Source organism: Dermacentor andersoni, chromosome 6 (genome assembly GCF_023375885.2).
Source record: "Dermacentor andersoni chromosome 6, qqDerAnde1_hic_scaffold, whole genome shotgun sequence".
NCBI lineage: Eukaryota > Metazoa > Arthropoda > Arachnida > Ixodida > Ixodidae > Dermacentor > Dermacentor andersoni.
The window spans coordinates 79,768,884-79,913,062 of record NC_092819.1 but is presented as its reverse complement, the minus strand read 5'-3'; the positions used below and the strand labels follow the sequence as shown (position 1 = coordinate 79,913,062).

The 144,179-nt window shown below is 45.4% G+C and overlaps 1 protein-coding gene and 1 long non-coding RNA gene across 2 annotated transcripts; one reads left to right on the top strand and one right to left on the bottom strand.

Annotated features, from left to right (window-relative positions):
- The first annotated feature begins 51,430 nt into the window (after positions 1-51,430).
- On the top strand, positions 51,431-114,432 carry LOC129382454 (sodium-coupled monocarboxylate transporter 2-like). The gene is made up of 15 exons (XM_055066420.2): positions 51,431-51,774; positions 54,629-54,694; positions 59,037-59,088; positions 68,992-69,059; positions 76,078-76,235; positions 79,840-79,980; positions 81,581-81,710; positions 91,572-91,660; positions 92,419-92,528; positions 92,764-92,831; positions 98,945-99,031; positions 99,555-99,727; positions 108,691-108,788; positions 112,736-112,836; positions 114,298-114,432. Exons 1-15 carry the CDS (start codon positions 51,442-51,444, stop codon positions 114,382-114,384), a joined length of 1,761 nt encoding a protein of 586 aa, XP_054922395.1. The 5' UTR covers positions 51,431-51,441; the 3' UTR covers positions 114,385-114,432.
- Positions 84,696-86,833, bottom strand: LOC140218975 (uncharacterized). Its single transcript, XR_011895207.1, has 2 exons — positions 85,939-86,833; positions 84,696-85,852 (listed from the first exon to the last, which is right to left on the bottom strand). It is a non-coding gene; the product is annotated as an uncharacterized lncRNA (long non-coding RNA).
- Positions 114,433-144,179: the final 29,747 nt, after the last annotated feature.

The window sequence follows — 144,179 nt, the reverse complement described above, 5'->3', positions numbered from 1 at the left end:
AGATAGCCAACTGCTTGACGGAGCTCCCAAAGAAAGATGTACTTTTGTCTGGGCCGAAGAAAGCGAAAAGACTTATGAAGAACTAGTACAACGTATATCCTTGGACCTTGTTCGGACCCTGCCGTATTATAATTGATCGTTTGAGATCAACACGGACGCATCAAATTGTGGTACAGGGGTAGTTCTGTACCAAAGAAAATTGAAATGTCCCACTCAGCAACTGCGAGTTATAGGACGCTACTCCCATACATTCAATCCTACACAGCTGAATTATTCGACAACTGAGAAAGAAGCGCTAGCCATTTTAATGACTCTCCGTTACTTCCGTTCATACATTGATGGAAGCTAGTTTAAGTTTTACACTGATCACTAAGTACTGACCCATCTTTTACCTATGTCAGAGCCCAGAGGGAAGCTGCCCCGTTGGCTCCATGAATTTCAGCAATACAACTTTGGGGTCTTTCAAAATGTGGCAGTCGTATTACAGATGCAGATGTCCTGTCTCGATTGGCAGTTGAGGTTCCATATGGAATGGTCAACTTGACAAAAAAACAGGAAGGGTATGAGTCCCTGCACTTCGAGGATGGAAGGTTCGCTGTACTAGAGGCGCTGATGCCAAAAGTACTTCACTTATATCAAAACAGCCCTAAATATGGTGGTCATGATGGCTTTTGGCAGACGTATAACAAACTTCTTCAGAGGACCAAACGGAAAAATATGAAAAAGGACGTCGAAGACTACGTCTAGCCATGTCACTTCTGCCAAGTTAACAAGACCGAGTACCATTCGCGACCCCATGAACTAGCTTTGCCATATCATTTCTATAAACCCCTTGAAATTGTACACGCAGACTATACAGAACTGAAGAAGAAGAGTCCGGCAGTTCGCAAGACGCAATTTTTTCTGGTTGCGATAGATCAGTGCACTATAATGGCAGCAGCGCGCCCTAGAAGAGAAGATGCTAACAGCGTTGTGACCCTTCTTGATCAAAGAATGTTTCCGCAGCTGAAAGTTGTGATATCAGACAACGTACTCGCATTCCTAAGCAAGAAACTTTAGCAGTGGACAGATAGCCGGGGTGTTACGCTAAAGGGTTGTGCTCCATATCAGCCACAGGCAAATGAGATGACCGAGAGAGTGATCCGTGGCATTAAGCTGTTCATCTCCATGTACCCAAAGTTTAAAGGATGGTGGAAATGCTGTCTAGAAGGGGCTGCGGCTCCCCGCAATAGGACGCATACTACATGGCTTGGTTGCAGCCATCATTTTGCTTCTTATGACAAAGTACCGCCACTGCCAGCTGAACCAACTCGGAATTGAAGACGACATACGCCTGTTTGAGTGCCATAAAACCAACGAGGAGAAAACCAGACATCGAAAAGCGATGAAGTCGCAATTTGATAAGCGGCACCAAAGACACCGGGTTTATGTTTCACTGAACGATCTTTTGCTTGCACGGAAGGGGCTGCCCAGTAGTGATACAGGAACACTTGGCCCTTTCAGAGTCGTGCAAACATCGGCACAACAGGGTTTGCTTAAGACTCGATAACAGACTGAACAAATTTGCGGTCATAAGCAATGTTCTCCGCTATCACCCCAGGAGGGGTGAACAAGAAAAACTGGAGGAGTGCAAGGTTGAAGAGAAAGATGACGCGAGAAGACGGTCTCGAGAAGTCGAGGAAGAAGAAAGGAAAATAAACAATAATGAGGACCGTATGACTAGGTATTCTTCGTGTCGTTACAACTCTTCCGTGGTAGGTGTGATCCATCAGAGACTCTTCATAATCAGTAGTTACGAGCTCACCAGTGTACAATTTGTTGCAGAAAATTCATAGTTGATAGGTTATGGCGCTAGCGTTATCTATACCTAACGTCTAGAAATGGCGTGGGGAGACCCGAGCCGCAAGACAGAGGGATGCCCATCTGTGCCTGCTCTTTTGACCACAGCAGGCCCACTAAGTACGGAAAGCGATCAAGATTGCAAGTTCAGACTGTGGTACCCCCAGTAGCTGTATCATAATAGAGCATGTAATATTTGCAATGCGTGAATAAATATTATTTCTGTACTCCAGTGCCCATATACCCTCAGCCACACGCACCAGAGCTTTCACGAACCCCACCAAGGCTGCGTCCCAGATACAGTCCACTCTTACTTTTTTATTTGAAGCTAAGTGAATGTGCCAGTTACTTTATTTAAGGTCCTCGAGCACAGTATTGTGATTTCGTTGCTGATTGGGCAGACAATTCTATTGTTATTGGTTTTCATCTTGCAAACATTACACTGCAGAGCGTGTTGCAGCTGCGAAAAAAAACAAACAAGCTACGATTATTCTTTTTTTTTGTCTGTTCCTTTACAGAAATGGTTGCTCCATCAAACGCAGTTTTGATGGCCTACGATGTGCGGCACTCAAGGTAAACGGAAATGAACGGCAGAAATGAACACAGCAGCGCATGGGAAAACAAAACAACATTTAAACATAGCTCAGGAAATGTACACTCATTCCAGGAAGCACGTGTATCACGTGCCCGTAACAAAATGTTTCACTCACGTTGCTACATCTGCAGACTCGAAAAAGAAATTCCTTTGAACGATATCGAGCTTGCGCCAGCCTCGTGTTTAGAGCTAGCTAGATGTACAGAAAAAGGGTACCTAGAAACACGCATACACGCACACGTAGGTTGTCACTGAGTTAAAACACAAACAAACCTTGAAATGCGAAGCGTGCTTGCCTATGTTTTCCCAGTCATCCTCGAGAACGCGAGTTGCGGCTGCAAACAAATGCAAAAGCTCTGTAACCCCGTTGAAGTATTCTACAGGTGCTGTAAATGCTCTCTCAATGTGTTTGGAATTCCTCGGAAACTAACGATGATCTTATGTAACTCTAACCGATTTAGTGGGCCGATGCTAAGATAGTGCATTCGAATACTGCGGCAGAAAATTACGGCAGAATTCCTCTTACGATGATGGTCGATGGCAATGGGCTTAGCAATCGAGCAACGTAGCGACACATCATATCCATGAAATTACGTTTATTTTACATCTGTAGCGGTCATACTGAGACTTCCGTTGATTCAGCTATATGCGAGATGCTCCGGTATTGTCCAACTTTTCTCTGCGATTCGCTTGCCAAGGTCACCCATGAGCATGACGACATGACCATGACTGCGCGGCGCCGACGCCGTGACGACAATCGAATGGCGAAGTAGGACTACCCTGAATACAAAAATCTAGGCGTTATGACGATGACGGTGCGACGACAATAAAATGTTTCTTAAATGACGACGAAGGCATAACGATGACAGCGTGAACACGACGTCATGAGAACAATGGGATGACCACGATGGCGTCTATAAAGACGGCATGATGGCAACTGGATGACGAAGCTTGAATGACAATAGCATGACCACGACGGCATCGCGACGACGGTATGCAACAACAAATCCGCAATGGCGACTGTTTGACGACGACTCAATGACCACAATTGCGAGTGTATATTTATTGAGTGTACATTGACAACACAAGGCTTACAATAACGATTGCTGCAGCATTACTAGTTCGTTATGTGGTTTATCATATCCAGAAAACATGTCTTATAGGCCCTGCGCTATATATCAAGGGCATCTCTGGGCATCTCCGCTACCTATCAAGGGCACCTTGTGGACAAGCGTGAAATGCGACTGCAAGTTTCTCCAAGGAAGCGCATAGCTTATATGATGTAAGGCAGCTCTCAATTTACTGATGGTGCGATAAACAATAATTTTCCGTTTTTTACGCTATCCGGTAGTTTTTTTTGCTTCTTCCCTCATTAGCTCTCCTGCTTTTATCAGCTTAGCGAATAATCCATTATTAGCCACAATATATGGCGGACACATCGTCACAATAGATGTCAGAGTAGCTTCGCAGTATAGCGTAGTCGTTGAAATTGAAGCTTACACGTCACCCTTAGGATTCGTACTGCGCTTACGGAGGTGTCACTCATAGTGACAACCGTGAGCTCTAATTACGAAGGCATTATAGCTTTCTAGTGGAATAATAAATCGGCGCAGACGAAGGAAGGTGTGTGCAACACCAAGCGGCCGCGCCGCTGTAGCAGCACCCCATGCGGCGCACCGGTAGCCGGACTCGATGGCAGCGCCGTTTGTTCTCGCGACCACTGCATGGGCCACATGCTTGCACTGGCCAATATGCTGAGCTGCGGAACTGAGTTCTAGTAACGATGATACTAACAGAGTTGCCATGTCAACCTGCGGACCTTTGAAACGCAGACACGAAGCTTCTCTGCATAATACACAAGTCGCTCAGCACAAGGGAGCACCATACATTCATGGATACGCTTTCTAAACCTCTGAAAGTATACAACTTTGCGTAGCCTGGCAAAACGTTCTCAATTCCTGAGTTTCGAACACGTCATACTATCGATACAGGATCTGTGCACCCAATAAGATAAAAGCCTTTACGCGGCTTGACTAATGAGCGAAATATAATTGGTAAAGATGTGAATGGCATGATGAAAAATGGAGTAATACTAAAGTCCTCAAGCCCTTCTGCAGCTCCAGTCATACTTGTCAGAAAGTAAAATGGTAACTAGAACTTCGTCGATTATCGCTGGTTGAATGTCATAACCAAGAAGAACGTCTACCCGCTACCACGGAATTATGATGCAGCTGATTGCCTTCATTCGGCCTTTTATTTTTCTTCAATGGACCTACGCTCGGGATATTGTCACATTCAGACGCACCCAGCCGAAAGGGCAAAGGCAACCTTCAGAACAACGGATGAAATATTTGAATTCAATGTGATGCCACTTGGGTTTTGCATCGCTTCAGAAACCCTTGAAGGCTTCACGGATAGAATTCTGCGTGGGTTAAATTGGGGGATGTGTATGTGCTGTCTTGACGACGTTGTTACTTTCAGGCGCACATTCCGTGAGCGCTATACGCGCCTGGATATTATTCTAAACTACTTCAAGAACGCTGGCCTGATTCTTAACTCCAAGAAGTGTCACTTTGGTGACAATCCAACCCTTGTACTGGGTCATCTTGTTGACAAGGATGGTATCCGGTCTGATCCCATGAAGACGGCAGATGTTGAGACATTGGGCTGACCGCAGTCAGTGAAACAACTTTATACCTTTGTCGGGCCTTAGTCTTTCTTTCAACAAAATTTTCCTGGTTTTCTTGACGTTGCCTATCCTCTGACAAGTCTTCTGCACAAAGACTCACCTGTGAGTCTTTGCGCAGTGTGTGAGTAGGCAGCTGCCCAAGTGAAATTGGCTCAGGGCCGAACATCGGGTGGTGCTTGGCGGATCACTGGAAGCCGATCATGTCGGCATGAAGAGCTTGGACAGCCAGAAGGCCAACCTGTGCTGCCCAGCCCGTCGGCGCTGGCTCGGCGACGGATGCTGGCACAGATTCGCAAGGCTGCATAATCCTGAGCGCGAAAGTTTTTGCTGGCCAGAGACGCCGGCTTCAAGCTGGCGCGACGCTGCTGTCGGATCATATAGGGTGCCGCTGCCTAGTCGGCGCCTGTAAAGATGACGCCTACCGTCGCAGACATCTTGTGCGCCTGGAGCATGTCGGGTGGGGGGGGGGGGGGGGCGAAATGAGGAAGCTAGGAATGCTGCCTCAACCGTCTGTGGCAGTCGGATCAGGTAGCATTCACTGGGAAGGAACCGGCAAGAGGCGGTAGCGTAGATGGGGGCTGTTGGGGGGAGCGTTATGTGGGAAGAAGCGTTCAATGGCTGCTCGATTTACGCAGCTTCACAGGGTTTCTATGGTGCTACGCTTCATGTTCACGTGAAATGGATATTTCCAGCCTGCCAATTTTCATCTCCTACGGACCTCCACATTTACACATAAGTCGCACGTATTACTTAGGCTATTAGAGCCTATCCTTTCCAGCGTTGTGGGAGGAGAGCGCGTAAGGCCGCGTTTCTTTGTTCCGAGAGCTCGACTGGGCTTATGTTAACGTTCATATCACTGCCTATATTCAATGGTTTGTGGTCTTTGTAGGTGCTTTTATTGTGCAAGAGTTCGCATGCCAAAGCTTGTGCAAGCGAATTAAGAGACTGTGGGTGCCTCGCGATATGCACGGAGCACTGACGTGTGCATGAAGTATCCGCAGCTTACTATACAGGGTGTACTACCTAATTTTAGCTAGAGCTTAACATATGCCACGTAGCTGGACAGAACAAAGGTAATGTTGTTTACCGTCGCTTGGAGATAGTCAAACTTCTTTTTCATTCTGCCTAATTGGATATTTAGTCTTAATTTATTTATGAACTTCTCAAAAAATATAATTAGGGGAAAGGTGTCAATGAGAAAATTGTAGAGCGACATGAAAAACTCCCGATAAAGCTTTGTGTTTCTCAATACGTGCAACGTAATAATGTTTTCCGAGCGTGAAAGAAGCCCGCGAACACACGCAAAGTACTGCGAGCGCCCACTCGCGCCGTAATTTTGCATGCATTAGCGAGCTCGTTTCTTGCTCGGAAAAACATTTTTACGTAGCTGAATTATTCGGCTGTGGTTTTTGCATCACCCTTACAAGACATTCCAAAATATTTATTTGAAAGATCTTTGGTTAATAAAGCAACATATAAAGGTTTCCTAACGTCTCCCCTTTCCCAAACGTCTCTAAAAGCTATCATTCTATGTCACAGTGACTAGCTCAAGTAGCACATCCTAAAACGCTTTGCAACCACAAAATGTAAACGGAATGCAAATGTCATCTTGTAATTTTTAGTACACCGCTTAAAGGAGGCAAAATACTTTTATGGAATGTTGACAAATTTGCCGTCCGCCGGCAGGTCGTCGGCAAACGGCCTGGCCACTTGCAAGAACCAAGCTCGGCCCGACCCAGATGGCCGAGATCGGGTCGTCTCCTTTGTAACTGGCCATGGTCGTCGGCCCAATCTTCTGCCGAGTTCATTTTTTTTTTTTTTTGCTTGGGTGATTGAGATTCCGCATTTCTTCAATTTGAGTTCCTGCTGAACTTGCGACCTATCTTTCGCCACTTCAATCCTTTCAATCCTACAGCGCCGACAAATATCCACGCTTATGCTAGTGGCATTGGTCCGCGCGCCGTCATGGTCCAACGCTATGACGAGAGCCAGTGAGTGATTGCTCATGGAAAACTGTCTTTAGGCAAACCTGAACGCAATTACATGGTGACAGAGCAAGAATGCGCGGCTGTAATAATTCCGGTTCAGCGATTTCGCTCACACTGGTACGGACGCCCATTCGTAGTCGGCACAGACCACCATTCCCTGTGCTTGGTCGTGGACCACAGCTACCCTCGTGAGCGCCTTGCGAGCTAGGCTCGTAGTTTACAGGTATATAACTTCAATGTTTCCTACAAGAGTGGCCGAAAACTTGTTGACGCAGACTACCTTTCCCGGATGCAATTTACCATGACAGACTGCTACGCTGATAATTCTGATCATCTCGCAGCCTCTATGGCTCCGGATTTTCGTGATATCAATGTTTTCAAAGCCGAACAAGGGGCGGATGCGAAATTGTAGCCTCTCTTCACTGTGATTCGTTCTATTGCAACAAATCCGCACTGCGCCCATGGCGGGCTCCTGTACATAATGAACTACTCAAGCACGAGTTCCCACTCAAAAACTCATGACGGCGACCCGTCAATTCACTGCGTATATTGTGGAAGAGCTTCTACGATTATGCGACTTGCTCCTCAGGCCGTCGACGCCGTATAATCTGCTGAGCGCTCTAAGTGAACGATCAGCAATATGATTTCCATGTATGTTGTGTCCGATTACAAGAACTAGTATTAAGTTCTACCTTTTATTACTTACGCATAAAATACCGCCAAACAGAAGCCCAGCGGTTACAGCCCCTTCTTTCTTCTGTATGCTCGCCCGCCAGGTACACGCTTGACATTGTCCTCCCCTTTTACCACCATGGCAATCTTGTGGTCGCCGATACACCATGCCCAGCTTAAGAGGCTCGGCGATTTGCGCTTCTGCGGACCTTGGCGTTGCGAGGAAAGTCTAAAGCAGTTTACGTAGCACAACATCGGTCTGTTACTTATCACCCTGGTGATCTAGTTTTTCTTTGTGCTCCGACAAGGAAGTTTTATTTGTGCCAAATGTTGCTGGCAAACTACGATGGACCATATGTTCTCCTTGACAAGCTCAACGAAATGAAAATGAACTATACCCTCGCGAGCCTCACAAATGCTGGTAGATGTGATGCTAGGACACATATCGCGCATGTCGCCAGGTTGAACTCATACAAGCAACGTCAAGCCAGTTGACTTGCTTGGTGGGCTTACTGTGTGAGTAGAGGTATGTTTCGTCCAAGTGCGAGAAGAAGAGCTGGAGATCTGAAATAAAAGAAGAGGAGGAGGACGACAAGTGTGCAGGGGTCATTTATGCAGTTCGTAGCCGACTTCAACACCTAAATAAACATTTTGCTCGTGCTCGCAACAATATATACTTTGCTCCTCGATGAGGTAGGACGTGAGCTGAGTCAGTTCCTGAATAACACTTTTCAATTTCGTGAACTTGGATCAAATCATGGATCGGGGACCGCAATGGAGTGCGACATAATTCCAAATCATTTGCCTCACATTCACCACTAAATTACCACGTTCGTTTTTTACTACCCCTGTGCTGCGCACATCAAAGAGCATTTTTGTGCGAAACTTTCGTTTGATGCTTGTTTGGTGCTTTGATGCTTGCGCAGCTCAGAAATTGTTGTCGGTTGCGTCTTGTGTGATTTCACATAATTTTCTTCTGGCATCCCTATCTACGAGTTCCCCGCTGACTGGTTACAATAAATAATAGCAAATATATCCCTAACGAACTGGATGTCGACGTAGCTTGTACGCAGAGGTGTTCTGACAATTTTTCCTGGGTGCCAATCATGCAAGGTACCACTTGTGTCGAAGCGCTGAAAGTAACCAGCCAAAGCGAGAACCCTTCCACTTGGGGATGCAAAACGACATGCCACCGGAACAATTCGGACGAATTTGTTCCAAGTAATATAGAGTGTACAGAAACACTAGAAGCACAAACGGTGCGAGCTAATACAAGTCGACGGAGGCCGCATTTCCAGTAACTATTACCGGATGGCTTATAGCGACCATAGGTCGTCTGTGGTCCACTCGAGCCCCTTGAACTACTCCACTTGAACCAGGCTGAAAACCACAGAAAAACGTTTTTGTCAATGGTATACTTAGCGATCCTTATCATACAAAACAAGGTTGTGTGGTTCATGCTTGTCATGAAACGAAGATATTGACCTCATAAAGCTCGTAACAATGTTCAGTGAGTACTGGAGGCTGTATAATTTGTTATTGACCGAGTAAGTGTACCGTTTTCTACTGCATGGCTTGCATGGTGAGGAGTCCTATTTTTGTTGCAGAATAACAACACTGTCCAAGATATTTTTCTGTGGCGTATCGACGCTCTTGTTTTTCCACACGTGAAAGCGCAGAAATGCCCACTGTAAGAAATTCGAGAATATGTATGCAGTGTAGACAACTGATGCTGCTCCTGGTTCTAATGACTTGCGAAAAATAAACAGCCGCTCGAGGATATATGTTCTATATATAACTTTTTATTCACTGAAAGGAACCGAGTGGAATTATTGCAAGTGAACGCAATCTGAAGGCTGACAGCAGCATGCTGAACGCATTTCGTTAGAGCGCCAAACATGGTCACTTTCCACCTGGCAATCATCGCCGCCACCGACAAAACTGATGGCGTGGGCAAACCACCAATTAAGCAAGCCTTATCCAAAACGCGAGGCTCTTGATCCAGTGCTTCTGTGTTATGAATAAAACACGGTGGTAATGAAAGTGCCACACATAACACATAGTGCAATGTGGTGTCAGAAATAAACACGTTCAAAAACATGCTAAACGCATGCTAAACATATATGATAAACGGTTGTTTCTTCGCTATTGCTTTTATTTCTCAAGTGCCCGTGTGATGAATAAAAATTTAATTGAGGGGTTGACTCCGTCAGGTGGTGCGACCGCTCTACGAATCGCGAAACATATAAGAGCTTTAAACTTAGAAAACTTCTAGACAACACTGAAGATAGTCTAAGGGCGCGATGATGCTCTCTGTGTTCTGCCCAGAAGTAGTGAAGCAAAGGAGAGAATATTTGGCTTACAAATGGCGTCAGAAAACTAGGACTAATATCGAGTCACCCAGACAATCATAAAGCGCGTTATCATTGTCGGGATGTTTCCTTATTTTTCCTTCGTCTTCTTTGGTGTAATTTGTATGCTATAACCAGACAACAAACTCAACAATACGTTTTGAGAGAGTGGAAGAACACGCACTTGTATGCACATCTATGCTGACAAAAATAAACTACGGAAAGTACCAAATTTCGCGCGCATGTGCACACATTGTCACACGCTTTATCAACGTAACAAGACATTCCTATACACTATCCAGAGCTATCTAATTGAAGGTACCATGCTTAAAGTTGCATTACACATGTATAATCTGTTGTATTAAGACGTAACAGTGGCCTCCGACGTAAGGATTTGATAGGAACCTCAGAACCTGCTTTATTCCAAGCTTCTCCTTGAAAGACAAGAGCTATTCGGGGCGACCTCACTGTCGGAGATGGGCCATGTATATTCTTTTATTGTCAACATCAAATAACCTTATATTGTGGTGAGCATCCCAGAATGCTGACGCTTATTGCGCATAAGGCCTTGACACAGAATGTTGGTAAGCAATGGTGTTTTATTTCACCCAGTATGCCTACACGCTTGCACAATACACACAGAGGAACACGATGTGAACGAATGGAATTAATGCCGATGTAGCTAATAACGATGACTCTAAGAGGCGCAACCTCATGCCGTAATGCAGAGCGCTGAGTAACCTGAAAGCGTTGGCATATTTTCATTTATACGAAAGTTGTGTTCTGTCTACGTCAAAGCGTCCTTATTAAGGTCGGTTTACAGATGCAGTCAAAGACAACCACATTCTGCTGCTCTAGTCAGTTAAGCGAGCCTAATACCGTCAGCGAACGTTTCTACAAGAGCCAGAAATACAGAGCATGGCAGTGATGCCTCAAGGGAAGCTAAAATCATCGTTAACCTCTGGTTTTCGAGAACAGTGGAAGCGACGTGTTGGAAGTGAAATATACTGCTTTGTTCTTAGTTTGGTTATTATTACTCTGTTGTACTTTTCTAGAATGCGGTGATGTATTGGTACTAAGTAAGGCACTCCTGTTTATTTTTTGCATTCAATACGTGATGAAAAATGATACTTTCAGTTGGTGATGAAAAACTATGGAGATCATTTTTTTCCCTAAATATTCAGGCAATCATATGTCGTCTCAGGCTGGTGCGGGTCCCCGTTTAGCAATAAAGTAGTGGTTGTTTGATCAACGTCTTTTTTCTTCGCTGATCTATTCTGAAAAGAACAGAAAAATACAGCCACAAACCAATTAAGATGTCCAGTCAACCAGAACGTTGGTCTGAGTACTATTGGCAATGAGGTGAGTAGGTTATGGAAGGTATGTTTACAGGAGACAGTATGCCATGGAGACTGCCAGCGTGATACACTAGGGCTGGCATATGACAGCGGTTGAGCCGTCACCTAGGGAGCTACGAACGCGTAATGGTCCAATTACAGCGGAGGCTTCATTGATCTTTCTTTGTATTGCTGCTGATAGTGACGCCGAGTTTCTTATCTACATGCCATGGTTTCACAATGGAGTTTCGAAACTGTTGTGACTAAATAACTTTGATACATACATACATACATACATACATACATACATACATACATACATACATACATACATACATACATACATACTGTGTGGATGCGCGACTCTCACGCGTCCCCTGACATGTTGTTTTCCCGCATAGCTCCCATCTCCTGCAATCCGGCCTCGCCGCGTGGTCTGCGTGATGCCGTGATGCCCGTGGCAGTCGGTCTGGTTGAAGCGCAGTACAAGAGATGGCGCGAGTGGTGCGCTGCTAACGCCGCCTGCCGGCGGGGTTACTTGGGCGCGGAAAGACAAGGCGCTTCCTCTTGGGCTGCGGATCGGCAAGCGCCGCGGACGTCCTCTGCGTGAGCCGATCCATGCTTCTGCGAGACCGTCTCGCGTGGCCTACTCCGAACGCGCCGCCGTTCGCGTGGCCGTACACGCGAACGACCAGGCGTTGGGATCTAGCATGGAGCGATTACTTTTGCTTGCTATCCGGTCGAGGTGAGCCGGACTTCCACGATTTGTCGCGCGCCCATCGGCATGTTTCGTGGATAGCAACTCGGCTAGCAGGCATTGATCTATGAAAGGTGCAATAAATGCCCTTGTGATTGTTTGCACTACTGTGTTGTCGTTCCTTTGCCCCAATAGCACGGTTGAGAATCCCACATCTGGCTGCCCAACGTGGGGGCTCTTGGGGCATCGGACGATAGTTTTAACAGTTTTGCTTCGTTCGATACCTTTGTTTGAAACGAAGCGTAGGGCTAACCTGGATTTTCATCGCTAGCGTTGGCGGCGTGCTTTCTTGAGTGAGGTGACAGTGGCTGCAGTGTGTTTGAAGTTTTCAACATACTAAGCCTTTTCGCAAATGATTTTTTTATTGACATTCGTCGGTACAAGAGCCACGTGGTCTACATCCTGGGAGAGCGAAGCTTAGCGCCCGCGGAGCATTGGCAAGCCTGAAGCGAGTGAGTACGGAAGGCTCGTGGTTGGTCCGAATTTCTTATGTAAATAGCTTCTATCTCTTTGACTCTGATGAAGTCGCGGCTGCGGGAGCCGGGTGGCCGCGGGCCACAGGTGCCGCTACGGGCTGACTGCTATTGGGGCATGGCACCGGGCGCTCCGACACCGTCTTGCATGGTGGGCGCCGTCAACTCGGATGCTGTGCGCACCGAGCGCGGTAGGACCACCTAACAACGCTGACGTCTCCCCGCAGCTGCCTGTTTTGCGCCCATTTTGGGTGTTGTTTTTTTGGATGCCGGTTGTTGTCAGTGTAGCGACGCTTTAGGCCTAAGGCTTTACGAAGCTGTCTGTCGCACGTGGAGTGACACAACCTGGTGGACCATGGCGTTACGGTGTTGCACTTTGCTTCCCTCATTCTGGTTAGCGTCGCATGAAATGAAATTACTCGTTCGACTCAACGAAGCGAGCTTCGTTCACGTGAACTTAGCTTCTGAGTAGCCGCCCGATCCTTCGCTAGCCGAGTGGAACATCGTACCACGTGGGCGTTGTGCATGCAGAATTCCTCTCCCTTGCACTACTTTAGTGTTTGCCGAGTGCGTTGAGTGTACGCAGCGTGACTGGAGTCACCCCTGGTTTGCTTCCACCTGCACATCGTCTGCGCTGCGGCCCCGGAGTATACGATCGAGCCACCCCGGACAATGGTGATGCTGTGGCTGGTTCGGCGCAGCGACTTCGGTGGCCGTCTGTATCCAGCTCGCAACCCTCAGCGGCGGAGAAAAGAGCCGGCGGTCACCGACAGTTACTGCTGCTCTCACCAGCAGGGCGCATCGGCGCTAGCGACGCTTGCTCGTGCCGACTACTGCGCCGCCGTTTCCGGAGTCCTGGCCTGGAATCGCGCCGTCGAGTCTGCAGAGCTGCTGCTGTGACCAGTGGACTAGCGGTGTACCCAAGGGCAATGTCGGCTCGCATGTTATGGACAGCCTGTGGACATTTCGTCGCCGCGGCCACTGTTGCATCTACTACCTTGTTCGCGAAGCACGCGTTGATGTTAGACCGTGTGACATGTTTCGCCGGAATATGTAGCGATTTAAGGTTGGGGGGATGTGGGGATGCGCGACTCTCACGTGTCCCCTGATTTGTTGTTTTCCGGCATAGGTAACGTCTCCTGCAATCCGGCTTCGCCGCGTGGTCTGCGTGATGCCGTGATGCCAGCGGCAGTCGGTCTGGTTGAAGCGCAGTAGAAGAGATGGCGTGAGTGTTGCTCTGCTAACGGCGGGGTTATTTGGACCTTGAAAGGAGAAGGCTCTTCCTCTTTGGTTCAAGGTCGACAACCTTTGGCTACCTTTGGTTCAAGGCCGTCAAGCGGCGCGATCGTGCCGCGCGTGCGCGGATCCATGGTCTGCGAGACCGTCTCGTGAAGCCTCGTTCGAACGCGCCCCCGTTCCCGTAACCGTACGCGCGAACGACCAGGCGTTGGGATCTAGCATGGGGCGAGCATATTCGCTCGCTATCCGGTCGCGGTGAGTCGGACTACTTATATTTGTCGCGCGCCCATCGGCATGTTTTGTGAATAGCAACTCGGCTAGCAGCCATTGATCTATGAAAGGTGCAATAAATGCCCTTGTGATTGTTTGCACTACTGTGTGGTCGTTCCTTTGTCCCAAGAGCACGGATGAGAATCCCGCAATACATACATACATACATACATACATACATACATACATACATACATACATACATACATACATACATACATACATACATACATACATACATACATACAGCCTCGGTAAAGTACGTGAGGCACCCTAAGAATGCTAACGGTTTAGAAGAAACATTTCGAAAGGCTACGAATTTAAATGTCTGTGCCACAACGCTCGAAAAATGCCGTAGACGCTTTAACGGCCTTTACAGTTGTAGAAACACCAAGAAGACAGTTTACAGCGAGAGCAACGCAGAGCACAGGCTTGTGACAAGGAGAAGAAAGGAGGTTAACCGAGGGGCCCGATTTTTTATTAATCATATCATGAGAAGCCAAGAAAGACCCTGTTTTCCTTGGTGTCCTTGTTGGTTTCACATGATAAGCGTTTAACAAGAAAGGCATGGGTGTATGCGGCATCGCAAATTATCAGATTCACCTAACGCACGACATTTGGAAATATGTATTTATGGCCACTGGCAAATTGCATGCATACATATAAACTGAGCGCCAAAGAAATATGGACCCTCGCCGATCTCTCCTGTTATCAGATCCTTTGCAGTGAATTCGAAGCTAGATTGTGATAACGGGTAATGAAATAGCGGACAGAATTGCTGCGGCAGTTCATGAAGCGTGGCGCCGATTCTCGTTGACGATGTGGTTTGATTAACAGTCAAAATGACCTTTGTTAACGAATTAAACCCTTCGTTACGCTTCTCACAAAATTTCAAGATACAACGGTCTTTATAGACACTTACATTGCCTAGATCTTGAAGAGGCGAACATGGGCTTCTTTCTATATCAGATATGGAAAATGCCCTGGGCACACTGCATACTGCTGCGACTCGAAGTTCGAAAATGTTCTATATCGTTTCATCGTGGAGGAGTAAAGGAATGTTGGGCTGGGCGCGATATCCAAGACGTTTTACACACAAGTTTATATTACATATTTACAAGAGTTTCAAAGAAATACAGCAAAGTAACTTCAAGAAGAGGTTGTAGGAGCCAATGGTCCAAGCGTTCGTCGCTCTTTTTAGCCCCTTCACTTTCATCGTTCAGTCGCCTGCCTCCAATCCGATGTCAGGGGACAGATGACATCAGGTCCAACCAATCCGGAGGTTTGTTGCCCTTTCCCTCCGGAGGGAGCTTTGTCCCAAACACATGCACATCACTGTGCACGAAGAGGAGAGGGAGGATAGCTAACGGACTTCGTGTACGGCGTGAGCGTGCCAGCTTGGGTGGATGACAGGTGAAGTACGGTCGCCTCGCTATTTGCCGAAAACCCTCCTGGCGGTGTCCAACTGTTGGGAATTAGTCATTGTAGTAGGATACAACTTTAACGAGGTCGTCGGCCCGTTCCCCATTGTCGCGTTATCTGCGACGGTTGGTTGCCGTGGGGAAAACGGCCCGTCACAACAATACATTGTGGCAGCCCGGATGCTTTTGCAGAAGATTCCCACAATTTGCTCAACATTGGGAAACAGTTGGTGATTGTCTTGATGTCTTAGGCAGGCTTCCATGATTGCAAAGATTTTGCTAGGACCGTGGTCCTACTGCTCAAATTCAAGAGTAGCTGTATTAGTCTTCTGCAATTTCCGTGCACGCAGTGACAGCATTTGCTCCTTGTGACTGAAGCTATGTGACGTAATTTTAACACACGCTCAAGTCGTGTAAATTTCTCTTGTCATTGACGGTTTGTGCACGTTAAGTTCTTTTCTATCTACGTTTGTACTAATGGTAACATGACCGTGTTTATGACTTTTACTTGCTTTGCAGTGAACTGAACTGTTCCAGCATGATTAGAGAGTATTTAGGCTAGTGAAAGGTGCTGCGTTGAATTTGCATTACATGAAACTGCGATCAGCATTCTTCGGGTGCTTCACGAACTTTTCGATCAGTCCGTCTGTATCCAACCCCTTTCACGCCAACTTGGGTCACTGGGTAGGACGTGGCCTAACATATCCACTGCCTGATATCTTGATAACAAAGTTGTTCCATCGGTCGGCTTAGAACCCTGTTTGATAAGCACAGCTGTCGATACGCTACCCATTAGGCCATACATTATCCGCACCTAGGAAGAACTGGCATAAGATGGCTTAAGTGGTAATCGGCACATATGCAGTGTCCCATAGTCATCACCAAAGTTGTCCCCGCGTTTGGTTTATAACTCGGTTATAACTCGAAAATGGTCAGATACATCATCAGACAGGCAGCCTCCCGAAAGCGTGTTAAGTACCCTAGCAAGGCTGTTCGTATCAAAAGCTGGCACCAAATCAGCCTGGTGTGAGCAAAATAAGAAGTGAACAGAATTCCAGCACAACTTGCATTAGCGACGCGCTTTGAGCTACAGAAAAATGAAGGTTATGTCAGTAATGCAAGAAATGGGGTACAGGTCAGTGTAACACTGTGCAACACAATGTCACTACATTGCTTCAATGATAATCGCAGCAACGTTGACATTGTTCGTGAAATGGGTTCTGCCGACGTTTTAAATGCGAAGCTTCTTTTTGCAAACATTTGCCGCTTTGACAGTACCTGCCCAACGTTACTAGACCAGCTTCAGTTCTAAAACTCTCCGCCCGCGTGCTTACAGCCGGTGTCTCCACTTCTGTGACAGCCGCCAGATGGCAGCGCCGTTCCATCGAGCTCCACTGCAGACGCCTCGCCGCAGCCTTGTGCTCGTGCGGACGGGCAGTTTGCGCGTGTTGTACGCTCGCTGCCGTTCTCCCTTGTCTGAATTTGTGATTCCATGAGAAAGCGGTATCTACATACGTACATCAATAAGATTTATCGGGCCAGTTGGTTCATAATGAAAGAATGGTAAATTGAACGAAAGGAAGAAACGCATACAGCAAAGCGCTGAAGCTGAGTTTCTAAATGTCGTGTGTTTCTTCCTGTCGTCTTAACGTTTGGCGCAGTTCCTTAACGTTCGGCGCAGTTTAGGCTCAGAAGCCTGAAGATCTGGCCAAAGTGCGCGATTGTAGGATGATCTTCATCCCCAACGAAGCGTCTCACCACGCCAAAAGAAGCGCTACAAGAAGAAAATGAGGTCAGTCTTTGAACACACAAACCACAAAACAAAAAAATATCGTCTGCTCTTTCATTTCGTGAAGATGGTTAACCAGCGAAGCTGAAACATGCGACCCCTGTGTTTATCACTTGGTTAATCCCGAGGGTTCATTAAAGTATTTCTCCATCATGAGGTTACACTCACAATCGGCTGCGACGGAGAGAACGACGTCACTGACGGCATGCGCGCAGCGCGTCGTTGTCGCTTGCGTTCGATGTCTCGAGTTTGCTCGGCGGCGTGGTTAGCAGCCTTCGCCCGCCATTTGCAGCTTGTGATTCTTCGAAGTTAAATTTCTTCAAAATTAAATCTGCCTGTTACGTAAGACAATGAGTGGCTCATACTCCATTAAGCAATGGCTCATACCCCCGTAATGGAAGGAAAGGAATCAACTTTATTCAAGGTACTGCAGGCCACTAGAGCTTTGGTATTCTCATGGAATGGGTGTCTCCCAAGACGGAACCGGGAGGTTGAGTCTCCTGGCGGCGTCGTGGACCTGCTGGACGGCCCAGAGTTGGGGAGGGAATTCTTTGCTCCGGATTGCTTCTTCAAACTCACGCTTGTCCGGTTCGGAGTAGTTTATGTGAGCGTGCGAGCACGGCCAGAGTAAATGATAACGTTAAGGGGTGTATTGCAATTGGTGCAATAAGAGTTGTCGTAGAGCTCAGGCATGTAGTGCTGTAGTCTGTTTTGCGTAGGGTATGTGTTTGTTTGTAGCATTCTGCGTGTAATCGCTTGAGCTCGAGTGAGCGTGCGGTGTGGCGTGCTATACTCTCTACGTTGTAGGTAGCAGTGTTTAGTGATTTCACTGTATGTAGTGAGGGCGTCGTTGTTCTCCGATTGGTCGGTCACTTTTCAGTTGTCGTAATGGCGAGGCCGCATTTACGTGGCTTCACCCGACAACATGCTATTTGATGTGCGCAGCACAGGGGTAGTAAAAAACGAACGTGGCGATTTAGTGGTAAATGTGAGGCAAATGATTTGGAATTATGTCGCACTTCTTTGGGGTCCGCGATCTATGATTTGATCCAAGTTCACCAAATTTAAAAGTGTTATTCAAGAGCTGACTCAGCCCACGTCCTACCTCATCGAGGAGCAAAGTGGTCTGGAGTAGACCACCATCAGTTGCACTGTATATACGTACGGCGTATATATTGTTGCGAGCACGAGCAAAATTTTTATTTAGGTGTTGAAGTCGGCTACGAACCGCATAAATGACCGCTGCACACTTGTCGTCCTCCCCCTTCTTCTTTATTTCAGATCTCCAGCTCTACTTTTCGCGCTTGGACGAAACATAGCTCTACTCACACAGAAAGCCCACCGCGCAAGTCAACTGGCTTGTCATTACTTGTATGAGTTCAACCTGGCGACATGAGCGATATGTGTCCTAGCATCACGTCTACCAGCATTTGTGAGGCTCGCGAGGTTATAGTTCATTTTCATTTCGTTGAGCTTGTCAAGAAGAACATACGGTCCATCGCAGTTTGCCAGCAACATTTGGCACAAATCAAGCTTCCTTGTCGGAGCACAAAGAAGAACTAGATCACCAGGGTGATAGGTACCAGACCGATGTCGTGCTACATAAACTGCTTTAGACTTGCCTCGCAACGCCAAGGTCCGCAGAAGCGCAAATCGCCGAGCCTCTTCAGCTGGGCATGGTGTATCGGCGACCACAGGATTGCCATGGTAGTAACAAGGGAGGACAATGTCAAGCGTGTACCTGGCAGGCGAGCATACAGAAGAAAGAAGGGGCTGTAACCGCTGGGCTTCTGTCTGGCGGTATTTTATGCGTAAGTAAGAAAAGGTAGAACTTAATCCTAGTTCTTGTAATTGGACACAACATACATGGAAATCATATTGGTGATCATTCAATTAGAGCGCTCAGCAGATGATACGGCGTCGACGGCCTGAGGAGCAAGTCGCATAATCGTAGAAGCTCTTCCACAATATACGCAGTGAATTGACGGGTCGCCGTCATGAGTTTTTGAGTGGGAACTCGTGCTTGAGTAGTTCATTTTGTACAGGAGCCCGCCATGGGCGCAGTGCGGGCTTGTTGCAATAGAACGAATCACAGTGAAGAGAGGCTACAATTTCGTTTCCGTCCCTTGTTCGGCTTTGAAAACATTGATATCAGTAAAATCCGGAGCCATAGAGGCTGCGAGATGATCAAAATTATCAGCGTAGCAGCTCTCATGGTAAATTGCACCCGGGAAAGGTAGTCTGTGTCAACAAGTTTTCGGCCACTCTTGTAGGAAACATTGAAGTTATATACCTGTAAACTACGAGCCTAGCTCGCAAGGCGCTCACGAGGGTAGCTTTAGTCCACGAGACAGCACAGGGAATGGTGGCCTGTGCCGACTACGAATGGGCGTCCGTACCAGTGTGAGCGAAATTGCTGAACCGGAATTATTACAGCCATGCGTTCGTGCTTTGTCACCGTGTAATTGCGTTCAGGTTTGCCTAAAGACAGTTTTCCATGAGCAATCACTCACTGGCTCTCGTCATAGCGTTGGACCATGACGGCGCCCGGACCAATGCCACTTTCATATGCGTGGATATTTGTCGGCGCTGTAGGATTGAAAGGATTGAAGTGGCGAAAGATAGGTCGCAAGGTCAGCAGGAACTCAAATTGAAGAGATGCGGAATCTCAATCACCCAAGCAAAAAAAAAAGAAAAAGAACTCGGCAGAAGACTGGGCCGACGATCATGGCCAGTTATAATGTATACGACCCGATCTTGGCCATGTGGGTCGGGCCGAGCTTGGTTCTTGCACGTGGCCAGGCCGTTTGCCGACGACCTGGCGGCGGATGGCAAATTTGTCAACATTCCATAAAAGTATTTTGCCTCCTTAAAGCGGTGTACTAAAAATTACAAGATGAGATTTGCATTCCGGTTACATTTTGTGGTTGCGAAGTGTTCTATGATGTGCTAGTTGAGCTAATCACTGTGACATAGAATGATAACTTTTAGAGACGTTTGGGAAAGGGGAGGCGTTAGGAAACCTTTATATGTTGCTTTATTAACCAAAGATCTCTCAAATAAAAATTTCGGAATGTCTTGTAAGGGTGATGCATAAACCACAGCCGAATAATTCATCACCGCGTTATCGGATAACATGGAAAATCGCGCATACCATTTCTCATGTTCAGGTCATGTTCAGGTTATGTTCAGGTCATGTTCAGGTCATGTTCAGCTTTGTCATGCTCGGCGCCTGCAGGCAGCTAATATCATCGTGAACACGTTCGGACGACACACGGGCCGGCGACTTCCCCACGACGGCAACAGTATGGCTTGCCCGCGGCAAGCGTCCTTTTGCCGGCACTCATTTTTAGGTTTACTTCTTATTCTTTTTTTGAGTCACGTATACGTGGAGATTTTTCTTATGTCAGTTTTTTAAGACCCTTTGTCGCAGATACCAACGTGGTCCGCTTCTTAAGCAGAGTTACCTTAAGTGGTGGACATTACATTCTGAATAAGCCGCAAGTCAGAAGCATCTAAGTGAAAAAAAATCGCACTAACTGTATTTTTTATTCTTCACATTGAGACAAATGTTGTAATGGCGGAATTAGAGGCATTGAAAGGGCAGGACTAATACACTCAGCACAAATTTTGCAAGTAGCACCAATTTCGATATATATGAAGTCAGAGTCAGCAAAATAAGTTTTCCTTCTGATTACCTCCGATGATGTATGCATATGTTCGCAGGGACAAGAAAATAGCTATGACACCAAGGCATTTTACCGCATACTTTGACGTATATCTTAAAACAGGTTGGTTACAATTGAATAGACCCTGCGAGTTAACGGACTCATTTCCACCATTGCAGCATGTGCACTAAAGTTAATGAAAAAGATAGTTAGCACGACTTTGTCAATTAGAAGCTTATGCACTACGGCTCATTTCGAAAGTCCACCTGTTAAATGTCATCCAGATGAAAAAGCGCAATGCCGTTATCTGCGACAGGAATTTAAAAAAAATGACATAAAAGACCCTGTATAATTCGCTGTTGACTTCATGCACACTTCTGGGTCTTAAAGCGCGCTACAGAAGGCTTTGAACACAAGTTGTTACTACAGTTCCTTTGTTGTGTAGAATTTTATTAAACTATTTAGAGCAAACAAAACAAAATTTGGAATACCTTGTTGTCGACTGCTGTAAAAGCAGATTATTGTTTCAACCATGAAATGTGAATTAATCAATGACAGTCTTGTATGGGTTGGAAAAAGTCTTTCTTTGAATTCCATCGGTCCATTCACTAGAGAACTGTGCAGCCAGGTCTCAATTGACCGATTCTGCTTTGGTCCCGCTCTGGTATTTGAAATAGGGACGTCTACAACGTAGGTTCCAGAAATTGGACATGTTTAACTATTGTTTGGGTGCCAAATATTGGACCAGACGCTTTGTGGCCTCTCAATAACTTTTAAGCAATGTACTCATGAAAAGGTTCGCACAAATCCACATTTTTTCATGACAAACACTAAATACGCAGCGCATATGCAAACGCAGTCTCCCGTTATTTAGCCTTAAAATAAGTGTCGCAGAAATCTTACTCCAGCGGGGCGAATTTCGCCTTTCTTCAGCTTATCTTACGCGCGTCACCACGACCGTAACGTACTTACATCGTGTGCACGGCATATACAGGGTGTCCAGAAAACTTTAGCCAGATTAAGATATGCAAATACCACGTAGCTGAACCGAACAAAGGTAATTTTGTTTACTGTCGCTTGGAGATACTCAAACTATATTCTGTTTCCGCCTAATTACATATATAGTCTCAATTAATTAATCGACATCTCGAATATTGCAATTAGATGAAAAATGCCAACGAGGAAATTACAGAGCAACATGAAAAACTTCCGATACAGTTTTCTGTTGCTCAATACGAGCTACGTAAAAATGTTTTTGCGAGCCAGAAACGAGCTCGCCAATGCATGCAAAATTACGGCGCGATTGGCCGCTCGCAGCACTTTGAATGTGTTCGCGGGCTTCTTTCACACTCGTAAAACATTATTACGTTCCACGTATTGAGAAACAGAAAACTTTATCGCGAGTTTTTCATGTCACTCTACAATTTTCTCATTGACACCTTTCCCCTAATTATATTTTTTGAGAAGTTCATAAATAAATTAAGACTAAATATCCAATTCGGCAGAATGAAAAGGAAGTTTGACTATCTCCAAGCGACGGCAAACATTACCTTTGTTCTGTCCAGCTACGTGGCATATTTTAAACTCTAGCTAAAATTAGCTAGTACACCCTGTATAGTACGCTGCGGATCCTTCATGCACACGTCAGTGCTCCGTGCATGTCGCGATGCACCCACAGTCTCTTAATGCGAACTCTTGCCCAATAAAAGCAGCTACAAAGACCACAAGCCATCGAATTTAGGCAGTGTAATGAACGTTAACATAAGCCCAGTCGAGCTCCCGAAACAAAGAAACGCGGCCTTACGCGCTCTCCTCCCACAACGCTGGAAAGGATAGGCTCTAATAGCGTAAATAATACGTGCGACTTATGTGTAAATGTGGAGGTCCGTAGGAGATGAAAATTGGCATGCTGTAAATATCCATTTCACGTGAACATGAAGCGTAGCACCATAGAAATCCTGCGAAGCTGCGTAAATCAAGGAGCCACACAACACTTCTTCCCGCATAACGCTCCCCCCAACAGCCCCCGTCTACGCTACCGCCTCTTGCCGGTTCCTTCCCAGTGAATGCTGCCTGATCCGACTGCCACAGACGGTTGAGGCAGCATTCTTAGCTCCCCCATCCCCCCCCCCTACCCGACATGCTCCAGGCGCACAAGATGTCGGCGCCGGCAGGCGTCATCTTTACAGGCGCCGACTAGGCAGCGGCATCCTATATGATCCGACAGCAGCGTCGCGCCAGCTTGAAGCCGGCGTCTCTCGCCAGCAAAAACTTTCGCACTTTTTGCAGCCCTGCGAATTTGTGCCCTACATCCAGTCATGATGACCAGGAAGTCGAAAGCTTCTATGAAGACGTGGAATCGGCGATGGGTAGAGTGAAAACAAAATACACTATACTGATGGGCGATTTCAATGCCAAGGTAGGCAAGAAGCATGCTGGAGACAAGGCAGTGGGGGAATATGGCATAGGCACTAGGAATAGCAGGGGGGAGTTATTAGTAGAGTTTGCAGAACAGAATAATATGAGGATAATGAATACCTTCTTCCGCAAGCGGAATAACCGAAAGTGGACATGGAGGAGCCCGAACGGCGATACTAGAAATGAAATAGATTTCATACTCTGCGCTAACCCTGGCATCATACAAGATGTGGACGTGCTCGGTAAGGTGCGCTGCAGTGACCACAGGATGGTAAGAACTCGAATTAGCCTAGACCTGAGGAGGGAACGGAGGAAACTGGTACATAAGAAGCCGATCAATGAGTTAGCGCTAAGAGGGAAAATAGAGGAATTCCAGATCAAGCTACAGAACAGGTATTCGGCTTTAAGTCACGAAGAGGACCTTAGTGTTGAAGCAATGAACGACAATCTTGTGGGCATCATTAAGGAGTGTGCAATAGAAGTCGGTGGTAACTCCGTTAGACAGGATACCAGTAAGCTATCGCAGGAGACGAAAGATCTGATCAAGAAACGCCAATGTATGAAAGCCTCTAACCCTACAGCTAGAATAGAACTGGCAGAACTTTCGAAGTTAATCAACAAGCGTAAGACAGCGGACATAAGGAAGTATAACATGGATAGAATTGAACAAGCTCTCAGGAACGGAGGAAGCCTAAAAGCAGTGAAGAAGAAACTAGGAATTGGCAAGAATCAGATGTATGCGTTAAGAGACAAAGCCGGCAATATCATTACTAATATGGATGAGATAGTTCAAGTCGCTGAGGAGTTCTATAGAGATTTATACAGTACGAGTGGTACCCACGATGATAATGGAAGAGAGAATAATCTAGAGGAATTCGATATCCCAGAAGTAACGCCGGAAGAAGTAAAGAAAGCCTTGGGAGCTATGCAAAGGGGGAAGGCAGCTGGGGAGGATCAGGTAACAGCAGATTTGCTGAAGGATGGTGGGCAGATTGTTCTAGAAAAACTGGCCACCCTGTATACACAATGCCTCAAGACCTCGAGCGTACCGGAATCTTGGAAGAACGCTAACATAATCCTAATCCATAAGAAAGGCGACGCCAAAGACTTGAAAAATTATAGACCAATCAGCTTACTGTCCGTTGCCTACAAAGTATTTACTAAGGTAATTGCAAATAGAATCCGGAACACCTTAGACTTCCGTCAACCAAAGGACCAGGCAGGATTCCGTAAAGGCTACTCAACAATAGATCATATTCACACTATCAATCAGGTGATAGAGAAATGTGCGGAATATAACCAACCATTATATATAGCTTTCATTGATTACGAGAAAGCGTTTGATTCAGTCGAAACCTCAGCAGTCATGGAGGCATTGCGGAATCAGGGTGTAGACGAGCCGTATGTAAAAATACTGAAAGATATCTATAGCGGCTCCACAGCCACTGTACTCCTCCATAAAGAAAGCAACAAAATCCCAATAAAGAAAGGCGTCAGGCAGGGAGATACGATCTCTCCAATCCTATTCACAGCGTGTTTACAGGAGGTATTCAGAGACCTGGATTGGGAAGAATTGGGGATAAGAGTAAATGGAGAATACCTTAGTAACTTGCGCTTCGCTGATGATATTGCCTTGCTTAGTAACTCAGGGGACCAACTGCAATGCATGCTCACTGATCTGGAGAGGCAGAGCAGAAGGGTGGGACTAAAAATGAATCTGCAGAAAACTAAAGTAATGTTTAACAGTCTCGGAAGGGAACAGCAGTTTACGATAGGTAGCGAGGCACTGGAAGTGGTAAGAGAATACATCTACTTAGGACAGGTAGTGACTGCTGATCCAGATCATGAGAGTGAAATAATCAGAAGAATAAGAATGGGCTGGGGTGCGTTTGGCAGGCATTCGCAGATCATGAACAGCAGGTTGCCATTATCCCTCAAGAGAAAAGTGTATAACAGCTGTGTCTTACCAGTACTCACGTACGGGGCAGAAACCTGGAGGCTTACGAAAAGGGTTCTACTTAAATTGAGGACGACGCAACGAGCTATGGAAAGAAGAATGATAGGTGTAACGTTAAGGGATAAGAAAAGAGCAGATTGGGTGAGGAAACAAACGCGCGTTAATGACATCTTAGTTGAAATCAAGAAAAAGAAATGGGCATGGGCAGGACATGTAATGAGGAGGGAAGATAACCGATGGTCATTAAGGGTTACGGACTGGATTCCGAGGGAAGGGAAGCGTAGCAGGGGGCGACAGAAAGTTAGGTGGGCAGATGAGATTAGGAAGTTTGGAGGGTCAACATGGCCACAATTAGTACATGACCGGGGTAGTTGGAGAAGTATGGGAGAGGCCTTTGCCCTGCAGTGGGCGTAATCAGGCTGATGATGATGATGATGATGAATTTGTGCCAGCATCCGTCGCCGAGCCAGCGCCGACGGGCTCAGCAGCATAGGTTGGCCTTCTTTCGGTTCAAGCTGTTCATGCCGACATGATTGGCTTCCAGCGATCCGCCAAGCACCGCCCGATGGTCGGCCCTCAGCCAATTTCGCTTGGGCAGCTGCCTACTCACACCATGCGTCTTTGCGCAGAAGACTTGTCAGAGGATAGGCAACGTCAAGAAAACCAGGAAAAACTTGTTGAAAGAAAGATTAAGGCCCGAGAAAGGTATAAAGTTGTTTCACTGACTGCACTCAGTTCAATGTCTCAACATCCGTTCCGTGTTCATGCGATCAGGCCGGATACCGTCCTTGTCAACAAGACCCCGCACAAGGGTTGGATGGGCACCAAAGTGACATGTTTTGGAGGTAAGAACCAGGCCAGCGTTTTTGATGCGGTCTAGAATAATATCCAGGCGCGTATAAAACTCACGGAATGGGCGTCCGAAAGTAACAACGTCGTCAAAATAGCACATACACGTGTTCCACTTTAACCCACGCAGAGTTCTAACCGTGAAGCCTTCAAGGGCTCCTGGAGCGATGCACAACCCGAGTGGCATCACATTGAATTTAAATATTTCATCCGGTGTTGTGAAGGCTGTTTTCTCCCTGTCGCCCGGGCGCATCGGAATTTGACAATATCCCAAGTGCAAGTAAAATAAAAGGCCGAATGAAGGCAATCAACTGCATCATAATTCTGATGTGACGGGTAGCTGTTCTTCTTGGTTATGTCATTTAACGGGGGATAATCGACGCTGAATTTCCAGTTACCATCTTACTTTCTGACAAGTATGACCAGAGCTGCACAAGCGCTTGAGGACTTTTGTACTACTCCATTTTTCATCACGCCACTCACTTCTTCACCGATTACATTTCACTCGTTAGCAGAGCCGCGAAAAGGCTTTTGTCTTATTGGGTGCACAGATCCTGTATAGATAGTATGACGTGTTCGAGACTAAGGAATTGAGAACGTTTTGCCAGGCTACGCTAAGTTGAATACTTCCAGAGGTTTAGAAAGCGTATCCATGAATGTAGGGCGCTCCCTCGTGCTGAGCGACTTGTGTATTATCGAGAGAAGCTTCGTGTCTGCGTGGCGAAGGTCCGCAGGTTCACATGGCAAATCTGTTAGTATCATCGTTACTGGAACTCAGTTCCGCAGCTCAGCATATTGGCCGGCGCAAGCATGTGGCCCATGCGGTGGTCGCGAGAACAAACGGCGCAGCGGTCGAGTCCGGCTACCGGTGGGCCGCGTGGAGCGCTGCTGCAGCCGCGTGGCCGCTTGGTATGGCACACACGTTCGATCGTCTGCGTCGATGTATTATTCCACTGAAAAGCTATACTCCATTATATTTGCAGTTCGTGGTTTTAACTATGAGTGATACCTTCGTAAGCAAAGTACGAATCTCAATGGCGACGTGTAGGCTTCGATTTCAACAACTACGCTATACTGTGAAGCTACTCCGACAGCTATTGCGACTGGATGCGCCAGCCAGATAACGTAGGTAATAATGGATTATGCGGTAATGGGATAAAAGCAGGAGAGCTAATGAGGGAAGAAGCAAAAAAAGAAACTACCGTATAACGTAAGAAAGCAGAAAATTATTGGTGATCGCGCCATATGAAAATTGAGAGCTCCCTTACATCCTATATAAGCTATGCGTTTCCTTGGAGAAACTTGCAGTCTTATTTCACGCTTGTCCACAAGGTCGCAACACAGAAATGCCCTTGATAGGTAGCGCAGGGCCTATAAGACATGTTTTCTGGATATGATAAACCACATAACGAACAAGTAATGCTGCAGCAATCGTTATTGTAAGCCTTGTGTTCTCAATATACACTCTATAAATATACACTAGCAATTGTCGCCATTGAGTCGTCGTCAAACAGTCGCTATTGAGCATTCGTTGCTGCATACCGTCGTCGCGATGCCGTCGTGGTCGTGCTATTGTCATTCAAGATTCGTCATCCAGTTGCCGTCATACCGTCGTCATGACGCCATCGTCGTCATCCCATTGTTCTCATGACGTCGTGTTCACGCTGTCGTCCTTATGCCTTCGTCATTATTTAAGACTTATTTCATTGTCGTCGTACAGTCATCGTCATACCGCCTAGATTTTTGCATTCAGGGTAGTCCTACTTCGCCATTCGTTTGTCGTCACTGCGTCGGCGCCACGCAGTCATGGTCATGTCGTCATGCTCATGGGTGATCTTGGCAAGCGAATTGCATAGCAAGGTTGGACAATACCGGATCATCTCGCATATAGCTGAAGCAACGGAAGTCTCAGCATGACCGCTACAGATATTAAATAAACGTAATTTCATGGATATGATGTGTCGCTACGTTGCTCGACTGCTAATCCCATTGCCATCGACCATCCTGCAATTTCCTGCCGCAGACTTCGAATGCACTATCTTAGCATCGGCCCACTAAATCGGTTAGAGTTACATTATATCATGGTTAGTTTCCGAGGAATTCCAAACACATTAAGAGAGCATTTACAGCACCTGTAGAATACTTCTACAGAGCTTTTGCATTTGTTTACAGCCGCATCTCGCGTTATCGAGGATGACGGGAAAGAGATAGGCAAGCACTTCTCGCAGTTCAAGGTTTGTTTGTTTTTAAACTCAGTGACAGCCTACGTGTGCGTGTATGCGTCTTTGTAGGTACCCTATTTCTGTACATCTAGCTAGCTCTAAACACGAGGCTGGCACACGCTCGATATCGTTCAAAGGAATTTGTTTTTCGAGTCCGCTGATGTAGCAACCAGAGTGACACGTTTTTTTATGGGCACGTCAAACAAGTGCTTTCTGGAATGAGTGTACATTTCCTGAGCTATGCTTAAATGTTGCTTTGTTTTTCCATGCGCTGCTGTGTTCATTTCTGCCGTTCATTTCCGTTTACCTTGAGTGCCGTACATCGTAGGCCATCAAAACTGCGTTTGATGGAGCAACCATCTGTGTAAAGGGACACACACACAAAAAAAAGAATAATCGTAGCTTGTTTTTGTTATTTCGCAGCTGCAACACGCTCTGCAGTCTAATGTTTCATTTCATTTCATTTCATTTATTATACCCTCAAGACCACAAGGTATTACAGAGGGGAGTGGGGTAAAAAAAAAAGTTACATAACAAAGAAAGCAAAGAAGGCAGCAAGTGATGTAGTCATACACATGTGAAGCCCGAAGCGATGGTGTTGATTATGGCCGTACGAAATTGTGCTTGGTCTTCAATTGCAATCAACTCGGCGGGAAGGAAGATGAAAGATGAAAACCAATAACAATAGAATAATCTGCCCAATCAGCAACGAAATCACAATACTGTGCTCGAGGACCTTAAATAAAGTAACTGGCACATTCACGTACCTTCAAATAAAAAAATAAGAGTAGGCTGTATCTGGGACGCAGCCGTGGTGGTGTACGTGAAAGGTCTGCTGCGTGTGGCTGAGGGTATATGGGCACTGGAGTACAGAAATAATATTTATTCACGCATTGCAAATATTACATGCTCTATTATGATACAGCTACTGGGGGTACCACAGTCTGAACTTGCAATCTTGATCGCTTTCTGTGCCTAGTGGGCCTGCTGTGGTGAAAATAGCAGGCACAGTGGGCATCCCTCTGTCTTGCGGCTCGGGTCTCCCCACGCCATTTCTAGACGTTACGTATAGATAACGCTAGCGCCATAACCTATCAACTATGAAATTTCTGCAACAAATTGTACACTGGTGAGCTCATAACTACTGATTATGAAGAGTCTCTGATGGATCACACCTACCACGGAAGAGTTGTAACGACACGAAGAATACCTAGTCATACGGTCGTCATTACTGTTTATTTTCCTTTCTTCTTCCTCGACTTCTCGAGACCGTCTTCTCGCGTCATCTTTCTCTTCAACCTTACACTCCTCCAGCTTTTATTGTTCACCCCTTCAGGGGTGATAGCGGAGAACATTGCTTACGGCCGCAAATTCTTGCTGTCTGTTATCGAGAATTAAGCAAACCCTGTTGTACCGATGTTTGCACGACTCTGAGAAGGCCAAGTGCTCCTGTATCAGTACCGGGCAGCCCCTTCCGTGCAAGCAAAAGATCGTTCAGTGAAACATAAACCCGGTGTCCTTAGTGCCACCTGTCAAATTGCGACTTCATTGCTTTTCGATGTCTGATTTTCTCCTCGTTGCTTTTACGACACTCAAACACGCGTATGTCGTCTTCAATTCCGAGTTGGTTCAGCTGGCAGTGGCGGTACTTTGTCATAAGAAGCAAAATGATGGCTGCAACCAAGCCATGTAGTATGCGTCCTATTGCGGGGAGCCGCAGCCCCTTCTAGACAGCATTTCCACCATCCTTTAAACTTTGTGTACAAGGAGATGAATAGCTTAATATCACGGATCACTCCCTCGGCCGTTCCATTTGCCTGCGGCTGATATGGAGCACAACGTCGTAGCGTAACACCCCGGCTATCTGTCCACTGCTAAAGTTTCTTGCTTAGGAATGCGGGTACATTGTCTGATATCAAAACTTTCAGCTGTGGAAACATTGTGTGATCAAGAAGGGTCATAACACTGTTAGCGTCTTCTCTTCCGGGGCACGCTGCTGCCATTATAGTGCGCTGATCTATCGCAACCAGAAAACGATGCGTCTTGCGAACTGCAGGACTGTTCTTCTTCAGTTCTGCATAGTCTGCGTGTACAATTTCGAAGGGTTCATAGAAATGATATGGCAAAGCTAGTTCGTGGGGTCGCGAATGGTACTTGGTCTTGTCAACTTGGCACAAGTGACATGGCTTGACGTAGCCTTCGACATCTTTTTTCATATTTTTCCATGTGGCCCTCCGAGCCATCATGACCACCATATTTAGGGCTGTCTTGATATAAGCGAAGTACTTATGGCATCAGCGCCTCTAGTACAGCGAACCTTCCACCCTCGAAGTGCAGGGACTCATACCCTTCCTGTTTTTTGTCAAGTTGACCATTCCATATGGAACCTCAACTGCCAATCGAGACAGGACATCTGCATCTGTAATACGACTGCCTGCATGTTGAAAGACCCCAAAGTTGTATTGCTGAAATTCATGGAGCCAACGGGGCAGCTTCCCTCTGGGCTCTGACATAGGTAAAACCTGGGTCAGTACTTAGTGATCATTGTACAATTTGAATTTTCTTCCATCAATGTATGAACGGAAGTAACGCAGAGTCATTAAAATGGCTAGCGCTTCTTTCTCAGTTGTCGAATAATTCAGCTGAGTAGGATTGAATGTATGGGAGTAGCGTCCTATCACTCGCCGTTGCTGAGTGGGACATTTCAATTTTCTTTGCTACAGAACTACTCCTGTACCACAATTTGATGCGTCCTTGTTCATCTCAAACGATCAATTATAATACGGCAGGGTCTGAACAAGGTCCAAGGATATACGTTGTACTAGTTCTTCGTAAGCCTTTTCGCATACTTCGGTCCAGACAAAAGTACATCTTTCTTTGGGAGCTCCATCAAGCAGTTGGCTATCTTGGCGAAAGCTTTAATGAAGCTCCTGAAGTCGAAGGAAGAGTCTGAGGGAGTGAATGTCGTGCGGCTTTCGCATGACATTCACGATATCCTTTGGGCAGACTTCCGTTGGCTTCCGATGACTTCCGATGACGCGCCATACGCATGCGTCATTTCTTCAGACACGCCGCCCAACCGAGCGAGACCGGCTGCGCATCTCAGCGTTTGCCTGTTCGGCGACCTGTCTGCCTGTTTTTATATTTTTGGATTTAGTCTGGTTTGTTGGGCTCCCGGCGAATTCTTGCGTTCCTTCTGCACTTCGACATGGTACCACTGCACTATTGGACTACGGCAAGGTGAGAAATATTGTTCTACAGTCTGCGACGCATTTCGAGCAATAGGGCTTAAGGCACGGAACCTAGACTTGTGACACTGTTAGCGAAAAACAGCTCAGCCATTGTGGCACACTTAAGTTGAATTAATTACTCGTACCTGGAGGTGCTTGCGACATTTTGTATCAGCCCAATATTATTTTAACTTATTTCGGCAGTTCTAGGGCACGCTGGTCGCACATGGTGCTGTGACGCAGTTTCGCGTGCACTGAACCTTACTGGGACAAGTTTTGGCGCTTTCTCTAACCCCAAACATTATCGCAACTAATTTCGCTACTTTTTCGGGTACTTTTCAAGCGCAGTGGCCGCGCCTGGCGTCGTGACTCGGTTAGCGAAAAGCAGCTCGGTCCTACAGTACGCAGTTAAAGTTCGCGCTTTAATGCACTGACAAGTTTGTGGCGTTTTCTCTGAAGCCCAGCGTTGCTGAAAATTAATTTCGATGCTTTTTTGTTACTTATGAGGCACGCTCGCCGCGACCGGCCTTGTGACGCAGTTGGCGAAAAGCAGCTCCGCTGTGTGGCGCAGTTTCTAATCGTGTACTGATTCTTACTGGGACAAGTTCGTGACGCTTTCTCTGACCGCCAACATGATTGTAACTAATTTCGCTACATATTGGGATAATTGTGAGGCACACTCACCGCACCTGTCATGACCGCAGCGAAAAGCACCTTGGCCATGGTGACAAAGTTAGTTTGGCGTGTACTGAATCCCACTGCGACAAGTTTGTGAAAAGATGTATGACCACGCAACAACTTGAACCTTCTTTCCGTACTCACGTATGTCGAAAATGCAACGAGCAATTGCCAAGAGTGATAACACGGGCGGGTGTCGCTTGCACCAGCAGAACGCGAAAAAGTTAACGCCAAGGAGTTCAAACGCCAGGAACTTGTAACTCGAAAATCTTGTCTCCTGAACGAGTGAAGACAGGCTGCGAGCGTCCAGTATGGTCTGGTGAAGGGCCTGTGTTGTGGTCACCTCTGTGTATTCGTACCGCACCATCGCGTCCATTGTAGCCAAGGTCTTTTGGAAACGCACAGTAACCTGTGTATTCGTGCTCTTAAAGTGCAGAAAGTAAATCCCGGGAAGAGGGGAATGCTTGGAAGTAGGATGTTTTCGTAGTATATGTACGGTATCGTTTGGGATGAGGCGGGTTTCTTTACGCCATGTATGTAAAAGTGAATTGCTTTTTTTTTTTTGTAATGCCACCCATTCACCACTTTCGCACATTTTGCCTCTACGCGCATTAATCCTATGTGTTAATACCGAAGTGACACATGCTTGTAATTTACTTTTCCGATGACGTCGTCCGGTGGAGCTTCAAACCGGAACTATTTCTGCTTACCTGGTGCCACAACGTTGGATGAAGACACAAAAAGCCCGCAACGAGCACTTATATACAACAAAATGAACCTTTCCTCATTTCACAAGGCGTCTTGCATCTTTATGAAATTGCACGTGGCACATACTCGATGGAGGCTTGTAAAGATCATTCGCAATCATTTTTATTTAATAATAGAACCATTTTGCACGAAAAGAGAGCGCGGTTGAGCTGTAGAAGCAAAAAGAAAAAAAAAAACGCGTCCATCAGCACAGCCGGCGTAACGCGTACCAGTTAGAGTACACGCGCTCCCACAACCGAAACACGTGCTCCCAAAACCGAAACAGGAAGTGTGGTTCAGGTATAAACACCGGCGGCTGGGTGCCCTGCAGTCATTTCGGCCGCTGGGCTCTATAGGAGTGTCCGCGCTTCCATAATTTCTTTCTCTATGGACATAGTTTTAACCTTAAGGCATCGCAGAAGATCCCGGCGTCGGAAGTCGCTTCTTCGAAAAGAATGTTCCGCCAAATTATGAACCATGAATACCTAACGACTCTTCTACCACAAAAGTTGCTCATACATTGTCTTTCATTCATTACAAAGCTATCCTTCGGAATTTTGAGAAAGGGGGCCCACAGACAAATGTAATGGAAAAAAAACATCGATAGCGCTTATCTTTTACGTTAGCTCTTCTCAGACTGAAATATTAAAAGTGCTAAACACTAACAGGAGATCGACCCAAGAGGCCGCGTTTCTACCTGAAAGCTTGCTTTCGTGCATAGCGTTCGCCGCCAGCATTTTCCGGCAGACGTTGCGGTTACCTAAGCTGTAGTTGCTGGGAAGCATGAAAAGCAGCCAGGGTTCTTTGAATGCTATCGCGTTCTGCTCTTAAAGACGAAGTTTAAGCGTGTTCCAAATTTTAATTCTTCAAATACCAACGACTTGCAGTGTCTCCCACTTAAATTCGACGTAGGATTTTGCGAGAAGAGTCAGAATTTCGGCGATGCGAGAGAAGTTCTTGACAAAGCGCCTATATAGGCATACAGGCCAAAAAGCCTGCGCATTGCCTTCTTGTCAGCAGGCTACGGAAAAATTGCAATGGAAGCTGTTTACTGTGAATCAGGAAAGACTCCTGACTTGTTCATGACTTAGCCTAGGAACAGAAGTTCTTCGTAAGCAAAGCGGCATTTCTCTGTGTTCAGGGTCAGCAAATGCAGTTTCATGGCCTCTAGTACCGTCGCAAGGCGCTTAACGTGAGCGTAGTGGCTTGAGGAAAACACGACGACATCATCAAGGCAGACTAAACAGGTCTGCCATTTCAAACTAGCCAATACCGCGCCCATTACACGCGGGAATGTTGAGTGCTGAGCAAAAACTAAATGGCATGACTGAATTTACAGAGGCCGCCTGGCGCGATAAAGGTGGTCTTTCTATCCCTCTCGTCGACTTCAAATTGCCACTGGCCCGTCTTAGGTCCATCGACGAAAAATAGTTGGCATTGTAGAACTCTTCCCAAATGTCGGCTGTCCATGGTAGGGGGAATACGTGCTTCTCAGTGATTTTGTTCAGGAAGCGGAAAATGACGCAGAAACGCCGAGTTCCATCCTTTCTTTTTTCATCGAAGCTGCAGGAGACGCCCACGGAATTTTTGACCGCTGTACGATGTTGCCGCGCAGCATTTCGTTGATTTTTTGCCGTAAAGCTTCCCATTGTCGCGTCGCAAATCGGTAAGGGCTCTGACGGAACGGTCGAGTGCATTTTTCTGTTATTATGCTATTCTTAGCAAGCGGTGTTTGACGAATCCTTTATCACGACAAGAAGCAGTCCTTGTGTGGCTTGAGACCACATTTGAGCTGTGCTTGCTTATGCTTCGAAAAACTCGGAATAATATCGAAGGCTGGTTCAGTAAAACGGACCATGTTTGCAGGTTCGGCTGAATCAGAGAGCGCTAACGTGTCTCTGACTTCTGTAATTTCTTCCATACATGTAAACATTAAGCCGTTTTTCAGGTGCCTAAATTCTTGACTGAAGTTTATCAGCAACACTTTCGCTTTTCCTCCGCGCAATCGAGCCATCCTTCTTGCGAAGAAAATTTCACGCTCGAGCAGTAAATCTTGGTCACCGTCGACGACGCCTTCTACGTCAGCTTGCTTCGGTCTCGACGGAAATAAAGATACTGGAGCGAGGAGGAACGCGACCTGATCTTCGAGCACATTCAAGATATGATGACTCAAAAATCTCTACGGCGGTATCGCTTGGTCTTCCGATAGCGACATCGACTTGGACTTCGGGTCGATGATCGCGTTGTGTTGATTCAGGAAGTCGATGCCGAGAATTACGTCTGACGAGGGCTGTTCAGGATGCCGAAGGTCGCAGAGTAAATTCGGTCATGCAGGATAATTCTTGCCGTCCAGATCCCAGCAGTTGTTATCAGGTGTCCTCCAGCTGTCCGGATTGGAGGGCCTTCCGATGCAATCTTAACATTCTTTAACTGGGTGGCGAATGGTCTACTCATGACGGAGTTGTCGGCTCCTTTGACCACTAAAGCGGCGACTGCGCGGCCGTTGAGAAGCACGTTGAGGTCGGTGATTCTTTGTCTGGCGTTGCAAATAGGGCGCGGTGCCGGGTCACGGCTGTATTGCGTTGGCCCCTTGATGTTACGTCGGGTCGTCAGGTGTTTAGGCAGTGTTGCCTTCGTAGAGTTCCATACAACAATTATTTTATTAATCTCTACAGTTGTCTTGGCTTCGAGGCTTCGTTTGGGTGGCGTCGCGTCGTCGCTACTTCGTCGGGAGAGTATCTTTGGCGTCTCCATCGGTGGCGAAGGATATTCGGCATTTCGACAAACAGCGACCGCACCTACATCGGTTGCTGCGCTTAGTTTTCCGGATATGGGCTTACTGACCGGTCAAGGGCTGGTCGTGTGTACGGTCGGCGCTGGGGTGACAGGCAGCGTCCTGATAACAACCTACGGGAAAGACGTCGGGGTCTCGTCGCCGTTGCGGCGATGTTGTCGGCGATGTTATGTGTACGCTCGCCTTGTTGTGAACGAGGCGCATTGATGGCAAAGCCTCGTAGTCCCGTCTCACGGTATCGGCATCAGTGGTAGGCATGGCCGGCTTCTCGCAGTGGGCCGTGGTCGAGGTGTGCCACACGTCAATCTTCCCTCGGGCCGTTGCGTGGGCTGATAGGCGGACTGGCTGACGGCGGCGGCTGCGGTTGCTGGCGATGGAACTTAGGCGGGTGACGGCAGCGGCGTAGGTCATTGCTTTAGGTTGGGGCGGCGGCAATTCGGGCTTCATATCGGGAACTTCAAGTGATCGCTGGATTTCTTCTTTCACAATCCCGGTGAACGAGGCCACTTGAGGCTGCGGAGCCGAGAACATTTCACAACGTTCTTCGCGCGCGACAGCCCTGAGGGTTTATCGGAGCTCTTCGGAGCCAAGTGCTTGGTCTTCGTACTTTGGTGAAATTGGCATTAAAACGCCCACTTGCCATCTTGATAGCATCTTCTCTTCCCTTGAGAATTCCGCAACTGTATAGGACGGGATTGCGAATTAATCTGGCGTAGAGTTCTTGGTTTACTCCCTGTTTGAGGAAACGACCTTTCTCCTCTTCAGACATATTCGGGTCGGTATGGCAGAAAAGAGAGGTCATCTTTTCCGTGTTAATGGCAACGTTCCCGTTCGGAAGCTGCACTCTGGCTTCTAGCAGAGCTTTTGTCATTTGATTGCGCATGGCGCTCGTAATGGTCTGCAGGATGCCGTAGCGACACAGGCCCCCATGTCGTCAAGATTGACTCGCGGTTCTCAAACCAGGGCCTAGCGGTATCTTCCAATGAGAAGTAGGTAAACGTGGCGCAACTTCAGGGTTCCAGTTGTTGAGCGTAGCGACCCTTTCGTATGTCTTTAGCCAGCCTTCGGGGTTTTCAACAGTTTATCCGTGAAAATTCGTTGGCTCCCTGGGTTGTTGCAGGACGATCGGAGATACGGCTGCTGCTGTCATTCCGGCTTTTGGCTTTGCCTTGATCTTTCTTGAAGTCTCCGGTAGAAGTGCTAGCTCCGGCGGTAACTTTTGCAACCTGCGGCTGGCTCGATGGTTCGGGGCGATGTTGACGATTTCCTGACGACCTAAGCTTATAGGAGGCTTCCGTTACATAACGGAGCACGTCCACTAGATGTCACTTTGTAATGATGGTGAAAAACACAGTAGGAAAACTGCGAATCACGAAACTAACTCTTTATTGGGCGAACCTGCACCCCCAAACGTAAGTGACACTCAAAGCACCACGGTAACGACGAGAAAAATCGGCAATCGTCGAAAATCTGATCTACGAGTCAAGCTCGTCAGCTTTTATACGTGACATGTCTACGGTTCCAGCGTAATTGGTGGAGCCTACCCGCTTTCCAGAAAACAGTACACAATTCGCGTAGTGCATAGAATTACATTGCACAAGGTTTTGTGACAACCGACAACGAATAGAACCACCAATAACGTTTGAGAAACTTCCGATACATGCAGGCGCGTCCTGCGCCGAGCGATAATGTTTAATATTTTAGCCGGTGAAAAGCGATCATCAGGGAAAAATAAACAAGTACACCTGCCAATATTATTGCGATAGCGTGACGACTGATTTCATCATGACGAAACATTACATGTTTCTTTACGACCAGCGTTTATCCCCAAGAGACTGCCGTAGACCAAGGGGGATAATTGCCAAGGTGCTGTATTGTCATATAGCATCGGAAAGCTCTAGCTACCACAATGAAAAACATGCGGAAGAACCCATCCCCCGATGACTGTTGGCAGTAATATGTTACCATTCCATCAATATAGCGACACAGTGTATTGCCAGCGTCGAAACGAGTTATGTAGGATGCATACATTGCAGCGGAATCGCTCGTTAGAGATTCCCTAAGAACACTCGGCACGATCTAGCACCGTCGCCGCGAAGACTGAAGTGGCATACGAAAGGTATGGCGCAGCGGTGCGTGTGAACGAGTCATGCAACAACCAACCGCTTCTTTATGGACACGCTGCGTCATCTAGTGGCGTTGCCGAGAAGTCCACGCGTGGCGTTTAAGAGAAAAAGAGTGGCGCACCGTTGCCTGCCAACACTAAAGAATGCTCTCTCGCTTGCCCTACACTCAGTGGCAGATATTCGGTGACTCAAGTTGGCGAGGCGTTCATGGAAGAGTGGAATACGCCCAACTGCACTGGTGGCGCAGCTGGCGAAAGCCTTGACATGAGGGACGTTCATTGATAAGCGGCGCGTACTCAGTGCATTTGAAGCACAACCTGCTAATGCGTGGCGTTGCTGTCCTCGAGGAATCCCTGTGACGTGGGTGCCATTCCGCTCAGCTGGGAGAAATTTAGGTGACCCCTTTTGTCAATGTAGAGCGGCACATTTCCAGTGACACACATTTAGTTACTTCATTTGGCATCAAAGATGTTTGTTGAAGACCAGCACAGATTGAGTGACAAATACCCAGTGCTCCGATTCCGCGTCAATTTCTCGGAACAGCGCTACCTAACCAGTCCGGCATGTATAGTGAGCCATGTCGGCGTGAAAGAGGTTTATTGAAGCGGAACGTATGTTTAGATTACCACATACTCAGTGACCCAAATTGGTCGAATGGTTGGTTTCGAACCCTGTTTTCTCTGCACAGCAGCTACCATTTCCACCACGAACGAGCACGACTACTGAGTGACACAAGTAGGCAGGAAAACGGTTAGATAGAGACATAGATATAAACATAGCCCACGGAGAGTGCATGAAGAACCCAAAGAAAACGAACGCATGAAAAAAAGTTTGTAAAGCTCTAAGTCGGACCTAAAGGGCACAACAGTTTCAGGGCGCGTGTGTCTAGTTGACCACAGAGAAAGGTTGGAATATTTTATTGGTGCTCAAGTGATCGACATTAAGGGAAAATTTTGTGCAGCAGGGAAATGGGTTCACATGGTCATCTGTGTTTCAACAAATAAAGTGATAAGCGGGCCGCTTTCACTGTCGGTGAAAAGTCGTGGTCATGCCTCGGGCAATTCAGTCTTGTCGCCTTTTTAGCACTGTTTCAAGTTCGTTGACATCCTGCGAAAAATGTGGTCACCACATCACACTGACATGCCCATGAACCAGGCGCCCCAGCGATTTGTACGCCAACAGCTTGCACTCAATTGTGGTATTTGATTTACTTAGGCAGGGCTGAATGCAGTAATGGATTAGGTATCCCGACCTACGCCCGAAGCGGCGCACCGGAGGATGCGAATGGTTGCGGAAGTACCTGGTGCTTTTGTTGATGATACCTCTTACCCAGCCACTTCGATGCAAAGTTGTTCCGAGAGTTAATGCGTTCCAGCAACCACGCCTCTCCAAAATCCAAGTTGTCTAGAAATGTCTTTCCTCTCATGGCCGATTCGGCTGTTCACTTTGTCAGATCTCGCGGCGCTACCTTAAAGAAAGAGAACTCGAAAGGTAAGCAGCAAAGTGAAAAACTGCTGGAAGTGTGATCCTAATTGTTCGGAAAGAGAGCCAGTCGCCTGCCCGCGCACTATTGGTGACGAAAGCACGATTCTGATCAATCTCGCCAGGGCAAGCGAACGGTTAAATTTCGGAACAATTATAAAAACTAACCGGTAATAGAACGCGTGCACTTACGGTTCGTACGTCTTCTCTTTCTAGGTACAATAAACTTCTGAACTCTTTGGCTACGAGCTATGCAACTATGCCAAAGCGTACTAACCTACCGCTGTTCATGTCGTATGTTTTGTTCCGTATGTGTTGTTGACAGTACATGGAATAATGGAATAATGCGGAAGCGAAGTTCAAATTCACCGAATAACTTGGAAAAGAGCCTTTCACACAAACAAAACTTGGAATAAATATTTATTCTAGTTTCTATCTGCAATTTCTATCCCCCCGCCCCCGTTTTATTTTGCCTTTCAGTACATCTAGGCACATTAAGCTACAGGAATATTCTTACTCGTGTTACCTCACTGTTCAAATAAAAATTGGTGTGTGGGAGGATTCATGAAGACAAGCAGCTAACATTTCTATCATCACAGCAGTCAAGGAATCTTTTGATGCACGGCACCAAGAAGCCTTCTTGTGGTCATTGTATTGAAATACAAAACAAGATCCAGTTCTACAATGAGAGCTCACACCATGTCACGGTGATTGATGCCCCTCGACAAATTAGAATGATGGCTTTAACGCTAAGCTTGTTTAGCAGTATTCTTGTAGAACATGGTAAAAGCATTTAAAGGGCGGCATGCAAGACAAAAAACCCACAGCTGGCACCATGCTTGGCAACATTTGACCACGCCGAAATCACACAGTAAACATCATAATGGCTCACGATGCATAAAGCTTTCATATATTCCGTCCACTCGGCGACTTGGAACGCGTCTTATCTCTACGGTGACACAGGTGTCGTTCACTGACCCCACAGAGCGCTTCAGCGAATTATGACAGAAGTCAAATTTGCACGGCACCGCACTACAGCCCATCGGTGTATTGGTACCAGCGTCTTGATAAATCAAGGCTTGCGAGCTCTTATGAAATGTATAGTCATGCAGCTGGCTCTAGTATATGCTGTTTCACAGCAAGTCTTGGAGGCTTAGCCTCGTATTCACAAACGCACCTCGACTTGACCCTCCACTCGAAATGTTCCTTGAGGGCGGTTTTTCCTTTCACAAATATCCCTCCACTTGAAACGTGCTTTGAGTGAAGGAAAGCTCGAGCGCATTACTCCAGAATCTCAAGGTAGCCTCGCAGCTACCTTGAATCGCTCCTCGAGTGAAGTTAGTGCGTAAACATGGCTGCCTTGCGATCTGTCGCTCGCCTCGTCAGCCTTTTCCGATGGACGCCAGTTGCCTCCGTAGCTTTCCTTGGGTTAACCGTGCTGCGCATTATCAAGGGCTACGTTTTAGGAACTGGTGCAGTCGTCTGGAGCGCATCGGCAACGAAATCGTTCCACTGCGGAGCCGAGACAGATCGGTCGTCCTGTCAAGAAGACTGCGAGCTAGGGCGATGACTGTCGTCTTACTCCGTGCATGAGCCAGTTGATGACCTGCATACGGGTATTGTTCGTGCCAGTGCTCCGAAACTACTATCGGCGTCAGTGCATTCACGTGTTTCTCGCGGCTCATCGTAGAAAGCCGCATCAGTTCAAGCACGGCGCGATACATAACTGCGGCGGACTTCAAACTTATAAAAAGAAAACAGCTACGAAGATTCCTGTCATTAGTGCGTGTATTGCCTGTGTGCGTGTGTCGCTTGTGCGAGCGCAGGCCGTCGCCCCGTCGGCGCTGTTTGTACTTGGGCAGATCGTCAGTGCCTACGCTAATCCAAGGACGGAGAAACACACCGCAGCAAAGTGAGCATCTCTGTAAACGAGCAGGTGCGTTCACTTTAATTCTTGCAGTTTTCTTTAATTTGATGCAGCTAGTTGCTCTAAGTAAAATAAGAAATGTACTGTAATTTCGCGCTAACCGTGTGCATTTGGTGCAATTTAAAGTCATAAGTAATAATTACGTAATCCTTGCTTCAAACCATTTAGTTTAATTAGCTTGTCATCCCTATGAAGATCAGAGCTCAACGAGGAAGTCACCAACCATGAAATTACATTCAGAATCATACCTGCAGGTATAAACAGGTTAATTTCATGTTTTGTTCGAATAAAAGATAAAGAATAACAATACCACAGAGTAGAGTTTTTGTACATCGCATTATTTTTTATTCCGATAAATAAAGGTGTAGCAGTGTAGTAACAGCTCCTAATACAGACAGTGCTAGCAAGTGGTAGCAGATATATCTCGCACACCTTGATTGCGAACATCCCAGCTCTCTATAGAGTTCATTTTAAAAGTGTTAGATTACTGTATGTCGGTCTTGCTGCGCAAGCGGTAGACCAGCTGAAAAATGTTTCTTTGCAAATAAAAATAAATAAAAGCTGTATGTGCTAATTATTGTAAAAAAAATCGCGCTCTGCAACACAAAATTCTTTAACGAATGTATTATTACGAAATATGAACTAAACACAACGAATACAGTACCTAATCTAGTTTTCATGGACCTTTTTCAACGTCATTGTATGTTTATTACCAACCCCTTCTCTTATGCAGGAACCAGGTTGCCAACACACGCACGAAGAGCAACTGCCTTTCCAACTGTGCTGTGTGTGCTGCGCTTGCATTGGTGTGCAAGTGGAGGAGAGGTCCAGTTAATGTCCTGCTGCACTACAATAGCCGTCGAAATATTCTGCTTAGGACATCTATCATTTTTCTGATATCCTAACAGCGCAAACATCACCACTAAAAGCAGTTTGACTGCATGGATTTGCATTCATAAACACGTTGTAGCTGAAGTCGTATTTTTCATCCAGATGTCCTTTCTTCAGTCATATTTATTAAGACAGTATGTGCCCTTTAATAATTTCTGGTCCATTCAAGTGCCAATTTTTTTCTAAAACAATAAATTAACATTATTCTTACCTTTTTGTACTTTGATAGTATGCAATACAGCGTGAACTCTTATCCTAGAAACAGAAGCAGTAATGAAGGAGAATTGAGAAAGGGAGGTAACCGAGGGGCGCGATTCTTAATACTCATATCATGAGAAGCCAACAAGCAAAGTCACCAAAGATAACATAGGGAAAATTACTTGCACTTACAAATCGTATTAAAGAAATTATAAATTAATACCAATGAAAGCGGATGAAAAAACTTGCCGCAGGTGGGGAATGATCTAGCTCTAGTAGTAGTAGTAGTAGTAGTAGTTCGCTCTAGTAGTAAAACATAAGTACACAAGAAAGTGGATGGGAAAACGGCGCCGCGGTAGCTCAATTGGTTAGAGCATCGCACGCTTATGGCAAGTTGTTTTCTCATCCACTTTCATTTCCATTAATTTGTCATTTCTTTAATTCAATTAGTAAGTACAAGTAATTTCTCCTATGTTGTCTTTGGTGTCTTCGCTTGTTTGTTTCCAAGGATATAAACAGAAGTAGTAGTACTGCTGACAAATATATTCTAGAATAAAACACCATCTTTGTTCAAGACAGTAGCCTGTCGGGCAGTGGTAAATTCTTATGGAATATATGCTGTTTCTCCCGGCTTTTAGCTTCAGCTTAAGAGAAATTATGACGGCGCGAACAATGAGTTTCTTCCGTTGGATGCGGATGACAGTTGGCTTCAATGGGGCTTGCAGAACTTCAGCAATTGACCGAGGTACAACACCCAGGGTAGCAGCGTGTCTTGTGGGATGCCAAAATAGGCCAAATGGTGATGCAGACTGCCACAATGACAGTGCTGAAAAATACAGTATAAAGCGCATTACTACCGTTATTTCAGAAAAGCTGAGATTAACCATCAAAACTATGGCATATTTTTAATCTACACTAGCTTATGCTAAATTAGCTTCAGCATGCCACTAAATACTGAAGTGCTGGCTACAAATGCTACGAAAGTGTTGCATCACAAATTGTGGGCAGCAAAAAGCTCCCGTCGCAACTGCAACGCACCACGGGCAACTGATGATTTCGCCCATCATATTCATACTATTAAAAACAAAAATTATATGATAGCTGAAGAGGAATAAAATATTAATTTGATTTTATTATGGCATGGCTTGGCTGTTTCATGTTTGTGGTTCGAAATAACACGGTGTCCATTTCGCCATTTTGTGAATGGGGGACACGTAACATGAATGTTTTCACAAAGTTTATGAAAATAGGCACATACTAATTAGCGGGTAGGTTAGCCAAGTACGTCTTCAGAACCTAGGTTCTTTAAGGGAAGCGCACTGGTGCAATTCCAAAAGGCAGGCACCATATTTATCGATGCTTTCAAGTCTGCCAGAAGCATTACTGTGCAGAACAGGCGTTCATTTTTTCATCAGCTGGTCCTTCCAAGGCCCACATCCTGCACTAGAATTGCGTAACTTTATATAGACAGGGCGCTCGTGCGCTAAGTAAATTCAGTATGCCTAAAGCGTGGCAGTTTGGGCGAGTTGGTATGTCATAACTGTTTAAGGCTAGTAGCGCCGCTCAGGACGAGCAAAAAAGGACAGAGGTCCCTTTGATTACCCCTACCTCTGTCCTTTTTTGCTCGTCCTGAGCGGCGCTACTAGCCTTAATCAGTATGCCTAAGCAACGAAAATGAAAGACGTAGCACAACTAAAAAATGTGGACATTGCGTGAACTTGAAAGCAAAGTTTATGGAAGGTCCATCCGTTGCTACCACATAGCACACTGCAAAAGTTAAGACGGCAAAACAAATGCCGGTGATGAACTTGACAAGCGAATTTTCGGAAATGAGGAAATATGGGAAATGAGGAAGCACTGGAAATGCAGGCACCAGTGCTGGTTTGTTGACCATATGTGCTACAAGTTGAGCAAACCGACTGACCACCACGGCTTCTAAAACAAAATACCGGACTCAAAAAAACGCTTGTTTTTTTCGAACCTGCCGGAGCTACGCACTCAACCATATACGCATTCTCACACATATATACTACAACTGCTTCTCCTCTACCGAAAGATTTCATATGCGATACTGGAATGATCGTTGCATGCAGGCGCCGATCCGTACCTTCTACATTTTTGTTTAAAAAAGCGAAACCAACAACAGATTGTCGTGCCGAATCTGCCACAAGTTCCCATTAGCAAAAAAAAAAAAAATTGTCTTGCACAAGCTGATGCTGCCTCGAATATGTTTCAGGTACTAATTAATGCCCGCAGCATGAGTAACTCGAGTCAGTCATGCTGATGCACATCGGAAACGGCTTATCGACAGCGCAGCGGCAACCTCGCGAAAACCTCAATAACATACTGTGCTTCCATGAAAAAATGACTCACTCACCGATATTCTATGTCTTGTTGTTGCTTTCAGCAAACTCACAGCACCACTCGGTCTTGAAGGTAAACAAAGCTGCCCGTCGGCCATTCCATCTGTGGCCTCTGAAGTCATTCAGGCTCGGTCATCATGTGCACAAGGACAAAATCACCCATCATAACCGCGATTAACAAGCGCAACGTCAGTCACCAATCAAACACTACGAAACAAAGAGCCGCGGACAAATGGAGGCGCAAATTACCTCGGTTCTCAGCCATGCGCCATGCTCTCAGCTGTTGGGATGCGATCGTTGCCAGACCTCAAACACAGCTCCCGCTTGCTCTATCAGTCGAACGCTCACCGTGGCACCTTTGCCGAGCTAAAATTGTGCATTGCGCCGCGTAGTTGTTTGATTAGTAAGACGAGTTAACGGAAACACATATTTGTCCTAAATAATTGTAGTTTTGATAAGCACATTTAGGAATAGTCTCGACATCAGACGCTTTTCTCGGTCGGTGCACTTCACTCGAGTCGAGGGCGCATTTTCAAGGCGTTCCTTGGCGGAGGAAAGGTGGAGTTGAGTTCATGAAAGGCAACGGCGCCTTGAGTGAAGGAAGCCCCGTCGCCTCGACTTGGCTGAGCCGAGGAGAGGCTTCAAGTGAAGGCATGTTTAAGAATACGGGGGTTAGTATGGTGCAGATTTTGTAGCAGCGCCGTTTGCAGTTCAAGGCTTCAAGCTCTTAAACCTCACGTGTCGTGTTTCAGATGCGAAACGTGATGGTTGCCATGCCGTTTGAGTGTGATGTGCGAGCGCGCTCCAGGCAAGTTCGTTAGAAATTGCGGCACTATAACAACAAAAAGCTATGAATCAATAAATATGAGATAGTCAGCTGGACGATTCTGAAAGACGATTTCCTTGTGCCAAAGTTTGGCGGGACGAAGCCAGTTTGGCAAGCGCGTAACCAGGCAAACCACCATCCCAAAGAGCACTAAGGCCACCATTCTCGCGGTCTCATTGATTCTGTTCTCGACACCACCCACGTGCGTGAGCGCTCTCGCGTTCTGATCGCAAAACCATTTGCAGAAAAGAGTGAGAGGATATGCCTTGTGTCTGACGACCCAGCAAGGAACGCAGTCATATTTGGTTACTGAGCTTTTTTGCATTGGATGGCATTAACAGGCCTTCCACTTAGTCCAGGAAGAATAAACTTACAAGTTAGCATTAAGCTGAGTGCAGCTACAGTAAGTGCCACGGAACAGAGAAACCGGTGTCGACTTTTGCTAGAACTTTTTATTGGCGCTATTTGATATTGCCGTTGTGTGCGGTGGTTGGCCGAAGTTGATGAGGAGTTAGAGAAATGAAGGCCTATTTACATTAAGCAGAGCAACAGAAAATAATTAGTGACTTTAGCATACGCCAAAGAGGGTGAATGCGAAAGCCTGCACACTCAAGAGACATCCATTATATTGACAAGTATACTTGTTTAGCTTTATCAGGTGACCACGTTTCAGCGCCTAACAAATGTTATCGCACTGCGCAGGACGCGCGTGCATGTATAGGAAGTTTCTGGAATGTTATCAATGTTTCCATCCGCTGTCTGTCACCGAACGTTGTGTAATCTGATTGCATGTAGGCGCGACGCGAATAGACTAGAACTTTCTCGAAGACACGCGGGTCCCAGCGATAACTCTGGAACGTTCGACCACTGATGTATAAATGCCGATGCACTTGACCCGCTGATCAGATGTCGACGATCGCCGACTGTGTTCGCTGCTGTCGCCGTTCTTTAAGTGTAGCCTGTTTCTGTCGGCACAGGTTCTCCCAATAAATATTTCGTCTTCCACAGTAATGCTACTGTGTTCTTTATACGTCACTACTCGTGACAATGTTACTTGAAATTCTCATTCGAATGCGTTGTGACTTCGTAGTACTTGTCTCCCACTAGAGGTCGTGGGTTTGAGTGCCTTAATTTAGGCCATCTTTATTTTCCTTACCTTAATCAACGCCGCCCTAATTAAGACGAAAGGTTGAGGGTACGACTCCTACAAATGTCGAAAGTCCGATTCGCGCCAAAGGCCGCGGGTTTGAGTTTCTTAATTAACTTGATATTAATTAGCTGTGCCTTTATTGCATGATTAGTGGCATCAATGTGGCAGCAATTTGGGAAAAGCGGTGTGCAAGAAGACGACGAACGCGTGAGCAGTGGCACGAGCGCTCCGATTTTCTGTACCTCACAACGTGGCCTTGAAGCATCGAGATCTAAGGCTTTCGCCCTAATAGACAGAATGACAGTAAAAGTCATCTTTACGGCCGGCAGCAATTTGGATGCTGCAGCCTGCGGCAAGAAAAACATCTCTATTCCCGATGTTTGTCTTGCTTATAAGCCCTTCAGTACGTCGGGGTCACGTCATTTTCATCAATTGTCGAGCCCATGCAGGTGTCTTCATGCTCATCCAATTGTCGATACCGTGCAGGTGTCGTCATGTTCATCCGTCATAGGGCCCGTGCAAGTGGTGGGAGAAAGAGAGAGAAAAGGGGAGAATAGACAAGGAGATTAGGCAGTGTAAGTACCGGTTGGCTACCCTGTGCTGGGGAAAGGCGTAAAGGGAATAAAAGGAGAAAGAAGTGACGTCATGTTCGGCCAAGAAGGGCACTCCATGGGCTCTATTCTCCGATGGCTGACCTGCGTCCGGCGTTGCCATCCGGTCGGGATCAGGATCTCGAATTCAATCCAGCGTAAAGACATTGTTCTTCATTATCAATCTCACCATAGCATATACACTCGCCCGATTAAAGGTCTAAGACAAAGGAGCGGCTTCTACTCCGTCTCTATACCAACACTCTGCTGTGCCCGGCAGTACTCAAACATATTGATCCTTCCTTCACGGGCATTTGCCGTACTGTGCGGAGAAGTCTTCGGACATCTACCACATGGTGTGGGCCTGCCCATCCTACCCCGCTAATCCCCCTCACATCAACCCCACTCAGGAGGACTCGGAGGAGACCCTGCTCGGCTGCTATGACCAGCAGGCCCAAATGGCCTTGGTCGAGCACGCCCGGGCAGCGGCCGACGCCACTGGGATCCCGCATTAAGGCACACACCTAGTTTTGTAAGGACTGGACCCTTAAGGATTGGCTCAAGGATACCTCCATGTACTTCTCTTGTGAGAGAAATAACAGTTCTTCACCAGCACCACCGTCACCTGGAAGGCGCTGAGCTTGAGGGTTCTTGAACAATGTTCCTTTGTTGCGAGGCACCTTTTCGCGGGACGAGGGTCAACGACCTCGAACCGTGCCGGCTTCCATTTGCGAAGTGTCATTCCAAGAAACAAAACAGGCATGCACGCTTCATTCTCAATTGGAGTGTTAGGCTTCGATGTTTGCCGAGCCCTCGTTTGGGAATGCTTGTGGTTCTGATCATCGCAAACCTGCTCATTTATGAACAGCATGTAACGCTTCTCAATTCTCAGATAAGTGGTGACCTCACCTTGCGATAAAAAATCATCCGAGATGTCGTGGCGAATGCGCATCGCGTCAGTCCCATTTTGCTTCCACCCCTCGGTAAGTTGTTAATTCTAGTACTGCCCGTCAATTCATCTTTGTGCCACTGTTGTCGTTGTGCCGCCGCCGGCACAGTCCCGCTGTCATACCGTCTACCAAAAAATGTCGACAGTAGCTCATGCCAGCATCATCAAGTTAACTAAGCTAGCACGTTGCCCTTGCTGACACGTCGCACTAAATATCAGAGGCGTAGTGGACCTGGTGCAGGAATAAAGAGTGACACAGAACGCACACGTACATGGCGCTAACTTTGAACAACGAGCCTAGTTTTCGGATCAGAGCATACATACTGTATATGCCTCAGTGGATGCAATACAGAACACGCACCCCGAGCAAATTGGCAAAGCCATACAGCAAAATGCATGGGACTAATTCTGTAAATAACATTCATGGCATATGCAAAAATTTTAACTTTTTGTTCAAAATAATAGACATGGTTTCCTGATACATGAATCACTATAGATGGCTATGTGTATTGCTTCAATAATTAGCCTGGTGAACTCGTTAGCGAACTCGTTAGAATTATTCACCTGCACATTGTTTGCAGCGGACTGCTGGACAATAATCTGGCTGTGCATTTTTCGATTTGCTGTTATGTTCCCGTAGCTTAGCGTTAAAGCACGTGCCAGCATGGCCGATGTAGCTAGCTTCGCATGATATTGAGATGCGGTAAATGACATCTGTCTCACACTCGGCATACAATTTTCTGTGTTTCTTTTCACTGCTTGTTTCTTTTTAATGTCCCGGTTTGATCTTCCTGCAAAAACAGCTTAACATGTTTGCGCTGAGAATTGAGCACGCTGCATGTGATGAATCTGCTGAAGCAGTCCTTTTACTGCTGATGCAGTGACATGGCTTGAATATCTAAAACAACATTGATGTTCGGCTTGCTGTGTCCAACTTGCGTTGACAGCAAGTTGACATAATTTCTTTAGGGCCTTACTCAAACATAACTTTACAATGCCCCTTGAGACCAATTTATCAGAGTGCACAGAACGAAATGAAATTAGTGGCTTGTTAGTGTGAGGATGATAAAACCAGCATGTGTTATGGTCATTTAAAACAAATAAATCTCAAACCTGTGCGGTACCATCATTTGGCATTTAAATAAAATCTCCAGCGTACTGCACACTCTGGAGCGACACGTAGCATAGTGGCACATTCCTGCGGGCCAAATTTGTATGTACGGTTAAGAGAAAAGTAAATAGATTGGCGACACATCAAGAGGCTTTAAATATTTTGAGCCTTTCAACTCATTTTCTAGCATTTCTCTAACACGGCTAGAAACAAATAATTAAGGACCGGAGCCAAGCGGCACCCAGTGCGAATGCCATTTTCCTGCAATATGGTGATTATCTTCATGCTACAAAGAGCGACTACAACTGAAAGCCAATGAGTTCTAAAAAGATTTCAGGAGAAATTCCTGTTGTGTTTCGAAATTTAACAACACCAAAATGATCCACGGTGGTTTCCACGCTTCCACGCTAGTCATTAATATTATATCAAGATGTATTACGGGTAGCTGATGATGCCATGTGAGATAGCTTATAGGTCTGTTTAAGGTTCTATTGTGGAATGACAATCGCGTAAGTGTAAGAACTACTTTGACAAGGACAATCTCTATACTTCAGTGCAGTTTGTTGTATTTTGTTTCTGTGCCTGAATTCAAGTAAATTTCTGTGACCTGATTTCGTGTTTTCTGTATTTAGTGTATATATGGGAGCTGACTTTACGTTAAAGTAATATCTGTGTGACCTGCTTTATTAGTTGTCTTTTGTAAGATTCATGCGAGATGACTTTGGTGTTCCAATGTGTTTTATGTGATTTCTGTTGTGAACTGATTCAGTGCACTTACGTCGCCGGATTTCGACATTTCTTTTTTCTTCTTGTTACCTTTTATTTTGTTGGATGCCGGCTGCCTATTTTATATTACTTGTATTTGTTCTAAGTTTTAAAAGAAGTTGCCGCTTAAGGACAAAACATCTCCTAAATAATATATAAACAACAGGGGCCGAATTCACTAAGCTTCTCGTTCGTTTTTCATTGGCGTATCGCGTTCGCTAACAATATGTCCTACATCGCTGTTCGCTGGCATGAACGCTTTTAGCGTAAGAACGCTTTGTGATTATGAGCCCGGTTCTTTAGTGTGGACACTAGCTTTAATTCTCTTATGGACTTCTGAGCACACGAGCACACGAAAATAAGGTTTCTCGTTAGGGTTTTAAAATTTAGTGGAGCGACATACCTATGACACATTGTTTCTGCTAAAAAGCAGTATAAACATACCCTTGTTCGTATTTTGGCCAGGCACTTCCTTTCAGCTTTCCGAGCCCTCGCAGCTGGCGCATTTACTGACATATTTACTGCTTCCTGCACATAGCGTTTTAGCCGAGTCGCATTCACCTAGCTGTAGGTAACTCCCGACCTTATCTGCTGCAGCTTTAATAATCGCTCTCAAAAGTTTTACAAAGTCCTTTTTTGCGAACGAGGTTTGAGAAGAGCACGAGTATAATGGACTGATAATCGCACAGATAGCCACAGTTGCTAGTAAGAGTCGCAGCTACAAGTGGTGTATTGACGCTATAAACGGCTATTACGGCAGGCGGAAAGCCGATGGCTTGCACCTCTCAATGCGCTTAACCTGATTCCGCCGACTGCTTTTGGAGCCAACCGAAACATTACGGTTACTTTACTCAATATTTTCCGAAGTTTCCGACAAAAACGAGGTTAGTCTCGGCGCGGATACGCGCGTCGACCGAACAACGACACATCGCCTACCTTGTGTGCTCCAAGTGAAGGAAGCAGGACTGCGAGATTTCACCTTAGAACACCGCTATACACCCGTGTACGTGCCTTTCTTAGCGGGCATCTTCACCGCAGGGGCAAAACTGCTCTTGTGAGCTGCAAAAACGCCAGTGAGACATGACTGGAGTCCTGGAGTACGCGGTCTTTGGTGTCCTCATGGCGCTAAACTTTGGACTCGGGCTATACTTCTCGCTTCGGCGCAAGGCTCGAATCACGGACTCAACGGCCGAAGTGTTTCTCGGAAGCAGAACGCTGCGTTCCTTTCCGCTGGCGGCGTCGTTAGTGGCAAGTTTAATTTCCTCCGTGAGCCTGGTGGGTTTCACAGGTCACTTTTACGCTTACGGGTTTCACCTTATGTGGAGCGCCCTCAACACCGTCGCTATGGCACCTGTGGTAGCGTTCCTGTTCCTTCCGGTGTTCTACGGGCTGCGCGTCACGTCCACGTTTGAGGTGAGAACATTCCTTGCGTCGTTGAATTCAGTGGCTGTCTTAGCAAGAGAGCCTATCCTTCCGAGTGAACTGTTGTGCTTGTACAAAAATTACTCTGTTGCCAATGTGCGGTGTGATTAAGTCCTGCGTCAGTATCTGCACTCGGTTCGCGTAAGTTTAGCTCCAATTCTCTGGGACCACCGCTCAGACGAAACACAGAAATAAACGCAATGTACGCTTATTTTTTGTTCAGAAATTGTGATTCCTTTCACCTACTGGAAGACGCCCCAGTATATTCCGAAGTATATTGTCTTATGGTAGGTCAAGCATAGTTTATATTTAGTCTAGTATAGCTATACCAGATGCTAGACGCATTCATATATTTATATCATACTTGCCGAATCATCTATAATAGGTCTACTTCTTTTCAGCACCATATTTTTCGTTGAAATAATTCAAATGCGTAGTGGATATGTGCTCTGATTGGTCCTACTTCAACAACTAGAGGTGTGCGTGAGCCTCAGATGCACTTGGGACAGCGATTATGAGTGGTACCGGAGTAAAACACGAGCGTACTGGCATTCACTCGGAAACTTCACCGCAAAGTCATAACTTCATTGCTTTGTTATGCTCGTACTAAATTGTATACTGAGGAGACGGCTGCGGCGCATCCGTCCAAGTTTGTTGCCATCGTTTTATAATGCATGTAATCGGCGGAAAGGCCAGCGCGCCGCGAGCATGGCCGTCCTATCTTGTGGTTTCCGCAGTTTTGATGTCAAGGGCCAAGTGCTTCTTGATTTTCTCTTTCATGCAGAAACATTCATGCAGAAGAATTAACCACAGCAAAGCCGTGTATCCTCCCCCGGCGCAGACTACCTCTCATCTACGATCATTTTTTGTGAAAACCGCCAGGGACTGGAACGGTCTGTCTGCCGACATCACGCACCACTCCGACACTCATCACTTCAAGGCTGCTCTCGAATCACTGTTTTGTTAAAGCCCATTCCAAATGTAATACCCCATCTCTGGGGCCTTTGAGGTATAATAAATAAATAAATAAATAAATAAATAAATAAATATCATCTCTATAAACTGATCGAAATTTGCAAACATAGATTTAATTATAAGTTCGTATATTTCTAAAGCTTCATAAAGTTTTCTTTTTTCATTCTTTTGGTTCTTATAGAGAAGAAATTGCGTCTTAAGTCGCGGCAGATCCGGTGGAAATTATTATATAGGGTAGAGGTGGAAGGAACGGGAAATTTTAAAATGCCAATTATTTCCTTCGTGTATTTTGCATTGATTCAAGCTTGACTGTTCTAAATGTACAATAACACAGAAATGTTTGAGGATTTTCTGAATCGTCTGTGGAGAAAGTTGCAGCCGACCAAATGTGTCCCACTCTACCGTTTCCATAGAGGGGGTATATATCCCACTAGAATGATGGGACATGTTTAGATAGGATCCTAAAATTTCTCTAATCGACCGCATATATAGAAAGGTCGACATTCAGCCGAAACAAGGACCTGAATCTTTTGGCTCTCCTTACCACTAGTCGTTCTGGCAACATTTGCAAGATGTCGTTTCTTGTAACTTGTGTATACGTCAGGACGCAAAGAAAATAGGAATATCCGCATTCATACTACTCCACCCCCCTCCCGTCGTACTGTTCTATCCCTCCCCAAGCCACAGGACACAGCGAATCAGTGTTCACGGGGAGACTCGTTGATTAAGCTGTAGACCAAAGTAACCGAAAATACTACATATATGCATGTTTTGAATGTTTATGTTCGTCTGCACACCTGCCCTGCTGTTAAGGCTTCAGAATGGTAACAAAAAACAGTTAGTAATTACGTTCTGCAGGTGAAAATCCAATTTTTTTTACAGTGCACTTCCTTGCTACGAAGCGGCCAGTACTTAATACAGAAACTACATGCGCGATTGTGCTGTCTGTGACAGTTTTCCTAAAACTGCGTAACTCAGCTTGTATTAAAGCGAGCCACAGCCACTTTTTATTGAAGTGGAAAAAGCATTGGAAGTGAAAATAGCTTATTCCAGAAATACTTTCCCGCAAAAAGTATTTTATTGCGTTCAGTAGAAGCGGAGTTATTGGCGATCACACATGGCCACCGTTCTGCTCCCTCTCCTTCTTCCATACCTTGCACTGCGAAGGCTACGGCGGTGTGGGGCGTGCCCGCAACGCTTTTAGTGCTATATTTCTAGCACTAAACGCGGGGAAGCCGACGCACGATGTCGCGCGTTTGGCCCTGTTTTTGCACACGTGGCAGATTACCTTTAAAACAGGGTACGTGGGCTGCCTATGAACTCGCCTACGCTGAAACCATGCACAGCCACGACCACGATAAGAAAGCCAACTCCCCCCCCCAGTCCCCGGCCTCGCTTCCCTTTCCTCCTTTTTCTCTGCGCATACAAGAAGTTGGTGATCCTCAAGCCACCATCCATCTCGACTCACCCTCGACGCTTTCACTCACTCGCACCTAAAACATACCGCGCGTGGTGCAACGGGATCTTATCGCACTTGTACTTTATAGGGACCATAACTTTGCTCCGCTTCGGCTGTCACTCTCAAAACTTCGCCATACTGGGGTGTACCTCTTTAAGCATATATATATATATCGCTCATAACAAAATCTGCGTGCAATACTTCCAGTCTCGGGTTCAAACCACACGTATTTGCTCAGCAACTTCGCTTGGTAGTTGATGGCTGCTTTAGTCCTCACCGTAGTTCTCGTGATTAATATTTGGTAGTATGGTTTATACATGAGTTTTAGTTGAAAAAAAGAAAGCATTTCTATTTGCACACTAACTGTTCGAATTGTTAGTCTTGTAATTTAGATATATGCTCTTCTTTCAGTATGTCCGGCTGCGGTTTAATTCAACCATCGCCTTGGTGGCATGTGGAATCTACCTTTTCTTCTCGGTAAGATAATGACTCCGATTTACTTGGATGCGTGTCCCGCTATGACAAATTTGATTTCAGTTTACGAGTTGTATATTTCAGAAATTGCTCGAGCTTTGCAAGGTAAATTGAACTGAGTAGTCTTCGTCAATGACGTTATATCGAACACAACTTATTCGAACACCGCAATATATGCTTCATTCTAGAAAATGTGAGAAGCCAGAGATAATCAATAGGATATCTTCTGAGAACCCTTGCAGCACAGATTTCAACACACGAATAAGCAATCATCCGAAATTTTCACCACCAGTACTTGAGAAAAAGTAAAAGTGCCTGGTTTATTGTCACAAGTTTTACCCGCATCATGAAACGTGATTAAGTGAATGTGCAGTGCTTTGCAAGGCTGAATGAGCCTAACAGTAAGCAACACTTCTCCACCGTTTCTTCTAAACAGCTGTCTTTGACCACTGCTTCCCGGTGCAGTGACATTGAGAGCTTCCTTTCGCAACTCGTGAACAGAAAAATACAGAACTCTACATTCTATTTTACGCAGTCATAATCCAGCTGGGCTAGCTTTCAAGCGAATAGCTAGATTGAAAAGCTGCGCAGTGAAGCGAGATCGCGGCTCATGAAGCAAAAAAAAAAAAAAATTCAAGCAGTCAAGACCAGCTTGTCGTTAAGCAGACGAGGTCCAAAAAAAGTAAGCAGTGCAATCAATAAGCGTTGAGCGCAGTGAAGCGAGGTCGCGGCTCATGAAGCAAAATAAAATATATTCTAGCAATCAAGACCAACTTGTCGTTAAATAGACGAGGTCCAAAAGAAGTAAGCAGTGCAATCAATAAACATTGAGCGCAGTAACAAAAGCTTCAGTGTTTGCAGAGCAGTACCCCTCTCCTATACAGCATACACCAAACAATACAAACAGTCTGAAGACAGAACTGCGAAATGTCACAGTCCAGGTTCCTAATATGTCTAAATAGTTAAAGATATATAAGAAGACCTTGCGTGGTCTTACTTAAAGGACCATGCCAAAATCTCAAGTTAAGCCAACTCCAAATTTAAGTAGCTTCGACCCCAAATTTCAAGTTGGCCCAATAGCACATTTTAGCTGTGCCTATTGGAAATTTCAAGTAGGCCCACTCCGAACTGTAAATTGGCCCACCCACAAATTTCAGATGTGTCACCCTCGAGTCCCAAACTTCAAATTGACCCACCCCTAAATTAAATTGGTCCACATTCAAATTCCAGGTTGCACCCCTCCCACATTTCAGTTGGCCAACCCCCAAATCTCTAGTAAAGCATACTCCAAATTTAAGTAGATTCGACCCCAAATTTCAAGTTGACCCAATAGCACATTTCAGCTGTGCGAATTGGAAATTTCAAGTAGGCCCACTCCGAACTGTAAATTGGCCCACCCACAAATTTCAGATGTGTCACCCCCGAGTCCCAAACTTCAAGTTGACCCACCACTAAATTAAATTGGTCCACATTCAAATTCCAGGTTGCCCCCCTCCCACATTTGAGTTGGCCGACCCCCAAATTTCAGGTTGGCCCACCCCCAAATTAAAGTTGGCCTACCCCAGATTTCAACTTGGTCCATCAAAATTTAAGTTTGCTCACCCCAAAATTTTGAGTTGGCCCATCGCAAAGTTCAACTTGGCCCACCCCCAAACTTCAAGTTGGCCCACACCCAAATTTCACTCGTCTCATCCTCAGATTTCAAGTTGGCGCACCCCCCATTTAAGGTGCCCACCTACAAAGTTCAGTTGGCCCACGTCCAAATTTCGATTCCCGTGAGGAGGGAACTACTCCTGCAATTCAAGCCATTCTTAATTATGCTCACTAAATATGTTTCTCTCTCACCCTTTCATATTGGCGCATTCCCAAATTTAAATTGTGCCGCCCTCGAATTTCAAGTTGGCGCACCCCCTAAGTTCAGTTGGGCTAATCCGGAGCCCTAGGCTTCAAATTGACTGATCCCTAAATTTCAGTCAGCCCACATGCAAATTTCAAGTTGTCCTACGCCCAAATTTAAGTTGGCCCACTACCCAATTTATGTTCCGCCATCCTCAAATTTTAAGGTGGCCCACCCCACAATTCAAATTGGCGACCCACAAATTTGAAGTTACCTGCTTGCTACTTTCAATTGGCCGACCCCCAAATTTCAAGTTGGCCTACACTTGAAGTCCAGTTGGCCCATTCCCAAATCTCAGTTGGGCCACCCTCGAGATTGAAGTAGGCCCACCCCCTAATTAAGTTTACCATTTCCCCCGCCCATTTCAAGTTGACCCACCCCCAAACTTTAGTTGTCCGACCCCCAAATTTAAAGTTGGTCCACACCCAAATTTCAGTTGGCCCATTTCCCAATTTCAAGTTGGCCTAACCTCAAATTTCAAGTAGGCTCATGCCCAAATTTTAGTAGGCCCAACTCTACTATAAGCTTCCCCGTGCTTCTTATAGAGCCCAATCTATCTTGCGTATTGCTGTTTCATTTTTATTTAAATTGTTCCTTATCGCTTGAAAGCTTCCAATCATCTGCGTTTACGTTATCATAACGAATAATGTTTTCAGTTTGCAAATTGCGCATTTTAGTGCAAATACAATGCATTACACATTTCGCGCGACAGCCCTAGGAAGCTCGCGAAAGGATGCTTACGCATTAATAATAAGACCTACACACCGAATGTCCACGTGTCTTTGTTTTACTTCGTACAGTAGCAAGGGAGATGTACTTCCGTTTCGTCTGCTAGTTACCACTTCGTGCACAAAAAACTAAAAATTATATTATGGGGTTTACCGTGCCAAAACAACTTTCTGCCGTAGTGGAGGACTCTGAAAATTTCGACCACCTGGGGATCTTTAACGTGCACCTAAATCTAAGTACACGGGTGTTTTCGCATTTCGACTCTTTCGAAATGCGGCCGCCATGGCCGGGATGCGATCCCGCGCCCTCGTGCTCAGCAGCCTAACACCATAGCCACTGAGCAGCCACGGCGGGTCGACTTCATGCACTCACGCGCGCAGGAAACGAAACTGTGTTTTTTTTATTTTCTGCCATGTTCCAGCGCGCGATCATGCTCTGGGATCCGCTTGCGTGTGCCTCAGTGCTCGTGTAGCATCGACTTGTACCGCTAGCCAGCTGTTCTCGCGCACAGAGCGCAAAATTCTGCGCTGTGCGAAATGAGACAAACACAGCAGCTCGCGCGAGGGACCGTCAGCGGAAGTGCGCCGCGCAGCAAAACAGCGAGATAAAAGAAAGAAGGTGGGGTCCATGGCGCCTGCGTCGCGCTATCCTCCAGCTGCGGCATGGGAGAACGAAGGAAAAGATTTTCGCTTGCCGAGGCTAGATGGGGGCAAGTGGAGAGAGTAATCAATGATGTGTTGGCGATGACGCTCGCCTCCTGAAACCATGGGTTCGTGGCACTGAAGTGTTTATGTCTCGGCTGTTAATGAACCAATTTGAGAAATAATTGCTGTAGAACGCTCCCTATAAAAGTCACGTAACAACTTCCAGCGCATAACTAAAATTTCCTATGTGGCCTGGAAAGAGGCTCATTAACAGGTACCCGCCTTGGTGGCGTAGTGGCTTGGACATTGCGCTGCTAGCCCAAAGGCGTGGGATCAATTAGTGGCCACGGCTGCCGCATTTCGAGGGCTGCTAAATGCAAAAAGGCCCGCGTGCCGTGCATTGGGTGGTCGGAATTCACCCGGAGTCACCCGCTACGTTTGGCACGTGAAACACGAGAATTGGATTAATTTTTAATTACTGTCTTGAGATAAAGACGATGTATAAGCACAGTGGTTACAAAAAATTATTTCCTGCCTCCCTGTGGGCAGTCGGAAATCTAATATTACGACACTTCATATTTATTCGTATTGACTTTATATCTTTATTCCGGAATCATGCACGTTTTTTTTTTTTTGCAGTTATATGTTAGAAAACATTACTTCGGAATGGTAAATTACAAAAACGATAGAAAATGACTTCCAATGGCAGCCCAGCAATGCTGTAAGTTCGTATACGAAAATTAGTTGGAGCAGCCTTTTTCTCAAAACATTCAAATGTGGTGTTTTGTTTCGTACAGCATGCATTGGAATATGTTGCCGAAACGGCAAACGACTACTTGTGATCGATGAAGTATATTTTACGTTTACTTTACCTTCAGCTTTTTTTTTTTCTCAGGAGCCGGTAATAGTTTCAAAAAGTCGTTTTCTGGGCTTACAGGTCACCTAGCTCGACTTACTCTTTTAATTTTCACCTCACGATTACTTTATATTTCTGCAAATACCAGAATCCCTTTGCTATTACCTGTGAACAGAACTCTTGACTTGAGATGACCGATGTCGTATACCTGGTTTTCAGCTAAGTGCAGGTGCAATAACCATCTTCGCAGCCGGCTTGACGACGGTAACAAGTAAGTTGCAATATTGTTCGAAGTTGTGGCATAAAACACATCTTTCTATAAGGAGAATTATTATAACGGTTATAATAAAGTGGCGTACTCTGACGGAAACTAGTTTATTTCGGCATTAAATAGGCTGTGCCTATGACTTGTTATAGAGCCTTAACATTGTGGTTTTCTTTTTCATTTTTATTGGCGTAAGTTAGGACACATGGAACTGGTATCGGCAGCAACTGAGAAGATTGGCAAGTTGAGAATGACAGCTCTGCTTGCTTACATGTGTAATGTCATCAACAATGTTAGCTTTATTCACTTGAACAGTGTACGAATCATCTCTTTATAAGCGTTTAACAAATAGGCAAAGTTTATTAATCGGCATAGGCAAAACACAAAGCTACAAAAAAAGACGCAAGTGCTCAAGGACGCAAGTGCGATATGCGCAAGTGCATATAGGAAAAGAAGGACGCAAGTGCTCACACAAGTCATTATGTGCGCAGGAAAAGCCAGCAGTTGTCATAATGTACAACAACGATTTTGCAATCGCAACGCTCTCTTTGAAGCCCACAACGTCACAAGGAAAGTCATTCATAAACTCACACTAGTTTATTACCGCGCTCTTTTGGGAGACTCGCATTTGTAATTGAAAGATTGCAGAGGCAGTGTTAGGTTGTGCATCTCGCTGTTCTATCGAATTCCGCTACAGGCAGAACAATTCCCGGTTGGAAAGGAGCAGATGTTATAATACTTGCGAGAATAGTAAGCGAAACGTCCTCTAGAGCCTGGCAGAACGAGGAAACTTGCTGATTGGTTATTGGGAGGGATGTGCACGAAGTTGCTTGAAATCCTTACTACTGTGAAGCATTGCCTTTGTTTAAACAAATAGTAAAAATACGCCTCCGTTGGAGGGGAAACAAGTAAACCATAGTAAAATTCACGAACGTAAGGAGGCGCATAAATGCAGGATATTTGTAAGACAAGAAAATCTTTAATGCTTACACGTGAAGATGCTGTCCTAACGTCAGGTGTCACGCGACGGCATCGGGCACAATTCATGTTCCACATCTGCCGACCTTGGCTCTAAGTGGCACTGGCTAACACTCCTAAGGCTAGATCTAGTAAACATGCAATGCCCTAGTTAGAGGACGGTTAGACCGCCGTAGCCGTACGCGTAATGTTGAAGTTGTAAGCGCTTCTCCTCATTGTTTTTTCTGTGTTCCCGGTCCTGCTTCACGCTGCACCAAACAGTACAATGGAGAGTGTGCACGTATCGACGCTTCGCGGCGCGGATCTCACATCGCGTGACTATTCGTGCTCTAGCACACGTGTATAGAGAATGTTTCCGCAGCAGCTAGGAAGCACAGGCGTGGTGCAGGGGAAGAGTAGCTGGCTCACGCATAGTGCCAGTGTTAGATATCGGCGTGAACTGGGTATGTTTGTTCCCTTTCCTGGCGCTAGCTGCGACGAACACCGGTAGCGGCGGTGGTGGACAACATCGCCAACTAAAGTGGCTATTGGATTGAGCCCGTAAATGTTTACGCTGTAAATGACGAACTTCAGCTTCCACGTGGAGCGTGTAACACTGCCGACTATGCTTCACCCATAAGTACTGCTATCCCTCACAAGACATGACCATGCAGCCTTAGCAGGAGAATCGAAAATGCAGAAAAGGCAGCAATTTTACGAAGTTTCTGCAGCAATCACTTTCGTACGTACGGCACTGCTAACTCACAGCAACAAGAACCTTCCTAGCCAGCTCATTTCTGGTGTTAACTTGTTGTTCAAGAGCGTTACGTACATGTGTAATTCAAAATGAAAAATAAGTACACTTTGGCTGCAAGAGACCGCTATCATTCTTTTATGTTATTTGGGTTAGGCTAATGGTTGTTTAACGTTTTTCGCACCTAAACACAAGCTAACCAATCCTTAATGACGCATATTTTTTACCAACAGTATGTTTTATTATGCTTCTTTCTAAGGTATCGTTGTACATGAACAGTTTCTGCTTGATGTCCACTCGAGATGTTAGTCAAGGTGGCGAGCTTCAGGAATAATGAAGATATTGCTCATCGCATTTAGTTTCTCACGTGTTCTCCATTTCTGTAACGCCATGTGCAAGCCATGCGAATGAGGAAAACACTGCCCAATTAACCTCTGCGGTAGAGATGGATCGAGCGATGGCAATATACTGTTCCGAAAACCAAACGGCACTCGTAATAATGAAAGCATCTCAGCTCTACCCCTTCATAAAATTTGCAAGGGCAAGCATCTGCAGGAATAATCATGACATTCATCTTTTCAAAAACCGCTATCGGAAAAAAGAATTTTACTCCACCGAAACGACCTACCGTCACAGAAGGCCGTGCAAGCACTATTGAGCGTTTTGCGATCTAGCGGCCTGTGTGAACGACTTTAACTATAACGCCTGTTCTGTGTGTGTGCCTCCATGTGTGCGTCTTTTTTTTAACGTCTTCCTCTCTGTCCTCTTTATAACCCCTATCTCCCATTCCCAGTGTTGGGTAGAAAACCGGAGACCGATCTCTGGTTGACCTCCCTGCCTTTCCTCTTTATATCTCTCTCTCTTTTCGACTGCTTAACTAACCGTCTTGATTGATTATCGCCAAAAATACAAGAAAGTAAATGCCGAAGAATACTCGAACATTTTGAACAATTTGGAGGCCGCTCTTATGAAGGAGTGTCGTAAAAGTTGGTCAAAACACGTTAGCCGGCTAGTTGGTTTGAATCCAGGATAGAATGGGTAAGCGCGACTGAACGAGGACATGGAAAAAACAGACACACAGTGATCACGCTACTTTCAACTATAGATTTTATTTTCGCACCCATTGATAAGTATATACCGAGCGATCGGAAACAACCGAGACAAAAAAGAACATTCAGTGGTGCTTGTAGATGAACCGTACACGCGCCTAAGGCATGATCAAAATATACACTGCAATAGTTAAAATATTAAAGTGAGGAATTGTATCTGCTGTTCACAAAGCAACACTGATGACTTGGGGCGCTATAACGTAAAACTATTCCAAACTTTTCTATTCCAATTCTGCAATCAGCCCACCGTGATTGGTGAAAAACTTTTTTGGACCACCCCACTTCACTTGTTTGTCACGCGACGTCACGAAAACCGCGACAGCTCCCCATCTGATATGACGTGTACACACTGATTATGCATAGTTTGACCGAACAAAACAAAGGTAGTTATTTCTGATTCGACGCCTTTTTGCGATTCGCACTCGGCTATTGGTCAAAAGTTTTCGGGCTGCACCCACTTCACCTGCCTCTCACGCGACGTCACAAAACCGCAAGAACTTACTGCGTCAAAGTGACGCGTACGCGTTAAAGATGCATTAATATGCCGAACAAAACTGAATTTTCTTCTGAATAGCCGCAGGCTGTCCCGCTCCGAAAGGAATGAAAGCTGGCTGCCGCCGATTGCTCCCGCGCTGGCTACTCGCCCCTGCTCTAGAACATGGGCTTATTTGCATGTAATAAAACTTTTTGCGTGGCCGTGTAACGTTTTCGACAACTTTCGGCACGTTTAAACCTCGTTCTGCAAACTCTTCTTTCCTGAGGATCCGTTTTAGCGTCATTATTAAGCTTCCGTTGCATGCCGCCGCGATTGTCGACGAGCCACCGCAAGCTAAGTAAGAGAAAGCGGACCAATCGCAGACACCGGCACCACCCTCTTCGTCCGGCTATCGATATTCAGTGCAGTAGCTGAGCCCCATCGAATCCCTCTCCACTTGAGCATGCTCCTTGCCACTTGTGAGCCAATTAGATAAGACAAGCTGCTCAGTGCAGGCAAGGTTATTCGTTTGTCAAGCAAACAAAAGTGACCTCCTATGAACGAGGGGAGCATTCGATTGGTTTGTTCAGACAACCCTGCGGGTGACCACCCGATGCTTGCGTCGGCGGTCACGCAAATTTGACGTCAGGAGATTGGAATAAAAACATATTGGAATAGTTTTACGTTATACGGCCCTTGCTCACGCACTTTTCTTCTAATTTTCAGTTTCATAGGCCTCAACAATCTCCCTTGTCATCCCACTATAAGCCCTTTACAAAACAGAAGTATTTTGAAACATGAGCTTGCAGAAACAATATCGGCAATGAACGCCCAAATGGTCCGAGATTACTCTAGTGACCTCATATTGATGCTCATTTAGTATCTGATTGATCCGTTTTCCATTTGACCGGGTGGATGCCTGGTCGAACAGGTTAATTCCGAGAATAACAAAACGAACGCATGGCTCTCCTCATCATCGCAAACAATTTGTAACTTGCGCTCATAACATTGTGCGAAAAAACGTATGTGGTCACACTGGCAGATGCATCAAGCAGAGAACAAAAGAGCATGAATACAACGTCCCTAGAGTTAATCTAGGACCAATTACGCATTCATTGTCGAGATTGTACCTGCAAAACCCAGTTTGAAAGTACTTCTATTTTGTTAGAGCTTATGGCACGATGACAAGGGACATTGTGGAAGCCTATGAAATTGCAAAATTAGAAGAAAGGTGCGTGAATAAGCCATCTGCGTCGCTATCTGAATAAGGGACACGATTCCTCAGTTTATCGCATTAACTATCATGCCTTAGACACGTGTACGGTTCATCGACAAGCACCACTGAATGTTCTTTTTGCTCTCGTTTGTTTCCGCTCATTCGGCATATATTTATCGATCCTTGCGAAAATAAAATCTATAGTTGAAAGTAGCACTGTCTCTATGCGCCTGTTTCTTTCTACATCCTCGTTCAGTTGCGCTTACACATTCTATCATGTGTCCTGAACGGTTAGAAAATTTGGTTATTTTCCTCAAAGACTGTACCATACTATCGTCGCGAATAAAACTAGCTGCATCAAATTGTAACCACGTGTCCCTTATTTGCTCCCGATCTCGTGCCTTGAGACTATCATCAGTTCGCAGCTCTGGGGAAAATGCTGAACACAGGGCATTTTCTAAAGGAGTGTTCATCCAAGTCACCACGCCGTTATCGACACCTTAATCAATACCGACTTGGCTAACGCTTATGGCCTGCGTCAGGTGAAGCCCGTCACAGGTAGGGTGTGTGGGATAGTATAAATCTACGTCGGAGAGATGCAGAGCGCCTTTTCTTTTTCTTTTTAAGAAAGAAAATCATGATTCCACAACAATTACCACTTCGATAGCCGCCAAACAGTTTTTTCAGACCTCTATTCCTACAACTAGATCATGTGTTATTAGCGAAGGCTTTACAAAAGCTAGAGTGAGAATCTAATGTAATAAAACTGAACTTGTAGCTTAACAACACAGACTTCATTTTGTTCTATCGTACTTCTTCTTTATTATCTTTTCTCCCCGTGCCCCTTGTCTTGTTTCAACTTCTTCTATATGCAGGCCGTCATAGGATTGCCTCATTCCCCCAGCATTGCTTGCATCCCTCCTGCGATGATACTTGAATATACTGCCAATAACAGCGGACTCCGTGGTGTCATTGAGACCAGTGTACCGTATGGTCTTTAAGTGTCCTTGTTGACTTGCCGTCTTGATCACACGAAGTGGTCCGTTATAGGCTGCGTTCAGGCTTGGCCCTCTTTTTACCAGTGCATAATCATCAATGTCGAGTGTTGGTAACGTTGTATTTTGCCTCTTGCCGAAATTTCTATTCATTCTTTCACGATACCTTAATCTACTGTCTTCAGTTCTTGCTACTTCTGTGAGCTTTAGGTACTTGTCAATGCGTAGGCTTACATCCGCAGGCACATAAGGTGGTCTCCCAGTTGCAGAAAATAAAGGAGTGCATCCCAGACCACTTGTATATGAGCGGTTATGTTGAGGTGGTTCGAAATGCCGCTTCCAGACAACATTTCCAACCACCTGGGAATGCTGAATACATGGTAATGCATTGCTTGATGTCCCTTATAGCCCTTTCAGCTAGCCCATTTGCTGCGGGATGACAGGGCGCAGTGAACAATTACTTGATGTTACGCTTTTCAGCCCATTCCTGTGGCCGACGACTTCAGAAAGCAGGTTCATTGTCGGAGACAAATACTTTTACATTGTCAAACATTTTCCTGTTGATAATGGACATTACTTTGTTAGCATCTCATTTACCAGGTCTTGCTGCAATCATCCTGCTGCACTCATCAATGCACAACAGGAAGGCTTGTGTCTGCATAAGTCCTTCGGACTTCTTTAGTAGTTCCGCGCTATAAAGATGAATAACCTCAAATTTCATGTTAGAATATTCTGGTATAACCATATTTTGCGTCGGTTGTTTAAATTTTACTTCGTACATCTGGCATTTATGGCATGATAATACAGTCTTTTGTTCGTTGCTTGATACGAGGCCATAAGAACCTTTTTGTCAATTTCACGTAGGTTCTCCAAAAGCCATCGTTGCCTTTTGATCTATCATGCTACAGTTCCAATATTCTTGGAACCAAGGAAGTAGGAACGGCTACTCGTCCATTTTTACTACGTTGCTAAACCTCGGTGCCTTCCCATATCCTTGCAACATTTGCCTTTTCATGATTCTCTGAGAGCACAATGACTAATCGCGTCATTGCGTCCGCACCCTTCATAGAAGCTCCCGGGCGATGAGCGACTTCAAAATCAAATTGCTGAAGTTCACCTACCCAACGAGCTATCTTTCCTTTCGATTCGGCCGTCTTCAATATGTACGTTAGTGCTTCATGGTTTTTGTATAGCTTGAACTTTGCACCTTCCAAATATGAATGTAAGTAGTGGACGACTTTTAAAACGGCGAGAGCTTTTTTTCTGTCGTGCTGTAGTTGAATTCAGTTTTGTTGAATGTGTCACTGTAGTATCCAACTACACGAAACTGTTTCGGTGGTCGTGATGAGTCTCTTTGATACAAGACTGCTCCCGTGTCATAATGAGATGCACCGGTATTAAATTCGAAGGGCAGCGCAATGTCTGGTAAGCACAACACAGGATCGGAAGAAACTATTCGGAACATTTCTTGGTAGGCTTCATGACATTCCTCTGCCCAACAAACGGGAACATCCTTCTGAGTCAGTCTTGTCTGACCGCGACTTTTGAGAGCATAATCTTGAATGAATGCTCTGAAATGGGCCGCCGAGCCTAGAGACACGCGAAGCGAGTGTACATCACATGGATTTACTAGTTTTCCTATGCGAGCTACCGATTCCTTTTTCGTATTCTTCGTTCCGTCCAAAACTTTGCCAAGAAATGTCACTCTAGTTTTGAAGAACTCACTCTTCTTGAAATTAACTAAGCATCAGATAACGCTGCTAGAATGTGACCCAGGTGTTCTTCATGCAACTTTTCACTTTTACAGTATATGATAATGTCGTCCACGTAGGCATTGCAGAAGCGTCCAATCTAGGGATTCAATACTGCGTTCATCATCTTTTGAAATCAACTGGTGAGTTTTTCCACCAAAAAGAAGGTGGTCGTACTCGTATATGCCAAAGGAAGTCGTAAATGCAGTGTAATGCATGGTGTCTTCTTGCAGTGGCATCTGCCAGAAGCCCTTGCACAAGTCTATGCGAGAAAAGCAAGTACAGCCTCCGGTTTCATCAATGATGGCGTCAATCCTTGGCATTGGGAAAGGAATCAACAGGGTTTGACTATTTACGGCTCTGTAATTCGTAGATAGCCGCCATCTGCCGTCTTACTTTGGAGCAATGATGAAAGGTGAAGTAAACTGAGACTCCGACGGCCGAACTACGTTAGCTTGTAACATTTTTTGTAGCTCTTCTTTTAGCCACGCCTTCTTTTCTGTCATCAAATTGTATGGGGTTTTTCTCACAACTGTTTTTTCGGACAGGTAAAATGGAACTTCGAAATTTGTTGTCGCCGGTGGGTATCCTCCCAAGCATACCAGCTCGGGGTAGAGTTGAGGAATTACACTTTCTTCAGCATCCGTAGGTGGTCGTCTTTCTGTCCCGACTTTGTTTGTTCAGCCTCTCGATCAACAGATACAGTATCGTCCCAATAAATATTCAGTCTCAACAACTTAATGTCAGGACGAGTTAGGAGAAAGTCGTACTCCACAGTGTCTAAAATTGATGCAACCGCTTCTACCTCTTTAGATTGGTACTTTACTTCCCCCCCTCTCAGGCGTGCCCACTTACAATACTCTCTCTTGCTTCCATCATACCCACGCACAAGAACTGATCTCCCTCGGAATACATATTGTGGGTTTGCGTTGCTATTCTGAAGAATGGATACAGAAGCTCCGCTTTCTATAAGTGCCCTTGCACGTTGTCCATTAACCTCAATTTCTATATGTAACAAACTCGCAGAAATCAAAGAAACAGTCTCGTTTTTTTTTTTTTGTCATGGGGTCAGACTGACCACCCTCATTGATAAGTTTTTTTTTCAGTCTGGGAAAACTGCGTTCCTCAGGTAATGACTCTGCGCGGTATGCAACGACCGACGGTGACTTCCTCTTGGTAACCGTTCTTTGCCAAACCATCATGAAATTCTCTGTTTCTCGATTATTCTGCCCATTGCACATCCCAACACGGCTTTGTCGTCCTCTCCATCAAATGACAGGCCATCTTTTGAAGTGACTCCAGCAAAGCCTCCATAGCTTTTAGTGTTGCATCGTGAATTTGTAGTTGCAATTCCCGAGGTAGGCCATGTATTATGAGCGTTATAACAGATTGTAGTGGAAGTTCCGGCTCTGCAAGTTGAAGTAGTCGACGCTTTTCGAAGAAATACTCGAGCACTGCTCCATACCTGTAGCGATAAAATATGGTTTGTTCCTTTCGATCAAGCGGGCTGCCACAAGATGACGAGGTGAAGCTCTCCTTCCACGTGCTCCATGCATCACATTGATGTCCCGTGACACGCAGCTCTTACCATTTTCTAGCGATGCCATTTAGAAAAGGGAACATATGCTTCACTTTTCTTTCATCTGTGTCCCAGCCATTTTGTCGGCAGGTGTATTCAAAGTACGCAATCCAAGCTTCTGGATTCCCCGACAAACCATCACAAGGCTCAGGTTCCACAACCTTTGTAGGAACGCTTTCTTTGAGACTCAGAGCCGAGACAATAATCAGAATCATTTCAGTTTGCTGTAAAACTTGCTTTTCTTCAAGTCGAATAGCCTGAAGCATAACAGAGAGATCTGCATGGTAAGTTGACTCCGATGCGACTGACTTCTCTGCTTGTGATAGCACAAGGCGGTTGAAAAGGAAGGCTTGAAGATTTGTCTTCACGGACCTTTTCTCCAAGTGTTGGCCCAAAGACATAAATGCATTCTGCTGAACGATAGACACGAGCTCACCTGTCGTCACGTCGACGGGAAGATCGACAGGCGGGTCTGCAGGGAGCTCGCACTTCGTGAAGACAAGGCTGTCTTTGGCTGGCTGAACGAAGAAGGTTACCCACTTCATGCATCGTATAAAGCCAACTGCGCCAAAATGTGCAATAAAACTGCACTGAGTAGCTTCACAACTCAGGCTCCATTTTGTTTTATCGCACTTCGTCTTCATTTCTCTTTTCTCCGCCTGCCCCTTCTGTTGTTTCAACTTCTTCGATTTGGAGGCCTTCATAGGATTGCTTCATCTAAAATTCTTGTTACAGCTAGTACAGAGCCTATAAGAACTACATGAAACCCAAAGCACTGTGCCCAACGCTGTCAGTATTGTCACCGTGCAGGTTACCGTCTATTTAGAAGTAATTGCGGTATGGGGGGGGGGGGGGGGACTTCCCATCCCCTTCTCACAATATTATATTCTGGCTCAACCATAATATGTTTTTGTTCACGTAAAAGGAGCACAGCAAGAGTAACACAAGCGGTCAAAAACGCACACCTTAACTGGTATGGCTTTGGATCCTTAAGACTCTATCTCAATGCAAAGGTGATAGCGAAGCTACGTTATAATCGATAATATTTTTTGTCTGCATTCATTACTTTGCAGTTTTCGGAGCACCTCTCCTCTGGTGCAATATATTAATTGGACTCGGTGGGACAATTTACACTGCACTTGTGAGTATTCTAATAGAGTTATTGGTATAGAGTGGCTTTTCAAGATTACGTTCCGTTGAATGCAACTGTCTGTGCATCCCCAGGTATGATGGGGGGCACACACACACACACACACACACACACACACCCACCCACACACACACACACACGCACACGCACACGCACACGCGCACACGCACGCGCACACGCGCACACGCACACACAGACGCACGCACGCGCGCACGCACGCACGCGCGCACGCACGCACGCACGCACACGCACGCGCACACACGCGCGCACGCACACGCACGCACGCACGCACACGCACACGCACACACATTAACACGCACACGCACGCACATTAACACGCACACGCACACACATTAACACGCACACGCACACACATTAATACAAAGATGTGGGGCGCCCGCACCGCAGAATGGCGCGTGCAAAGCTCGGCGCCATAAATGACGATGAAGTGCGTAAGCTGCACGCTCTTCTTCTGGCCCGCCATTATAGAGAAACGTCTATTTTGTAACACTCCGTCTCCAATGTACGTTACATTTTTCTTGTGGAGGTGCGGGGTACATGCTACCATTCCCAGATCGAACACCGTCTACAAGCCCAGTACGAAGTCCGGTCCAGCTGCCTCCTGTGCGCGTATGAACAAGCCGCCGACTTCAAGAACTGCACCTGAGCACGAGCCGCTACCCAACCAAGTCAGAAGGAGATGAGTACGTCGGTTCCATCATCTTCCTCGACCGCGCCGTCCGAGGTCCTCCTCAACCAGCCGCGAATCCCCACGTCCTTCCATGGCGACACCTTCGAGGATGTAGAAGACTGGCTCGATCACTTTGATCGTGTCGCAGAATACAACGGCTGCACTCCAGAGCGCAAGCTACGCAACGCCTACTTTGCCCTCGAGGCCTATGCGCGGACATGGTTTAAGAACCGTGAGGCGGCCCTATCTACATGGGACGAATTCCGACGGCAGCTAATCGGCACAAACGCCAGCCTCGATCGCAAGGAGCGAGCTGAATCTGCAATTCAGGCAATAGTACTGCAGCCGAACGAAAGCGTCACAATGTTTGTTTAAGATATGTGCCGCCTTTTCCGATGCGCTGATCCATCCATGCCAGAAGAAAAGAAGCTCAGGAACTTGATGCGCAGTGTAAAGCAAGAGTTATTCGGTGGCCTAATACGCAACCCACCAAAGACCGTTGCAGAGTTTCTCGCGGAAGCCATATCAATGGAAAAGGCACTGCAGCAGCGAACACGGCAGTACAGCCGCGACGTGTCGACCCTATCGCGTGACCCTCTCGCTATGCCCTTGGACAATAGTCGGTATTGTCCAAGGGCATAGTGGGAGCTCATTAGGCTTCTTGTTCAAGAAGAGCTCCAAAAGCTTCAGGTGGCTCCAGCATCGGTACAGCAACTCGCTCTGGCTGAGGTCGTCGGGGAGGAAATCAGGCAGGCATTTCAAGTCTCAGAGCCAAGCGAGACACCCCAGCAAGAGGTACAGCAGCCACAACCTCGCATGTCGTATGCGGAAGCAGTGCGAAGTTCGTTGTCCCCGATTTTTCGCGATGTGAGCGACTTCCCGGACTTTCATGGTGTGCGCGCCGTTGAACAAGCAACTGGTGTCTTTAGGCCTCGCCGCACGCCATTCATGGCTGAAATACGACCACCCCGCAAAAGTGACGTATGGCGCACCGCAGACCGGAGGCTCTTGTGTTTTCATTCAGGTGAAGCCGATCACCTCCACAGGGCGTGTCCTTACCGCCGAGCTGGGCTCCATGGATTTTCCCTGAATGTGCCGTGCCCACGCAATGGTGAACGCCCCCTGGAGATTGAAGCATACCTCGCGGACTCCACGACCTCGTTTGCCCCACAACTCCGGTCACCGTCACCCGCCCGAAGCAGGTCTTCCAGACCCCTCTTCACGCTGAGAGCAACGAGGCGTCGCTCACCCAGCCCTGCCGCCCGGGAAAACGGAGTCCAGCGACCTGCGGAGGTGAGATCGCTGACGTTGCGAACGCTGAAGATCCTCCACTACGATGACCGCGATATGACGTAATTGAGACGCAGTGAAAGCAGTGTAGTTCCGTGTCAGTATCCTGCGACGTACAAGTTACCATAGATGACCAGGAAGTCACGGTGTTAATCGACACGGATGCGGACACGTCTGTTATGAGCTAGAATCTCGCGCGTATACTGAACAAAGTGTCGACGCAATGGACCGGAACTCAGATTCGTACTGCGGGAGGGCATCCCATAACTCCAATGGGCCGGTGCACGGCGCGAGTCAACATTCGGGGCTTCACGTACATCGAGGACTTCGTCATTCTTCCTGAATGTTCAAAGGACCTTATACTCGACATGGATTTCCTTCAGGCGAACCGTGCCATCATCGACCTGCAAGAGTCTAGAATCAGCTTCGCTACTACGCAAGCCATAGCGAACAGTAATGACAACGACCATGACGTCGCGCTTCGCGTAGCTGACGATCACATCACGTTGCCACCCAAGAGTAGCGTGCTTACCCTTGTCCGATGCGACATGCAGGACGACACCGAAGGAATTGCTGAGGCGAACATGCCCCTGCTTCTTGAGCGCCACATTTGTACAGCCAGAGGGCTTCTTCAAGTGCGAAAGAAATGTTCAGTCGTTTAGCTAACAAACTTTAGCAACGAATATCGGCATGTACCGCGAGGAACGACATTCGCATTCCTTCGTGAAATCACTGATGTTACTGACATTGCCACATTGGAAACCGCATAGTCTCAGCAATCTGGGTTACACAGCCTAAAAGAACGAATTCTCATTAACGCCGCTCTGTCAGACCACCAGAAAGATCGTCTACTGAGTCTCGTGATCGGATTTGCGGACTGTTTTTCAACGTCCTCCAAAGTGCGGCGCACGTCCATCACAAAGCACCGCTTCATTACTGACTAGTCCGCACGTCCTGTTCGTTAGCATCCCTACAGAGTGTCTCAGTGGAAAGGAAAACGATCAAGCATCAGGTGAAAGAGATGCTCCAAGACGACGTGATCCCGCCTTCCACCATCCCGTGGGCCTCCCCTGTAGTGTTAGTCTGCAAGAAAGACAACACACTATGCTTCTGTGCAGATTACAGAAAGTTGAACCGTGTCACCAAGCGCGATGTTTATTCATTGCCACGCATCGACGACGCACTGGATCGTCTACAACATGCCAAGTTTTTTTCTTCGTTGAATCTTAAATCAGGGTATTGGCAAATCGAAGTTGACGAACAGGATCGTGAAAAAACAGCGTTTGTGACACCTGACAGGCTTTTTGAGCTCAATGTTCTCCCCTTCCGTCTCTGTTCCGCACCTGCCACCTTTCAGGGGATGATGGATAGCGTGCTTGCTGAACTCAAATGGCAAACCTGCCTCGTATACTTGGTCGACGTCGTCGTGTTCTCGAGCACCTTTGACGAACATCTCGCACGACTCGAGAGTGTCCTCGCTGTGATCCATACTGCCGGCTTCACCATCAACCCTGAAAAATGCTACTTCGGGTTCCAAGAGCTCCAATTTCTTGGCCATGTCGTTGGTCCTCAAGGCGTCCGACCAGACCCCGACAAGTTTTCGCCAGCCACAGACAAGAAGGCTGTCCAACGGTTTCTTGGTTTCTGCGCATATTATAGGCGCTTCGTCGAGAGATTTTCGAGAATTGCTCAGCCTCAGACACGGCTTACACGCGACGATGTGCCTTTCATTTGGGAGGACGAGCAGCAGCAGTCGTTCAATGAATTGCGCAAGCGTTTGCAAGAGGGCCCAATACTTGCTCATTTTGACGAAGACGCTGACACTGAAATTCATACTGACGCCAGCAATTCTGGTCTCGGCGCAGTTCTTGTGCAGTGGCAAGCTGGTGCGGAACCAACCATTGCTTATACAAGCCGCAGCCTCACCAAGGCTGAGAAAAACTACTCAACAACTGAAAAAGAATGCTTAGCGGTTGTGTGGGTAATTAGTAAATTCCGACCCTACTTGTACGGTAGACCCTTTAAGGCAGTCAGTATCCACCACGCGCTGTGCTGGCTTGCCAACCTCAAGGATCCTTCAGGCAGACTAGCACGTTGGAGCGTGCGCCTACGAGATTACGACATTACAGTTGTCTACCGATCTGGAAGGAAGCACAGTGGCGCTGACTGTTTGTCACGCGCACCACTCTCTACGACGTCATCTGACCCTGACCATGACTTGCCATTTGTCGGCGTTATCGACGCCATAAAGATGGCTGAGCATCAGCGCGCTGACGCTGAGCTACTGCCGCTGATCGAACACGTCCAAAGAGTTGAATGTGATTTACCCCGCTCGCTCGCGCGCGGCTTATCATCATACTGCTTGCACAACAACGTCCTTAACAGCAAAAACTGCGGAAGCGGTCCAAATACGTACCTCCTTGTCGTGCCGTCGGCGCTGCGCCAAGACATTTTGCAAGACTGCCATGATGAGCCATGCGCGGGACACCTGGGAGTTGCTACGACATTAGCAAGGATACGCCATAAATATTACTGGCCCCGGCTTTTTTCTTCTGTGCAATGGTACGTGAAGACCTGCCGCGTTTGCAAGCGTCGCAAGAAACCACCAGTCAAAGCGGCCGGCTTTCTCTATCCTGTAGACCCTCCTCAAGCACCGTTCCAACAAATAGGAATGGATCTACTAGGGCCATTCCCACTGACCTCTTTGCGCAACAGATGGATAGTCGTCGCTACCGACTACTTAACCCGGTACGCCGAAACCAAAGCTATCCCTCAAGCGAACTCGTATGAAGTGGCCAAGTTCTTTGTACGTCTCATCGTCCTACGACATGGTGCACCGTCTGTTGTCATCCCCAACCGCTATACAGCATATACAGCGGCACTTATGCAGGACGTTCTCCAGCTGACGCATAGCTCTCACCGCAAGAGCACAGCGTATCACCCTCAAACCAATGGATTAACGGGACGTTTGAACGGAACGCTGGCTGATACGCTCTCCATGTATGTCGACGTAGAGCACCAGACGTCGGACGAGATTTTATCCTATGTGACTTTCGCGTATAACACTGCTGTACAGGAGCCTACACAGTTTACGCCGTTTGAACTTGTATACGGGCGCCACGTCACGTCAACACTTGACGCCATGCTACCTCTGGCTGATAATAGCGCGACCAGCAGATAATAGCCCGACCGAACAATATATATATATATATATATATATATATATATATATATATATCGACGTACCACTGATGTGACCTATATAACCCTTGTATGCAAGAAGCTGCCTCGCCTGTCTAGCTTTCAGACCGTCATTATTGTACACGAAACGAGAAAGCCGCTTATCGATGCGATAACTACATCTTTCTCCGCTTATACTTGAAGGATTAGAACAGTTTTTTGCGGCGGAATATACGCAAGCTAACGTCCTATAGTAGTGAGGCCATTCTGCTAACAGCTAGAAAAGCGTTTCAGGGCTTTCTTAAGTCATACACGAAGACTATATTGTGCAGGTTTCGTATGCGCCGCGGGCAGTGATGACTATGCTAAGGTCAGCTACAATGAGCCGAAGTGAATGCATGAGTCCTTGATCAAATGCATTTGATCAACTGGTCGATGTTGTAAGCAACGAAGATACGTTAGACGAGTTGGGTAACAACTGGGAAAGAAAGGCTGCTCTTAAATACGTATGCTTCGTGCCACGCGCGCTCGATAGGCAACACAGTAAGTATAAATGAAGCGGCTTCTTCCAGAACGATACTTACATAACGACAGCCTTTACAACTTCAGACAAACGGTTAGCGATCGGAGAAACAATGCATGCTAAAAGGCCGCTATAAAGAAACGAGAAAATCAACTTACGTGGTGAGCACACACAATGTGGGCACAAAAAGAGACGAAAGGAAGGATAAACAGGGAGGCCAACCAGAACGAAAAATCCTGCCTGCTACAACAACCGAGCGGATGGTGCAGTGCAGGTAAAAACAAAACTATACGGAGGCTCAGAGAACGTACAACCGATCCTGTTTAGATAAATAGATATCACCCCTGTCTCAAAAAGATAGCACAAGTCTGTACTAAAATTGTTTGCCCATATATCTACTTAGATGCAAGATTGCAATTGTTAACTTCAGCTTCGACGACTGGGTATGTCTTGAACGTCCCTTGTTTGCGTTGTCCTAGCAATAAAATTTTTATCGAACCTATTTTCTCGACTATATAATTTATATTAACAATATTTCGAAATGGTGTACATGACAGAAAAGTTACATTGGTATGTTATATATGTAGTAAATAGGCTTACGCGTGATTTTCTGACAGAGCATTCGAAACGAAGGTACAATTTTCGGAAACAAATCAACAACACGAGAGCAAATACGCGCCCTTTTCACGTGTAACGTTAACGTTTTGGATACCCTTGCCTAATTATATTTTTTAAGGAAAAAAGAGCCACAGTCGAGGTAAGTCAGTAGGAACCGCTCGGAAAAGCTTGCTTCGCTGCCAGGGACCGGCTTTCTGACATTGTCATCGCCTGTAGAGAGATGGCAATAAAATGTGCAGGTACCTTAGTAGTCTCGCAATATTCCTGCAAGACGAAGACATAATGTGCATTCACAATGACAACAAAACATGTGCCCGATAAAATTCTTAATTGCTTTTTTTTATTTAATGTGCCTGCAAGACCTTGTACAATATCGGCCCGGGATTATATTTTCCTTCTTTCTCCGAAGTAACCCTTAGTCGCAAGTCAATTATTCATGCACCTTCTTTCACTCTTCATTGCGTTTTAGCGTTAATCATTTTCTTCGCCGATCCAATAGCTGTTACGATTTTGTGTTTTAGCTGCATCCACAGATATTTAACATCTGCAAACTAAGCCGATGTACATTGCAGTTGTGACCATATCACATCGTTATGTATTATGATATCCAAAATTTATGAACTGCATGGTTTGCCTTAATCGTAAAAACTGCATCATGCTTGCTGAATGACTAAAACTAATGCCCCAAATCTCCTATTAAACCCAAGGGTGGACTAAGGGGTGTTGTCTGGACAGACTGCGTGCAGCTAATCTTCATTATTCTGGGACCGGCGATTGTCATCGCTAATGTCATCGCCGGCTCAAAAAGTTCCATTGGCGCTCAACAAGCACTCCGTGAGCTCGACGTGCATCGATACATAACCAAGTAAGTGCTACTGAAACTGTACTTATATTCTAGAGCATAGTATGCTTTCCGTATAATTTATTGGTGTCTGTCGCCATTGTCGGATCAGCGCGAATAATTTTGCTAATGCATATTTTTAGGAGACATGCTTCAGTTTGTTCCAGATGCAAGCAAGCAACCTTTGAGATGCTGGCTTCTTGATGAGCCAATATCAGGTGTTATACACAGATAGATGTCTACAAGTAGGCTTATAGATATTGACTTGTGTAATCCGTACACTTGCGCATGTTGTCAAGCGCATTTATATCAATTCATATCTTCGGCAGATAACGGGAATAAACTTCCTGAAGTAAGAATAATATTTTATAAAATTCTCTATAGCGTTACATAGCACATCACACTGTAACCCTTTATCCTACATACACACAATGTAAATGTTCGCAGGACGTGGGTCCAACAACAGATTTGAATGTGAGACCAGTTTGAGCGGGCGGTCATGAAATAAGGTCCAAAATATAAATGTCGCGTAAAATATAGCACATGTGACACTTTTGAAAATCGAGCTCAGCCATACCAGGAAAGCCATGCTCAAGAAATATTCTACTTTCTTCCGGCGTCTCGCTCCCCGTAAGCTTCTGATCAGGACTACATTGTACTGCCATGCTCGTGAGTATTTTGACATTCAGAATGAGGCTTTCTTGAGTGAGCTTGCCTGAGGCGAGTTTGATACAACCTTTCTGTGTGAGTGGCATCTTCCACCGCACGTAAAAATGTCCCAAAAGCGTCCTGCTTGCATTTTTGTTGGTTACTTCGGATGGTAAATCTTATATCGGGAGGTTTTCCATGGGAGCTCCGATTTACAGGTTTGCATGACAACAAGAAATTCATCTGAAGTTAAGCACAAGTGACGAGCGATGGAATTGAAAATTGTGCACGTAACCTTACGAGACAGGATGCCTGTAAGAGCGATATAAACGGTAAGGGAAAGTACCAAAATCCAGAAAAGGGCTGGCAGATGGAATAGCAGACTGTGGTATAAAGTTTGTAAACAGGGATAAGGTACCTCAGAAAGGCTGGCCAACGTTTCGATAGAAGGACCTATCTTCGTCAAAGGCGGCCTCGTCATCCTCGGCATGTTAGTTTTAAACGGTTAGTGCAGTGACGTCACGTGCGGGTGTTGTCGCTCACGGTTGGCTTTAAAGGGACCGACTTCAGAGGAAACGAGCGCTGTCGTCCGACGTCTGTGAGCTTCGTTCCTAAGACGGGGGGACAAGAGCGGAAGAGTGGGAGCGTGGGGAGAAAAGAAAAGAAAGAAAGTCAGAGAGAAAAAAAAGGAAAAAGAAAGAAAAAAAGGGAGGGAAGCCAGGGCGACACCAAGACAGAAAGACAGAAGAAAGAACAAGAAAGAAAGAGCCGGTCAGGCGGTCAGTGCGCGAGTACTTGCGTTACTCGCGCACTGACCGCCTGACCGGCTCTTCTAATGCCACAAGAACACGCCGCCGACGATACCCCTAAATGCTTCCTAACCTCCCTCATCCTCAACGCGCTCCCAGGCCCCCGTCTTTCTTAACATCTTTTTCTCTTTCTTGTTCTTTGTCTCTCCGTTTTTTTTCTGTCTTGGTGTCGCCCTGGCTTCCCTTGTTTCTTTTTTTTTCTCTCAACTTTCTTTTCTTTTCTCCCCACGCTCCCACTCTTCCGCTCTTGTCCCCCCGTCATGGGGACGAAGCTCACAGACGTCGGACGACAGCGCTCGTTTCCTCTGAAGTCTCTCCCTTTAAAGCCAGCCGTGAGCGACAAAACCCGCACGTCACGTCACGTCGCCGTTTAAAACTAACATGCCGAGGATGACGAGAACGCCTTTGACTAAGATAGGTCCTCCTATCGAAACGTTTGCCAGCCTTTCTGAGGCACCTTATCCCTGTTTACAAACTTTATACCAAAGGGAAAGTACCAGATATTCCAGTTTTGTATGAAGACGTAGAACTAGAAATTGTACTTTACAATATCTACTGCGCAAGCCAACAAACACCAGAGCGGCAGAGAGGACAAGCGCGAACTCACGTTGAATTCCGCGAACACACGAAAATTTTTGCTGTATAATGTCTCGGCCCAATATCCCAGCAGTGCACTTCGTCAAGTAGAGTTCACCAGGCTATGCAATGTAAAGAACATAATTATAAGGATCTATCTGAGCAACAAATCTGGCGCCAAGCGGACGAAAGTGTAGTAGTCAACGACATAGGATCAGGCGTTCTTAGGAGGTGGTGAAATTTGCAGTCATAGGTTGGCCACGACGGACACAAGATAGGAATAATAAGAAATTATTTAGTGCGATCGCCTTCACTGTTGACACAACATAAACTGATTTTTTTAGATCAACGAAGAGTTACTGACTCGGTGGTTAAAGTTTTACGAAGAACAATGTACGCCCAAAGAATAAACAAACTTACGTTTTCGTGGTGTGTGTTACAAGCTCTAATGGCCCAATATATTCTAAAACCATATGCACCTGTCTCGTAGATTAATACGTAATCGCGGGAGTGGAAAGTACGTTTCTGCTGATTTATACTGCACTTCACGTGCTTGCTTTCCAAGAAATGTTGAGGAACAACATGTTCAACAACTTGCTATTCAACATGCTATACGAACATGTTCGTATAGCAACTAAGATATAGCTCCAGTCGGGCCTCTTATGGTCGTCAGGGAATTATTAAAGGTGATGCAATTGTTTATTTTTGTGCATATATTCCGCATATTGCCATGACTGCATGAGTGAAAATATTTATATAGGTATGTGACATAATACAGGGCGCACAAGTCGCAAACACCCGGGCTAACAAGCAGGGGAGACAACACATCTCTGAATGATGCCGGAGAAAACACATGGAGGTTGCTTGCCGTCTCGTCGGCTTGCTCTCCTTACTGTTTCTGCGTTGTGCGCTGAATTTTTATAACGGGTGGTGGGTAGTGTCTTATACACGCTTGGACAGAAACTATGCGGCGTATGAAGTACGCACTGTAGTTCATTTTAGAACCTCCATTTTCCTGACTGAAACTGAAGTAGCAGCAAGGCAGTAAAGTCAGAATCAGAAACGCGTGTTATTTAAATGAAACTGAGCGTGTAACCTCATTTAAAAAAATGGAGGATGACAGAAATAAAAAAAGACGGAAAGGCAGGAAGTTTAACTAAGCAAGTTCCCTTACAAAAATACTAATAATGCAGCAGGATAAACACAACTAAATTAAAATTTGCAGTGCATAATGGCTCATAACCACAATTCACAAAGTTGGAAGTGAAAGCATAAAACTGCCTTCTGGGATGAATTTCAATTAGTACAGTGCATAACATAGCGCAATACAGCACAGACAACATCAGTAAGGTGAATCCTTAAAATAAAATGCAATGCTTGTATGTATAGAAACGTAGCTGTAAACATAACAGGTATAAAAAATGAGCTAAAAACAATACGCTGACATAACCTGTGTAAAAGCCAGTGAAGGTCACTGGAAGGTTACTGTTCTGGCATATATTTAAAAATCTTAGGTAGATGGCTCAGTATTATATTGATGAAAATAAATATTGAAAGAGAATTACGTAATTTTCAATATTTTCTGTCTCTTTCAGTGTAGAATTTGACATTAGTCACGACGAGAATGTCTGGTCATCCTTACTGGCATCTACGACTTTTTCTCTTTACCGAGTCGGCTTAGACCAAGTGACTGTTCAAAGGTGCATGGCTTCCCGTACCCTCAGCGATGCGAAGAGGTAAATATTGACCGTATCTCGAACTCTGACAAATTTCGCATAATGCCAACTGTATTCGGGTGTCACCAGGAGCTCTAACTGATTGCTCAAAATATTCATAGCTAAGTTCGACAAATATTTTAATGTTACCGTCCCTGAAATCGATTTCACAGGCCATAGCTTTTGAATATACGGCGCTTAAGGATTAATTTTCTATCATGTTAAGTTGACCGCAATAGAGGCATGGAAGACTGCATGAAATATGATTGCACTCTGTTGTGAAATGATATATTATTGCCGAGAGCGGCGTGTATTATATATTATTGGAAATCAAGGTAGCATACGCTTTTTTGTTTTCTTTTTTCCTTACGGCTTGTATGACAATATACTACAAGGAAACAATGAATTGTCTCAAGCACAGCTTTATTATCTAACGTGCCTTGCGGGCTTTCTATCAGCTCTTATGTGCATAACTTTGTGTATTAGGTGTGCTGCACTGTCACCACGTTGTACGAGTCTCACAATAAGAATCCGGTCGAAGGGAAAGTAAGAGTTGTTCACAGTATAAATATGTTTTAAGGAGAGCAGAAATGTGACCTAACCGAGGTAAATGATGCACTTGCAAGCAGGGCTTGTGTTCGTACGAAAGACTAAAAATAAATCAGATGATGGACATCAGAAGTAACCGAGACCACCGACGAAATGAGCAGCATTAAAAAATGCGTCAGCATCTCACGTTCAGGCACTCCGTACGAGTAAAGCAAATATATCCTCCCATGGCGCCCTTCTCAAGGCATTTATGCCTGATATACTAAAAGCTAAAAAAAACTGCACAATAACCTTTGCTGGCTTCACCGTATTCCACCAAGCCAATCCGCGAAAAACAATTGCATTGTTGTTACGTCAACCTTCAGGTTATTATTCTCCCGGTGTCAAATTGATAATAATGTTTCAATAGAAGTATTGGCTTTAGTGGAGAGCAGAAACGCAGAACTTCCAATAAGTGACCAATCCAGCGTGCTAGATACCAGTGACACTTATTACCGAGAACAATAACAACCACAAATTAGTTTTCGCGATATGTTTCACAAGCAAGAACACAACCATTGTAAAACAGGACACAAAGACGGGCCATCAAAGGTGTGCAACAAAACATTCATACACCCATACACGCATGGACACATGTACACATACAAATAAACGTAGCATCACTGTCATTAAAAATATTATGATGATAAAATTATTTTTTGCTGTACCGTTAACTTACTAGTAGAGAATCCTCTTGGATGCAAGATGTGAAAGACGCACGTATGAATAAATCTGCGTCTTGCTCACAAAGTCCCAGAAGTCTTGCTCAGAGACGTTCTCGTTTTCAATAAAATAACATTACGCACATTTTAAGGTCTATAAGACAGGTCCACAAACACTTTCGTACCTTCGGTGTTTCATATGAACAACTAATACGTGAGACTTCTTTCAATCAGAATGTTTCCTGAAAAGATAGACAGCGCTGGGTCTAATCAACAGCCAAGTTCTTGTTAGCCCAGAGGGAATTGCTGATGTTCTTATATTGTATGATTACGGCTGAAAAGACTCCTCCTTTGTTTCGTTCTGCACGCAGAACATTGTTCATTGGGTCATTCATGCTCTTCACCGTTTACGTCCTCAACTTAGCCCTGGCTTTGGCTTTGGTAGTGTGGTTCTGGGGATGTGACCCGAGGCTCTCCGGTGCAATCAATAGTCATGATCAGGCAAGTATTTTGTTCAACTGATAGCTAAGCTACATTGCGAAAAGTTTTGTCAACACGGTTGGGTACTTTTGTTATTTGCCATGCCCGAGTAGCAAATGCAACTAACGTATTCTGAAAATACATTCACTTTCATATCTTCATTTTATTTATTTTTATTCAGAAAACACCTTGCAGGCCCTGTCGGGCATTGCGTAAGGGGGCAATGTAACAAAGAACTGTTAAGCACAATGGAAACATCTCAAAAATAAATCTAAGACAACTGTACAGTGGCTAGACTAAAAAAGAAAACAAAGCAGAGCATGTTCAAGCATAGCAGCAAAATAAGAGGCAGGATATTGTGTGAAAAGCGCGCACAGGCGTTCACAAAATGTTTTACGATCAGTTATCGAGACGATATCATCGGGAAGACCGTTCCAGTGGGATATGGCACGAGGTACGTACAGCAGATAAATTGAAAGCACTGGTTTTACTGAAAATGCACTTGAAACTAAAGTGATTATGTAATCTTGAAGACGTACGGGCGGGGGTTTCGAGTGGTAATATGCATGGCTTATCGGAATGAACATATTTGTGAAATAGATAGAGCAAAGAAACCTTGCGGCGGATGTCTAGGGGCTGTAAAGAAATATCGAGCCTGATCTGCGTTACTCGTATACTGGACTTCCGATCAAAATTCCGAGTTATATATCAGGCAGCTCTGTTCTGGATGCGTTCCAGTATGGTTAATAAATATTCTTCCTGTGGTCACCACACAGCGGGTGCAAATTCTAACTGCGGGCGTACGAACGTCAGGTATGCTAATTTACGCACGTCAGCAGATGAATTTTGCAAGTTGCGCCTCAGAAAGCCAAGCGTTTTAGATGCAGTTGCGCAAATTGTAGTAATATGCGAAGACCAAGGTAGGTTACTAGTGAGACAGGTTGCTGCATGACAAAATGTGATGGAGTATTTTTAAGAAAATTCATTCAAGGTTTACTGGAGCTGGCGCAATGACACTTGCTAGAACTGTTTGACATATCAAAGGTTGTTGCCATGTATGCAAAGTTAGAGTTTTTTTTCCTCATTTACCCAGTTGGGGAAAATAATAAAGTGTTATCGCTTGGGCTAATCGCTGTATATTGCGGCCATTGAAATGGCAGTGTGTCTATAGGTCATTATCCGAACATTTCGTCAGCAGGAGCGCTGGAACCTTAGAATCTCAAGATAGACCAGTAGAATAACTTGAGCTAGTTCGCGGTTTAGGTTGCTGGCCAGGGACCAAGAGCCTGGGGCTGAAGCAAGCGAGGAGGTCGACCTTGATGTCGTACGGCGCATCACTACGTTACGGGAATGGCAAGTCTTCTGCTACGTCAAGCGGGAAGACATTTTACATCTCATATATGAATCACTATATTCTGAAGAGCTTCAGAACTATAGCTGTCGCCATCTTGACGGACTTGCCCTTGATGTCTCGGCGTTTAACTCAAAAAGCAGTGGGTCGAACTTTGGCGTTCAATGGGCGGCTCGTACCGCGCCGAGTAGAAGAATTGTGTGATTGAATGAATGTGATTGGATGGTAAACGTCACTTCGTAAGCCAGCTGGCCGTCTAATTTGATGCTAGTTCTAATGTGACTTTTTTAAAACGCTGAGAAAGATAGCTAGAAAATGTCTCTAGAGCACTGCGAACGATTGCCAGCAAAGACAAATTCTAATAAACAGGTAATTCCAAGAACTCTAAACGCGACTACACTCTTAGAAAGAGAACACCTTCTCTGGCTCAACTTGCACCCAAAACAATAAGTGATCAATTGTGCATACGTTTTCTTTCTTCAACGCTGCGTGCCCGGTAATACCAGGTCACGAACGGCGTGTGCATTATCGGCATCATATGGCATCCTTGACAGGGAAAAAAATGTTGCGAGCTCACATTTTCAAGAAATAAAACGCAAGCAAGACGCATGACATACAGGGTATATCCGAAAAGTAATGTCAGTGATTATATTGCGAAGCGACTATACGTCGCAGCCAGAATGGCCGAGAGGAAAGTTAGCTTACTCTATCAAATTAGGGGCAGGATTTTCCGTGAAAGTTGTTTTCCTTTCCCGTGCAAGCCGTAATGCAGCATTCGTCGGAACAAAGAATTTCCATCAGATTTTCTGTGAAAGACTCCAGTGGAAACTTTTCCTATGGCAGAGACAGCCTTCGGTGATAGCTTTTTCTCGGAACATCAAGTCTACCGGTGGCACAAGGCCTTTTAAGAAGGTCGTGAAGGGATCAGCGCAGAAGCCCGCGCTGGAAGGCCATCAACGATCATCACGGACGAAAATGAAACACGTATCAGAAATCTGCTGAGCTCAGACTGTCCTTTGAGTGTCCGGTTAGTGGCACAGACAGTAAACATTTCAAAATGTGTTGTTCACAATGTTTTGACAAATAATTTGCAGATGCGAAAAGCGTGAGCGAAGATTGGGCCCAAAGTGTTAGTGGAGGACCAAAAATCTCGTTGAGTTGAAGCATGCCAGGAACTTTCGGGCTTGCGTGAAAGTAACTTCCACTTTTTAGACAATGTCATCACAGGCCACGAGTCTTGGTGTTTGTACACGACCCAGAAACAAAAACGCGAATTCCCGAGTGACACAGCTCGCCGTCACCTCGCCTCAAGAAGGCCTGATTGAGCAGGTCAAAGGTCAAGACCATGCTGATTGTGTTTGCCACCAGGTCGCTCGTCCACCATGAGTTTGTGCCGCATGGTAAAGCGTCTACAATAAATTCCACGTAGAAGTGCTCAAGCGACTCAAATGAAAGTTTCATCACACCCTTCTTGACATTAAGGGCGATTAGAAACTTCACCATAACAACATGCCAGCCGACATCGCCTTTCTCTTGATCCGTTTCCTGGCCGTTTTAAAGGCGCCGCCCCCGCAGGGGCGTCTGCGTGAGCAGGCGTTTGGTGTGTTGCGACACCACGGACCCGAGCACATGAGGGTCGGACCCTCCCGCGTGTAGCCGTGCGCGGCTTAGCCGTGTCCGGGGAAAGGGGGATCCTGGGGGTTGATCCGATGCCGGGTGTTTGGACCTTTAAGGCCCCCCGGCGGAGGCAACACACCTCTTTGGCCTCTGCTTCACGTAGACGGCACCCCCGGACTGACCCACCCGGGGGAAATCGGTAGTTGCCTTTTCCTGTCCTCCTCTCCATTCTGCGTCTTTCTCTCTTCCTTTCAATCGTTCCTGTCTTCTCGTCTCTTCTATTTACTTCCAACTTTCCTGGCAGCGAGGGTTAACCTTGTGTGGGTGGCCAACCTTGGGTACTCCAGATTGGGTTATAGTGGCACCGTACAACTGGCGAGGGCTTGTCTTACTCGTAAGACCTGCTCCGTCCCCATGTTGGGCTCGGTGGTGGGCGGTTGGCGCTGCTGCCGAACTCATGACCTCTATATGGCTTCTAGTAAACCACTTTCCCTTGATCGCCCTCTAAAAAGAGGGCGCACCGATGCAACCTTTCAATTCTTTTTGAAAACCAATGAAGAAAATTTCCCTAAGTACCATGTAATCCATAGTGAAAGTAACACGAGCGTCCGTAAATTCTCCCCCTTCTTGGTGGCGAAATGCCTTCGCAACACGATAGGACCTGGCTACAAAGCCACAAAAATGTCCAATGGAGATCTGCTCCTTGAATTGAAAGATAAATCCCAATATGAGAAAATGAATGACTTGAAATGCATAGGCGATGTAGCGGTCACTGTGTCCGCACATCGAACCATGAACACGAGCCGTGGAGTAATCTCCGAAGACGACTTCATGGACCTTAGTAACGAAGAGCTTCTTGAAGGTTTTCAGGACCAAAATGTCATCAAGGTAGAACGAATTCTAATCCGCAGGAATAACGAACAACTTCGAACAAAGCACATTGTACTAACCTTTGGTACCAGTGTGTTGCCTAGTACAGTGGATGCAGGATATATCAAAGTACGTGTAAGGCCGTACATTCCAAATCCTCGACGGTGCTTCAAGTGCCAGAGGTATGGGCACGGTTCCCAGACATGCCGAGGACGGCAGACTTGCGCGAAATGCAGCTCGAACGATCATCCATCAGACACTTGCGACTCATCTCCACATTGCGTGAACTGTGATGGAAGCCATCCAGCCTACTCTAGAACGTGCCCTAAATGGAAGAAAGAAAAAGAAATCATTACACTAAAGGTCAAAGAAAATATAACATTTCACGAAGCAAGGAAACGTCTGTCATACTTGAATCACACGAGCTTTTCCGAGGTGGCGCGACGGGGGGCAGCGTCACAAATCTCCCGGGAGTCTACCGCGGTCACTGACAGTGGCCCGGTAATCACTCCGCCTGCCCCCCTGGTGGCTGCAGCAAATGCTGCTCCATCAACATCGAAGGTGGACCTGCCGACTCCAGTCCCGCAGGTTCCAAAGCTAATCCGAACTCCACGGCCTGGGACGCGAGTTTCAGCGCCTAGTTCACGATCCTCCAGCACCTCAGAGAAGGTTATGGAGGTCGATCAAAAATCCCCGGCGTCATCGACGCCGAAAGATCAGCGCTCTCAGGAGCGCGCTAGGAGAGAGAAAATACCTATAACTCCTCAAAGGAAGGGACCGGTAACCTAAACGGTTACCGTCCTTGTATACATATTACCTATTTTTAACATTTTCTCTTGAACACAGACAACAAAAACCTTCCTCAATATGGCTACACAAATAATTCAGTGGAATGCCAGGGGCCTATTTCGCAATCTAGATGATATCAAAGACCTACTTGCGGAATATCAACCACGACTGTTCTGTGTTCAAGAAACACATTTAAACTCTACACACCAGAACTTCTTAAAACAGTACACAGTTTTCCGTAAAGATAGAAATAATGGTAATTCTTCTTCAGGTGGTGTGGCAATCATAGTCCAAAAATCAGTAGCATGCCAGCATGTATCACTCCAGAGCTCATTTGAAGCAGTAGCTGTTCGGGCTATACTGTTCAATCATCTTATAACGATTTGCTCCATATATATATCGCCTAATGAACGGTTTGACACAACAGAATTTGAAAAGCTGATTGACCAGCTTCCTGAACCTTATATAGTAATTGGAGATTTTAATGCTCACAGTCCATTTTGGGGTGACTCAAGATGTGATGCCAGAGGACGGGCAATAGAAAAGTTCCTTCTTTCATCTGGAGCCTGTCTATTTAACAAGACAGAGCCAACTTTTCACAGTCCTACACACAACACGTATTCATGTATTGACTTAGCCATAGGGTCAGCATCACTTCTTCCACACCTGGAGTGGAGAGTTATCAGTAATCCATATGGGAGCGATTATTTCCCTACACTCCTAGAAACAACAAAGTGGCACGATGGACCAGCTTACCCCAAAAAGTGGAAACTTCATAGTGCAGACTGGTCGAAATTCAGAAACATATGTAAACTGTGCCTGGAAGATGTGGACCACCTAGGTGTAGAAGAACTGGCAAGCTACATCACTGAGCATATCCTCTGTTCTGCTAAAAACTGCATACCTCAGTCCTGCACAGATAAAGTCAATCCAAAGCCGTGGTGGAACAGAGACTGCGAAACTGCAAAGAAACGGCAGAACAAAGCATGGAGTAGATTTTCACGCTATCCAACCACAGAAAACCTAATAGAATTTAAGCGGTGCAAAGCAAATGGCCGCCGCATCCGCCGAACATCCAAAAGAGAAAGCTGGTCACGCTACGTATCCTCCATAAACTCATACACGGATGTTAGTAAAGTATATAACAGGGTACGTAAACTAAAAGGTCAACGTGCAAATCCTTTTCCTCTCATCCCTGGCTCTGGCGATACAATAGAAGATCAAGCAAACACTCTTGGTCAGCACTTTGAAAGAGTATCAAGTTCGGAAAACTATTCCGAAACTTTCTTAAAGCATAAAAGAATAGCAGAAAATACTCCTCTGCGCCCAAACAAGTCATCAGAAGGGTACAATAGACCGTTAACATTCCATGAACTCAAGCTTGCCCTAGGTTCTTGTGGTAGTTCGGCTCCAGGTTCTGACACAATAACTTATGAAATAATCAACAATCTCCCTTATGAGACCCTAAACTGCATCTTAGGTCTTTACAATAAGATTTTTGCAACTGGTCATATACCTTCATCTTGGAAAGAAGCAATAGTCCTACCAATACTCAAACACGGCAAAGACCCTTCCTTAGTTAACAGTTACAGACCAATTGCACTCACTAGCTGCTTACTCAAGGTATTTGAAAAAGTGATTAACCGTCGCCTTGTGTTCTTTTTGGAATATAATGGTATATTGGACCCTCGCCAATCTGGTTTCCGAAGAGCGAGGTCTACAACCGATAATCTTGTTCTCCTTGAATCATATATACGTGATGCATTTGTACATAGCCAATACTGTTTATCTGTATTCTTTGATCTTGAGAAGGCATATGATACTGCCTGGCGTTACGGTATTCTGCAAGACCTGTCGTCCTATGGAATTTGTGGTAATATGCTGAACCTTTTGCAAGATTACTTATCTGAAAGAAAGTTCCGCGTAAGAATTGGTAATGTACTATCACGCACTTTTATCCAGGAAAACGGTGTACCACAGGGAGGAGTGCTAAGTTGCACACTTTTTATAATCAAAATGAACTCTCTCCGCTCTGTTATACCACCCACGGTGTCTTATTCTGTCTATGTGGACGATATCCAAATCAGCTTTAAATCTTGCAACTTATCAATATGTGAACGCCAGATACAGCTGAGTGTTAATCGGCTGACGAAATGGGCAGACGAAAATGGGTTTAGATTCAGTGCCGAAAAGACTTCCTGTGTGCTGTTTTCTAGGCGAAGAGGGGTATGTCCGGACCCCTGCATTACGATGCATGGGAGAAGCCTCGTTATAAGAAAAGAACAAAAATTTCTGGGTGTAATCTTCGATACCAAGCTAACCTTCATGCAGCACATAAAACAGTTGAAGCTGAAATGTCTTAAAACCATGAACCTTTTAAAGATTTTATCTCATCAGTCGTGGGGAACAGATAGGCACTGTCTCCTATCTCTTTTTAAAAGCCTTGTGTTGTCACGCATAGATTATGGATGTATTGTTTACCAATCGGCCTCAAAGACAACGCTTAAGCTACTCGATCCTGTATGTCACTTGGGTATCCGTCTAGCGCTTGGTGCCTTTCGGACGAGCCCCGTCCAAAGTCTGTATGCAGAATCGGATCAGTGGCCGCTGGATTATCAACGTACATATCTGGGAGTCACCTATGCAATAAGAATCATGTCACTAAAACAACATCCATGCAAAGCACTCATAAGTGATCAGTCGACAAATCAGTTGTACCTAAACAGGCCTTCACACACCCCGCCGTTTTCGCTGGCAGTAAAATCTATTGCAGAAAAACTCGGAGTAGTTTTCACAGATATACAGGAAAGCGACAATGCTGAACCCATTCCACCTTGGGAGCAATGTCCTGTCACTTGTGACTTGTCCTTTAGAGAGCTTAAGAAAAAGAGTTGTCCAAGTGCCCTCATCCAGCAACATTTCATGGCTGTTGAAGACAAGTACAGATCCATTGCACTTTTCACTGATGCTTCAAAGTCTGCAAATTCGGTATCATGTGCAGCCCATGGCCCAAACTTCTCCAACTCTAAAACCTTACATAAACACAGCAGCATCTTTACAGCGGAAGCGTATGGTATCCTGATCACTGTTGAGTATATAGTTCAGCACAAGATAGAAAAGTCTATAATATACACAGATTCCTTAAGCGTTGTCACAGCCCTGTCCTGTGGCAAAGCAAGCCGAAACCCCGTAATTAACCAGCTCCTTAAACAGATTCATGTAGCGCATAAACAAAACCTTGCTCTTGTTGTATGCTGGGTGCCAGGCCACTCTGGGATCGCAGGCAATGAAATGGCGGACAAAAATGCTGGAGAAGCGGCTCATCGGGGTACAATTGATGTAAGTTGGGTACCTGGTGTGGATATGAAACCTGTGGTACGAAAGGCGCTCCGTAATCATTGGCAAACTGAATGGGACAAGGAAGTTCAAAATAAGCTTCACCTGCTCAAACCGCAGTTAACCAAATCCTTTCCACTGAAGCTTAATAGACACACCGAAGTCACCCTGGCACGCCTCAGAATAGGACACACTTATGGCACACACAAATACCTCTTGACAGCAACTGACCCACCGACGTGCACACGCTGCGGTGAGAACCTAACCGTCCTACATGTCCTCATTCAATGTCCTGAACTTCACCGACACCGATTGACTCATTTTAGAGAACTCTACTCACACCATATACCACCCCATCCCTCGATGTTCTTATCAGAGGATGCACTTTTTAATTATAAAAGAGTGCTTAATTATCTTGCGCAAGTTAACTTTCTCAACATCATCTCGTACCATCCTAACCTTCAGATTGCGCCTCACAGGTGAGGCACAGTCTGATGCACAAAAGTATGTCTGAGCTCTTGCGCTTCTTGCGTAAGCAAGAATTGTACACCAAGGGACTTGGACAATCCAGAATAAATTAACATGTGTGCCTGTAGCAATTGTTTTTAAAGCCCTATATTTATCTTAGTAATTATTTTAGAATTCATCCACTAGTATCTGAAGATCTTACGTGTAGGCCTCTATACAGCCTTTATTTTAAATCATAGTCCTAATCTCACGATGTTACTAAACCATAACACATGTACTGGCGCTCTTTGGCCTTAGATGCCCTTGCGCCATTAAACATCAATCATCATTAAAGGCGCCGATGGTTCCCCAGCCACCATACAGTCCTGACGTGGCTCCCCCAGACTTCTTTTTGTTTCGGCGCTTGAAAACTACTATGGAATGCTATTATTTCGGGACAGTAGACAAATTCAAAGAGGCTTGCACCAACGCTCTAATTTACATTCCGCAGGAAACCTACCTGACACCTTCTCGCTGGAACCGATGTATCGATGCAGGAGGAGCCTATTTTGAAACTTATATTGTGCTGTATCGATCTCGTCAATAATTTTTTACTCGACTCATTGACATTAGTTTCCCGACATAAGTGTATATTGTTTAGCAGAAAGATAAGCCCGAAAGGTTGTAAACGTCTTTTATTGTACGCCACCGATTTTAATGTCACCCGCCTAATATAGCCGCAAGGCCACTTTGACAAGCACTGGCAATGATGAAGTTATTACGTAGTTTTGCGATTACTTTTATCTAGGCAGCGAAAAAAAAATCAGTTCAAAGATACCTGTCAATCGCAGGTGGATATCGAATCGACGGTGCTACTATGTACCCGCTTCACACGCAGAATAATACTTCAAACTTTTCGCCTTCAGTGTGCATTGGTACGTACATAAACACAAGAAACTGCTACTTAAGCCAGCTTGCAGAAGCTAAGTTGTCATTCCCATCCATAATCTAGATGTCACACAGTGCAGTTCTTTTCCATTGCAACATTGTCTGAATTATGATTTCAATAAGCGCTTACAGCTCGCATACTATGCTGGAGTTCTGCAGGACTCACTATGATGTCGTTGTGTAGTTTGATTTATTGTTTGGACATTACACCAGGTGCTAAAATTTTTCTCACAAGGAAGTATACTTGAAAGCAAAAAACGAAAAGGAGTGGGGGGAGGAATCTACCCGCAATTTTCCTTAAGTTGGCACGTAAGAAGTTCTCCAAGTAGTGATAATAATTAATCTTGCTGAAATATTATGAATGTATCGCTACATAGCTGATTTCACTGCGATTCAAGTCACTTGTACAACAATACTCAAAATTCAGTAAGTAAAACAACAACCATAATTTGTCGTGCAACCCGGTGTATGCAGCAGAGCTATTGATGGCTGGACTAGTCGAAAATGCATCCTTTCTTCCACAGATCCTTCCATACTACGTGAGCAGTTACGTCACAAAGCTTTCTGGATTCACTGGTCTTTTTGTCGCTGCCATCGTAAGCGCTGCCACAAGGTAAGGGTAGGGAAGCAATAAATAACTGTCTAACTTATGTGAGTAAGTGCTACAAATTTTGCACAGAGAGATTTGAATTAATGATGCTTTCTCAAGCTATCCCCACCGTGCGAGGGTCTCATGCGCCATTGCTGAGCTTGTGAGCGATATGATTGTGGGCTGCTACAATTCTTATAGATTCCGCACAGTGTGACTAGATCTGGTTCAAAGCCATTTTATTCCGGAAGTTCATCAAAAACACTGCCTAAATAGCTACAGTGTTGATTGTATTTTGATAAATTAGAGAGTACATGAACCTAAAGAGTGATAATCTATAGACTTAGGCTAATTAGAAGCTTGATATTATTGAATATTTCCAACGCTCTTAGGTAAGAACAGCAAGACAACAGGGCAGTAGGAAGTTAAAACGGAGTGCTTTTACAAGCATACTCGTAACATCACGATTGCGTAGAACAAGAACTACGGGAAGCAGAAGAACTTATCGTTTTTTCATCTATATCAATTAGAAAGTGATCAGCCGCCTATAAACGCTGTCCTGTTATCTATGTTCATGTGGACGAGAATAAAGATGCCTAACGTTGATTTTATGTGACCGAGTACCTAGGTACGTTATTTATTGCATGCATTATATTTCAACGAATCGTTGAAGAATATCAAGTTATCCCCAGACAAAATACGCTTTCGGGGCTGCTACTTCATTTTTCTCCGCAGTCTGGTCCGGTGACCACAAAGTTGAACTTCGCTGCCTCCTATTTCAGCACAATATCTTCAATAATCAACTCCCAGGCTGCCGTTCTTTACGTGGATGTACTGTCACCGCGCTTTCATAGCGTAAAGCTTCATTTCAAATGGGTCGCAAGGTGTACAGGTAAGTCTTATTTTCCCGTTAACATTTTGCGTAAGACTTCTGAAGTGCTACTGCAAGAAGTTCTGATATCTCGAATGGTATTTTTTATTATCTATGTTATGAGAGTTAGAATGTGACAAGAAATCGACAACGATTTCTTGTCACATTTATTTATAGGTCTGTTGTACAGCCTATGAAAAAGGTGAAAGGTATTGCAAGGCTACATAAAAATTACGTCGCCCTCTTTTACTTTCAGCATTCCTACTAGGTGCGACGATGACGCTCTGCAGCTGTGCTTGTGTCTATTTGGGATCTATCACAAGGGTAAGCATGCTTTATAGTTCTTCACGTTCTTTCAGCGCTTGAATCAAAGCCTTCATCTTTGAAATTATGGCGACGAAGGCGCCAACGGTAATAAGAAGGTCAGAGGGCGAGAAAAGAGCATAATGAAAGAACTGTGAAATATAAGTCAGTTGCTGAAGGTATGGGGGCGGGATATTGTGTTTTCAAGACAGCATTCGGAAATGCTGCTTCTTGAGATGATTCGCCGTAGCTCAATGTTGTGGTTGATACGGCATGGAAGGCCAGTTCCTCTGAGACAGGGAAAGCCAAGATCTTCCACAACAGTATCAGAGTTAGGACCGGGTGATGATGTGTCTCTTCAAAGAGTGGAATAGGCTGGCATTTGCACCAGATTGGTGCCGTAGTGTCTCCTTGTATCCTTGTATGTACCCTGCATATAATTCGCTCAGCATAATCATTCGTCTTTTCATGGTGCGTTCTTTTGTTTCATTTTTTAAAACAAATAGGTTTCGTAATAAACGCCATCTGCGCGCCGCTATAACTGGCTGCGTTCTTTGTACGGTTTCCATTTCGCGTCTTTAAATCACTAGTTTATAGCGCCACTCGGCGGCACCGTGTTATGCGCCTGACAAGCAAGTCTGTTGGCGCGCTGGTTCCCCCTCCCCTTCTCTTCTCGGTAGTTAATAAAAAGTCAGTTTTTGTACAGACCTCAGCGTTCACGGTCTCATTGCTCTTCGGCTGCGCTAGCAACTCGGAGTTTCCTTGGCTATGTCGCCCGTTTTCGTTGTTGGCGGTCGGTCTTCCAGCGGCCGATGCAAAGGCGCCGATGTCAAATGCGCGTGCTATCACCCCGTCAAGTTACTGGAAAATCTCAGATTAAAAATTCCTCTGATGGAAACGTCGTCGCCGTCAAAATCGTGGTCATTATTATTGTCATGAGCAGCCTGTTTATGTCCATTGCAGAGTGAAGACATCTCCCAGCGATCTCTGATTAACCCTGTCATGCGCCAGCTCTCCCCATCCTATACCTGCAAATATTCTAGTATCATCACAGCATCTAATTCTATGCCATACTCGACAGCCTTACCTTCTCTTAGTGTCCATTCTTGAGCGCAATAACGTAAAGCTATTGCGATCTGTTTCAATTTTATTTCAGCCACTCGCCTTCCACAACTGGTCGAACATGTTTAGGGACACCCCCCACTTCGCCTTTCTTTAATGCGACATCGCAAGAACCACGAAAACGCCCCATTTGGTATCATGCGTACGCACTGGTTATGCGTGATTAGACCGAACAAGAGAAACAAAATTATTTCCGATTCCACGCCTTTTTGCACATTAGCCCTCCGCTACGGCATCAAACATTTTCAGGTTTCACCTATTTCGATTTTCTGGCACGCGACGTCACAAAACCGCGAAAACTCGACGTCAAAGTTACGTGTCTGCACTAAAGTGGCATTTAGATAGCGAACCGAACTGAACATTATTTTTCTTTCGAATTAGCGGCTCACAAGCCCGAAAAAGAAATTAAAATCGGATGTCGAAAGAATTTTGCTGTGTACCATGATGCCGTGTCATAGCAATGGAAAGACGGCAATTCATCGTTACCAGAAAGTAGCAGACGACGCGCGGAGGACAATGACATGGAAAAGAAACTTGTGCATTGGGAAAAAGGGGACGACTCTATCTTGGTTTCTTCAAAGCACTTCACTCGGGCGACTTCTTTATTTCCGGTGAGTAGCCCGCTGCATTATTTTCATATATCTTGAATATCTGGCTGGCGCTTCAAATCGGGGGAGGCGGTTTAACAAATTCGTGATCCACGCTTAAGCATTACTTGGGTTGGTAATTTAGTTGTCTACCTTAGCATTAGTGCTAGTAATGTCTTAAGCAGTTTGGGCTGCTGAGCACGAGGTCGCGGGATCGAATCCCGGCCACGGCGGCCGCATTTCGATGGGGCCGAAATGAGAAAACACCCGTGTGCTTAGATTTAGCTGCACGTTAAAGAACCCCAGGTAGTCAAAATTTCCGGAGTCCTCCACTACGGCGTGCCTCATAATCAGAAAGTGATTTTTGCACGTAAAACCCCATAACTTTTATTGTCTTAAGCAGCAGGAATACTCTCGCTATCATACTTTTGTCCGCAAGCACCAATAGCAGAAACAATGACAAGCTCGGAAGGTCTGAACTTGAATATTACACATGTGCCGCGAGGCGAGATATCGTTTTGACAGCATGCCTTCATTTCGCGGTGTAAGCAGATGTTATTTCCTAGTTCAGTACGGTGAGCTCTGTTTATTTGAACGCAAGAAATTTAGACGCAACTGCGTCTCTGTTTTCGCCGTCTTATGAAGACCCTTACACTCCCACGGCCCGACTCGTACATGTCGTTGACGGCGCGGCGGTCCCTGCTGGGATGTGCACAGCTCGGTTTACCGTTGCTGGTCACGAGGTGATTCTTATTTTTGCGGTCCTTGGGCAGTGCCCTTAGGACCTCATACTTGAACTTGATTTTCTTTCTGCCAATTCCGCTCAGATTGATTGCTCCGCCTGTGTCCTCCGCCTTGAACGGCCTCGCCTCTGCTGAATCCAGTGGCCAAGTTCCCCTGTCTCGCTTACATTGCAGTGCCTTTGTTCGTCTAGTATCTGAAACCATGGCGTATGTTGAATTGCAAAGCTCCCCAACTGTTCCAGATGACGACTACTACGGGACGCTTCCTACTGACGTCCTGCACACTCACGCTATCGCTGCACCCTACACGGTCATGTGCATTACGGCTAACAGAACCTGCCTTTCACTCGGGAATTCTGGCTTCATCAAGCAAGTACTTCCACGGGGGCTTTCCGTAGCTCACCTTTGCCCCCAACAAGACATTTAGCTAGAATCTTTCGCAGTGGATGCTACATGTCTTCTTAAGGGTAGTCCGACGCGGACAACTTGTGGCAACCGCGAAATTCGCAGCATGATCGCGAATGACCTTCCCCCTGAGCACGCTGAAGCCCTTAGACGTATTCTCGAGTCCTACCGCGATATTTTCGACTTGGTAATCGGCCTTTAGGCCAGACGTCAGTGGCCTTGCATCGCGTACACATAGGCGATGCCAGCCCCGTTCACTGACGCCCATATCGAGTGTCTGCGTCTGAGCGAAGCGTCATCCAGCAGCAAGTCAAAAAGATGCCAGCGAAGGACATTATCCAGCCATCATCCAGTTCCTGGGCTTTTCCTATTATTTTGGTTTAAAAGAACGATGGATCATTATGATGATGATGGTGATGATGATGATGAAGCCTCAATTAATGGCACAAACTCTCTATGGGGGAGAGGCCACGAATTGGGTGGTAATATCATTGAAAAATAAGATTGGTTAGTTAATTAATAAATAACACGAAAATGAAAATAAATGAATAACCCAAGATGGAAAATGTACTGTTAATACATGAGATAAAGTAGTGATCAATGCGACAGTCATCCTGGCCTTGATAGGATTACTAACAAAAACTTGTTACTGTAATATAAAAAGTAAAGGATATACTTAAACATGAGCAAGTTAAATTTTCATTAGTAATATTAATAAGATTGTAGCTGTTAATTGGTGCTTTTACTTTATTATGGTGCTTTTGTATGGACTATCGCCACGTCAATCAACAACATTCTGAAGACGTTTACCCAACAACGCAAATTTATTTTGCTATGAATTATCTTTATGGTGCCGCTTGCTTCTATCGACCTTCGTTCCGGATATTCTCAGATTGCGGTGAGCCCAACGAAATGAGAGAAAACGGCTTTTGGGATTCCTGATGTTCTTTACCAGTTCAAGGTCCTGCCTTTCGGTCTGTGTTTTGCCCCAGCCACATAAAAGTGAATGACTGACTATCTGCTTCATGGCTGGTATACATGCTTGTGTTATTTCGATAATAAAACTGTGTTTTCGCCTACGTTTTACACACACCTCTAACGCCTCCCGGCGATTCTTGACGCATACCGCGATGCCGGACTTCAGATGAATTAATGGAAGTGCTGTTTTGGCCGTCATCGCAGTAAACGATCATTGGCCACATTGTGGACGCTGCCGGCGTACAACATGACCCGAAGAAAATTTGAGACCTAAAATACTTCCCTGTGGCCAACTCGGCCAAAGATGTTCGCAGCTTTGTAGGGCTGTGCTCCTATTTTCGACAGTTTGTGGAGAATTCTGCAGTGCTTGCGAAACCGCTCACAGAACTTCTTAAACAAGACGCCCCTTTTACTTGGGGTGCTGCACAAGCCCCGGTGTTTCTCCGAGGTAACCATGCTCCTCACAACGCCTCCCATGTCGGTCCACTTCGGCCCATCAGCACAAACCGAAGTCCGCACTGACGCGTGTGGTTACGGAATAAGCACTGTCTCGGCCCAGCGTCATCGCGGAGTGAACTGCGTCATCGCTTGTACAAGCAGGCTGCTATCCGCACCGTAGCAAAATTACTCAATTACAGAACGTAAGTGCCTGGCTCTTGTATAGGAAGATGCAAAATTGCGTCCTCATCTATTCGGCCGGCCATGTACGGTAGTTTGAAAGATCCTATAGGCAGAATCGCACGATGGACGCTGCGCCTGCTAGATTACGTACACCTACACGGTGGTATGCAAGACAGGTAGCCTGAACAAAGTTGCGGATTGTTTATCCCGCTACCCTGTGGTTGACTGTTAGTCTTCGCGCACGGAATCCCTCGTTTGCGTCTTTTCCGTGAGCCGGTTGCTTAACACGCTGTTCTTTCACGCTCAGAGCACTTTATGTAGCACGTATTGAGCAACATAAAGTTTTATCGGGAATATTTAATGTTCCTCTACATTTTTCTGATTTACACGTTTCATGTAATTATATTTGAGGAGCTGATTGATTAATTAACACCAATTATGTAATTCGGTGGAATGCTAAAAATAATCTGAGTATCTTAGAACCACGGCAAACAACAGTACCTTGGCTGTGTCCAGCTACGTGGCATTTCAATATATATAAATTTTTGTGCATGATGGTTGGGACACGTATACTTATGCATTGCGCTATGGGTGAAATAAAATTCCTCTGCTTTCTCAATGAGGGCCCATTGTAATTTAGTGTGCAGAGTTTTGGAACGCATGACCACTTTACCGAAACCACTATAGCATGCTTGGCGAGATGTCTGACGTGCCGCGTTTCGCCAGCAATTTTGAAAGAATACCTTTTCCTTCTTCGTTATGCCTACAGCTTATGAAGAACTTGCAAATGTGGTCTGAGCAAGTGATTACATTCCTTGGTTTAAAGAAACACGACAGCGTGGATTAGGCTAAACATGATACGTCTTTTCTCTTTATTACGGTGACTTAGAAGTATGTGGCCAAGATATCGCCCTACCACCTTGATTATTTATAATGAAGTCTGTAGTGATTCTAAATAACTGTATGCAGTTCTGGCTGGTTTATTCGCAGTGCATGGTAGTTTAACACTCAAGGATTTGCCATTCGAGGATATTGTAACCGCGCCCTCTAATCCTGCTTTGGTCAACAGTATATTCGAGTCATTCTCGATTTCTTTTCTCGTCAGCAATTATGGTACACTCACTATTTATTTAACATGCGCCGAGGGCTTTGTAAGCGACACTGCTACGCCGTGCTTTGACACAACTATTTCGACTGCAATGGCAAAATGTCCTGTTAAATTTATATTCGCTGTTTTTTATATTTTACTTGGCGATGTCTAAAATTTTGATGTGCCTTGCGCGAGTGTGGAATACTCGTTCAGAGGGTATGGGCTGTGTGACCACGGCCCGGCTTTGTGAGAGCTAGGCTGAAGACGCTGCTGTGCTCATATCCCGCTTAAGCATACTAACACTGATTCCCGTGGTTCGCAAGTGTTCGGCCTCCCGGGTGTTTCTGCTAAAGTTGCTGCATTCGAACATGTGTATTTGCGTATATTCGTGTGTGTGTGTGTTAAACATAAAAAAAAAATCAATTCAAGCTTGAGACTCAAAAACATTCCTTCTAAGTTATCGGTATTCCAGCCTACTCAATGACTCGTTTGCTAATGGCCCATTCAACTGCGTGGAAACTGCCTGTGAAATATTCTCCCAAGTGTTTCTACATGAGGTAACTTGGGCTCTCACTGGATATTTTGCAGATCATTATCATGGTACTATCTGCATCCATGGGTCCTTTCGTGGGCTTGATGATACTGGCAATTGCGTTTCCTTTCGTGCACGCAAAGGTGAGTAAGAACTATTATTTTCAAACCTTTAACACAATAGAAATTTAAAACAAGAATTATTAAACTAGGAGATTCTCCGATAGATACTCGAAGAAATGTTATCTCAGCACTTTTTCTTGCTAAATGTGCGTGATTAAACTTGTAATCATTATTCTCGGCACGTCGCTGCACTACATCACTTTTACTTATTCCGAAGCGCTTTAAGCTTCCTGAGCGATAGCGTTAAAATACCAATCACATACACAACCTGCACAGTATGCCCCGGCTGAACATCATCGTAGGAGAAAAGAGAGAGCATTTAGAGCATACGTGCTCGAGAACCTCGCAACTTCAAATAACTTTACCGACCCTTCTTGATACTAGCTGTTGTGCTGAGAAGCGAAACACGTGCATCGTGGTAGAGTCAGTGAGAAAAGTTAGATTCGTGCCATTATCTAAGGTAGCCACGAGTGACACCCCTCAAATGCGCTGCCATTCTTTTACAGACCATGCCACCTGATTTTTGTCCCCTTCTCTGACACAGGGCGCTGGAATTTCAACGCTACTGCTTTTAGGGTTCCAGCTGGTGGTCATGTGGCAATCTATACAAAGCGGATTCAAACCTTCCTTGATGCCAGTCACACTGGACTACTGCCAGGAAAATGGCAGTCACGTGGAAGTCATGTCAAACGCCACAAACTCGCTGTCGACACCTAGGTGCGTGTTCTGGAATGAAAACTTACGCCGAAGAGCACGCTCAAGCTTGTTTGCTTTTTGTACAGGAGCTCGCAATTCTTCCTCGCACGCTGGCGCTGTGTGGAGCCGCACACAGAGATCTGTATTTGGTGTTCACTGTTCACCTAGAAACATACTCTCTAATCATCATCTTCACAGTCAGCCTATTTTATGTTGACTGCAAAACGAAAGCCTCTCCTTGCCATCTCCAATGACACCTGTCTTGCACTAGCTGAGTTCAACTTGCGCCTGAAAATTTCCTTTTTTCATCAACCCCCATAATTTTCTGGCGCCCTCGACTGCGCTTCCCTTGCCTCGGCATCCATTCTGCAACTCTAATGGTCCACTGGTTACCTACCCCACGCATTACATGACCTACCCTGCTCCATCTTTCTTTCTTATTGTCAACTAGAATATCGGCTACCTCCGTTGGCTCGCTGATCCGTACCGCTCTCTTCCTGTCTCCTTAACGTTAGGCCTAACATTTCTCTTTCCATCGATCTTTGCGTAGTCCTTATCACGTTCTCTAGCTCTTTTCTTAACCTCCAAGTTTCTGCTACAAAAGTCATTTCCCCTCACTGTTTAATGTAGGAACACTTATGTATACACGCCGCTCATATAGTTATGTGCACGACCCCTCGCAATCCTGCATCTACTGTTACCCGCATTGTTCGTGCTATGCGTAGCGTAACATTCTCGCTGAACTCTACACCGCAATGTTGGCGTCAGTTAACCTCCCTCACGTTTCATCCTTGTTTGTGTTAAATTAAATCAAATTATATTAGGTCAACTCAACCTTTATTCATACAATCGGTATGCTGAGGGCCATGGTGAAAAAGTCGCTACACCGGCTTGACTTGGACTACGACCCAGTACAAGTATCAGGGACAGGCAAATACAGCAATTAAAGGGTACATTTAAGCAAAGAAAATGAGAAATTGCGCACAATAAGCAAAACAATAATCCCAGACATATTTTCAGTACAGATTCAATAGAAACCTAGTTAGAATGTATAGTATCTAACATAAAAGAAAGGCGATGAATACACTGTATCATAGGCGGAAAGTTTCGAATGATTGAGCGCGGAAGTGACGGCGTTATATGAATATATACAAGACCCCATAGTAGGAGACAGTTCAATTTCACAGCTTGAGTCCTGTCGGTGGTGTAATATACCTTCGTATATTTGTGGCATACTTGGATATGACTATTACTGCTTCGCCTTTCCGGCGAAACTGCAGCCTCTCTCTCTCTCTCTCTCTCTGTTTTGTTTTTTTCTGTGTGTCCGAGTACGAGCGCTGCGACACATGACTGCTGTTGATTCTGATTGCGAGTGAACCCGGCTAGGCCTCATGTTGGTTACTGAGGGAATTATACAGTGCTCCCCAACTATCATGCACCAAGACTTTAAAAAAGAGTAGTTGTGTTACACGAAGAAAACCCAGTGCATATTGTTTTCAGTACAGTGGAGAAGCCGCCTATAATTCTTTCGTTACTGAGATTCAATTCGGTAATTGCATTTAATTATCTAACTCGACAAGTACTGTCCTAATTTTTAAAGTGTCAATGAGGCATTTGCAGGCACACCGAAATGACACCTAACTGTGGTGTTTTGAACGACGCACTAATCGTGCACAAAATTTTTCCGACAGGTAAAGAGACCCCACGAAATCTGAAAAATATCACGTGACTGTACTCTCACCCACATCATAAAGCAGCGCCCTCAAATAAGCTGATTTAAAACAACTGAATTGTCTGTCGCAAACCCAAAGAGGCAGCGCATCACCTTGGTAATGATGAACGGAAGGAGCACCAACAGTACATTTTGCGGGTTAGCGCAGCTATTCCTTCCTCTCGTTTCGACGTCACACTTATTATCTTTCTCACAAGGCTGACTGATCACATTAATAACAAAATCCCCTTGATAACGCGGCTGAAGCGCCGCTCTGACTACGCGCGAAGTGCGAAAAGAAATGGAATAGGCATAGCCTGTTTCAAAATCCGGCCATTACTTGCACCGCATCGAAAGAGTGCGCGCGAAGCTATATTTCGCGCCAGAAACTTGCTTCGATCGGACAAAAGTCAAATTAAAGTGGCCGTTTTATTTTTCATGAAAGTGTATATGTGCTGGAAAAACAGGTTCGTGTGAAAAAATAATAGCGAAATAACGAGACCGGTAAGCAACCAAAGTTTAGAGAGCATTCTACGATCCATTATCCTTGCCTTGAACAAATCTGACTTCCGTCTCGATCATGTAAGCACAATCTTTCACATAAGCGCAAAGAAAGAAATCGAACGGAGAGGGGTCAGGTGACCTAGCCGGCCAATTTACAGGCCCGTGCCTTCCAATCTATTGCACATACGCAACAAGATGCATCACAACAAGACGCATCAACTAGTTTCGTGCTCGGCTGCTGCTGTGTGCTGGTGCCCCATTTTGTTGATACCACATAAATGGAAGACGTGAGAGCAGGACTTCGAAAATTCCTTTTCGTACTATAGTTTCAGAGAAAGGGACGTGGCAGGTCTGTGTCGCTAGTTAGCTACAGAACTGCTTAACTTCACTAGTTTTTTCAGACACCTTTGCATGCGTAATTCTCAGGCACTAGTTCAGTATTTGAGAGAGGAAAATTCTGGTGATTGTACAGCTTTTAGTACGGATATCGACGACCTGTATTATTCCTTGCCGCATGACGGGTTGCTAAATTCCGTAAATGAGTGCATTAAAGAACAAGTGCAAGAGTCAGCTTTTATTGACAGATGCGGTGTTTCCACGGGAGCCTTTCTAGAAATTCTTTCAATGTACTTGAAGTCGACGCTGATTGGGTGGAGTGATGGCGTTTTTCTGCATAAATCAGGCATTTGTATTGGCTCAAGGGTTGCCCCTATTCTTAGCAACATTTACCTGAGTAAGGTTGACAACTGCTTAGAGAAAGCCTTAGGTGATAGCGTTATCAAGATATTTCCTTACGTTGGTTATTACCTGATTTTTTGCAATGGGGAAGAATTCGAATCCGCTGCTACCTCAGTATGTGAACAATTTAATCTTTATGGAGGAGGATTACAATTTACCAAGGAATTTCCTCAGCGACGCGTAATTCTGTTTCTGGACATTGCCTTGGTCTTCAAACAAAATCATGTTTGTTGGCAGTACTCCCCAAGATCTTCGAAGCCGTTGCTAAACTTTCAATCCAAGCATTCCAAAGTAGTAAAAAACGGAATTGCCATGTCCTCCCTTAAGTCTTCTCTCACCAGATCCTGCATGCGCAAAATGAGCGCCAGTTTTAATGCGCAGGTCCGGCGCCTATTAGAAGCAGGTTATCCCCGTGTAGCAGTGACCACTGTGGCTGAGCGCCTAAAGAAGTTGGTTTCGAAGGGGACGGACGTAGTTACAGAAGGCAGTAATAGCAAAGAAAGAGTAGTGGCTATTCCGTGTATTCATTCAGTGTCGGACAGGCTTAAAAAGTTGCAAGTAGATATGATGTTAATGTTACTTTCACTGCTCCCAATAAGCTAGGTAAGATATGCGCTGCCGTACAGAGGGAAAAGCAGCAGGTAAAAGGCAAAAAACGAACAGATATTTATCCAGTGAAGCACAATAAGAACAACAGTTACTGACTGTCGTATGGCTGTGGTCTATAAAATTCCCCCTTAGCTGTGGCCAGTTCTACATAGGGAAAATGGGACGGTGCATCAATCAGAGGCTAATGGAACATAAAAGGTCGTTAACTGGTGGATGGCCTTCTAATCTGTCCCTACATTGCCAAGATTGTAACTGCACGCCAGAGTTAGATGAATGCGCGATATTGTACAGGCATAAGAATGAAGTTACGCGTCTTATGGTAGAGGCATGGCATATCTATAATGGTGGAAGTACGTGCGTGAGTCAGCCTTCAATTACTTTATATAAGCATGAGATTAAGTGCCTTAACAGTTATCTCTGACGTAGACCGGCACGTGTACGCGACTGACACGTGGTGTTACCATTCCCGAGATTGCGCAGATGAGTTTTGTGTCTTCTTTCTTTTTCGCCTCAGTGCTCCCTTCAGTTGATAGTCGGCGTTCGTGTTGTCCACTTCTCTTGTGTCCTGTCTGCACGTCTCACCTCTTTTTTGCATAATGAATCCTTACCAGCTAGCTCAGCTTTCTGTCGTTCTAATCTAATCCACCACTCATCAAGGATTTCGTTCACGTAACGCTGTCCAGTCCCTGTATGATCGAAGAAGATGGGACAGATTAGAGCACCGGCGTAAATTCCGAACCACACATCGAGCGACCACTGGTACTGGTGCCGATTGCGCTTTAATCAGTGTGGACTAGAGTCCCTCCAATAGTGTGCGTTGTGCAGGCTTACCTAGGCGCTTCTGCGAAAATTGGCGTCATCTGTGCACATGATAATGCCCAAAAAGTCCGGTTACCCATCGGCTTTTGTGAGACCCAATTCGAGAAATCTAGACGATTCCGCAGGTCCCTATCGTCCAAGCGTTGGTGCTGGTTAATATGGTACGGATAAAAGACCGTCGTTTAGAATCCTCCAAACTGATGACTTGGAAATTGGTGCCTGATCACCCACGTGTCACACTCTAGCATGAGGTTTTGAGGCCATAAATGATAGAACATCTGTGCTTAGGCTAGGGCTCAAAGATGGAGTCCTCCACGGCTGTTTCTTGAAGCTGCCGGTTTGTCTCAGATTTTCATAATTTCTGGTGATAGTCGATGCGCTTGGTCTACCGTCACACTGCGATGTCTGATATGTATATTTGCGGCCTTCCTCTCGTTGCCATTTGCAGATTCCAAGGCAAGGATCATGTATACCTTCTGCTCATTAGAGATAGACATGGTGACTGGGACGAAACGAAACCCACCTTTAAACCTTTGCACTGACGTTGTCAATTCGCTTTTGTGGTAATAGGTTTCGTGGGCAAAAAAAAATCCGTGCATTTTAACTACTCTAAAACAACAGCAATCACAGCTTGTTTCCAACTAACTCCCAACGCCACGGGTTAGTTCGGCCTGGACGCGGCAGATGAGGAACTAGCTCGATCACGATGTTTTCCTTTATTTCCTTTATTTCGTTCTGAATAACTCAGAGGGAGCCTGTTCGAGGGTGCTGCTTTATGATGCGGGTGGAAACACAGTCACGGGTGGGAACACAGTCTCAGGTTAGATAATTAACTACAATTACCTAATTGAATCTCAATAATGAAAAATTACCGGCAGCTACTCCACTGTACTGTAAACAATGTGGGCTAGGTTTTCTTTGAGTAACCCATCGCGCTTGTTTAAAACTTGGTGCATTATAGTTTATTGGGACACCCTGTATATATTTATGACCTTCACATGCAAGTGACGACGTTTCTCTCCCTAAAAAATGTTGTAAATCATTAGAAATAATTTTTTTCTTGAGCCGTTACCATTTCTTACTGGAAAGAGAAGCAATACTGAGACACATAACATTCACGTGCATTTCGCGCGTCATTCATAAAAGACTCTGCCGATGAGGTAACTAAGTCTATAGGTTCTTTTTTCTCATGGTCAAAAAAGCACGCAACGCAATTCGAAGCGTGGTGAACATGCACCAAGATATTCATTCTCTTGTTGTAGGCTATCCATACCTTTAGAAAGAATTCTAATATGCTGCCTCCATTTCTTTCCAAAGTATAATAACCTTTGTCCTGTGTGTACATTTAAGTATATTGTGTATCTGAATGGTGCTTATAGTGGAAATTTAAAGCATTGTTGAAGTGAGCAAATACGCATAAGGCAGCCGCCACTACTGCTTCTAATGCCCGTGTCCTCCTATTGTCACATTTTGCAGAAATAAAACGAAAGTGTGAATTAAAAGCCCTGCACGTCCGCGCCAACGATAATGCAGTATGATATCAGCCCCAGTGAAAGTTCGAGTGAACAGGTCGAGGAATTTAAAAGAATCTTTAAATTATGTGGGTGACAAAGCTCTCATAATGGCATTTTAGGTCTGTGTGCGTGCGTGCGTGCGTGCGTGCGTGCGTGTGTGCGTGTGCGTGTGTGTGTGTGTGTGTGTGTGTGTGTGTGTGCGTGCGTGCCTGCGTGCGTGTGTGTGTGTGTGTGTGTGTGTGTGTGTGTGTGTGTGTGTGTGTGTGTGTGTGTGTGTGTGTGTGTGTGTGTGTGTGTGTGTGTGTGTGTGTGTGTGTGTGTGTGTGTGAGAGAGAGAGGGGAGGGGGTTTCGGATGGGGAAGGGGGCATCACCATGGGGAGGCTCAGCGCCCCGCCCCCGGAAAGTCCGGAGGGGGACCGGCCCCCGGAGCCCTCCCCGTAGCCGGCGCCTTTGCACTATATCTCCAAAAAAAGGTCACCACTAAGCCAAGAATATATAAAAAATACATATGAGATGGACCGAATCACCCAGTATAAACAATGTGCTACAAACATTAGCTCAAACAAGGCATATGAAAAACCGTAGAATGGCTTAAAGAAATTGCTGCATCAAGTGTGAGTCCAAAAAGGCACAAAAAAAATTATAAATCACCTTAATCGATATTTTCAAATTATCACTTCATTCAAGTGAAACAGCGGAAGCAATGGCAGCACATCTTTCCTGTAATTAGAGCACGCGCGCGGAATATCCCACGCTTCAACGTAACGAGAGTTATGAGTAAATGTCCTTTGCGTCAGTCTTGAAACAGTGCTTATAAATGCATCCCTTTGAAGATCTTTAGGGTACCGCCTCATCAGAATTGTGCGATAAAAGTGGGGCAGTAATAAAATAGTGGGGCAGTGTGACTGCCACCAGGAACATTCGTAATTGCACGAATAGCCTTTTCCTGTATTGCATGTAATTTGCGGATATTCGTCAATATCACCATGCCCCAAACAAGATGGCAGTAGTTTATATTGTCACGTGGTGGTGACGTTGAAGAACACAGTAGCAATACTGTGAATGACAAAACTAACTTTTATTGGGCGAACTTGTGCCCAAAGAACAGGATATACTTATAGCAGAACGATAGCGGCGAACACAGTCGGCGATCGTCGAAAATCTGATCAGCGGGTCAAGCGCATCGGCTTTTATACATCAGTCGTCGAATGTTCCAGAGTAATCGCTGGGTGCTGCGTGCCTTCCACAAAGTTCTACATTATTCACGTCGCACACACATGCGATCAGATTACACAAGGTTCGGTAACAGACAGCGGATGGAAGCATTGATAACATTCCAGAAACTTCCGATACATGCAGGCGCGTCATGTGCTGTGCGATAACATTTGTTAGGCGGTGAAAGGTGTCGCCCGATAAAGAAAAACAAGTACACGTGTCAATATGAGATAAGAAGAAAGATTTAAAGAGGAGAAGCTGACTATATTTGGTAATGAAAAACGCATCCTCTACAGAATGCTTGATGCAGTGGAAATATATTTTCAACATGCGCAATCCATGAAACGTGTTGTTCAAAAGTTACATCTAGGCATTGAAAACGTAGTATTATCTGGATTTCTCAATTGTTTCTCAATATAGCCGGATTTCTGAATAGATCTTGTTCTTATTTTTAGGCCTAAACGAAGCAGCTTTTATATTTGGAAGTGTTTATTGGTAAGAACTTACATGTGAAGAGGACGATGGCTTCATCGCACCTGATTGCAGCTGTTCATTAGGTTCTCATGATCTTATCTAGTTATACGTACCGTTGTATCATCAGTATATGTAAGTATTATATGCTTCACGGAAGCGTCAATATTTACAATGTCATTGATACATTTGCAAAATACCAGAGGTTCCAGAGTACCACCTTGGGGCAGTCCCTCTAAAAGTGCTTGTAAATTGGAGGCCTTATTGTCGATGACACTCATCTGCTGACGGTACATGAAGATTCAATCGCTTATAGAAAGACACATCGAAAGTCATAATGACTGTGTTTCTTTAACAATGGCACGTGATTTATGGTGTCCAAACCCTTCGAGTAATCTACGAACATACCTAATGTGTGTAGTTCACCTTCAAAAGCATCCAGTATAAATTCCTTTTGCTCTAAGAGAGCAGACTGCACTGCAAGTCCAAGATGCCACCCGAGTTCAAGGACATCGAGCCACCACCTAAGGCCAGAACAAGAAAAACTGCGGGACCATTTTTTTAATGAAGTTTATTTTGTTCTTCTTTTGAGAGAGCATCGTAAGTTGAGCGACCTTTCAAGAACCGGAATGGCGAAGTGATGAGAAAAGGAGCCATGTGTTTGTGAAGCAGTTTTCTGATCCTTTTATTATTACGGGTACTATACATATATGCCTGTTAAGGGTATTTTTCTATTCTCCCCCCCCCCCCTCTTGTGCAACAGTAGTACTTGCGCAAATTTCAGTTTTGTGGGAAGATTCCAACAGAAAAAAGTAAGGTTAAAGCATATTTCAGAACATCAGCAACAATATTGACCACATGTTTATTGGTTCTAATCTGCAGGTCATATGTGTCACAGCAGGTGGTGTTTTTTTAAAGACGAGAAAGAATTGACAACTTCACTTGCAGTTTTCAGCACCAAAAATGCTTTTCTCAATTTTCTAGACAACAGTTCCATGCGATAAGTGAACAATGATGCGGTAAACCTGCGTTCATCACTGATACGAATGCGCGCTTTGCTGTCGTCCTATGGTAAGTACTTGACAATGACGTCTCGAAAAAAAAAAGAAAGGTATGATTAGGAGCGCTGCCAAGGACTCGGAAAAAGCCTTGTTTTAAAGAACTTGGTTTTTCGAATTCACTCATCAAAGGTCTGGCAAAAGTATGTCACAGTAATGATTGCAGCACAAGTATAGGACCTCGCTACCCCACTAATCTTGGAAGCAACGTTGCTTAGCACGTCTAAGGCCTGAACGATTTAGGATACCGTATACGTTGCCGCAGTAATCCCAAAAACATGCCGGTTAGACTGGCGCATGATACTGTTCTAACACATTGCATCGTACATTTCGTTTATCCGCAGGCAACCAATGGCGCTGTTTCGGCTTTCTTCGTTCTGGAGCTGCCTCATCAGTACTTGTGCTACCGTTATATTGGGTGTCATGATAAGTGTGGCAACAGGTAGAGACAATTATTGGAGGTTCTTCATGTGTGATATTATTAGTGTGGTTGCGAACTCTCCTTTACAAAATATGCTGTTCAACATGTCGCACGCATTTTTAAAACTATGCTGCTAGAGTCTTGATCAAGTACCCTCTAAGATATTCATAATTTCGACTCGCATTCCTGAATGGGGAACATCTAGTGCAGATGTCGATACAGTCGGTTTTGATCAAGCTAAGTTACGCCAGCTGTGCTAACTTCAAAAACGACCAAACGTTCGCAACAAAAAAAATTTCCGCGGTAGTTAACTACACGAAATTTGTGAAACTTACTCGCTGAACTGAAAGTTACATCCAGTAAAGCGTGCTTCACTGTTTACAAACGTAGGCCCAGAGTGGCTCTCGGCTTTCCTCATTGATACGTCCCGCTAAATTTAGTGGTGGAGAAAGACATCAGCAAGCAGCAGGGGTGCGTTAAAACAGAAGCCGTATATCTTTAAGTTTCAACATTCTGTAGTAGCGTGACCTTCAGTGACCGTCCCTACCGTGTGTGATCTGCACTGCATGTTCTATTTTATTCTTTAGATTTGTCCTGTTGCTTTTCCTTTTCTCCTTTCTCCCCTCCTTCCTATCTTCCATTTCTGCGTTGCTGTCATCTCCCTTCTCAGCAGTAAGCAGGCGTTGTGCTCCTTCCGGTGGCAGTTTTCAGCTTGCTCCTCCCTTTCCCTTTTCTCTTAGCTGTATATACGTGTTGAAAACAAATAATAATAATAATAATATTAATAATAATCATAATAATATCTTTGACACCTTTTTCTTTTACCTAATCACAATTTTGCTAGGCTAGTTAGCCATAGGACATACAAAAAATTATATGTATTAGTCTAGAGCCATTGTGTGCCTTTTTTCTTATTCTAAAACGCAAAGAGGAACTTTCTATACATCGAAACAACTTCGAAACAGTTTGTTTGTTCTCGTGTAGTGAGACTGATAAGCCAGATGACCCGAAGTTTCTGGGGCCACAGGCTCCAGAAACTCGCTGCTCTTGTTGTGCGCGCAAACCCGTGTATGTATGGCCTTCCACCTAGCCAGAAAAGCAAAATGAACATACGCAGACTTAAAGGCATCATGGAGTAGCATATATCTATTGCATGGTGATACTATCTCGACACTGTGCTTGGCACTGGCGCAATGAGCACATTGGGAGAACTCGACGAACGCGCCAAATAGCGCGCGCTGCTTCGGATTCTAGGCTCCAAGCAGCAGAGACTGATAGCTTTAAATTGCTGCCCTCAATTCTTGTGCTTTCTTACTGCATGCTTGTGCTTGCTTTCTGCATGCTTGTAACTGCGGCTACCATGTAAAAGTGGGCTGGTTAGGTCGTTCTTATGGTGTTGTAGCGGATATAAATTATTCCCACCAGCTCTACCAGTTCAAACAAGACATTATTAACCAGCACTCGAACCGCAATGCATATCGAAGTCCACCGCCACTAATATAATGCTCCTTCTTAGTAAAGTAAGTGCTTTTTATAAAAGACAAAGAAAAAATGTACCCTGACAACCTTCAAGCTGCAAGATGGATTGAATGAATGTTTATTGTTTTGTGGCGCAAGGGCCAGTGCTGCAAGATGGAATCCTCTTGTGAAGTTTTCGGTCTACTGAACTACGTTACATTGAATTTTGTTGATAACAGAAACATTTATAATGTGGGCTTAAAAATGCTTCTTAACTAAAATATGCCCTTCTATTGGTAGTCGCTCTATTAGGTACAACATTTGAATTTTTGCACGCTCTCCGATCATTGATGACAGTAAGTTATGCTTAATTTTAAGGCTGCCCTTTCGATGTGTGTTCGCAGAAGCCTACTGCGTAAAATACTCGAGAAAACCTATGAAAACCTTATGTAGCCACTCATGCTTACAATCATTGGTTTATGTGTGGTACCGAAATCAAATCTACGAGCCCAAGACCACGCGTGCGAAAGCAAAGCGGTCGCACAGAGCCAGCCACACCAGAAAGTAATGCACACGAGGAAGCAATAAGCCATTGATAAACCAAATGGCAAATGGTCGATGTCACCTCAACGCCTTGTTTCGGAAAACCATTGAAAATCTCGCGTCACTAAGAAGCCAAAATCAAGCTATTCTGTGGCAGAACAGAAGACTTAATCTGCCATGCGACTGACGTAGAAGTGACATGTGGAAAAGAGGCAATTTCAAAACTTTCACAATAAGACCATGATGCGGGGGGAAAGGGAATGTGGAGTTTTAGCTTTCCAGATCTTTCACTTGAGCTGCTGACTGCCTAGATCTTCTCCAGTTCTCGTTTTATTTCTTTTTTTGTGTGTGTGCATGTTCTTGCTAGAGATGTAATGAAGTGCATAATTGTGGTTTCTCGAAATTTAACCAATGAATAAGTCAAAGCCGTCATGTCGTGGTCGATTTTTCGTGTTCATTGATGGTATTCTGAAACGAAGCTTTTTCAGCCACGTCGCAAACATTCTGCAAAAGGTGCAACGCAAAAAATAAGAGTTCAAGGTAATGCAATAGCGTTAGAGGGCCCAACCCCCTTTATAGTATCCTTCTCACAAAAGATGAGGTCCGATCCCCACAGTTGTGTAGTCTAACACACACGTCCCAAAGCTCTGGCTGACACGAGGGCACAATGCGCTAGCACGTGACTCACGTGCCCGGCGTTTCTAAGAGCGACTTGGGCACGAGAGTAAAATGTGGGCAATTGTGGCCTTTTGGCGACAGCACTGGGCTGGTGGAAGGAAGACCACGGTTAGATCACGTATTTCACGCATCGGTTAGGCATCCTTTTATTGCACCCATAAGTGAACTTGCACTTTAGATTTGTCTTGCAAAAAACCCCAGGTGTGTTGTTGGTACGCGAGTGCGTTGCATTATGCAGAAAATCGTAAATTTCTAAGAGGAAGGACGAATGGAAAAGTCACTGTGATCAATGAGAATGTCCAAGGGGCCCCGTGACGCACGAGTGCGCTGCTGTCGAGACTTCACAATTATGACATTCTAAGTATACTGTTGCATAGTTATGGCATCAGCATATGGTTGTTTTCGAGCGCTGTAAAGTGTTCCCAGAAAACCGGTTTTGTTCTCATCGTCGAAAAGGCGGGCTCTGGCTACATTCGCGTGTTTCTCTCCCATCACCCGACTCCAAATCAAAGCACCAATAAACGCTCCCCTTGTTGCCGTCGGAGCTTTCGAGAAATGTCTGGTCGCGTTCAGTTCGCGTGACTTCACCTCCTACTGTGGATGCGCTGACGAAGAGGGACTCTCACTATGTTCGTATAGTGACGAGTATTGGCATCGGTGACGGTTATTACCGGGTACAACGGTGTCAGCGTTACCGAATCTTCATTCGGCTTTCTCTTCCTTCCCATTCACTGCTGCGTAATGTAGCCCTCTGTTAGGGTGGACCTAGATAGCTTTTACTTAGATCGAGAGCTACTCCGGAATGGGGCTGGTGGGACTTGGAGGATCAGAGTGACCATGTCAATATGCCATTACCGAGTTCAGTGCTATATTCTGGCCTAGGCGTTTTTTTTATTCATGTACACGTTGTAGAAACCTATGTTGTCGAAATTAATCCTATGTCCCCCACTACGACCTTCCTCATTACCGGTTTGCCTGGTGGCGTAAACAACGGAACCTAATTTCGTTTCAATTCCGTATGAAAAGGAAGCTATGGTTCTCGGATAAGATCAAAGATGGTGGCGCTCACATACAAGACATTCAGGAATTAGCCATCCCCTCTTCCTGTTAAACGTAAATGGTTCGATAATAATGCCAGATGAGTTCTGTATGACTACATGCTTAGTAAAGTCAAGCAAACTTGCATTTTAAACTTGCTGGCTTGATGCTGCTCTATCTCTTTAAATAGACTTCATTATTTCTTTTCTGATTACCACATTTTATTATTTCACCGCGTGTACGATTTTTAGGGGAACACAGGAAGCGAAACGCTGACGCGAAGCACTTGAACCAGTGGTTTCTTCGCTTTTGGCAAAGGCTAGGTCTTGCTGCACATGACAAATCGGTTGTGGTAAGTTGACAGTACATTATTGCGTTTTTACATGGTGAGATACTTTACCTTCCTCCGTGCAAGTAATGGTATTCTGTTTCTCGGCTGACAATATATCACCTAATTTCAACTTGGATAGTGGACCAGACATAATTGCGTCAAATCGTTTAGCTAAAAAATGGAAAAAATGATGGCGCCGTAATTCATGATGTTAAATGTGTAACACATTCATGTAATGCTTACATGTATGAATGCTTGCTTGTATACTATATATATATATATATATATATATATATATATATATATATATATATATATATATATATATATATATATTCAGCATTTCCTGAGGAGAGTCGTCAATGTTTTTTTCATTACTATGAATTTCCAGGAGAGGTTGGTGTCTTTCGTGGTGCCAGGTACTCCTCGTCGCGGGTAAAGCAAATATAACATCAAGAAAAGCACTGACAAATGCTGAACACACTCAAACAGCTCAAACAGAAACGAAGTTGCACACGTGAGTGAGAGAAAGCACAGGAGTATTTTCCCCCCAAAGGCTGGCATTGGCACCGTACTATATAGTATAAAATAAACACGGCCACGTACTATGCAATGTTGTGTTGTCCGACATAGGTGCTTTTGTTAGCAGCTAAGTCAGTTCATTAAAACTGAAATTAAACAATAAATTTTGTTCCCAAGGCCTAATTGTTCAGTACCCACTTCAGCGGTGACTCACTGACAGTGCCACGCCACTGCTGAAGCTGGCATCGTATCGCGAACAAGATTAAAGTCACTGCGTGGTTTTGCAAAGTTAAATCTCACCAACTCTTCTATTATCAGTTTGTCAGGCCCGTGTTGAGTCTCCTTCACTACACCAAATGGCACGAAATTGACGCGCGTGATCGACATCAAGCATTCGAGACGAAACTGCCGCAACGCCACCTCTCACGAGATAGCTACGGCTTATTTGTCCTGGTTAGACAATGATCAAGGATACACGCATACGCGTGGAGTAATATAGGCAGAATCCTGCGAAGGCCATAAAAGATACCACTGAAGCACCAGCGGAGTGAAACTGGTAGTGCTAACGAAAACAGCCCAGCAATTTCTCTGGACAAACCGCGACGTGTGCTGAAATCTTTAGCCACTCTGCACAAAGTTAAGAGCAACGCGGCAAAGCCTAACCAACGCCTTGCTCATTTTCATTGTCACTCAGCTTGAACGGTTATTTCGTAAGAGTAAAGCTTCTTGCGCAAGGCAAAAATTGTCATCCACCAGACAATTGCCGGCGCTATATAATACAGAAAACCATTAGGGTTTTCTCGTCAGCTGGATGACAAATTTTTCATTTCAATTAGCTTTCCCCTCATTGTATGCTTCTGAAGAACTGATGTGCGGTAATACAAATATTAGACATAGAACAAGATGGCGCATGTTAGACACTCTATTTACGCTCTTGCTTTAATTACCTTTTTTTTCCAGAATGGAGACATGCAAGACAACGCAGACGAGACTTCCTCTGGCCTTCTGGACAGCAAAGGCACTTCTAAGCATGAAACAACAATATGAAACATCGTGTTACTGAATGCGACTGAATAAAATGAATTTACATACCAATTGTTCTATCGTCTTTCATAGACTAAAGAAAAAATGCTGAATTTTCAAGTACCGCAAACCACGGCCCCCTGTCCTCTGTGCCCTCCCCAGAAAAACAAAACCCATTGTCACAAACAATCTACAGCATCCGTAAACTGCGCCGTACTAACCTATATTGAGTCTACGCATGCGCTTGCACGTATGCGAGGGCTATCCAAAAAAAGTTACGTGAGACGCCTTTCCTTACCATTCTTGCTGCTTAACTGTGAGAATCTGGGAAGTTTGGCTAATGGAGAGCCCGCTCTCCCAGAATCGTAGCTCGATATCAATGGAAGAACTATAGAAGAATCGATCAAATTAGAAGAGGCGATATCAATAGAAGAAACTTGAAATAATCAAAACCTTTCCCAACCGCTTAGAGTGAAAGAAACACGCTACATACTAAGCACATGTCATGAAGACGCAAATGCGTACCAGAAAACGTGTCGGCAAATCCCACGCCCTGTGGGAATCGATATTATGCAAAGCAGTGTGCGGGGAGCCCACCAAGTCAACAAAACGACCGTGAGAGCTCGAATACGTTGCCGGCTGTTTCATGACCTACACGATCATGACATTCATGCAATAACCTATCATTTATGTTCATCATACAATCTTTTCAGAGTATGCGAATTTTAGTACATACTAAGTCAACGAAACGACCATAACAGCACCAAGACGTAGGCAGCTTTTCCATGACCTACATGACACGCATGTCATCACATTCATATCACGACCTATCATTTATGTGAGTCATACATTTTTGTCATGCTGTGCCAATTGTGGTAGTTAACGAAACGGCCATGAGAGCACCAAGACGTAAGCGGCTGTTTCATGTCCTCCATGGCACACACGTCATGATGTTCATGTCATGATGGATCATTTATGTTCGTCAAACCCTGTTGTCATACTATGCCAATATTATACCAAGACATCGGCGGCTGTTTCATGACCTACATGATACACATGTCATGATATTCATGTCATGACTGATCATTTAAGTTCGCCATACACTCTTGTCATACTATGCCAATTTATACGTACCAAGTTTACGGAACGATCATGAGAGCACCAGGACGTAGCCGGCTAGATAGGTAGATAGATACTGTCAAGGTGGGAAATGTTTGCAAAAAAAATTGCTTCGCATTTAGAGCTTCAGCAGAGCCCATCTCACGACGAATGTCAACGTTATTGCGATTATCGTTGAAGTAATGTAGTGACATCGTATTGCAAAATATTACGCTGATGTGTACCCCATTTCCTCCATTACTGACATAACCTTCATTTTTCTGTAGCTAAAAGCTCGTTGCTAATGCAAGCTCTGGTCTAATTCTATTCATTTCATAATTTTGCTCAAGCGAGGCTAATTTGGTGCCAGTTTTTAATACGGTCAGCCTTGTTAGCACGTGTCAGCACGCCACGATTTCGGGAGGCTGCCTGTGTGGCGATGTATCTGACCATTTTCCAGCCAATTTCGGTTCCTGTGCAGTCCATGGTCTAGTGGTTAGAAAATCGTGCTGCTATGAAGAGGCAACCGAGTTAAAAACCAATCGCAGGCACAGCTGTGGTGACGAGTATGTGACACTGTATATTTGCTGATTAAAACTTAAGCCGTCTTACACCAGCGTGTCCCTGGTAGTGGATAATCCATGGTCTAATGGGTTGCACGTCGACAGCCGTGCTTAACAAACAGGGTTCTAAACCGGCCGACGGAACAACTTCGTTAATAAGGTATCAGGTAGTAGGTATGTTGAGCCAGGTCATACCCAGTGACCCACATTGGCGTGAAAGGGATTAGGTGCAGGTAGACATATCCAAAAGCGCGTGAAGCTCCCAAAGAATGCTGATCGCAGTTTTATGTAATGCAAATTGAACGCAGCACACTTGACAAGCGTAAATACTCTCTAATCATGCTGGAACAGTTCAGTTCACTGCAAAGCACGTAAAAAGTCATAAACACGGAGAAGTTACCAAAAGAGCAAATGTAGATAAATAAAAGAACTTAAGGTGCACAAAACGTCAATGACATAAGACATACGACTTTACTGTGTCTTAAAATTATGTCAGACAGCTTCATTCACAAGGAGCTAATGATGTCACTGCGTGCGCGGAAATTGCAGAAGACTATTACAACTACTCTTGACTTTTAGCAGTAGGGCCACTTTCCTAGCAAACTCTCTGCAATCAGGTACGTCTGCCTAAGGCATCAAGACAATCGCCATCTGTTTCCCAATGTTGGGCAAATTGCGGGAATGTTCTACTAAAACACACGGGCTGCCACAATGCATTGTTGCGGCCGGCCGTTTACCCCGCGGCAACCGTCGGTCACAGATAACGCCATAATTGGGAACGGGCTGACGGCCTCATTAAAGCTATCTCCTACTACGATGATTAATGGCCTATAGTTGGACACCGCCATCAGGAGTTTGGGCAAATAGCGAGGCGAGAGTCCTTCACCTGTCCTCCACCCAAACTAGCACGTCCATGCCGTAGACGGAGTCCGTGTGCTATCCCCCCTCCCTTGTTTCTTGCAGAGTGATCTGCGTGTGTTTTGTACAAAGCTCCTTTCAGAGGGAAAGGGCAACAAACCGCCGGATTGGTGGGACCTGATGTCATCTGTCCCTTGACGCCAGATTGGGAGAAGGCGGCTGCACAATGAGAACGAAGGGGCTAAAATTATGCAGATACGATGCACTGTGCGAATCGATGTAAGCGAAGCTTTCCGTGCTGTATGCTTTGATTGACGATAATAAGCGGTGATGTTGACGGCTAAAGCTTAAATTCTTCGACATTTAGGATAACACGAGAGTGGCGAGCTGGTGTTAAACGTTGCCTTGCGTGTACCACTGCTGTTTCTCGGCTTAGTACACAGAACACACCGGGAGAGGTGTTTGCTTGAGGCATTGTTGCACGCCATATTTTATAACCTCTGAGAGGGCTGACCGTTGTCAATTCCCCACAAGGCCCACCGCATTGGGGCAGAAGTATTACACTTGAATTGGATTATGGGGCTGTACATTCCAAAACCACACTCGGATTAAGAGGCAAGCCGTATTGGCGGACTCGGGATTAACTTTGATACCGTGATGTTCTTTAACGCGTCCGAACATCTAAGTGCACGTGCGTGTTCTATTTCACCCCCGCCGAAACGCGGCTGCCGCGATTGGAATCAAATCCGCGACACCTAGCAATGCCAAGCCGCAAAGCTAACGCGGCAGGCACAGAAGTGTTGATTTGACGGTCGACCGTTTCTGTAGCGCCTCCCGGAGCCTGCGGTGAGCTTTAATTAATGCGGCTCTGCTTCTGCACGCCCTGCGTAAGCTGCCCGCTTGAGATATTCGCATGGCGCTTATTTTTTCTGCAGCAACGTACTATACCGTACCTTGAACTTAAGCTTATCCTGTTTCCCCGCAATCTCTGTCGTATGCTAGTGCGGTTTCCTTGCCTCCTCATGTCACCTCCCCCCCTCTACTATATGAGAACTGCCTCTTCTCCTCCCTCTCCTTCTTCTCCTCTCTACAGTTCTATCTGCGTCCAGTTCTATTTGCGTCCACTCTGGCTTCGAACGTTAGTAGAAAGGGAAGCGCTGCAGTTTCTGCAATGCTTGTGAGGGGAGTCACGGAGAATTACAGCTGCCAAGCGGCTAATGTGGCGACGGCCAGGCAGCTCCAGAGGGCATTCTACACATTCGACGCGGTGGGGTGAAAATGAATTTCTCTCGTCTCCTTTCCTCTCTTACTCACGCCTCTCATCTATATACACGCTCTGAACCACCCCCCGACGCGGTGTACGCGACAGCAGGCCACAGCAGCAGCAGCAGCAGCAGCAGTAGCAGTGGGAAAGTCGAAGGAAGGCAAATAAAGCGATGGACGCCTGGAACCATCGGCTACTACAGCCTCTTCATGAACTTACTCTGCTGTACTTCTTTGAAACTCTTTTAAATATGTAATATAAGCTTGTCTGTAAAACGTCTTGGATATCGGGCCCAGCCCCACTTTCTCTTACTCCTCCATGATGAAAGGATATACCACATTTTCGAAACTCGAGCCACAACAGTACGCAGTGTGCCCAGGGTATTTTCCATATCCAATATAGAAAGCAGTCCATGTTCTCTTCAAGACCTAGGCAATGTAAGTGTGTATAAAGACCGTTGTATAAAGAAATTTAGTGAGAAGCTTAGCAAAGGGGCTAATTACTTAACAACGACAATTTTGACTGTTAATCGAACCACATCGTCAATGATCATTGGCGCCTCGCTTCCTGAACTGCCACAGCAATTCTGTCCGCTATATTGTTACCCGTTATAACAACCTAGCTTCGAATTCACTGCAAATGGATCTAATAACAGGAGAGATCGACGAGGGTACATATTTCTTTGGCGCTCAGTTTATCGATATGCATGCGATTTGCCAGTGACCGTAAGTGCATACTTCCAAGTGTCGTGCGTCAGGTGAACCTGATAATTTGCGAAGCCCTAGACATCCATATCTTTCTTGTCACAAGCATGTCATGAAAGGCCAACAAAGACACCAAGGAAAACATAGGGTCTTTGTTGGCTTCGCAGGACATGATTAATAAAAACCGGGCTCCTCGGTTAACGCCCTTTCTTCTCGTTGTTACAAGCTTGTGCTCCAAGTGGGTTGCTCTCGCTGTAAGCTATCTTATTGGTGTTCCTACAACTCTAAAGGCCGTTAAAGCGTCTACAGCATTTTTCGAGGATTTTGACAGATATTCAAATTCGTAGCCTTTCGCAATGTTTTGCTAACGCTAGCAATCTTGGGGTATATCATGAACTTTACGGAGGCTATATGTATGTATGTATGTACGTATGTATGTATGTATGTATGTATGTATGTATGTATGTATGTATGTATGTATGTATGTATGTATGTATGTATGTATGTACGTACGTGTGTATGTATGTATGTATGTATGTATGTATGTATCTATGTATGTATGTACGTATGTATGTATGTATGTATGTATGCATGCATGTATGTATGTATGTGTGTATGTATGTATGTATGTATGTATGTATGTATGTATGTATGTATGTATGTATTAGAGTTATTCACTCACACCACTTTCGAAACTGCGTTGTGAAACCAGGGCATGTTGATAGGAAACTCGGCGTCACCTATGAGCAGCAATACGAAGCCGCATCGTTGCAGCCTCCGCTATCATTGGACCGTCGCGCGTGCGCAGCTCCCTAGGTGGCGGCTCAACCACTGTCGTATGCCAGCCTATAGTGTACCACGCTGACACTGTCTCCGTGGCGCAAACGACGCCCCTGTTACCTTCCATAACATGGCAGACAGAATATGTGAACCATGACTGCGTCAGGTAGTGTTATCTTAAAGCGAAGTTTTTTACTACAAATCCCGTGGTTTCGACTGGGTTGGTTGATTGGTTTGGCTTTCGCCGAGTAGATTCCGTATTACGTAAGATCAAAAGGAATAAAGCGCCCCCATTGACGGCGTTCAAACCACGTCGCCCCAAGTGCCGCAGCCCGATCTTGTGGCCATTGGACCACGACGTTTTTTACAAGGTATTTATTCCATCATGTATTATAATAAGTGCAATAACCGCATATGCCGCAGCTACACTGCTGTCATGCCAGCATCAGCTATCTCTTTGACATGGCTGCCGCGTATTCATTCTGATGATGATCTATGTACCTTGGCACATATCCATAGCTCAGGGTTGGTCAAGAAGTGGCACGTAGAAATTGTGACAATTCCAACAAGCCCTTTGAAATGATCGCCGCATAATGATGATGATTATAATTTTCATAGTATCCAACATACCCACAACGGGACATCGGCCAGGAATCGCGTCTGCATGTTGTTATGGTGATGACTGATTTCCACGTAGCCACAACATGGGGTCGGCCAAGAAGCCGGTGACGCAATGGCCCGAGCCCGTTACGGAGCATTGGCCAAAAGCGGGTGGTACATGCATTGTGCCAACGTCAACTAGCTTATTTAGATTATCGGCAGTGCTGATGATGAGTATGAATTCCATGCTATTACAAAAAGCCACATCGGGGGATCGGCCAGGAAGATGCCGGTGCATTTAACGCATATAGGAAGAAAGGGATAACTACAAGCCGTTATAACAGTTGAAAACAGATGTCGCGTAGAGGAAAGAGACATTTGCTTTACACCGAACAGCTTGTCTTTTGAAGCACGTGCTGCTTCTTTTTAGGTTTGTGTCCCCGATTGCGCACCGCACAATACAATAGGCTAGAAGTGAAGAGGCAAGTGAATTATGAACAGAATTCTAACTTTGACACGAAGTATGTGCGTCAGCCTGGATTTATTGCCGACAGGGCTAAAAATTCCACATAGAGTGCACTCACTGTGCTCATTCGGGGTTAAACCTCCTTTAAAAAAAAGGATAACTCCAATAGTTGTTCAAAATTACTGTCATCGCCTAAGCAAACATTAATTGGTTGCGATAATTTTTTTTTTCTTTAAGTTGGTATAAGATCGCCTTTTGTTCCCGAATTAATCATTAGGCAATTCGTGCCTGCGCAAGTCATGAAACTTTTGATAATCGCATTGCTTGTTGGTTTTGTTTTACCTTTTACTGTTCTAGAAATAAGTAGTGTGGTATCATCGCCGTACTTCGGCAAACTGTGCATAATCTGTGATGTGTATTTAACAGGCTGTATCTAAATTCCAGTGTCGATGCTTACGTACTGTATTCTGTGTAAGATGTGACTCGAGAACGGCATGAGCTCTCCCGATGGCGCCGATTATCTGGAGCTTTGAGAGTGGAATAGGTTTATTATTAAGGTGAAATGTTTTCCAAAAGCCAAATATACACACCTATTAGAATTTCCTTGTTATTTACCGCGTCTATGATGATTTATTCTTGCATAGTTAGATCCGTTTTCATGGAACTATGTTTTCTGAAACCGTGCGGAATATTACGAAGGAGGTTCAGTTTATTAAGGTACGACAATATTCAAGACTGCATTGTTTTCTCTATACCTCTTGAGAATATAGGCAACAGTGATACAGGAACGTAATTATTTTGAATGTTCTTGTCCCCATTCTTATATACTGGCACTACGAGTGCATCAAGACAGTCTTACAGAAAACACCGTTTGACAAAAGGATGTTGTAAATATGCCTAACAACCGGGGCTATAATTTCGGGGGCGTATGTTGCGGGGTCTGCCCCAATTCCTTCTGGGTCTTTCGTTCTGCGATACTTCATTGACTTAAGACTATCGACAATGAAAAGATTTCTGGACAACTAGCTGCGGTGATAAAAAGCAAACACGGGTTACTAACCCCCGCTAAAAGAAAGAACCATCAGGAACAAGATATGCAACACTTTTGGCGTTGCTGTCTTTTCACGGTTGCGCGATTAAAAGGCGCGATTAAATGCATCCGCAAGCGATTCCCTAATAGCTTTATACCTTATTTGAAGACGCTATCGGTGATGCCTGGCACGCTGTTTTGGTGCAAAAGTACGTTTAGTTCGCCCCATAGAACCTCTGATGTTTTTGTATTTTTTTCTCACAGAATAAATGGACGTATTACGAATTATTTGCTTTCCTTTAACATTGAAGTCAGCTGATATCTATATGCTTTGAATTCTCCTAACAACGCTAGGTGTGTGGTTTCCTCAAACGTTGCGTACAAAGCGTTTTTTGTTGTATAATATTTAACAACCTGCGAGTGATTGTATGCTTGCGTGCGCTTCCAGGCTTATTTATTTTCTCAATTAGGAACTTAAAGTTGTAAAGTGTTTTAAGAATGTTTATGAAACTACACTAGGCAACATCGCTTTCCATTCATTCGTAGACGACAGTCCAAGTTCCTTGCGTGATAACATGCCGCAATGATTCGAGCTGTAGTGCGGTTATTCCCTGGAAATTGCGCCTGTGCAAAACATCTTGCTGCGAAAGTTGATTTTTCGCTAATAGCATGAATACACCGAAATGATCACAAGTGATTGTATACATGACATCACCTGTTATTAAATTTGTATTAATATGTATGATGCAAACATGAAGCAATCAGTTGCCATCGCGTGAAATACGCTTAGGACTTGTGATCATTTTAGAAGCACCATTGGCAAGAACAATCGAATCAAGTTGTTTTTGCTGAGATGTAAACGCAAACAAGTTCCCATTGAAATCGCCGCCGAGGACGAAGTCTATTCTCTAGCAAAAACAAGATAATAATCAAGAAGACTAATAAATTGCTTGTAATCATCTGAGGATGTCCTATAACAAAAACTAAACACAGTTCAGTGATTTCTCCATGTAAGCGCCTCAAAATCAAAATTCACGTTGTTAAAGTGCGCCTCACATACTATATATACGACCGCGTTCATCAGAAGCGCAAAACTATCGTCGCGCTTTCTTTGCCATTTCTAAACTAGCAATGGTTACCATGTGGGTAAAAGGCAGATGACGGCCCCTTGATACAATATCTCTGTCGACATTGTTGCTATGAAGGTTAAAACAAAATTGTGTAACGGGATTGTCAGTTCATCAGCCTTCTTCCCAAGTGACCGAGCGTTTTGGTGAAGGAGCGTCATTGCTGGCTTTCATGCATTACCGAACTTTGTGATTTCAGACGACTTGAAGGCCATAATTGGTCCAGTCTACAGCCTCCAGTCTATGCCTTTAGCGTTAGTGCACCAATTTTCCCTTTTCATCCAAGTGCATTTACAGCCAAGTGTATCGTCCTCGTTTTGCATTTGCGGCCTCGAATAGGCACTACGTAGCAGTTCATCAGTGTTCATTAAAAAAAATGTAACCTTTAGTTTCAATCGAACGCCCTCCGAGAACAATTTTGATGTTCTTTTTATTCTTTTTTTGCCTTCACAATAAAAGAGTCACTGTTTGCCAAGCGTCCAAAGTGAATAATTATGGGCGCATTTGCGTTACCCCTGGTTGAACGCGTTGACAGGCTTTTATGTCGCTTTCATACAGATCAGTAGCTATTGCAGTTCCAGCCATCTTCATCATGTCCAAGATATCCACATCGGAGTTCAGTTGAGTTGAGTTGTTGTAGGCTACTGGTGGGATTAGCCTTGCAGTTTCTGCCGGCAATTGCTCCACCGTAGCGACACCTAAAATACATAAATCACATAATCAGACACAGACCTCACAATTACAAATGGTCACTCCTCAGTTCATCACGTGGAGGCCAAATCCGTGTCCTGTAGGTAATTTAAAAGAAGGCGAGAGACCTCCTTCCTACACGTCCGATATCTGGGGCACACCTTTCAGCTCAATATTAAAGCTTCTTCGGCTGTATTGCCCAGCTTGCACAAATATGACCTCACGCTCTTTCACTTAATTTCACTCCTATACAATATAGATAGATGCATCACAGATGTCCGAAAGCAATTACTAAGAGGTCGGAGGGCAAAAAGAAAAGTTATAAACACCAGGCAGGGCACAAAACACAACTGGGTACGTCGAAAGCAACACAACCTAAAATGATACTGTCCGAGCACCAACAAATGCCACAATTACAAGAGCGCACATGCGATATCATTGGTTTAGACAATAAAAAAAATATGCTAAAATTCAAGTAGTTATATATATCTATAGGTATGAACCGGCCACATGTAGCGCGGCTTTTCATGATCTGTAGGATGTTAGATCACTTAGACTCAAGACTATTCTCGGTGACAAAAGTTCTCGAGCCGAAGCCAAATGCGTCGCAAGCTCGGAACGTATATGTAGTGATGCAGTTCCTGACGTCGGCAGACCTACGTGCGCCCTCGAAACTCTGCGCGCCTTCTGATGAACGCTCGTAAAAGGGCAACTCCGGCGATGTGTTAAGCATGTTAGGATATTATCATTTACGAATTGCATTGACAGTCCTGTAACCGGTGCGGTGGTTCAATTTGCTTAGAGACTCATCAATAATATTAAATGCACAAATGAACGGGGTGCCGAAACCGAAACAGGTAGCTGCTTCGAGTATCGTCAACAATGAGTAGATAACATCCGAGCCTACACAACGGCAACGGAAAACTCGCCTACAGCATGGTAAACACGCAGTAAACGTGGTGATAACGCGAAAAAGAAACGAATTGGCGATGTCTTCCGACTACACGAAGAGCTTATCTACCTCATTCGAACTAGACAGCGATGATTTCAGCAACAATTTCAGCGCTGAAGAATCGCCGCTTGCTTTTGACCCACCACCGTGCGAAGCAGCTGACGTGCCCCAAGCTCAACGCAGTGCGAGAAGGGCGCGTAACATCCTGATAACATTAAGTCCCTACGATAATAAATTAAATCTCTAACAAGTTAGCGATTTTCGACATCGGCCTCAATACCGGTGAGAGACCGAAGTATGTCACTCGGATTTATCTGCGTGGTAACTGAGAAACCTGGCACTTGGTAGCCTTGAACAAGTAACACCTAGGTCTAAACTCTGGCCTAACTTACCTCAGTTCGTCTCCGCTTGACCGTCGCCCCTCGTGGTATTAGAGGTTGGCTGGGCTTAGTGTACGCGAACTCCGTCGGCACAGCGTCTTCCTTTAAGTACCTATGGTAGTTTGGCGTTGCCAATCCAAAAGGTTTCGTTTCCTCAAGTACACGCTGCCTTTATAGCACTCCAGATTGAAGTGATCCGAGCATACAGACACGTTTTTACTTGTTAACCGGTCGGCGACCCGAATAACACAAAGCCACTTCTTCCGAAGAGCGCTGTTGGAAGGAAACCTGTCATAACAGACACCCTTCGTCTTCGCTGCTGTGTTCTTGCAACCGTAAGCACTACACCAGCTTCCACCCATCGCTTTACCGCCTACAAAGCCTACAGACCGAATAAGAATGCTTGCAGCGAAGAGCGTCTGTCAAAACGATGATTGTAGGCCGCCGTCCCGCAGAAGAAGGAACGCGCTTCGTAGTCTGCTGGGCGAGTGGCGCTGTAGGTTCAAACGTCACAAGAACAGGGTGGCCAGTAAAAAGATATATTCGTGGGCATGAGTTGGGAACATGCAACCAATTTTTAAAACTGAATATCAGGAAAACTACGTGACTTGTGGTCGCATTGTTTGGCACAGATAATCAGAGTGCCGAAGAGAACATACGTTCAAAATTTTATTAAGATCGGTGGACATCAAAAAATCGCTGGAGTTGCCCTTTAAACGTTCTCTCCGTTCCTTCCCGGCCATGACCCTCTTCCCGTAGTGTGAGGTAGCAAACCGGACGTCATTTTAATTGATGTCCTTGCATTTTTTCATTTTATTCTCTTTCCTTCCAAATATTTATATTAGGTGGCGTGTGCGACTGGGCCAGAGCACGCTGATAATATCGGAGGGGACGTGCTGCAGTTTATGTCATACACGCTAACCACCTGGTGCATGCGTCGTCAGCTTAGGTTATATTAAAACACTGCTAATGAGAAAGGTATACAATTACTGTCCCTTCAGCTTTGGCAATGTTGTTTCAAGGGCATGCACTGCTCATATATAAACAATAAAGCCCAAGTGAAATGTCGTTGTAGGGGGTCTTTGTTGCCGTCGATTTGTATATAGAAACTTACTCCAACATGCCGAGAAGTATATTGGGAAGCAATTTCTGTGATATCTGCATACAACTGTGTTGCAGTTTTTTTTAAATATTAGCTCCATCAAAAGAACATATGTCAATGATAGCTAGCAATTGAAGCCCCCTTTTGAATTATTTCATATATCACCCATTCTCTTACGCCCCGCTTAGCTGAAGGGAATTGCCCTGCGAAATACATTTTTAAGGCCTCGGCTATTGAGTGCTCCCGTGTTCAAAATATCTACAGTGAATCAGCTAACTATAGCACCATGACAGCTGATAAAGCGATACGTTGTTAGTTTTGCAGGATGTCAATCATTAGATCAAGCCTTAAATATTTTCATTGTACTTAACCGCCAGCTCAGTTATATATGACTGGTTATGGCATCATAACTTGATGTCAGTTCGGCTACGAGTCTGCACAGCATTTCTTGTGCAAAAACAGCGGTCCTCAATAACAAAATGTTTGTTGCTTCTTTCAGTACATTCGACTGCGGTTTGCTCCCTACATCTCATTAACCATCTCAGTCATCTACATCTTTGGTTCGGTAAGCAACAAAAACAATTTGCTGAACTTTATTTTCTAAAAAAAACTCGAATGTGAGCATCCGAACAACAAGTCCGCAAAAGTTTATCTCCGTCTTTAGGTCACAGGTGTAAGTAAATAGACCGACGGCACAAGTGTTTAAAAAGTAGTACTTGAATGGACAAAAGTATTATTCCAATGTAACGCCTTCATTTTTGGAAATTATCGAAAGCGCGCGAACTTCCTTATTCTTGTAGTGTTATAACAACTGCGGGTTGATATTTTAGCAAGTCAATAATGGCGGTCATGTTTTTGACTCCTTACTTTAAACAGCAGTGCTTGAAATGTCAAGTTGTGCTGCAGCTTCAGCATTAAAGGACGTAAATTTTCCGCAATAAGTTGTAATCTCGTGGGCGTTGCGCAAGCTAGCGCAGATAACCATGGTGTGTGACTACCATCACAAATTCATTATGAAAAGTGGTTTCGAGAACTGCGAATTGTCGCTGCATAAATAATTTGAGCGATTAGCAGGGCGCAGTGTTAACCAACTTGCACCATTGTACCTCTGCCGCGTGAGGCTGCGTTGCGCGCTACATGCACTATTACTCGTACTCGAACCCAGAGTTGCGGAATATCAACTTCGCAACTAGCATGATTCGGCAATAGTTATACGTTATCAAGCACTTGAAATGCAATGGAAAAAACGGGACGGCAGCAATCAGGAGGGTGGAATCATCATGGAATTGGAACCTGGTGTTCCGGAATAGAATTCCAATAGAATGGGCACATAGTTCTGGAGCACTAACTGGTCATTTTAGGTGAGACTACGAAACTGGTAAATGTGTCAGTTCAACTAAACTAAACGCGCCCAATTAATTACATTTCTCCATTTTTTTACTAAATACCTGCTCTTTCAATATATTCTTAGAGATATGACCACATCTGCCGCGGTAATATTAAACAACATGGTATTCTAGTCATCCTAAACCTCTGCAATCACAGTACCTTTTATGCATCACAAGACTTGAGTGCATTTAAAGACAGCAACTTTTACTTGTCAAGAATCATTCGTTCTAGCTTTCTTCACCTACGGCTCAAGGATGGAGGATAAAAACGATGTCGCAAACATTTGCACCATGTGTGTGTCCGTGGTGACGTCGAACACGTGGAATGTGTTTTGCCGAGCTGTCGTGTATCCAGAAGACTTGATAATAGGCCTTCAGAGACGTTTGCTGGAAAAAACAGCCCCCGTTAACATGCCAGGAAATGTGAAGCAAGAAAGATCATCCTGCAAGACATAAGAAAGCATTTCGTTTTCATGGTAGCCCTCAAAGTTTCATGATAGCAGTACGTATGCGAAAAAGTTGCACATAACGTTATTTATTTCGTACTTAAGATTTCAAAACCATGGTATTTCTTACCATAGGCGCAAAGCGGGGAGGGGGGGGTAGCTTCATAATTAAATATAAAGAAAGCGTTTCACTCACTGGAATTGGAGTGGTGGAATATATCAGGTCCGACACTCCAGCAGCCGCCATGGTACATCTCTCAACATTGCGAGGAGTTAAAGGGTTGGAATTACGTTGTTCTCCACTCTCTGTAATGAAGTGCGAGTGGAATGGAGTGTGCCACTCTGCAGCTCTGCAAGACACACTGCGCAGGGGAAGTGGATACACGTGACTAGAATGTTTTCTCTTAGGGGTTATTCGTGTTAAGACTGTGTCGACGCCGACAGAGGCACCAACCACTATTCGCTGTATGATACGGAAGTGTTTGTAACACGCGTACCTAACCTTAACCGACATTTTCAAGAACTAACCCCCCCCCCCCCCCCCCCCGCTGCTTTCATTTCAGCAATGCCTTGGTGCGCTGGCCATTTTTGCGGCAAGCCTGACGATTGCAACAGGTATGTATCGTGTACTGTGAGATATTCAACCAATCGATCAATTAAGTAAAAGATCAACAAAGCATCAATCAATACATCGATGAATACGTTAGTCAATACGCCAACCAGTCAATCAATCAATCAATCAATCAATCAATCAAACTGTAATTGCAGGGTAAATTACATTATTCTATGGCGTGCGGAAGAAAGTCAGAAAAACGGCGACTTCACTACTGGTCCTAATTGCCAAGACAAATGAGAATGGCAGCAGGCGGGACAATAAAATCAAAAAACGACACATCTAGAGAGATCAGCGGCAATTACACATAAAGAAACGTATCAGCCAGCTGTCTTAACACGCGACTTCAAAAAAGGAATAAAATAAACAATATTGTCTTGTCAACCTGCCTTGAATTTATCTTTTATTATGGTCAGCAGCTAGTCGCCGCAAGTAGTTTTCACAAACGTTGCAACGAAACGTCACAACAAAACGTTTTCTGTGACGTTTGTCACACAAAAGTTGCAAAATTTGTCAATGTTTCCTCTTGCTGACAGAAAAATGACAAAACTCTTCATATTTGAGAGTATACAGGTTCTCGTGAGAACGGAGGGGAATCCATCGTTGCCCTCATGAATGTGTTCACAGAAAATATTCATAGCGTCTTACTATTTTCTTTACTTTTATTTACAATGCGATGATACAGTATTGTTGCGTGCACAAAGTCTGATCATTTACGGACATTCAATGTGACAAGTATTTCAACTTATTATTCGTCACACGAAAATGCTGGCTGCTCACACGAAGAAACATAGTGCTGCAAAGCTTGAAATGCCAGACCCTAGACCACGGTGAAACAGATTGAAAACTTCTCGTCTAGAAAGTAACTGCCTCGCCTCACATGCATCGAACAATATAACATGATCCAACTACTCTTTCCTTTCAAAGAAAACCTATATTCCTGCGCCTTTATGTTCGCTTAACTAGTGAGTGATCGTTCGCTTGACTAGTGAATTAGTTTGACGACAGGTTGACTATGCAGATGAAGTCAAATTGAAGGTGCGGCACCCGACGGCAACTGCATGTCCATTATCAGTGAGCGCCACGTTATACCAGTTATTTCTGTCAAAAAGTTTGTGCTCTAAAGTTCTGTTAACAGAACCTTATGTGCTTAAAATGTGTTCGAAGACATGTAGCAACATTTTATTTACTTCCACATAATTCCGGAGTTGCTCCTCTTACATAACATACAGAGAAACCTTAACATCAATTTTTTTCCGCGCTGTAATTTTAATTAATGTTCTTCAAAATAAAGCAGAGCTCCTCACTACACAGTGCCTCATACGGCGGCAATGTAGCTTGAAGACGTTGCAGTTGGCGTTACCAACTTTTGCAGCGCTGCCTTGGTAAATATGGCTCAACTCTACGCTATTGCTTTCTCTTCTGAGACGCCTTCGTGATTACGGAAAATAGTGTTTAATGCTCATGTGGAACTACAACAAATATTTTATGCAAGAACACTGCCATTTCTTGCAGTATTCGGAGTTTCGCTGCTCTGGAGTAACATCATAATTGGACTGTGCGCGACATGTTACACGGCACTGGTAAGTTTAACACTTCTTTAAGGAAGATGGTACGAGGGCATTGCACACTAGTATGCGAGCTGTGTGCTGGCAGACAGTACTTTTACCCAAACAAATGACCTAGAAACCCTACAACCTTTAACAATGGAAGGTATTGAACATGCCATAATAGACCCGGATTGCAAAACAGCCGTAACCGAGAAAAAAATATATATTAAGCTATGTCTCAACGTCCGCTATGAAACGACCGTGCTGCACAAATGTACTCCAGTAGAAGTAGCAAAGCTGCGTAAATGTTTACTTTTCTTTCCATTTGCGTGCTCCGAGAAAGTCTCTGATCTGATTTATATTTTCATCAGTTTCACTGAATTACTATATATTTGGACAGTTACCTCTTGATCATTCTTAGCGTACGCATGCACAGACCAGCTACGGATTACGTTGCAAATATATAACGGCTTTTGATGCAACATGGGAGGATGTGTGAGCGGTCTCCACAGCTACATGTCATGGACGGTGAGCAGCCGTTTTGCAGCAGCTGCAGTGATGATACGTAGGATTTAAAGAACGTCATATACGGTGATACTGATGCAGTCTTCGGCGCCACCGGAAGACTCTACGCTGGTGGGCTGTTGACATCTTTGATCACTGAACTGTAGATTAAACGTAGCGAAATTACAGCGAGATACATTACACGTAGCAGACTGGAGACAATGTGCCCTTCTGCCACTGGGACACTCAGACATGGCGGCATCTGGCCACGTGTCCTACGCGGGACTGGACAATTCATTGAGTGACAGCGAAAATAACGGCGGCAGTTTCCTGTTGTCCAGAGTCAGCGTGACATACAGTGGCGGTCCCGAAATGCGGCATCAGTAGCGGTTCGTTGTATATATATATTGTTACACACGAGGTGTTTAACGCAGAACCAGATGAATCTGGTTGATAGGCGCGGTTGTTGAAGAGCGGTCTCGCGGCAGCTTGGCCAACGTCGTTCTCTTCTTTCTTCTCGTTGTCTCCGCGGCAGGCGTGGTTCATGACAGCTTGTGACATTTCCCCGCTGGCAGACGAAGCCCGCCGGGCGAGTCAGTCATTTCGTGGGTTGTAACGCCTCAGACGCGCGACGTGCGTCACTGCAGCCTTGGCCGAGCGTCGTCCACTGCTCGTGAGACGCGCAATGCGGTAGTTTACTTCGCTGAGGCGCTCCAGAATAACGTAAGGGCCGACGTAGTGGGCGAGAAACTTCTGGCACAAGCCACGCTTCCGCAACGGCGTCCAGAGCCACACAAGGTCCCCAGGATCGAAGGAAACGTGGCGGTGACGCCCGTCATAGCGGATCTTGGACCGGTCCTGCGATGCTAAGGTGCGTAGCCTAGCGAGGCGTCGCGCTTCTTCTACTCGACATAGGATCTCATCAATTGATTTGTTGTCATGAACGAAGTAGGGAAATATGGTGTCGAGGGTGTAGCGCGGCGGACGAGCATACAGAAGGAAAAATGGTGAGTAACCAGTGGTCTCGTGTCTCGCGGTATTGAAGGCATAGGTAATGAAAGGCAAGATACTGTCCCAATTCTTGTGTGCTGAATCGACGTACATGGATAGCATGTTGGCAAGCGTTCTGTTTGTGCGCTCGACCAGACCATTAGTTTGTGGATGGTAGGGCGTAGAATGGCGGAAGCTACATGAACACAGACGAAGGGTTTCTTCAACCACGTCCGCGGTAAACTGTCGCCCACGATCGCTGATTACTATGCGAGGAGGTCCATGTCGGAGTATAACGTTAGCCAGCAAGAAGATAGAAACTTCTGTAGCTGTGGCCGATGGCAATGCGGCGGTCTCACAATAGCGGGTAAGGTGATCTACGCAAACGATAACCCAACGATTACCCTTGGAGGATCGCGGGAAAGGGCCCAGAAGGTCTATACCAACTTGCTCAAAGGGGACGCTAGAAGGGGGAACTGGTTGAAGCAGGCCATGTGGTGCTTGTGGCGGACGCTTGTAGCGCTGGCATTGAGAGCAGCTGGCGACGTACCGTTCGATATCTTTCCGCATCTTAGGCCAGTAAAAACGTTCTTGAGCCCGGTAGAGTGTACGTGTGGAACCAAGATGACCGGAAGTTGGGTCATCGTGCATGGCGTGTAATACTTGGTGGCGAAGGTTCTTGGGGACAACTAAAAGGTAGCGTGCACCGGTGGTCGAGTAGCTCTTCTTATACAGCGCGCCACCATCACGTAGGCGAAAGCGACTGCCTGCAGGTGACTCCTGTGCTGCCGCGAAGAGCGGTTGTAAGCTCTCGTCCTTGTGCTGCTCGGATATGACGGTACCCATATCCGGAAATTCCGGGGACACAAAAGCGATGTATTCATCAAAATTGTCCGCATCACATTCAGTTGTTTGAAGTGGCATCCGAGAGAGACAATCAGCGTCAGCATGTCGCCGGCCACTTTTGTAGCAAATAACGAAATCGTATTCCTGTAGACGGAGGGCCCAGCGCGCTAGTCGTCCTGAGGGATCCCGCAGATTCACAAGCCAGCATAGCGAATGATGATCTGTTATCACAGTGAAGGGGTGCCCATAGAGATACGAACGAAACCGTTGCACAGCGAAGATGACCGCCAGACACTCTTGTTCGGTGACTGTGTAGTTGCGCTCGGAGCGGCTCAAGGACCGGCTAGCGTAAGAGATCACGTGCTCACTGTCGTCAACACGCTGAACTAGCACAGCACCGATGCCGATTTCAGTTGGTGATGAAGGATCAAAGTGCCGAAGAATTGGTTGGGATGTCAACAGGAACTTGAGTTGGCGAAACGATGAGTCGCAATCTGCAGTCCACTCAAAGGGAACGCCTTTTTGGAGAAGGCGTGTAAGGGGATGAGCCATGTCAGCAAACCGGGGAATGAATCGGCGAAAATAGGAGCACAAGCCCAAGAAACTTCTTAACTGCTTGACAGAGTTGGGTACTCTAAATGCTTCTACGGCCGCAGTCTTTTGTGGATCTGGTCGGATGCCTTCTTTAGCGACGAGATGGCCTAGCACAAGAGTTTGTCGTTCCCCAAAACGGCATTTTTTGAATTGAGCACAAGGCCCGCTTTCTCCAAGCAGTTCAAGACCAAATCCAAACGTTTGTTGTGCTCACTAAACGTTCGCCCGAAGATCACAACGTCGTCTAAGTAGCACATGCAAACTTCCCATTTTAAGCCGCGTAATATCGTGTCCATGAACCTTTCGAACGTTGCAGGTGCGTTACACAACCCGAAAGGCATCACGTTAAACTCGAATAGTCCGTCGGGTGTTACAAATGCTGTCTTTTCTCTGTCGTCCTTGTGTATAGGAATTTGCCAGTAACCTGACCGTAAATCGATTGAGGAAAAGTAAGATGCCGCAAAGAGACAGTCGATGGCGTCGTCAATTCGTGGGAGCGGATATACATCTTTCTTAGTGACGGCGTTTAGGCGACGGTAATCAACACAGAACCGCCACGTACCGTCTTTCTTCTTCACCAATATCACGGGTGCTGCCCAAGGACTAGATGATTCTCCAATGACGCCTTTGCATAGCATTTCTTGGACCTGATCACTGATTATCTTGCGTTCTGACGGAGATACACGATAGGGTTTTTGTCGGATTGGCTGGGCGGCTCCTGTGTTGATGCGGTGACGAGTTCTGGACGCAGGAATTGATGGCGGGCCATCGTGCTGCGCAAAGTCGAATACCGAGGTATGTTTCGTAAGCAGGGCCATCAAAACTAGACGCTCGTGATCGCTGAGTGACTTGTCAATCATGGAAAGTATCTTCGAGCTCCCGGGGCTCGAGACACTGGTTGCTCCTCCATCGGGGAGCTCTGTAAGTACTGCCACCGATACGGGCGAGTCTTCCCGAAACGTGGCAATCTTTAGGCCTTGAGGTAGCACTGCCGCTTCAGTGGAACAGTTTAGCGCCCACAGCCCCGCGCATCCATTGGTCACTGAGACTACGCAGTGCGGAACTAACACGTTTTTCTTGAGGCAGTTCCGATGTACAGGTTCCACTGCAGCGTCGAACGAGATAGGAGCCGGAGATGAACAGGCGACGGCAACACGCATCGCGGATAAGGCGGGCACAACTGTATCCTCAGACACGCACAGCACGCTCTCCGGGCAAGCTTCACCTTCAAAGAGCACAGGTGAAACACTGGTGTCGACACTGAGTTCTCCCGTCCGGCAGTCAACATTCGCACCACACAATTGCAAAAAGTCAATCCCCAGAATCACGTCATGCGAGGAGCGAGGAAGAACAGTAAACTCTGCATTAAAAACTTTCCCACCCAATGACACATCCACGTTACACACACCAACCGGGTATAATGATTCACCACTGACTCCACGGAAACTTGTGCACTGGTCCCAACGAAACATAACCTTGCGTCCCAGAAGGCCTTTAAACCCCACACTCATGACCGAGACAGTTGCTCCTGTGTCGACTAAAGCCATTGTAGAGACCCCATCAATCAGTACATGAACCTTATTCTTTAGCATGAAAATAGTTGGAGGCAGTTGAGTCGGCAGCACACATTTTCCAGCGACCTCACCTCCATCGGCCGCGCTGGCTAGTTTCCCGGCGGGGGCGACACGAAACGGCGCCGAGGCGATGGTGACGTGAATCGCGGCCGAGGGGATGGTGATCGGGAGGCTCGGAAGGCTGGTGGTGGCGTCAGAGTACGGTCGGAGGCAGGGGAGCGGTAGCGGTTCCGGGTTCTTTCTTCTCCAAGGTAGGTCTCCTGGGAGCTGCATCGGTCCTCTCGAAAGTGGCTTCCTGAAGTGGAGTCTCCTGGCCACTGAGTGCGCAGTGTACGACCGCTAGACCGCATAGTCGGCGCTGACGATCCGTAGTTCGATGCTCGGCGTCGGCTACAGTACCTAGCTATATGGCCAGGCATGCCGCAGCAGTAACACACTGGCGAAGGGCGAACTTCAGAATGCGGGTTGAAGTATTCTGCCGAAGACATCGGCTGAGGGTAACGAGGCTCTTCCCCTTGAAAGTCGTAGGTAGCGGCGAGTCTTCGTGGACGAAAGTTGCGTGGGCGTGGATCAAAACGTTGAGGGGGCGAATCATTGCGTGGTGGTTCGGTCGTAATGTAATGCGGTTCGTCTCTGGAGCCGTTAAGATCCGCGACGTTCACCGAGTGGTTCCAAGTAGCCGAAGGGGGTTCCCAAAGAGTGTCTCGGAAAACGAAGGAGCTGTAACGTGGCGCCGCATAACGTGCCTGTTCGTCATGTCGCTGTAGCTCCTCGCGGACTATCTGGAGGATGGCGGACGATAGGTCTGGGAGCGGAGGACTCGTGTCAACACTTGCTACAGTTGTTACATTGGCCAGCCGTCCAAACTTTGGTGTAATTCGGCGAGTCTTCAGCGCCTCGAACGTACGGCAGTGCCGTATCAGTTCTGATACAGTGTGCAAGTTCTCTTTACCAATGAGGAAGTTGTACACGTCTTCCGCTATTCCTTTTACCACGTGTCCCACTTTATCTTCCTCTGTCATGTGAGGGTTCACGGTTCGGCACAGCTTCAAAATTTCTTCGATATAGGTAGTGCAAGTCTCGCCGGGTACCTGAGCTCTCTGGGCTAATGTGAGTTCCGCACGTTTCCTCTTTGCGTCCGAGTCACCGAAACACTTTTTGATCTCCTCAACGAAGCGTGTCCATGTAGTTAGCATGTCCGCGTGGTTGTCATACCATACCAGCGCCGTGCCGGCCAAGAAGAAAACAACGTTCCTAAGCTGACTGGCAGCATTCCAGTTATTGTATTGGCTTACCCTTTCGTAATGGGTTAGCCACTCATCCACATCTTTCTCTGCCTTCGCCGAGAACATGCGTGGCTCTCGGTAGTGCTGGATAGGGACTGGGCTTGCCGAGGCACTGCTGGTGAGGGTATTTTGCTCTGTAGCCATGATTGAGCGCGACGGCGAAAGTCCGGCGAGGCGACGGCTTCGGCGTAGCTTTAGTGCTGGTGGTTCCGTTGTAGGTCGTGGGAGTTACCCCGCACAACTCCACCAAATGTTACACACGAGGTGTTTAACGCAGAACCAGATGAATCTGGTTGATAGGCGCGGTTGTTGAAGAGCGGTCTCGCGGCAGCTTGGCCAACGTCGTTCTTTTCTTTCTTCTCGTTGTCTCCGCGGCAGGCGTGGTTCATGACAGCTTGTGACAATATATAGCATGGTTCCCATGCAAAAAATTTCAGAGGCGGTTCAGCGGTAAATCCGACGGAAGAGCATTAGTATTACGTCACACCACTTTGAGCTCCAGGATCCGTCATTCATACCCCGTTCACCACATTGCACAGTGTTGTGCAGCGGTTCACCGGATACACGTTCTTCCATGATAGAATGTCTAAGCGCGACTGGACGAGGACGTAGAAAGAAACAGACACACAGAAACAGCGCAACTTTCAACTATAGATTTTGTTTTCGCTCGCATATATAAATATATACCGAACAAGCGGAAGCAAACGAGGCAAGAAACATTCAGTGGTGCATGTCGATGAACCGTACACGTGTCCAGACATGACCAAAACAAACATTCCTATAGTTACAGCGATAAACCGAGGAATCGTATCTCTTTTTCAGATCGCTATCTGAAAAGAAGATGTAATGAGGTTTGCTTGCTCAAATGAGATGTACACCATGTGTCAGTGAAGCTGCTTGAAGTATGCACCACATTCATGGGTTTACTCTCATGCTTTTATTTCCTTGTGCGATGTATTCAAAGCTGGCGCAACAAGACTTTAGGTTTGAGTTTGATTGTGTGATCAAATGAACACAAGATACTTGGGTAACTTCCAATAATTAACACGACATACAACACACGGCGGCCTCGTACTGTATATCAATATATCAGATTTCTAGCATAATGTTGAGGGGACAGCACTAATACAGAAAAGGAGCTTTTCTAAATGATTTGGTTATGAGAGACTGCAACGAGCGACGCACACTGGCTGGTCCATACCAATCAAGAACGTCACGTAGCCATTAAAATGAATCCTTGCAGAACGTAAGAAAGAATTGCGCTATATAAAAATGAAGACTAAAGGCTAATACAGACGCAATCTGGTCATACATAGCTCATTTTGTGCAATCGGTTTTAAGAGCGCTTAATAGTAACGAACCGTCATAAAAGTCCAAGGTAAAAATTTCTCCTTCTAGGCTGCACGGAAAGCCTCATTCTATACGGAATTTTTTACAGTGAAGGTGTTTATGGCTAGGTTCTGGCGGATCTAATCTCCGTGGGCATAGACCAAATATTTTTCATACGTGGGCCGGTACCGAAGATAGTGCAATGCCGAGCCGACCCGCGCCGGATGTGACGCAGGCGTTAAGCTCTCCCCGTACGTTGGCCGATCCTGAAGGTAATGCAATACCTGGCCGATCCGCGGCAGAGGTGAACCAGGCGTTCAGCACTCCCCATACGTGGGCCGATCCTGAAGTATTGCAAAGCCGGGCCGACCCACGGCAGAGGTGAATCGGGCATTAAGCACTCCCTATACGTGAACCGGTCCCGAATATTGTGCAATGCCGGGCCGACCGGCGGCGGAAGTGAAGTAGGCGTAAGCACTCCCAGTATCTGGGCCAATCCCAAAGATAGTGCAATGCCGGGCCGACCCACGGTGGAGGTGAAGCAAGCGTTAAGCACTCCCCATACTTGATCCAATCCCAAAGATAGTGCAACGCGAGGCCGACCCATGGTGGAGGAAGTAAAAAAAAATCATGGGGTTTTACGTGCTAAAACCACTTTCTGATTATGAGGCACGCCGTAGTGGGGGACTCCGGAAATTTCGACCACCTGGGGTTCTTTAACGTGCACCTAAATCTAAGTACACGGTTGTTTTCGCTCTTCGCCCCCTCGACTTGCGGCCGCCGTGGCCGGCATTCGATCCCGCGACCTCGTGCTCAGCAGCCCAACACCATAGCCACCTAGCAACTACGGCGGGTAGGTGGGGGAAGTAGGCGTTAAGCACTCCCCATACGTGGACCGATCCCGAAGATTGTGTAATTCCGGGCCGACTCGCGGCGGAGGTGAAGTAGGCGTTAAGCCCTCCCCATACGTGGACCAATCCTGAACATTGTGCGATGCCGGGCCGAACCGCGGCGGAGGTGAAGTAGGCGTTAAGCACTCCCCATACTTGGGCCAATCCCGAAGATAGTGCAATGCCGGGCCGACCCACGGTGGAGGTGAAGCAAGCGTTAAGCACTTCCCATACGTTGGCCGATCCATAATATTGTGCTATACCGGGCTGACCCGTGGCGGCGGTGCAGTTCGCCAGTAAGGGGCCCGCATTTCACAGCTTCTCTGGTCATCCTTCTGCACAGAGCGGAAGGGTACTAATTGTTTTAACTGCCCCAAAATATTACCTGTGGTCGAGAGCACAGTTCTAACTCTTCATTCAAATTACTGCATGAGGCGGCCATTATTCCTCCGAGAAAGCAAAATCAACCCTGTACATAGCGCTGCAAAGCTGGGGCAGGTATTTATGTGTTTTAGGCACATAGAAAGCTCCAAGTCTGTTAAATGTGTGTGCTTTCAGATGAAGTATAGCTAAACCGAGTGCAAGTTTAGAAGCAGGGTCATTCGCCTGTGGACCTATGTCAGAGATTCAAATTACGCACCCGCTCACTTTGGAACTCTGATATTCTTAATACGCATCTAGTAAATAGTCTAGGTTCCTACAGAGAAATTCCTCCCCTTCAAGTAGAATCCAAGAAGTTCATTTTCATACGGGCAATCCTAATACTTCGTGCAGTGAAATATTCATTTAACCTTAACATAATTTCGTGCCCTGCTGCTTCTGCGTTTCTTTGCCGACATCGTAGTCTTTTCTTCAACTTTCACTGCTTCTAAATGTACAGATCTTTTACACCACTTACGTTTACTTCGAGCCCATGTTCAAGCTTTTACAGCGGAGCTGTATATGGCTACTACCTCGGAAAAATGTGTTCCCCACCCCCGAAGTGCTGACAAAAACAAATCATATTGGGTGATGGCGCAGAAAGGGTCCAAGCTCAACGGCACATGCCTCTGTGGTCTCGGGGACCTGTAACGCGCCCTTGAACTATCCTTGTCACACGTGGGACCCACAGAGGTCCCAGGCAGACGGGTAAAACATATTGTTTTTTTCAAAAATGTGTTGTACAAGTTTTTCAAAAAGGACTGTTAAAAACTTCGCGGCGCCAAGCGCGCAGACGCGTTAGTGCCACTGCTCGCGCGTTCGTCGTCATCGTCTTTATCAACAGCTCGCTCCGTTGTGGGAAAAACGACTATCATCAACAATGGCTCGAGTGTCGTCATGTTGTAAAGCTACCTCCGTTGCCGCTCATCATTCCAGCGTAGATAATGATAATAGCAACGTTATTGTACCGCCGGATAAGGAGGCCCACTAGTCCTCGTTGCCGGCACACAGTCCTTGGAGACGGAGGCCGGGAACTCCGCGATTAGAAGCAGGCAAAGAGGTCTTGACTCTCTCGCGGCTTCTTCCGCTAGGTGGATGGCGTGTTGCTGTGGAGTAGGGTCCTCGCTCCGCAGCAAAGCTTCCCAATTTCACTTCTGTCGTCATAATAAGGCGGCCGCGTTTAGGGGGGTATGAGCCATTGCTTAAGTTCGTATGAGCCATTCATCGTTTTACGTGACGGACACATTTCGTGACATAGTTAATACGCGAATGTGTGTGTGTACCTATATCGCCACGATGAACACAGATTAGGACAATAAATATGTTTGCACCTTTGTTAAATATTCTGGGTCACCTCTGTGTAGTGCGCTAAACAGCTTCACTGGTCGTACATCTTCACATAGTGGAACGGCCTTAAGTTTTTTACACTCTGGTATAGATTATAATATCATGCCCGTATAGAAGAAAGAACGAGAAGAGCCTAAACGTGTGACAGAAAATAGGAGCACACCTGCCATGGTTTGTTTTCATTGTCTCCTTCCGATGTTTCATTTGTTCTCTACAAAATACAAATTAGGGTGGACTCAGAGGTGTCGTCTGGACAGACTGCATGCAGTTAGTCTTCATCCTGCTGGGACCGGCAACTGTCATAGCGAAGGTCATCATAGACTCGAGAAGTTCTGCAACGGCGATACAACCAGTAGATGATTTCAATTTGCGCCCATACATCGCAAAGTAAGTTGCCTTCGTGAATGGCGCTGTTATATCTTAATTGAACAACACTTTCCCGCGCCTTCCGGGAAGCCGCGGTGGGTCTTCAACTGGCGCCAACAACAGACTAGTCGATACTATTGTGCGACATTATCGACAAATATTTCATCATCATCATCATCATCATCATCATCATCATCATCATCATCATCATCATCATCAGCCTGTTTTATATCCACTGCAGGACCAAGGCCTCTCCCTTTGATCCCCAATTACCGCTGTCCTGCGCCAACCGATTCCAACTAACGCCCACTAATTTCCTAATTTCATCGCTCCAACTTGTCTTTTGCCGTCCTCGACTGCGTTTCCATTTTCTTGGTACCTACTCTGTAACCCTAATGGTTCAATGGCTATCTAACGGCGCGTTACATGACATGCCCAGCTCCATTTTTTTCTCCTAATGTCAATTAGAATATCGGCTATACCCGTTTGCTCTCTGATACAAACCGCTCTCTTTCTGTCCCTTAACGTTATGCCTAGCTGTTTTCGTTCGATCGCTCTTTGCGCGGTCCTTAACTTGTTCTCAAGCTTCTTTGTCAGTTTTCAAGTCTTTGCCCCATATGTCAGCGCTGGGAAAATGCACTGATGTTACACCTTCCTTTTCTATGATAACGGCAAGCTTCCAGTCAGGAGTTGACAATATCTGCCGTATGCGACCCAACCCGTTTTTATTCTTCTATGAATTTCCTTCTCATGATCAGGTTTCCCTGTGATTACTTGACCTAGGTAAACATACTGCTTCACAGAATCTAGAGGCTGACTGGCGATCTTGAACTTTTGTTGACTTGCTCGGCAATTCAACACTATCTTTGTCTTCTGCATAATAATCTTCAACCCCACTCTTACACTCTCTCTGTTAATGTCCTCCATCATTTGTTGTAATTCGTTTGCGTTGTTGCTGAACAGAACAATGCCATCGGCAAACCAAAGGTTGCTGGGATATTCGCCGTCGATCCTCACTCCTAAGCCTTCCCAGTTTAAACGCTTGAATACTTCTTCTAAGCTCGCAGTGAATAGCGTTAGAGAAATTGTGTCTCCCTGTCTGACCCCTTTCTTTATAGGTATCTTCCTGCTTTTCTTGTGTAGAAGTGAGGTAGCTGTGGAATCTCTGTAGAATGTTTCCAAGGTATTTACGTTAGCTGTCTGTACTCCTTGACTACGTAATGCCTCTATGACTGCTGGTATCTCCACTGAATCAAATGCCTTTTTGTAATCTATGAAAGCCACACCGAGAGGCTTATTGTACTCTGCGGACTTCTCGATAACCTGATTAATGGCATGGATGTAATCTATTGTAGAGTATCCCTTCCTGAAGCCAGCCTCTTATCTTGGTTGACTAAAGTCCAGTGTTGCCCTTCTTCTATTGGAGATTACGTTGGTAAATATTTTATATAATACTGGGAGTAAGCTGACGAACCTATAATTATTCAATTCTTGAACGTCTCCCTTTTTGTGAATTAGTATAATGTTTGCATCATTTTTCCAGTTTGCTGGGACTTTTTCAATCGATAGACACTTCGTATAAAAAGCCGCCAGTTTTCCAAGCATTATATATGTCTCCTCCATATTTGATTAAATCGACTGTTATTCCATCTTCTCCTGCCACTCTTGCTCGTCTCATGTCTTGCAAGGCCCTTCTGACCTCATCGCTAGTTATAGGAGGAGTTTCTGTATCCTCCTCGTTACTGTTTCTAATTGAGGTATCCTGACTCCTCTGGGTACTGTACAGGTCAGTATAGAATTCTTCCGCTGCCTTTACTATGTCCTCGAAATTGCTGATGACATTATCCGGCTTATCTTTCAGTGCATACATCTTGGCTTGCCCTATGCCAAGTTTCCTTCTCACTGATTTCAGGCTGCGTCCATATTTATGGCTTCTTCAGTCTTTCTCACAAAATAGTTTCGAAAATCACTTATTTCCGCCTTGTTGATCAGTTTTGATAGTTCCACGAATTCTATGTTATCTCTTGAATTGCAGACTTTCGTTATTTGTCGTTTCTTTATAAGGTCCTTAGTTACTTGGGAGAGTTTGCCTGCTGCTTGCTTTGGTGCCTTGCCTCCCACTTCAATTGCTGCTTTTGAAGCCAGCCTAGTTACGGTTTCATTCTTTACCTCCATGTCATCTTCATCTCTCGGTTCTAAGGCTGCATATTTGGTTGCAAGTACCAGCCTGAATTTGTCTGCTTTTACTCTTACTGCCTCTAGGTTCACCTGTTTCTTCTTGACCAATTTTACACTTTCTTTCTTCAAATTGAGGTGAATCCTAGCCGTCACTTACGTATGATCACTGCACTTTACCCTACCTATCACATCCACATCCTGCACTATGCTGGTATCAGCAGAAACTGTGAAATGAACTTCATTTCTAGTTTCACCATTAGGGGCTTTTTCAAGTCCACTTTCTGTTGCTACGCTTCCTGAAAAAGGTGTTTATTATTCGAAGCTTATTCCTTTCTACAAATTCTACTAGCATCTCTCCTCTAACGTTCCTACAATCAACGCTGTAGATGCCAATTGCTTGTTCACCAGCATGCTTTTCCCCCACTTTTGCGTTGAAGTCGCCCATTACTACACTATACTCAGTCTGCACTTTTCTCGTCGCTAATTCAACCTCTTCATAAAACTGATCTACTTCATTATCATCATGACTCCATGTTGAAGCGTAGGCTTGTACTACCTTTAATTTATACCTATTATTATGTTGATTACGACTACAGCTACCCTCTAATTAATGCTGTAGAATTCGTCAATGTTGCCCGCTATGTCCTTATGGATTGTGCATTCTACCCTGTATTGCTTCTTATCTGGGAGACCTCTATAGCAGAGGACATGTCCGTTATTCAGCAATGTATAAGCCTCGCCATTTTTTTCTATTCTCACTAAGGCCGATGATATTGCAAACACTGTCTGATAGTTACTCAGAGTCCTGCTAAGCTAGTCTCACTCGACAGAGTTCGACAATTAAAGGTTGACAGGTTCAGTTTCCATTGGCGGTCTGTCCGGACCCGGAGATTGTTAGCACCTTCTGCTGCATTACAGACAGGCCTGACGGTCGCCTTGGTCAGGTGCTCCGCAGCCACTCGGTACTGAGGGCCATGGGTTAGTGGCAGGAATAATTCAGGAGGTAGTGGCCGAATACTGCACCAGGGAAGCTAATTCATGTTCTGGTGTGGGATTGTCTTCGTTGAAGCTTAGTGTGCCTTCCTAATGTGGTTGTGCCTGGATTTAGTATAGCTCCACTCGCTCTCGGCATCTTTTGCCGCTGTCAGGCGTCCCTCCAAGCCTGCAGTGTCAGGCCTCACTCCAATATTTAGGTCATACCAAATCGTCCCTTTAGTCAAGCCTTAAGAAATGCAAGACACGTATGTGCACCAGTGGAAACTGTATATGCAAGCCTCGAGTAGAATACTAGCAGGATTGTCGAGTATTACCACTGCGACAATTCACAGGCTACCGCTATAGCGGCTGCTTGTTTGCTCTGGTGAAACGTGCAGCTAATGTCTCAACACTAGCGGAAACCACATAAGTGACACAAGTGCTTCGGCATGATAACATCGTGGTAGTCAAGTGGCATGTTTTCGGACCGTTTGTACCGGTAGACACCAGGTCTTCGTAGCGGTATGTGCTTCGCTTCGGCATCGTTCTTCAATAAACCTGTGTTTTTGCGCTGTTCTGTACCATTGGCCCGTTAGCTAGACGATGCTGTAAGAAGGATTAAGGCGGTGTTTGATTCTATTGTATTTTAGGAGAAGAACTTGCAGGAGGAATTGAGATGACGTTACATCTGAACGTAATGTAACAATAGTGGCACAGCCTCATCCTTAACATGGACATTCTACATCCTTCATCGATATCGTAATCGTGCTTCGAGAGTTCTAGCACCCAGCGTTATGTTTATGTGCACAAATACGTTCTAAAGTTTTGTTTTAGCTCGCGTCCATGGAGCATTTCATTCGCTTTGCCTTCTTTTTTCAGTAAAATGTAGTCAGCCAGTATTTACACTGG

Coding starts and splice junctions, on each gene's coding strand:
- LOC129382454 (XM_055066420.2), top strand. CDS start 51,442: ATGACTGGAGTCCTGGAGTACGCGGTCTTTGGTGTCCTCATGGCGCTA. Junction 76,236..79,839: donor GTGCATCGATACATAACCAA/GTAAGTGCTACT, acceptor TGTCTCTTTCAG/TGTAGAATTTGACATTAGTC. Junction 81,711..91,571: donor CAATCAATAGTCATGATCAG/GCAAGTATTTTG, acceptor TTTCTTCCACAG/ATCCTTCCATACTACGTGAG.